The sequence below is a fragment of the Bubalus bubalis genome, chromosome 6 (genome assembly GCF_019923935.1).
Source record: "Bubalus bubalis isolate 160015118507 breed Murrah chromosome 6, NDDB_SH_1, whole genome shotgun sequence".
Taxonomy (NCBI): Eukaryota; Metazoa; Chordata; class Mammalia; order Artiodactyla; family Bovidae; genus Bubalus; species Bubalus bubalis.
The window spans coordinates 42,426,465-42,570,643 of NC_059162.1; the positions used below are offsets into that span (position 1 = coordinate 42,426,465).

At 37.2% G+C, this 144,179-nt stretch overlaps 2 protein-coding genes, 2 non-coding genes and 1 pseudogene across 8 annotated transcripts; 3 read left to right on the top strand and 2 right to left on the bottom strand.

Annotated features, from left to right (window-relative positions):
• Positions 1-2,778: 2,778 nt before the first annotated feature.
• SLC30A7 (solute carrier family 30 member 7) lies at positions 2,779-97,435 on the bottom strand. Of its 3 annotated transcripts, none has more exons than XR_006551786.2 (12): positions 97,162-97,435; positions 96,843-96,944; positions 82,618-82,731; positions 78,450-78,537; positions 77,674-77,800; positions 68,773-68,916; positions 64,057-64,107; positions 60,195-60,330; positions 18,957-19,047; positions 12,383-12,532; positions 6,378-6,494; positions 2,779-4,108 (listed from the first exon to the last, which is right to left on the bottom strand). XR_006551786.2 is itself a non-coding variant. In XM_006049817.4 (11 exons), exons 1-11 carry the CDS (start codon positions 97,239-97,241, stop codon positions 4,061-4,063), a joined length of 1,131 nt encoding a protein of 376 aa, XP_006049879.3. In that variant the 5' UTR covers positions 97,242-97,433; the 3' UTR covers positions 2,779-4,060. The 3 variants fall into 3 exon arrangements, 1 of the variants encoding a protein (XP_006049879.3); XR_006551787.2 differs by having other exon boundaries at positions 6,378-6,499; XM_006049817.4 differs by lacking the exon at positions 6,378-6,494 and having other exon boundaries at positions 97,162-97,433.
• Positions 14,289-14,394, top strand: LOC112585833. Its single transcript, XR_003110415.1, has one exon. It is a non-coding gene; the product is annotated as a U6 spliceosomal RNA (small nuclear RNA).
• TRNAC-ACA lies at positions 90,084-90,155 on the top strand. The gene has a single exon. It is a non-coding gene; the product is annotated as a tRNA-Cys (tRNA).
• Positions 97,436-97,612: 177 nt separating the features above from the next.
• Positions 97,613-116,234, top strand: EXTL2 (exostosin like glycosyltransferase 2). Of its 3 annotated transcripts, XM_006049815.4 has the most exons (6): positions 97,615-98,290; positions 98,503-98,671; positions 100,896-100,969; positions 110,204-110,631; positions 111,278-111,348; positions 114,127-116,234. In XM_006049815.4, exons 3-6 carry the CDS (start codon positions 100,965-100,967, stop codon positions 114,613-114,615), a joined length of 993 nt encoding a protein of 330 aa, XP_006049877.1. In that variant the 5' UTR covers positions 97,615-98,290; positions 98,503-98,671; positions 100,896-100,964; the 3' UTR covers positions 114,616-116,234. The 3 variants fall into 3 exon arrangements, with proteins under 3 accessions (XP_006049878.1, XP_006049877.1, XP_044800570.1); XM_006049816.4 differs by lacking the exon at positions 98,503-98,671 and having other exon boundaries at positions 97,613-98,290; XM_044944635.2 differs by lacking the exon at positions 97,615-98,290 and having other exon boundaries at positions 98,328-98,671.
• Positions 116,235-125,546: 9,312 nt separating this feature from the next.
• On the bottom strand, positions 125,547-126,121 carry LOC102406220 (annotated as a pseudogene).
• Positions 126,122-144,179: the final 18,058 nt, after the last annotated feature.

Genomic DNA, 144,179 nt, shown 5'->3' on the forward strand with positions numbered 1-144,179 from the left:
GGGATTCTCTATCTGCTAAGTCACTTCAGTCGTGTTCGACTCTGGGCGACCCCATAGACGGCAGCCCACCAGGCTCCCCCGTCCCTGGGGATTCTCCAGGCAAGAACACTGGAATGGGTTGCCATTTCCTTCTCCAATGCATGAATGTGAAAAGTGAAAGTGAAGTCACTCAGTCGTGTCTGACTCTTCACGACCCCAGGGACTGCAGCCTACCAGGCTCTTCTGTCCATGGGATTTTCCAGGCAAGAGTACTGGAGTGGGATGCCTTTGCCTTCTCCGGGGATTCTCTATAAGACTTCAAAATTCTACCCTGTTAAAATTTTTGTTTTGTTCTATACAACATTTAATGCCCAATTTTGTGTGGCTCTGAGAATAATGTTAAGAATTCAAGATCTCTCCAGTGGCTGAAAATTTAAAGTAATGTAAGAATGAAATGATATGACCTGTGAATTAGCCTGGTTTCTAAAAAGCATCAATTCACAGAACATAAACAAAATAAACTAATCAGGCCTTAAATTGGATTTAGTCTTGAGCAATAAACAGAAAAATTTACTCACAAGTTAAAAGTATCCAATGGAGAGATGTCACTATTTAAAAAAAAAAAATCAGGAACTGGTTACACAAGAGTAGAAAAGTAAAAAAGAGTAAAAAATTAATTATATCTTTCATACAGAATACTATGGAAATAATATTCTAAACCTCATAATTTGCTATGAAAAATAAGACAGTAAAACTCCATTTATAAAGTGCCTTAATGTACCAAAAATGGAGGTCAGATGTCTTTTTTTTTTAAAAATGCTTCTTTATCACATTTACATAAAGGCAAATATTATTACACTGGAGACACAGCACAGAAGAGTAGAAAGAACTCTTGACTTGGAGTCAGAAAACCTGGATTCTGGTCTTGACTTTGCCACTATAATTATCTCTGTGACCTTGAGCAAATGACAGCATTTCTGGGCTTCAGTTTTCTCATCTGTAAAATGAGAGGTAGAACAAGACTGCTTCTACGGACAGTCTCCTTGGATGTAAAATTCTAAAATTCTATGTTCAGCGATGAATTATTTTTATTCTTAAGTCCCAGAATTATGTAAGAGGATGCTACCATATCAATAATATCTATTAAACTGATTATTCTGTAGGAGGTTAAAAAAATTATAGAACTCTGATCAACTGCATCTGGAGTCAGTGATTTGGCTGTTTAACAAAGGTGCACAAAAGTCACAGTATTTTGGCTACTGGTGTACACAAACAGGCTTTGAAGAATGCTGGAGCATTCCAGGTATACAGGAAATGCCAGTTCCATCTGTTTCCACTTCCTCATGTCTCTGCAGAAGAGGCTGTGGGGATGTATGAGGAACACTGAGCTACAGAAAAACTAGACGCTGTCATTCAACAAAGCACACAAGCAGCCCGCAAAATAAAGGAGCTGTGAGTAGGGTAAGCCCTTCATCTCGATCAATATATTCTTAGATGCAAAAACACAAAACTAGTTTAGGTATATTTCTATTTGGGGAAGTTTACTTGGCAAGGTAAACATTCCCTGAACAATACAAATTTGTTCTCCAGAGTATATTTTGGTTCTTAAAATATTAGCAGAATTATATCTCAGATTTTTCCCCCCAAATTAGCCCAACATTAGAATCCCCAATAGGGACATTCTAAATGTATTTTATAAGAATAGTCAAGTAGTATTTCTCAGTGAAATTATCTACTTTAGCAATACATGTGTGTCAAGAACACTGAGAAAACAAAAGTATTTCCTAAGAGTAAGAAAAAAAAAGTTTTCCTGTTGTACACACAGGTTTAAGAACATTTAATTAAATCATAAATGTTAATGCCAATCTGCTAAATGATATGAATTGGAGATCTCTTATAACAGGTGCAAAATAAAAAGTTTCATCTTGGTCAAATGTCCTAAAAACCACACTCACGCACTTGTGTACTGAGAGTGTAAAAGTTAAAGTGATGCATATTTTGACAGAAAACTTCACTTCGAATGGAGGACTCAGTGAAAGACAGAAGTGGATCTTCAGTGTGTGCTGGTAAATTTTATAGGCCAATGCAAATATTACCTCTGTATGCTAAGTATCAGTACAGTTTCACATAATTAGTTTTTAAAGGCACACATCAAAGTCCCTGCCTTCATACAAACCTGTCACTTTCCACAATATGCCAAAACCTAAAGAATATCTCAGGCTTGGCAGTGGATGCAAACTTCCAAGTGACTACTTATACTTACAGTGAAAAAGTAGTACCGTTATCAGCACATTTCCTTTTATATTTCCCTCTTGAAACATCTTAACAATTGTTTCAGTTAAAAGCATTCTGTTGACAGGAATTTTAAGCTTCAGAACTGCCTGGCAGTATGTAAAAATACTTTGAAAATACTACGCAATCTGCAGAAAAAGGAGACTATTGATAGTTCATGGCAATCTGCAGTGGTTTAGAAAAGCATGAAGCAAGTAGTCTGTAGTTTACAGTGTATTTCATAAATTGTAGGTCAGAAGTAGGGCAATAGGTACTCTGAAACTTAAGACAAAACCAACAGTGATTTCTGCCACATCAGTGAAAAAGTGCTTATTACTTATCTTCATTCTAAACATTCATTTCCATCCTGCAGGGTTCCCCCTCCAAAAAATTAAAATATTTTTAAATTTTTCCTTTTCAGTTAAAGGGGAATGTACATTATGAGAAAATGAAATACAGTGGGAAAATATCTATGCAGATCAATTTCTTCATAAAACACAGAAATATTTAAGTAGAGTGTTCAAGCACTTATCTCAAATTGCAATTTTATTTTTCAAATAAACAAGAACCTAGAAATCAACTTATTTATGAACTTCCAAGATACTTGTGTTAGGAGTTTTATATTACCACATCTACTCCATACCTTCAATACTTCAAACTCAGTAAAATGCAACTTTAGGATTCCTGAAAGCAACTGTATTTTTGCAGTGCTTGCATAGGAAAACAAATTATAGGACTTGGCATTTGAAGAACAAAAAAGCAAATCAACACTGTCACAACCTTTTCTGCTTTCACTCTACATGCTTTTCCCTTTCATTAAGAGAATCTTTAAAAACAGCAGAGAGATACAGGAAAGTTTATCATAGACACAGTAGCTTTTTAGAAATTTGAAATTTAGCAGATGTGATAATTCAAAACACCTGTCTGTATAACAGAAGCATCTGCAAAGTTCTGAAAACACAGTCCATAAAATAATTTAATATAATAACCAAATTTGATTTAAAAAGCAAAATAACACCTTTTATTTTTTGATGAGAGAGCAATAAAAGGCAAATTTTTCTGTATCTAAATCTATGCTTGAAGTACACAAAAAGACATCTATATATGTTACTAACAAGAGTCTTATTTTGTACAGAATACCCGTTAAAAAAAAAAACAAACATATACATGACCTTTGATGGAACATTTCTATGCTGGCAAATACATTTTCTGATACAAAGGCACTTTGAAAACCCAATATGGTTTGGTTCATAAGTTTGCAAGGTACAAACAATTTCACAAACATATGATTATATTGAAAAACGTCAACAACTGTGACATTACATATAAAACAGATTTCCATTTCTTATTTCTTTTTTCTTTTTTAAAATAACACTGGTTTTGTGGGAATGAAAGCAGTGGCTTCCAGCAGCTTCAGTGAAGACATTCCAGATGATTAGAGACCCACAGTCTGAATTTCTTACTGGCTAGGATGAGGGGTGGGAGTGAGGGCATTTGAAATGAAAAAAAAAAGGAAACAACAATACCGAGAAAACAATACCCTGGAACAAAACTAGAAACCTCAGAAATCAAAATGGTTTGGTGAGAAGAGCACAAAGACAAGACCAGAAGTCCAGGAGAGATCCTCTTACTTCTGACCCCTTAGCTGTAAACTCCCGGCAGAGCACAAACGGTGGACTCTACCTGGTCTACTTGGTGCTGGGGAGGTGTAGTGATGATTTCTCTTTTTAGAAAGCTAGGTACAATGTTTAGGATTGTACAGTACCAGAAAAATTAGGTCCCCCCAAAAAGCATGGTTTCTTTTCACTCATTACATGGCCGCAAAGTCAATCTGTACATAAAGCTGTCTCACTCCGGCCTGAAAAGTTAAAAAAAAAAAAAAAAAAAAATGAGAAAATTAAACAAATTGTAACAGACTACATATTTCTGAAAAGTAGTAGGAAACATTTTTTTTCTTTCTTTTTGAAAAAGGGAAGAATTATTTTTCTCTTCTGTCTTTGGGAAAGAATTCTCCATTTTTTATCATAAAGTGCCCATTATTTTATTTTAGAAACAAGTATGTTAGTAAGTTACAAAAACAAACAAAAAGATTCTCCATATAGCTCTACAAAAGAAAGCTATGCTAATTACATGCCTTGCCCAAGTGAATTTTGGAAAAATGAGGTTACCCATCTACCTGTATTCTCCTAGAGAGAACACCACAGTGACTGACAAGTTGGCTATTAAAATCAGAAGTTAATGCCATCTAAATCTTCCTATGATAAATGATTTGTAAACACTGAAATAAGTAAAACCATCTATTAGTTATTGATTCCTTGACACTCCAACTCCTCCCTTCAATTTTGGATATAAACTTGCTATTCAAGGACACTGCTCTCAAAATCGCCCCCATCTCTTCTGTATCAATTTTTCTATATTTGCTGCCTACAATTCCTTTACTCTCTTCTCTCTTGAACCCATTTCAACCAAACTTTTGCTGCCAACCACTTCCCCTAAATTGCTCAGACCAGTGCTCAATTCTCAGTCCTCATCTTAGTAACCAGTCTACACAGGGGATCAGTTCCTCCTGCTGAAACACTTTTCCCACTCTTAGCTTCCACAGAATACTCACTGGTGGCCCTTTTACCTCACTTATCAGTCTTTCTCAGTCTCCTTTGCAGGTTCTGCCTCCTGTCTTTGAACACTAAACACTCAAATACCCGAAGACTCAATCCTCAGATCCCTTCTTTTTTGGTACTTCCTTCTAGATGGTCTTACCCAATATTCAGACTTTGAGTACTGTCTACAGTCTCACACTTTTTGTAGGCTGAAACCTACCCACCACCTACTTGACAGTTCTACTTAAGAATGTCTGAAAGCACCAAAACACAGCTAAGCTGGTCACTATCTCCTCCCCTCAAACCTGTTGATCAGGTATCTTCTCCATCTCAATTCCTCCCTCAATGTTGCAACCGCCTTTCCTTCTCTCACTCCCAACCCATTATTTGCAAAACCTGTTTGCCTCACCTCCAAAATAATGCAAATCCAGAGTCTGATCACTTTACGGGCACCTCCACTGCTATCCCCTGGCCTGAGTCACTATCATCTCTTACCTGTATTTTGTAACGGCCTGTGATCTAGTTTTCACCCTTTTACCTTTGCACTCCTTTGGTCTGTTTCCAGCAGAGCAACTATGGTCCTGTCACTCTATCACTCAAACCCAACAACAGTTTCATCTCCCTTAGTCCTTCGGTCTGAGTCCTTACAGTGGCCTTTAAAGCCCTCCCATGATCTGGTGGTCCCTGATTCCCTCTCTTGTTTTATTTTGTACTCCTCTCCCTTTGGTCACTCTGTTCCAGCCATAACTGGCCCTTCTGCCTGGAACAATGGTCCTCAAGCCTGCCACGTGACATATTCCCTCTCTTGTCACATCTCTACTCAGATGTCAGTGAGGCTTACCCTGACCACCCTATATCAAATGCAGTCAATTCATTCATCCAAACAAATACGTTTTGTGCATCTCTTAGATTCCTGGTACTGTTCTGTCCCCTGGGAATACAATAGCCAACAAAACAGGTATAAAATATCTTGTGCTCATGGAGCTTATAAGCTATTGGGAACTAGAAAGGAGAGGGAGATTATAAACAATCAAGTATATACAGTATGTCAGATGAGGTGATGAGATAGAGAGCATCTATCTATACATCTATCCATCCATAAAGAAAAAAAAATACAAAGCTTGGTGCAAGAAATGGTAAATGCTTCAGCACCTCTGGTCTCCATACTCTGCTCTTCTTATCTCTAACACTTATCACTTTCTAATATATCATAAAACTTCTTTGCTGTGATACTGTTTATTGTCACTCTCCATTGATAACAGACTCTCTTAAATAAAAAGATTGTCTATTTTTTCACTGCTGACTCCCAGAACCTCAAGTAGTGCCCACCACACAGTAAGTGATTAACAAACATTTGTTGGATGAAGTGAAATTGTACTAATTTCCTTCTTTCAAATAAACAACTTGAAAAACATTAAAGCATACAATCAGTTACAATAAGCACTCTGTCAGTAACACAGAATGAAAAGTAAATTAGAACATTTAAAAGAAAGGAAAATCCAGAGTGGGGGGATAAAATAATAATGCTACCTTTTCATAGGAATTTCTGGGCTCCTCAAAGCATTGCTTCTAGCATGGCTTTCTTTCCCTCTAGCATTCAAGTTGGAGGGCTCTGCCCAACACTATGAATGCCCAAAGAGGCAGGAGCTGCTCTAATGAAATAAAAAGCCCGATAAGACCCCAGTGCCTTCCCAGCACAGAAAACATGTTAGCTTTTTTGTCTCATTAAAAAGGAAAAAAAAAAAATCCTTGCTGTGGTAAAGTTAAAGTTCTCTGAAAATGCATTTAATAGCACGTACTCCTTAAAGAGGTCTGTGGCAGAAAAAAGATAGAACTTAGTATCTTATGACTTTAAGCTAAAAACTGAAACAGAATCTCAGTTTTTCTAATTTTAGAATTGTGGATAAATATCAATCCTACCTATCTCACACAACTGTTGTGTATTCACCCAGTATTTGACATTTAATAAACCCTTGTTACGTAACAGGCACTACTGTAAGGATCATGTGTGAATATATGAGAAAGATTTTACATGCTATAAAAAACTTATGATTGATTATATTTGATTTACTCAACCCAGATGGGCCCCAAAATAACTATACTTAGGAAACCCTTTTGCAAATTTCTTGTATATCTAACCTCAAGTTGTTGTTCAGTGGTCAAGTCATGTCTAACTCTTTATTGCCCAAATAAACTGGCTTAATTTCTTTTCAACAAACTTGTTAATGAAAGTTAAATGGACAAAATAAGTTGGTCTCCCATTATTGTCTCTGCCACTTTCCTAAATCCTGGCCCAAATACAGTGAAGACAGTAATAAGAAATGAGGTAGCCCAAGGCAATAAAAAAAAAAGGGAGAAAAACAAAGAGGCTACGTAAATTGATCTTTGCATAATCATGAGTTAATTACTCAAGCTGGTATTTTTCCCCTGAGGGCCCACTGTTTCATACAAAAGCTGTGTCTAACAGGAAAAGTGATGTGTTTCATCCATCTGGCTGGATGGGCACAGCTTTACATCTCCCAGGTTCCCATTTTCCTTTCTCAATTTCCTTCAATGTAGAGAGAAAAAGCGAAAATTTCAAAGACTCCTATAGTATGTCACCTACTTTCTGAATGCAAACTAGGTTTCCTACACCGTTTATTCTCATGACAAATACTCCAGGAGATCAAAATGGTGCTTGGTTCCCTTAAATATTCTACTATAGGGATGACGTTAGCACTCAGAGGCCTGCTGAGGGTTGTCCTTCAAAAAAGTGAAAACCATAGAATACTTGTATCTTATATCCTGAGAATCAGGTACAAACCATAAAAAAATCAGTTAAAACTTTTTAAAATAGGAAAGACAGTTATTTTTAACACCTATGCTTCTAAGAAAATAACTGTTAACATTATGTCATAGAATATTTGCCATAAATATTCATTGCTGTGGCAAGGAAAATAAATCAGCAATCAAAATTTAGAAAAATAAACAAGAATATGGCTATAGAAAATTACTGATTGTATTTCTCTACTAATTCTCAAAAACTACAGAAACTTTCTACTTTAGTTTTCGACTGAATGTATTATATTAATCTTTACCCATAAAAATGAATTTTTTAAAAACTGCCTTAGTCTTTCATGTGAAAACAAAATCATCTCAGAATTCATGAAATAGTGACTGAATATGATGAAATTACAAGTCATGAAGAATCACGTGGGTCTGGGCTCCTTTTTCTACAAACTGGGGCTAATACCCCACCTGTCTTATAAGGATAGACTACTACATTAGGCACCCATCACACTGCTTGGCATGTGGGGGGCTCTCAATAAGGCTCGCTGCTGATGCTGTTGTTATTTCTACCACCATCAACAAATGAGAACTTAAACCCTGTGGATTAATGAAAAACAACCAATACTTACAAAAGATTAACAGCCCCCCCAACAAAAAGCAAAGGGTGGAAAAAACAGCTCGCCACCTGGAAGGCTGGATAGATTTTTCCTCCTTTCTACTCTCACCTCCCAGGAGATACAACAAGGTGGGGTGATGTCTGCTGTCAGAAACACTGAAGGGATTATGCATGCAGGAGAGTGGTGGAGGTGGGAGGTTCTGAATCTTGGGGAATTCTCATCTGGGCTAGTGAGGAGGCTCTTCAGCTTCCTTCTGGATATCAGTGTGAACTTCTCTTTTGAGCCTAGAGACTACAGCATAGAAGGCTGAAGCAGGAAGCTGAGGAGTTAGGACTTAACAGGCAGAAACAGGCCAGAAGAGAAGAAAAAATGGAAAATATCAAGATAGAGGTTCTACTGAAGAGTAAATAACATGCATTAAGTTAAACTGTCTTTTCTGCTTTGTGGAGCTGAGGAGGGTTATGAGCCCAAGCATATTCTAGATTTTTCTTCTAACATTATTTCTAAACAAAAGTGTGTCTAAAAAATTAACTAATGATGTCAGCCAGTTCAAAACGAGAAACATAAAATGATAACTGCCTTCCTCATCCAGTTCCCACGTCCACATCCTGTTCAGATACTAAATGTAAATAATGTTTTCTAGTTCATCAATTCCCTAAAAATACATCATTTTTAAAAAGCTAGTGCATGCAGTGAGGAGAATGGACTTTTTCAATGTCAACAAAAACCTTGTAGTTTAAAACTGGATTATCACTTAACTAATAATCCCAAAGAAATATAAGAGACTTCTACCAATTCACTTGTGTTATTCTACATTCGTGACAGCAACCCAGCTGCCTTAACCATTCATGATTAAATGATAACTATGGAAAATGAGAATAAGAAGACATGCTTAATGTACAGTTCAAAAAGGGTCACAAAGCTTACAGATTTATAAACAAAACAAAAAGCTACAGTTGTCAAATTTAATGTTAACCTAAGTTATCTCCATACAAATTTTAACAAGAACAACTTAAAAAAAATTTTTTTAAATCAATTTAAGATCAGCTCTAAGAAAAATATTTTAAAATATCATAGAAGCACCAGGTATTGAGAAAATTCTTCTTTTGGTCTTTTGGAACTAAGGCCACCAGTATTTAAAGTCTTTCTACAAGAAAACTACTTAAAGCATTAGTGTTATTTTTTTCTAAAAAATGAAGCAATCTGAGTTTTATTACTTTTGGTAAGTAAAATTTATGATTAAGATATAGTTTAAATTAAAAAAACTTAAATTTCAATTCACGAATTGAAAATGTTACTGCAAGCCCTAGGATATACTCATAGCATAATGAATATGTGTGAGAGGGCATAGGCAGAAAAGGAAAATAATTAAAAAAAAAAAAACAACCTTCAATTTCACATATTTCAGAACCAAAATAACTATCACACATCAACTTACAATCATTAAATGTGTGTAATGAAAGTTATGAGTAGGGTGACTTCACTCTCCCCACTGGGAAAAATGTGTTGAACCATTTTCACTGAAAGACTAAGACAGTCCTTGGTCTTTGCAAGGAATGAAATCAAGTTGGTTTGACCTTAGCTGATAAAAAGGCTTAAATATGTTTTAGAGCTGAAACTTTTCAAAACCCAAATACAGCTTCCAAAACCAAAGCAGCAGCTGAGTAAACTTTCAATTTCAGCCATTTTCAAAGCCAAGATTTCTACGGTTACCAGAAGAACCTCCCTCCACATACTTCAATGACAACTTCAGCAGTTCTTAGCACAGACACCACTGCTTGTGCATCTCTAAACCTGTAAATCACACTCCTTTCTCAGAGGGAGAACTGTGACTTAAGTGCCAAAGTTTTAGGACAGCGTGAGGCATTCTAGAGCTGGACAGATGGCCATGCTGTGAGGGTGGAAGGTCATGGTATAACTAGGAGAAAATCGATAGACTGAAGGGAAGAATCATGATCTAGAAATGGCAGTGGAAAGCAAGGTTGTTGAAGGCTACTGAAGGCTAGCCATGCTCTCCTTTTTGCCTCTGAAAAAGGGAGGAGGTGTGAGAAGGATTCTGACTTACTGTGAAGGTTTTTACATGCTGCATTATGAAACTCATAATAGTATAGATTTCTTACCGCATCTGCTAAGAAAAGACTTGGTTCTTCAAAGTCTAGGGTAAATAAATGGTACTAGTATATTGTTTTGCAGTAGGTAAGTCTTGCTGTTGCCTTCATTATAAGACCATTTCATTAATTATTCCAAAGGAACATAACCATATATCTCTCTTTTATTAGACAAGAGAGATCATTTAATTTATGCTAAGGTCCTGAATTTAAACTGTCCATCTGTCCCTCTCTATTTCTCATTTGTATATGAGGCTTAGAACGGTCTTTAAGGCTTTAGAGAGAAAGTAACAATTGAATTGGACCTTTACATTAGAGTAGGATTTTTGCCTCATACAGATAAGTAGATAGTCTAGTGAGGCTGGAGTATGAAGTACATGGCAGTGAATAATAGTAGTAGAGAGGCTGAAAAGTTAATTGGGTCATGCTAGAAAGTTTGGGCTTTATCCTGGTGGTAATGAGGAGCCACCGAAATTTTATTTTTTAACTTTTTATTTTGAAAAGACTTAAGACAAAAGAATAGCACAACAAATACCTATCTACCCATCACTTATATAAAGCAATCACTAACGTTTTGCCATATTTGCTTTTTTTTCTGTATGTGTATTTATTTGTAATCCTTTTCACTTTTGCTGAAGCACTGGAAAGTTAGACATCCTGATGCTCTGCCACTAAAGCCTTTGGCATGTATCTCCTAAGAACATGAGTATTCTTCTATAGCCACAATACCATATCATACCCAAGAAGTTTAACACCTACACAATTATGTGAACTATTATGTATCTATATTTCAATTTCCTAATTACCCAGCAGTTTCCTTTGTGATGTTTCTCCCCAGTTTAAGGTCCAATCAGGCACCACACACTGCATTTAATTGTGCAAGTGAGGGAAAGTGAAGTCACTCAGCTGTGTCCGACTCCTTGCAAGCCCATGGACTGTAGCCTATCAGGCTCCTCCATCCATGGGATTTTCCAGGCAAGAGTGCTGGAGTGGATTGCCATTTCCTTCTCCACTTTAAAGTCTTCACTTTAATTGTGAAGTCTCCTCTAATTTAGAAAAAGCCCCTATAATTCCTTTTATTCTTTTCATGACACCTCTTAAGAATCCAGGGTGACAGGCCACAAGCTGGGTTTGTCTGGTTGTTTACTAGTGACTGGATTTACATTAACTGTTTCTGGCAAGAGTACCACACATGTCATGTGTACTTCCCACTGCATCACATCAGAAGGCTTGGGTCAGTTTTTAAGCACAGACTTTTACGGCATGGAATCAGTTTCCACATTAGATTTATGTGTTAGATAAATCTGGCAGCAGTGTCAACATCTACATTTTCTGACAAATATTTCCAGCAAACCAGACCCCCCTCCAAAAAAAAAAAATCTGTGGTCTCTCTCTCCTCAGATATTCTTGACATGATGTGCTTATTTTCTCAGTACGTTCAGAATAACCTAGTAATCACTTTTAGTTTATCAGTCACTATGTCAACTCATGATGGCATAAACATTACCTCATATAATTTGGTTGCAGCCATGAACTAATTCATGATTCCATATACAGAATTAAGAAAAACTCAAGAGCATCTTAAGTCATTAAATCACAAAGAAGGAGCGGTGGCTTTGCTATTGACAAAAACGTTAAGAGAGTTTGCTTTAAGTTAAAGCGACTGACCAGGCATTATTCTTATTCCAAATACTATCTTAGAATTCCTAGCTTCAAACAGCATTTAACATGTCTTATAAGGAGTATACAGTAAGGGAGAATCTACTTTTTCATAAAGGAGCTCAAATCAGCTCAATGATGAATAAACAGGACTATCTTCATTAAGAGTATTCACTAAAAAAAAAAAAAAAAAAAAAAGAGTATTCACTAAAGCAAGGATATCCCAAATTTGACTCTGTGATTGAAAAAATCTTTTATATGTACCTCACAGTGTAGAATATATATATATATATATTTAATATGTTAAATAGTAAATATTTTTAAAACTAGTAGATACAATAAATTCTTAGACCCTTAAAAGAGGTTACTAAAAATATCATACCTGAGTAAAAATGTTATGCGTTTGGCTTAAAATCCACCTGGCATCAGCATCAGGCGCTACTACTAATTTCAAGGTCCCAACATAAACATCAGAACATAAGGTCCAGAAATGCTGTTCCTGTAAACTGTAAACTCCTTGCAACTGCTGCACCTAAAATATGAAGAGCAGATATTAACATGAAATCAAATATAAGTGGATACAACTTAAATCATTACACATCAGTAAACATGGATTCTACCCTCTAAAGAAAAACGTGGGCTGGTGGGGTGGGTTTGACCTGATTAACAAATACCTATTGAGTACTTACTATGTGCTGGTACTATGACACATAGTAAGGAAATATAAATGAACACGTATCAAACTTTGTAGGGCATAGGTGAGAGAGTGCCTAGGGGAAATTTACATTTTCAAATACAGCTGACGGGAGAACAGTGCAGGGGAAGGGACGCCAGCCTGCCTCTCAGTCAAAAATCTGAGGATGCAACCAACCATGGATCATGTAGTACTGTGGTATTTACTACTGAAAAAAAAGAAAAAAAATTTCACGTATAAGTAGAACGTGCAGTTCAAACCTATGTTGTTCAAGAGTCAACCATACATCAATCAGAGGATAAACATAAATACAAATGAGCTAAGAAATTAGGAAAAGAACAACCAAGTCAACTTAAGAAATAAAAAGGAAAGAAATAAAGGATGGGAAGCAGAAATGTGGAAATGATGGAATTCTCAATGTCAAAACACTACTTCTTTGAAAACAATCAGTGAGCTAGAGAGTCAGTGTTTTATACACAGTGGGGGCATATTTTAGACAGGATGAGTCTTCATTGTGTACAACTGTCAGAAACTACAGGATCTTTGCACTCCCAGGACCAAGGAAACTGAATGCCAACATATACCCTTCCCCAACTCATGTGACAACCAAAAACGGGAGGGATGGCTCTAAGTCTTTCCAATGGCTCCTTAAGTGTTCCTCGCCCTGAGGTTGAGAACCAGTGACAAGACAAACTCTGATGGAGTTAAAAAAATAAAAATAAATATGTAATTAAACAAAGTACAAAATGAAAAAGGAAAACTACCAATAACCGATTTAAAAAACCATAAAAGGGAATTCTATAATATATGAATGTATCAACATACGAGTATACAATATATTACAACTGAGTAGAATCCTAATACTTCTCACCATCTCTACTGCTATCAGTCCAGTTAAAGCCACTCTAGTTTGATTAAGAGGTCTCCCTATTGCTAGCCTTGCACCTCTTCATCTAGTCTCAAAGTAGGAGCCCAAGTGAGATTCTGTTGCTTTAAGTCAGATGCTTTCATTCTGCTCAAAATCCTCAGTAGATTCCCATCTTACTCTGAACCAAAACCAATGCTTCCACAATAACTCACATGGACCCATGTGATGTGGCCGCTTGTTATTTACCACATTTACGTCATCTCCTCCTCCCCCTCCCCTTGCTTCCTCTTCCCCAGCTATAGCAGCATTCTCACCACTCTTTGAAGAATCTGAAACACTCCTGTCTCGGGGTATTTGCTATTCCCTCTGCTTGGAGTGTCCTTCCTTCCACAATAATGACTGGTCTACTTTATGCGGGCCTTTACTCAAACGCCAACGTCTCAGGAAGCCTTTCTACTGTTATCCTAGCTAAAAAAACATTTTCATTTTTACATTTCTCTGCTTTGTTTTACTTTTCAGCAGCTAATGACACATGCCACATTACTCATGTTATTTATATTGTTTATTGCCTGTCTACTCTGACAGAACTCAAGCTCAATAAGAGCAGGGATTTATTTTTGAGTTTCATGTTTGTATCCTGAACACCTAAAACTATAAGCATCTAAGCCTGGCGTGCTCAGTAAACAGTATATGCATGTATATAAAATGAATAAACACTCAATTTTGGTGTTTGTTTTGGCAGCACATATACTAAAATTAGAATGATACAGAGAAGACTAACTTGGCCCTCGTCCAAGAATGACATGCAATTTGTGAAGTGTTCCCTATTTTTGTGGTGGTCATTTCACAATGTACATGTATATCAAAACATCAAATTGTACACTTTAAATATATATAATTTTAATTCATCAATTTTACCTCACTAAACCTGGAAAGATTCATTTTGATATTTGGCAAAACTAATACAGTTATGTAAAGTTTAAAAATAAAATAAAATTAAAAAAAATAAAATAAAATAAAATCAGAAAAACAACAAAAACCACAATTTTAAGAAACTAGATAAAAATGAATAAATTTTGGGAAATTATTTCAGAAAATACAGAAAATCCCATAATATAAGAAAAAAAAAACCCAGAAAATATGAATGGACCATTAAAAACTGAACAGGTAATAAAAGTTCTCTTTCATAAAGCCCCCTCAGCCCTGCCAAGTCCCAGAGGGAAAACTTTCAAGTAACTTAACCACTTAGTTTTTCCAGAAAATAAAAAAGAGGCACTACCTCATATAAGTAAAAATAATCTTGATCCCCAACCAGATAAAGACAGTAACATATAAGCTGAATTCTCTTATGAATTAAGTAAGCTAAATCCAACAGTATATTAAAAAAATAATGTATCATGACTAAGTTAGGTTTATCCCAAGAGGGAAACAATAAACATCAGAAATTCTATTACCGTTATTCTTCAATTAATGAAGCAAAGGAGAAAAATCACACAATCATTTTAATAAAAGAATTGCAATTACTTAATAAAATTCAACCCCTATTTATGCTTAGAAGGACACTTCCTTAACTTACTAAAAGCTATCTATCAAAAATGCATAGAAAACACTTAAGGAAAAAAACATTAGATGTATTCCATTGAAGATCAGGAAAATCCTTACAAAGATGCCCAAACTACTGCTATTGTTCAGTATCTCTGTAAATAATAGATCTGGAAGAGATGAACTAAGATCAGAACTCAGAAGTTAAAAGAGGCTCAATGTAAAAAGATCTTTATAACAATTAGATTAACTTAAAAGAGAAAGAGGTTACTCTGTGAAGAGATTAACCACTGGTTCCTGGAAATGGTCAAGAAGCTGGGTGACCAACTAAATGTTGCAGAGGAGATCAAGTGAATAGTAAGATCTTTTCAAATTCTGAGATTCTCTGATTCTTAAGTAATCTATTTGGGATGTTAACTAAGAAAAGGTTGAACTTTTTATCAAAATACTTATTTTTATCAGAATCTGATGCATATAGGATTACCTTCTATGAGCTCCAAGATTTCCAGTGGGAAATTAAGACAATACCCACTGTGCCCATTAAAAAAAAACAAAACTGCTTTTACTGGACTGGTGGACTTTCTCTTCCTCTTTCAGGACTCCGATGACAGAGCAGTGTGAAGTTGATATCCTCTACATTTTTCTAAAGAGCATCCTCACAAATGGTGTGCTGCTGCTGCTGCTGCTAAGTCACTTCAGTCGTGTCCGACTGTGTGTGACCCCATAGACAGCAGCCCACCAGGCTCCCCCGTCCCTGGGATTCTCCAGGCGAGAACACTGGAGTGGGTTGCCATTTCCTTCTCCAATGCATGAAAGTGAAAAGTGAAAGTCAAGTCGCTCAGTCGTATCCGACTCTTCCCGACCCCATGGACTGCAGCCTACCAGGCTCCTCTGTCCATGGGATTTTCTAGGCAAGAGGACTGGAGTGGGGTGCCATTGCCTTCTCCAATGATGAAAGTGAAAAGTGAAAGGGAAGTTGCTCAGTCGTGTCTGACTCTCAGCAACCCCAGGGACTGCAGCCTACCAGGCTCCTCTGTCCATGGGATTTTCTAGGCAAGAGGACTGGAGTGGGGTGCCATTGCCTTCTCCCACGAATGGTATAGTGAAACACCAATGCTAGTGAAACAACACGCTGACTGAAGAGATTTCTTCTACCTCCATATAAATAGCAGCACAAGTACATTCTTGCAAGTTATTCTAAAGCATAAGTTAAGAAATGACTCTTATAGAAATTGGCATTAACTTTCCTCAAATTAAAAATGTGCAAAAGTGTAGTTACAGATGAAAGTCTATGTTGCTCTTCTTGTTCTGACAGTGTGGTGTAACAAAAAGAGCAGGAGCTTCTAAAGCCAGAATTACATGGATTAGAATCCTGATTCAGCCGCTACCATCTGTGACCTTTGAGTTATTTAAATCTTCTGAGCCTCAATTTTACTCAATTTTCCTAGGGAAAGAAATAGGAAACTTAGCCTTTATGGTTAATTTGAAGAACAGAAACAATATATGTACATCACTTAGTATAGGGGCCAGCTTAGAGTAGGCATTCACTAAATTGCCCCTTTCTCTTCCACAATTATGCTGACTGGTCCTCCCTTAAAATCATAAAACCACAAAAGTCAAATGGGCAGCATTTCACTTTCCCTATCTCAAAAAGAACTATTCTACACCTTCTCTTTTTTCCTCTGGTCTTCTCATTTCTCTGTATGATTACACTGCCTGTAAGTCAGAGAGAAAATAGAGGCACACAGAAAAGCTCTTCTGACCCTCCAAATCTACCAGTCAACCCTCATCTATTTCAGCATTCTCTGCCTTCCCTTGTGGGATACAGTACCCCTGGCTCTTAGCTACAGTTAATTCCTCCCTAATGCTTTGGATCCTATCCCTTCTCATCTTCTCAAGAACTTGATTCCTTCATTAAATTAATTTGCTTCACTACCATATCATCAACTTTTTCCTCTCAGTTGGCATGTTCCCATTAGCAACACACATGCTCCCAAACTGAACTGTGCAATACAGAAGTCACTCGACACATGTGACTAAATACATGAAAATGTAATGAAATTTAAAAATTAGTTGCACTAGCTCAAAATTATTAAGCTTCAAATGCTCAACAGCCACAGGTTCCTTGTGACTTCCATACTGGACAAGGTAATTATTGAACATCTCCATTACTGGGTAATGTTCTATGGGATGCTGTTTTAACAAATTCTCTTCCCCTTCTTACTATATCCATAGCCAAGCTTTCAGCTCATTTCTTTACTCCCTTTAGCAACACTTCTTAAAAGAAATGACTGTAACCACTATATCTACTTCCCCCATTCATTTCCACCCTAATCTACTATATCAAGCTTTCACCAAATCTACTGAAAATGTTTTTATCAAAGCCATTAATGCTGTTCATGATGCCAATCAACAGTCACTTTTTTGTTTCTTTTAGAATTGCCTCACAGAAACATTTGGCACAGTTGATTACTTCCTCCTTCTTCAACTTCTGGGTTTTCCAGCTCCCTTTCTATCTATGCTCTAAATCTGGAGTTGAAACTTGAGCTAAAGAATAGAGCTGAATCCTTCCATGGTAATCTCATACAATCCTAATGTTTTAAAGGCTATTTATACGTTGATGAATCAAAACTCCTCCTAGTTCTAATCAGTCCCTAAAATTCCAGATTTGCACATCCAAGCACTTCAGTGACATTTCACTTAGAAGTATAGTAGGCATTTCAGTCTTAACATATCCAGAATAGAACTCTTGATATGGGAGGATTTTCCACCCTCACACCTGCATCAACCTCAACAAATAGGATCTAGACTAGTTGCAATTCAACACTTTTTCTCCCCTCTGCTAATATAATCTATCTCTAAAAACTTATCCAAAATATCTACTTAGCTCCACTGTCATTGCTACCACTGTAGTCCAGGCCATAACTTTTCAAATTAAATGATAATAGCTTCTTAATTGGTTTTCTTTGCTTTCATTCTTCCTAGTGTTTATTCTCTAATAGCAAGCAGAATAAGCTTTTAAAATTTAAGTTCTGTGACACTCTCCCTGCATAAAAGCTTTCTAATGCTTCCCACAGAATCAGAATTAAATCTAAACCTCTTAGTAGACCAACACTTCTGTATCATCTGTCCCCTGTCATTCTCTCCAGCCTTTCCAGCCACTCTTCCCTTTATCTATTATGCTTCAGCCACAGTGGCTTTTCCTCACTGTTTTTCAAATACACTAAATTAGTTCCAGCCATAGAACTTATTGCATTAGCATTTTCCTTTGCTTGGAACACTCTTCTCCAAGATTTTCATATGTCTGGCTCCTTCTAATCTACAAGATTTCAGCTTCCTTGAATATGACAGTCTCAATAAATCTGATGTCGCCATCCATGTCTACCACCTCACTTTGTTTCATTTCTATTATAGTAATCATCACTGATATTTCCTTATTTATTTCTTGTTTAGTGCCTGTGTTCCCCGCCAGACCATAAATACTTGGATAGACGCTGTCTATCTTGTTTACCATTACACCCCTAGGACCTTAGAAGAACATATGGCATAAAAGATGGGGGGCTCACAAAATACATGTTGAAGAAATGCTTATACCATCTGCTATTCATATTTATATTTTAAAAGAGCCGCTGGATTTCTACACTAGATGAGGACAATTTCTACCACATTTCTTTAGTGAAGCTCAATATTTTCCAATGATTTTATTCTGGTTTAAGTGGCATTCATGGTCAGCTTTTAATCTTGGAAGAAATATAAAATTATACACACATGCTACCCATATTTATAAAAGTTGAAACCCCCAACAATTTGGAAACAACTAAAACCCAGTGGTTTGGAAGCACTGAAACTTACCCTCTGATAGCATTGAGGTAAAGTATTTTCCAAAAGCGGAGGAGTTCTCTGCATTAATATTCCAACAGACTCTCTTAAGAGAGGAATAACGCTATAGAAAAGGAAGACAACAAACTTATTAGAGCCACATTCTGACCATCCTATCCTGCAAGAAAGTAATAATATACCTCCTGACAGTAGAATATAACAAAGATTTATCAGAATAATATGAGGGAAAAAAATCCAGTCACTGTTCCAAATTTTTCATGGGACAAAAAAGTTATTATTTAAGGTAAAAGTAGAAGAGTTAAATGAAATATATCAGTGTATGAAAAAAGAGTTAAATGAAATATTTCTGTGTATGAAATATTAGTATAATACTAATATTATACTACTGAATAGTACTGGAGCATCTAAAAATCTAAACACAAGCAGTCATTCAACTGCCATTTAAAATATGACTTCAAAGGGCTAGACTCTTCCAAGATCATCTATAAAGCATATCATGGCTGACTGGTCCTTAACATTTATCAAACATCTACATGCATTTATCTCAACAGTTCTGTTAAGGAAAATACAAAAAACAAAAATTAATACAGTATATTAGGTTCGTTCATCCAATGGTTTTCCAATCTGATTATGTATCAATCTTCTTTGATTATTAAAAAAAATAGAAGCCTGGATATCACCACAGATCTAGTGAAGAATCAGCACCTCTAGTGATCAGCCCAAAAGACCATATGAATTGATGTAATTAGTCTGTAACTGGTATTTGGAAATTAAAGCTTTAGGCTATTTAGATGGTTGAAAGTGAAAGTGAAGTCACTCAGTCATGTCTGACTCTTTGCGACCCCATGGACTGTAGCCCACCAGGCTCCTCCGTCCATGGGATTCTCCAGGCAAGAATACTGGAGTGGGTTGCCATTTCCTTCTCCAGGGGATCTTCCCAACCCAGGGATCGAACCCAGGTCTCCCACATTGCAGGTAGATGCTTTAACCTCTGAGCCACCAGGGAAGCTCTATTTAGATGGTTAAATGCACACAAAACAGTTAATGGTGAGGGTGGCTCTACTGCAACGGTTTTCTAAATCAGCAACACATCAAATTTACCTTAAGAGTGTGGTTTCTTTTCATTCCTAACATACTGAATGAGAATCTCTGAGGAAAAGGTGAAGTATCAATATTTTTAGAAAGCCCTCCAGGGGGAGTCCAGTAAGTTACTGGAGTGAGCAGACAGTCACTGCTCTAATGCTTGATGCTGATTGAAAGGCAAGTTGTCAGGAATAGCTTCATTACACTTACTAGCTGAAGCCAGTGCTTTGTTTTAAACTTATAGAATCTCAATGTTTCTAGAGTAAAACCCCTCCTGATTATAGCTAAAGGTATGTGTGCAAGCTCAATGTTGCCCAACTCTTTGCAACTCCATGGACTGTAGCCCACCAGGCTCCTCTGTCCATGGAATTCTTTAGGCAAGAATACTGGAGTGAGTAGCCATTTCCTACTCCAGGGGATCTTCCTGACCCAGGGATCAAACTCATGTCTCCTGCATTGGCAGGTGGACTCTTTACAACTGAACCACTTGGGAAACCCCAGAAACCCCATAGCTATAGGAGATAAAGAGAAAACAAAACAAAACATATACCTTTTAAGGAAGGTAGAAGGTGAAGTGGATAACTTAAAAGATTAGTGTTATTTTTGACAGACAGAAAAGGAAAGAGAAGATATTAATGATCAGAGGAATAGGGACAATGCTTGTCTTGCTGTTATAGTCCCAAGGAGGCCCAGTAAAGTGCTGGTCACACTTGTGGGCCCACAATACTTGTTGATTAAATGAAAGATAAATGTATCTAGCAATTAGATGTTTTAGAATCTAGATTAAAGAAAGGAAAGGCCTCAGAGAAGAAATTAAGAAACTGTTCCCACACTTTGTGTACAGAGGTAAGTAGCTGGGTTAGGAGGGTAAAAGTAGGAACAGAGACAAACAGGAAAGTTAAACAGACACCGAGAGATATTGAGATATTGAGAAACTGGAGTCCAGGGAAGCAACACCAAGGGCAAGTTTAAAAATCTAAAAAGTGTGGAGAGAATAGCAGTAATGCATATAAAAGCACATGGACAGGAGTTGAAGACACATTCAAGTGAAAATATTCTTTAGTCAGATAGTGATTTGCTAGCCAAGAACAATTAGATGCCACCTTTAATTGCTTCTTTTCCCTTAAAACCTTCATGCTCTAAATCACCAAGTTCTCATGACTTAACCTGCTAAGCATTTCTTGCCTCCATCCCCCTCCTTCATTCTATTACATACGTCCGCAATAATCTCTGTATCATTTCACTTGGATTATCAAATAGCCTCCTAAGTGGTCCCTTTGCCTCTGGTCTTATTTTCTTAAGTCCACTGTGACAGGCGGCTTCAAAGATGGATCCCAGAGACCCCTGCCTCCCTAGTGTGTGTACTCTTGTGTCATCCCCTCCCCTTGAGTGTGGTCTGGACCCAGTGACTTGCTCCTAATGCATCAAGTATGGCAAAAGTCATGCTTCTAAGGTAAAAGACTCTGGCTTCTATCTTTTCCACCCTCCTCTCTTGCTCTCTCGCTTGTTCAAAGCTGCCACACTGAGAGCTGCCCTAGGCAGAGGCCCAAGGCAACGAACGGGAACTAAGAGATGCTTCTGGAGAGGAAACGAGACCCTCAGTCCAAGAGCCCCAAAGAAACTCAATACTGTCAACAACCACTTCAGTGAGACTGGAAGTAGATTCTCCCCCAGACCAGCATTAGAATGACTACAGCCCCTGGCTGACACCTTGACTTCACCCTGTGAGGGAGCCTGAGCCAGGGAGCCCAGTTAGCCATGCTCAAGTTCCTGAACCAAGGCAAAGATAATAATGTGTGTCATTTTAGCTATGCTCTTTTTGTGTAAGTTGTTATCTTACCATTGATAACTAATAGAACCATTCTGTATAAAGCTATTAGACTAATCTAATTAAAATCAGAATCTGACTCTGTATTTCCCTCAAAAAAAAAAAAAAAAGAAAAAGAAAAATCCATTAGCGGCTCCCTATGACTGGTATGCTGCAGTCCATGGGGTCGCAAAGAGTTGGACACGACTGAGCGACTGAACTGAACTGAACTGCCTGGGGAATTAAATGTAAACTCTAGCTTCACCTCCTATCATTCTTGCTTCACATTTTACACTCTCTAAAACATAAACACACTTCTACTTCACTTTCTGCTGTTTCCTCCTTTCATGCTTTGTCTCATGCTATAACCTCTCTAGATGTCCCTAAACTGTCCTTTAATCTGGCTTCTAGTCCTTCTTTAAAATCTCAGTGTCACCCCTTGCAGGGGATATTCCCTGATCCCAAACTGTCCTCCAAACTCTATGAAGTTCTTCTCTGTGCTCTTACAAAAAATTTGTGATATCTATAGTAAGGCTGGAGGAAAAATGGGTGGAAAGCAACTAGAATTGGGGTTAAGGATTTTGACAGTGAAAGAACAGTGGTCATCCTTTCATTCAACCTGAACAATAATGTCTGTTTCTATCCACTGTGCTGTTATTAAAAAGGTGAAGGTTCCCTGGATTTACCAAAAAGGCAAAAAAAAAAACCCGTCATAGTAGAACAACAAGGCATAATTCAATTATTACATTCTTCTTTCCTCTCTCCATCCTCATTTCTCAGGAAAAAGAAAGGATCTATAACTAAATGCTTTTATATATCTAACTTAAACAATTTTTGTTTTCCTACTTTATTGTACTTCTCAGGAAATGAGGCACAAAAGTAGTTCCCCCAGAATAACTGTTTGAGAATAAGAAAAAAGTATTTTTTTCAGTGCCCACTAACTTTAGCTATTTTGATAACTTCTTCTTCAATCTTTATCTCAAGAAACTGCTAATAATGCCTGGAGATACCTGATGTGGAAAAAATCACTCAAGTGTAAATCATACAACCTAGGTTCTAACTCTGCCATTAAACAGCTTTAGACAAGTAGTATAACCTTCCAAAACATCAGTTTTCTCATCTATAAAATAAGGGAGTAGATTAAATTTCTTGGTAATTTCTTCCATCTTTATTTTCATTCAGTAAGAAAAAAAATGGTCCAAGTACAAGGAATACTAGAGAGAGAATATATTTGGAAATGAAATATAAGTTGCCTTTGTATACTAAAAAGCAACAACATGCCAGTATCATCAACTGAGGTTATACTCTGCAAACCAATCTCATCCATTACTAATTAGGTAAGTCTGCAAATAGATTTTATTATGCAATCAGTACAAATAAGCAATAAGTACTACATGCTTTGCTTGGCATCAGATCTTCTAGAATCAGATGGAATCTTACTCTACAGTTGTGGGAATGGAGACCTAGTGCACCAAAGTAACTTGCTTAAGCTTAAAGCTAGTGAATGGGTGAGCTAGAATAGTAACAGGTCTTCTGACTCCAAAATCAATTTTGAACAGTTCAAGTCTACAAACATTTACTGTTTCTTTACCATGTGCCAGGCATGTGCTAGGCACCAGAAATAAAAAGATAAATAATTCACAATGCCTTACTTCAAAGGAACTTAACAGTATTGAAAAAGCCTGTAGAGATCAATGGAAACGACAAAACAAACATTTGTTGGATTGACCCACCATTTGGAAAAAGACACACATGAATAAAAAACAACTGTAGATTAAAAGCCTGTATCCGTTTTCATTTCCCAGGAACTTCTGGCAAATGGTTTTTTAATTAGTATGTTGATAACTTACTCTTAAACATACCTTTAAAAATAAAAAATACATCTTTCCGACTTCCCTGGTGGTGCAGTGGATAAGGATCTGCCTGCCAATGCAGGGAACAAGGGTTTGACCCCTGATCCAGGAAGATTCCACATGCTTCAGAGCAACTAAGCCCATGAGCTACAACTACTGAGCCTGTGTGCCACAACTACTGAAGCCCACGCACCTCGAGCCTGTGCTCCACAGCAAGAGAAGCCACTATAATGAAAGCCTGCCACAACTAGAGAAAGCCTGCAAAAAGGCAACAAAGACTAGGTGCAGCCAAAAATTAATTTAAAAAATATATACCCTTCAAAACAATGTGAGGAAGAAAGGAAGAGAAGAGAACATGGATTTTACTGTAATAAAAGGCATGCAATATGAGCACTGATATTACTTAAGCAATAGTTATAAAATATAATCTTGCAAAAAACTTTTAAAATCTTTGTCTTAGTATACCTAAGGCTAGTTTAAGACTTTCCCCCAAAAGAGCTAAAGCACAATTAATACAAGAGAGTTAAGTCCAATCTAGATTAATCCTTAAGGAAATCAGTTTTAAAACAGTAAAGACACTTCTTTAATACGGACTCCTAATAAGTCATCAAATACATGGGGAAACAGCGTCAGACTTTATTTTTCTGGGGCTCCAAAATCACTGCAGATGGTGACTGCAGCCATGAAATTAAAAGACGCTTCCTCCTTGGAAGGAAAGTTATGACCAACCTAGATAGCATATTCAAAAGCAGAGACATTACTTTGCCAACAAAGGTCCGTCTAGTCAAGGCTGTGGTTTTTCCAGTGGTCATGTATGGATGTGAGAGTTGGACTGTGAAGAAAGCTGAGCACCGAAGAATTGATGCTTTTGAACTGTGGTGTTGGAGAAGACTCTTGAGAGTCCCTTGGACTGCAAGGAGATCCAACCAGTCCATCCTAAAGGAGATCAGTCCTGAGTGTTCTTTGGAAGGACTGATGCTAAAGCTGAAACTCCAATACTTTGGCCACCTCATGAGAAGAGTTGACTCATTGGAAAAGACTCTGATGCTGGGAGGGATTGGAGGCAGGAGGAGAAGGGGATAACAGAGGATGAGATGGCTGGATGGCATCACCGACTCATTGGACATGAGTTTGGGTGAACTCCGGGAGATGGTGATGGACAGGGAGGCCTGGCGTGCTGCAATTCATGGAGTCGCAAAGAGTCAGACATGACTGAGTGACTGAACTGAACTGAACTGTTGGAGAAGACTCTTCAGAGTCCCTTGGACTGCAAGGAGATCCAACCAGTCCATCTTAAAGGAGATCAGTCCTGAGTATTCATTGGAAGGACTGATGTTGAAGCTGAAACTCCAATACTTTAGCTACCTGATGCAAAGAACTGACTCTTTGGAAAAGACCCTGATGCTGGGAAAGATTGAAGGCAGGAGGAGAAGGGGAAGACAGAGGATGAGATGTTTGGATGGCATCACCGGCTCAATGGACATGAGTTTGAGTAAACTCTGGGAGTTGGTGATGGACAGGGAGGCCTGGCATGCTGCAGTCCACAGGGTCGCAAAGAGTTGGACATGTCTGAGTGACTGAACTGAACTGAATAAGTCACCAAGAACAACCATCTACAAATTTATCCAAATCTTTGTTCAAATGTTTATGTGTATAATCCATGGTTGTTGCCTCTCAAAGTCTGCTACTCTCTCTGTAAAAACAACAACAGTGAACAACAACTAGTACTTCTCTTTTTCTCCTAAAATTTACTTTCACATGTGGCCCTTAGTTTGAGGATTCTAGAACTGGTGAAGATCCATGATCACAGATAACACAGTATTAGAATTAACAGAATTTAGGGATCCCCCATTTTAACACAATTCAAAAACCATAATGCAGACAAATACTTTAATAAAATTAATATTAGAAGCCAGCATCTATTTTAAAATAATTAAATGAAAGCTATAACTGATATAAGATAATAATATATAGAGAGTGTACCAATGAGGTTTTTACTGACTTTGCTACACTATAAAATTTCAAATGGTTGTCTACTTAGGTAGAATTTTAATAAAATGTTTACATTCAAGAGCAGCAAGCATTTCACCAAAGCACATGGAAACATCAGGCTAATTTTCTCCAATAATAATATTAAAATATTGTTAAGAATTTCAGCTGTAGGAGCTATAACTAGGTCATGAAACTGGGGTGGGGAGAAAAAAGTACTTGCTAAATCAAGTGTGGTGATAAGCAATTTAAAATCAAAGTCAATTTCTATAATAATCTCAAAGGTTATAAAAATGTAAAAGAAACCTGCAGAAACTCTATTTTTGTTTTTTAAAATTGTGTTTAGCTCAGGAGTTTGTGCCCATATTTTTCTGATTAACTACTGTAATAGGGAATCATAAAACAGATTTTAGCATGGATCTGTCTAGCCATAATGAAAGGATATGGGGAAAAAGACAAACTTAGCAAATTCCTGACTGAGCTAAGACTTAGAGCTGCATCCAAACCCAAAAAGTAAGCATTTGGAAACAATTAGAGGTTCACTTCTGGTTGACTAACTCAATTCCAGCTTTAACAATGAAATACCATTTTCCTAGCATATATAAAAAGAATGACTCATTAGGTACATGAGTTTACCAGTAAAACATGCTAATATTTTTATTCCTCAAAAGCTAAGTCAAATTTACAGTCATATAATCAGAAATTTACAATATGAAAGTTTACATGAGAGCAGATTAAATAAGCAACAGTTAACTATTACTCTTTATTTTTTAATTTTATTTTATTTTTAAACTTTACATAATTGTATTAGTTTTGCCAAATATCAAAATGAATCCACCACAGGTATACATGTGTTCCCCGACCTGAAGCCTCCTCCCTCCTCCCTCCCCATACCATCCCTCTGGGTCGTACCAGTGCACCAGCCCCAAGCATCCAGTATCATGCAAACTATTACTCTTTATTGCCAGTAACTCTGCAAATGAAAATTTTACTTCAAAAGCATTTAGTGAAAGTCTCACCATTTCAACAGTAAATAAAATTGTCTAGCAATAATTATAAATAAATCAAAGAAAAGGATATACATTACAAAAACTTGAAGAACAATCAGACTAGCAATAATCATAATCCTTAACAATAAAGAATTCTAGAGAGTTGAAAACATCACTTAAATCTGAGAACAAATATCTATTAATGATAATTAAAACATAATTACTGATTCAACTTTTTTGAATTGGCTAATGGACTAAGTCTTCCTGCATATTATCAGTGGTTTTTATAACCCACAAACATAAACATATAGGCTCATTTATAAAAGAGCCTATAAATTTGAAGTATTTTCTAGCATATGTCATATACTCAAAAATGTTTAGTGGACAAAACAAGCCAAAGAAAACTGACCCTGAAAAGCAATGTATTCTACATTTAGGCATGGTGATCCTGTTGATAAGCTGTAAATATACAGTCATATTTGCACAAATACAATTATTCCACTGTAAAAAACAATTACCTATAAACCTAGAATTTCATAAGCCTAATACAGAACAGAAAACCTAAAACCACAGGCATTGTGATTTACCTTATAATTATACTGAGCTTCTGAAATCTATTGTTTAAATCAGTGCATATTTACAGAGTACCAATTTTACTCAATAAGAGAGACAGTATGATATCCTAAAATACCCCTAGAACTTGGAGCCAACATCATGAAAAAGTCACTCTTTTCTCTAAAGTTCTGGAACTTAGTTATAACACTTAATGCATCTATCTGGTCTCTGGACCAAAAGCATTTGTAAATAATGTCAAATTAGCAGATAATAATGTCTTTGTTTAAACAAAACTTAATAGTTTCTTTAAGTACTATTAATAAAGTACTTTAAGTATTTTAATAAATTTTTTTCCAATTTGATCCTCACAACAATTTAAGTAGCTTTAAGAAAATTAATTTTTTTCCAATTGGATCCTCACAACAATTTAAGTAGCATTAAGAAAATGTTGGAATAAGAGATACAGACAAGATTATAAGAGCTTATTTAGACCAACTCCCTCCTTTTATAGAAGAGAAAACCATCTCAGAGAGATTAAGACAACTCGCTCTTTGTTACATATTGGTAAGCAGCAGAACTGGAGGTAATAACTCCAACACTAAAGCTTTCTTCTCGACACTGCAGTGTCTCATGAAGACTGAGTCCTCTGGGGTCAGAGACCAGGTTGTATTCTTTTTATTCCCAGTGCCGCGCACAGTGCATGGAATATAATAAGTGCTGGACACACGTCTGCTGAATGTACAGTCTATTGTAAAATTTCAAACACTAGTGGAAGATTATTAAAATGTCAAACAGCCCTTGTTTGATATGACTTTCAACACTTCACAATAACAGCTAAATAACAAAGCAGTAAAAAGGCCCTTAAAAGAATTATTCCCCCAAAAGAATCTCTAATAAATAGAAGCAGAAGTATCTTATCCTCTATTCAAGTATAGGTGACAAAGAATTAATTATACTTAGGCAGGAGCAATCCGCATTCCCAACTCTTAACATGCAACTTGTTATCTTAATAAAGGCTTTTCATTCTCTTGAAAAAGAATATTCTCATGAATAAAAAACTAAAATCACACCAACAATATAAATAGAAAATAAAAATGATAACATATGTATCCATGAAGCACAAAGGTGCAAATAAGTATGAAAAATGAATGAGAACTCATGCTAATATCCTCTCAAGAGGGAGGGAAATGGGGAGAGACAATGGAATAGAAGTAAGAGGGCAAAGAACACCACAAGATACAGTTTTGAGAGAAGACTGGAATAAATCTTATTATTCGTATTAAATATGGTAACATTTGCATCTAAAAGCTAATGAGAACTGGAGGCACCTCTCTACTCCCTCTGTGACCCACTGAAAGCGGTGGCTACGCTAACATGGACAAAGGCAGGAGATGAAGCTCTTTAAGGAAAGCTGCCATTTAAAAAATGGTGAAGAGACAGGACTTTATTTCAAAAACCAGATGAGACTGCAAGAAATATTTATATAGTAATACTATCAAAACCGACTTATCATTAAATGGCTTCAGCAATTGCAAGTTTTAACTCAAAACAAAAAGGCCTTAAGATCAGTGAGAAAAATCTTAAAAGGAATGGGACCAGGGTGCTGATCAATACCTAGGTTCAATAAGGCTATTAGTAATCTGAGCTAAACTGTGTGTAGCTACTTCCAGGTTAAGCAGTTAACATTTACACAATGCCCTGCCACTCTAGACTTAGTATATCTTAACTTAGTCCACATATAACAAGTTATGAGGTAAACATTAACTGTCATTTCCACTTTCAAGATTAAAAACTGAGGTTAAGTGACTTGCCCAAGGTCACACAGACAAAAGGTCAAAACAGGATTTGAACCCAGGCAGCTATGCTCAGAAGTAAATACTCTTAACTGCTCGGTAAGACTTCTAATTAAGTCATCAAGGTGGCTCTGTTAGTGCTCCCAAGGCACCTCTACCTAAAGGAGAGCTGACTTTTGGAGAAGCTGGCCTTCAAAGTGTATTGAAGGCCTGGATCATAAAAAGAAATTTAAAAGCTCAGGAAAAGATGAACAGTAATAAAAATATGAAAGTCTTCTGCCATCTGAGAGGTGACTGGTACAGTCAAAAGTTGAACAGAAGCAAACCCTGACACCTACTTTCTGTTCTGTGCCCATACTCAATGATAACTTTCAAAGTCAGATGTCTGTGGGAAGCAAATCTAACATAGGAAATGAAAAGCAAAGGAAAAAGTACCTTTATTTGCTTATCCAAATTAAACCTAAAATATCACCGTGGGAGTATATTAAATATCTCAAAGTAGATTTCTAATTGCTACACTGGAGGCTGACTACTTTAAAATATTTAGCTGCTGAGGTAGGAGTAGAAATCATGTTTTCAAAGGATAAATTAAGCGAGAGAACAGAGTAACTTAAGTGCAGGTCATACCTAGTGGTGAAGAATTTCAAAGTAATTACACGTAAATTAACAATGAACACTGAAAATGTATAATCAAAAGGGAGTAATATTTTTTCTTTTGGTAGGTATAAATTAAGAGTTGAAAAAACTCAACATACTTTCAACCTTTTAAAATTTACTTTTTTAAAGGCTAAAAATGTCTATGATTCCAAAGTCAAAAGTATATTAAACATATAAGCCTCATTTCTAATCCCTTCCTCAGTCTAGAAGTAACTATATTTCTTATATTTGTTTTCAATTTGTTCTGTGAACATGCAGATTATATATGTATCTTTCCTTATGGAAAAGATAAAGTGCTACATTTAACCTGTCTTATGCTGTACTCTTATATATCAGGCGCTACATATCAAATGCTATTTTGTTTTCTTAACAATATAGCTTGAAAACAATGCCTCATTACCAAAGCTAGTGGTGGTGATGGAATTCCTGTTGATCTATTTGAAATCCTAAAAGATGATGCTGTGAAAGTGCTGCACTCAATATGCCAGCACATTTGGAAAACTCAGCAGTGGCCACAGGACTGGAAAAGGTCAGTTTTCATTCCAATCCCAAAGAAAGGCAATGCCAAAGAATGCTCAAACTACTGCAAACTGCACTCATCTCACAGGTTAGCAACGTAATGCTCAAAATTCTCTAAGCCAGGCTTCAACAATATGTGAACTGTGAACTTCCAGATGTTTAAGCTGGATTTAGAAAAGGCAGAGGAACCAGAGATCAAATTGCCAACATTCACTGGATCATTGAAAAAGCAAGAGAGTTTCAGAAAAACAACTACTTCTATTTTATTGACTATGCCAAAGCCTTTGACTGTGTGGATCACAACAAACTGGAAAATTCTTAAAGAAATGGGAATACCAGACCACCTGACCTGACTCTTGAGAAATGTGTATGCAGGTCAAGAAGCAACAGTTAGGACTGGACATGGAACAACAGACTGGTTCCAAATAGGAAAAGGAGTACGTCAAGGCTGTATATTGTCACCCTGCTTATTTAACTTATATGCAGAGTACATCATGCAAAATGCCAGCTGGATGAAACACAAGCTGGAATCAAGACTGCCGGGAGAAATATCAATAACCTCAGATACGCAGATGACATGACCCTTATAGCAGAAAGCAAAGAAAAACTAAAGAGCCTCTTGATTGAAAGTGAAAGAGGAGACTGAAGAAGTTGCCTTAAAACTCAGCATTCAGAAAACTAAGACCATGACTTTCAGTCCAATCACTTCATGGCAAATAGATGGGGAAACTATGGGGGAAACAGTGAGAGACTTTATATCTTTGGGCTCTAAAATCACTGCAGACTGTGACTGCAGCCATGATATTAAAAGACGCTTGCTCCTTGGAAGGAAAGCTAAGACAAACCTAGACAGCATATTAAAAGCAGACATTACTTTGCCAACAAAGGTTCGTCTAGTCAAAGCTATGGTTTTTCCAGTAGTCGTGTATGGATGTGAGAATTGGACTATAAAGAAAGATGAGCACTGAAGAATTGATGCTTTTGAACTGTGGTATTGGAGAAGACTCGAGAGTCTCCTGGACTGCAAGGAGATCAAACCAATCCATCCTAAAGGAAATCAGCCATGAATATTCACTGGAAGGACTGATGTTGAAGCGGAAACTCCAATACTTTAGCTGGGAAAGATTGAAGGCGGGAGGAGAAGGGGACAGCAGAAGATGAGATGGTTGCATGGTATCATCTACTTGATGAATATGAGTTTGAGCAAGCTCCAGGAGTTGGAGATGGACAGGGAAGCCTGGCGTGCTGCAGTCCATGGGGTCACAAAGAGTTGGACACAACTGAGAGACTGAACTGAACTGAATCATATAGAGATCTTCCTTATTCTTTTTTGTTATAGTGTCAAGTAACACTGTTGTACAAAAGATCTCTAGAACTTTTTTCATGTTGCAACACTAAAACTCTACCCATTAAACACTAAATTTCCCATCCCTCCTGCTCCCAACCCTTGGCAACATCCTTCTACTCTGTTTCCATATTTCTGACTACTTTATATATGTCAATATAATTCGACTCGTACAAAATTTGCTCTTTGGGACTGGCTTATTTAGTTTAGTATAATGTCCTGAAGTTTCATGATGAAGTGTATGACAGAATCTCCTTCTTTTTAAAGGCTGTATAATATTAAACTATATGTATATACCACATTTTCTTTATACATTCATCTGTTGATGGAGATGTGGGTTACTTCTACCTCTTATCTATTGTGAATAATGCTGCAATGAACACGGGTATATGAGTATCTCTTTGCAATCCTCCTCTGAGTTCTTTTGGACATGTACCCAGAAATGGAATTGCTAGGTTATATGATAACTCTACTTTTAACTTTCTGAAGAACATGGATACTAATTTCTACAATGGCTGCACCATTTTACATTCCTTCCAAAAGTAAACAAAGGTTCCAAATTCTCCACATCCTTGCCTACAGGTATTATTTATTCTTTTGATAGGGGACACCTGATGGGTGGGCTTCCATGGTAGCTCAACTGGTAAAGAATCCACCTGTAATGCAGGATTCCCCAGTTTGATTCCTGGGTCAGGAAAATCCCCTGGACAAGGGATAGGCTACCCACTCCAGTATTTATGGGTTTCCCTGGTGGCTCAGAAGGTAAAGAATCCACCTGCATTGTGGAAGACCTGGGTTGGGAAGATCCTCTAGAGGAGGGCATGGCAACTCACTCTAGTATTCTTGCTTGGAGAATCCCCATGGACTGTAGCCCAGCAGGGTCTTCTGTCCATGGGGTCACAAAGAGTCGGACAGGACTGAACAACTAAGCACAGCATGGCATCTGATGGGTGTAAGGTGATGTCTTGTCATTTGTATTTGCATTTCCCTATTTATTAGCAATATTGAGCATCTTTTCATGTGCTTATTGGCAGGTATAAATCTTTAGAGAAATGTCTATTAAAATCCTTTGCTTCTTTTTAAATTGGTTTACTTTGTTTTTGTTGTTCAGTTGTAGACCTTCTTATATAGTCTGAATATTAACATCTTACAAGATATATGATTTGCAATTGTTTGCTTCAATTCCATAAACTGACTTTTTTGACAATTCCAAAAATTACTCTGCCAACTGTTTCTTTTGATGAGCAGAAGTTCTTAAGTTAGGTAAAGTCCAATTTGTCTATTTTTTATTTTGTTGCCTGTCTTCTTTGGTTTCCATCAAAAAAAAAAAAAACACTCCAAACACCAATACCCTAAAACTTTTCTTTGTTTTTGCGTAGGGTTTTAATAGTTTTAGATCGTATGTTTGAAGTCTTTAATCCATTTTGAGTTTAATTTTTATTGTGGTGTAAAGGTCCAATTTCATTTTTTGCATGTTGATATCCAGTTTTTCCAAAACCATTTGTTGGAAAGACTGCTTTATCCCCATTGTGTAGTCTAGGCACTCTTATCAAAAATCATTTGGCTATTTATATGCAAACATTTATTACTGGGCTCTCTATTCATCTTGCTGCTGCTACTGCTAAGTCACTTCAGTCGTGTCCGACTCTGTGCGACCCGAGACGGCAGCCCACCAGGCTCCCCCGTTCCTGGGATTCTCCAGGCAACAACACTGGAGTGGGTTGCCATTTCCCTCTCCAATGCATGAAAGTGAAAAGTGAAAGGGAAGTCGCTCAGTCGTGTCCGACACTTACCGACCCCATGGACTGCAGCCTACTAGGCTCCTCCATCCATGGGATTTTCCAGGCAAGAGTACTGGACTAGGGTGCCATTGCTGCTCTCCATCTCTGTCTTTATGCCAGGACCACACCATCTCAATCACTGTTGCTTTGGTGTACATTTTGAAATCAGGGACTGGGAGGCCTCCAACTTTGTTCTTCTCTCTTGAGGTTGTTTTGGCTATTCATAGTCTCTCCATATTCCACACAAGTTTTAGGATTTTAAAAAATCTAGTTCTGCAAAAAGATGCCATCGATCTGATAGACAGAGTGCCTGATGAACTATGGAATGAGGTTTGTGACATTGTATAGGAGACAGGGATCAAGACCCCATGGAAAAGAAATGCAAAAAACCAAAATGGCTGTCTAAGGAGGCCTTACAAATAGCTGTGAAAAGAAGAGAAGCGAAAAGCAAAGGAGAAAAGGAAAGATATAAGTATCTGAATGCAGAGTTCCAAAGTATAGCAAGGAGAGATAAGAAAGCCTTCCTCAGCAATCAATGCAAATAAACAGAAGAAAACAACAGAATGGGAAAGACTAGAGATCTCTTGAAGAAAATTAGAGATACCACGGGAACATTTCTTCAAAGATGGGCTTTATAAAGGACAGAAAGGGTATGGACCTAACAGAAGCAGAAGATATTAAGAAAAGATGGCAAGAATACACAGAAGAACTGTACAAAAAAGATCTTCACGACCCAGATAATCACAATGGTGTGATCACTCACCTAGAGCCAGACATCCTGGAATGTGAAGTCAAGTGGGTCTTAGAAAGCATCACTACGAACAAAGCTAGTGGAGGTGATGGAATTCCAGTTGAGCTATTCCAAATCCTGAAAGATGATGCTGTGAAAGTGCTGCACTCAATATGCCAGCACATTTGGAAAACTCAGCAGTGGCCACAGGACTGGAAAAGGTCAGTTTTCATTCCAATCCCAAAGAAGGGCAATGCCAAAGAATACTCAAACTACTGCACAATTGCACTCATCTCACACACTAGTAAAGTAATGCTCAAAATTCTCCAAGCCAGGCTTCAGCAATACGTGAACAATGAACTTCCAGATGTTTAAGCTGGTTTTAGAAAACCCAGAGGAACCAGAGATCAAATTGCCAACATCTGCTGGATCGTGGAAAAAGCAAGAGAGTTCCAGAAAAACATCTATTTCTGCTTTACTGACTATGCCAAAGCCTTTGACTGTGTGGATCACAATAAACTTGGAAAATTCTGAAAGAGATGGGAATACCAGACCACCTGACCTGCCTCTTGAGAAATTTGTATACAGGTCAGGAAGCAACAGTTAGAACTGGACATGGAACAACAGACTGGTTCCAAATAGGAAAAGGAGTACGTCAAGGCTGTATATTGTCACCCTGCTTATTTAACTTATATGCAGAGTACATCATGAGAAACGCTGGGCTGGAAGAAACACAAGCTGGAATCAAGATTGCCGGGAGAAATATCAATAACCTCAGATATGCAGATGACACCAGCCTTATGGCAGAAAGTGAAGAGGAACTCAAAGGCCTCTTGATGAAAGTGAAAGTGGAGAGTGAAAAAGTTGGCTTAAAGCTCAACATTCAGAAAACGAAGATCATGGCATCTGGTCCCATCACTTCATGGGAAATAGATGGGGAAACAGTGGAAACAGTGTCAGACTTTATTTTTCTGGGCTCCAAAATCACTGCAGATGGTGACTGCAGCCATGAAATTAAAAGATGCTTACTCCTTGGAAGGAAAGTTATGACCAACCTAGATAGCATATTCAAAAGCAGAGACATTACTTTGCCAACAAAGGTCCATCTAGTCAAGGCTATGGTTTTTCCAGTGGTCATTTATGGATGTGAGAGTTGGATTGTGAAGAAAGCTGAGCGCCGAAGAATTGATGCTTTTGAACTGTGGTGTTGGAGAAGACTCTTGAGAATCCCTTGGACTGCAAGGAGATCCAACCAGTCCATCCTAAAGGAGATCGGTCCTGAGTGTTCTTTGGAAGGACTGATGCTAAAGCTGAAACTCCAGTACTTTGGCCACCTGATGCAAAGAGTTGACTCACTGGAAAAGACCATGATGCTGGGAGGGAATGGGGGCAGGAGGAGAAGGGATGACGGAGGATGACATGGCTGGATGGCATCACCGACTTGATGGACATGAGTTTGAGTAGACTCTGGGAGTTGGTGATGGACAGGAGGCCTGGCATGCTGCGATTCATGGGGTCGCAAAGAGTCAGACACAACTGAGTGACTGAACCAGCTGAGTGGGAAAATTGGGCATCCTTGCCTTGTTCATGATCTTAGAGGAAAAGTTTTCAGTTTTCCCCAGGTGTAGTTTCTCCTATATGGCTGTTTTTACGTTGAGGTAATTTCCTTCTAATCTTGGTTTGATGAGTGTTTTTAATCATGAAAAAGTGTTGACTTTTGTCACTTTTCTGCATTGTTTCGAGATGAATACATCCTTTCTTCCTTCATTCTACTCTTGTGGTGTATTATACTGACTGATTTTCATGTGTTGAACCATCCTTATTTTCCAGGTATAAATCTCCCCTAGTTGCAATGTATGATCCTTTTTATGTGCTGTTGAATTTGATTTGCCTACTGTTTTGCTTAGGATTTTTAAGTCAACACTCATCAAGGACACTGGTCTATAGTTTTCTTGTTGTGTCTTTATCTGATATCGGTATCAGGTTAACACTGGCGTCATGAGTTTGGGAGCCTTCTCTTCTCTTCAAATCTCTGGAATAGTGTGAAAAAACTGGTGCTAATATTTCTTTAAATTTTTGGTAGAATTCACCAGTGAAACCATCTAATCATGGTCTTTTCTTTGTTGAAAGGTTTTTGATTACTGCTTTAATCTTCTCACTAGTAATAGGTTTGTTCAGATTTTTAAAATTTCTTCATGATTCAGCCTTGGTAGGTTGCATGCTTCTAGAAATTTAGCAGTTTCTTATAGGTTATCCAATTTGTTGGCATATAATTATCCATAGCAATCTCCTACAATTGTTTCTATCTCTGTGTTATCAGTTGTAATATCTCCTCTTTCTTATTTTAGATAACTGAGTCTCTTTCTTTTTCTTAGTTGGTTTAGGCAAGTTTTGTCAATTTTCTTGATCTTTTCAAAAAATTAACTCTAGGTGTTGTTGACTTTTTCCTATTATTTTTCTATTCTTATTGCATTTATCTCTGCTCTAACCTTATTGTTTCCTTCCTTCTCCTGACTTTGAATTTAGTTTGTTGTTCTTTTTCTAGTTCCTTGAGTTGTAAGATTTAAGGTTAGATTGTTGACTTGAGATCTTTTTATTTTTTTAATGCATGCGTTTATAGCTATAAACTTCCCTCTTTGTACAGGTTTTGCTGAATTCCATACATTTTGGTATGTTGTGTTTTTGTTTTCATTTGTCTCCACGTATTTTCTGAATTCTCTTATGATTTTTTATTTGACCCATTGGTTGTTACAGAGTGTGTTAATTTCCACATATTTTTTAATGCTCTTGCTTTCCTTTTGCTATTGATTTCCAGTTTAATTCCACTGTGGTCAGAGAAAATATTTCATATAGTTTCAACGTTCTACACTTTGTTAGGACCTCTTTTGTGACATGATGTGTCATCTTTTTGGGAGAATGTTCCACATACACTTGAGAAGAATGTGTATTCTGCTATAGTTAGGTTAGGCCCAACAACAACCTGTTAGTCCCAACTGGTCCATAGTGTTCAAGTCTTTGCTTATTGAGCCTCTAATGATTGATTGGTTTATGTCCTAGTTGCCCTAAGGTATTGAAGTTTCTTACTATTACTATGTTACTATCTATAATTTCTTCCCACCTCTTCATCAGTGTTCAATTTATATATTCATGAGATCTCATGTTAGCAGCATAGGTACTTACAAATGTTGTATCTTCCTGGTGAACTGACCTTTTTATCCTTATAATTTCTTCTTTCTCTCTTTTGACAGTTTTGGTTGTCTGTTCTGGCTAATATTAAGTATGGTTATCACTGCTGTCTTTAGACTCCTGTTTGTATAAAGTATCTTTTCCTACTTTTTCACTTTTAGTCTCTTATATCTATATAAGAGTCCTTATATCTATAGTGAATCTCTTGTAGGCAAAATAAAGATGAATCTTGTTTTTTGAAAAAATTCATTCATTCAGCCAGTCAATTCAGCCTTTGAATTGATATGTTTAATCCCTTTACATATAAAGTAATTACTGGCATGAAAGGACTTAATATTATCACTTTGTTCAGTTTTCTATCTTTAGCTTTTTCATCTTTCCCCTCTTTTGCTGTCTTCCTTTGTGTTTTATTGATTTTTTTGTAGTGATATGTTTTGATTTCCTTCTCATTTCCCTTTGTATATATTCTATAAATATTTCCTTTGTGGTTATCATTGCATGTGACAAGCTGCTTTTCTCTTTCTCCTTTCAAGACCCTTGCTTTATATGTAACCTCTGACAGTTTGATTATGATGTGTCTCAGTGTGGGCTTCTTTATTTTTATATTTATCCTAGTTGAAGTTCTTTACATTTCTTGAGTTTCTATATCCACTTTTCTTCTCAGATGTGGGAAAGTTTCAGCCACAGTTTCTTTAAATTTTGCCTCCTTTTTTCTTTACTTTCTGGGACCACAATCCACAATGCATATATATTATTCTGCTTATCTGTAAACCCTCCAGGATTCCCACCCCTACCTTTTTTCTTTTTTTGCTTCTTTTTTATGTTCTTCTGCCTCAATAATTTTTGTAAGTCCTGCCTTCAAATTCACTGATTCTATCTTTTGCCTGGTCACATCTGCTGCTGAGGCCTCCAGTAAAATTTTTAATTTGTTTCTTCTTTTGTTTGGCTCTTGTCTATTTCTGTCTCTTTGATGATATTCCCATATTGTTCATGCACCATTTTCCTGATTTTGTTTAGTGTCTACCTGTGCTTTTAAAAAATTATCTGAGCATCTTTATGACAGTAATTTTGAATTCTTTACCTGGCAATTCATATGTCTCCTTTTATTGAGTCTGGTTTCTGGATATCTAAATTGTTTCCATGGTTGGCTGTTTCTTTATATGTCTTATTTTTCATTGTTGGGGTTTCAGCATCTGAAGAATCAGTCAACTTTCCAGACTTTGTGGTCAGATTTCACGCAGGGAGGACTTTCTCTGCATAATCTGGCTGGAGATTCTGAATTCTCAAGTGTTTTCTGGTATGTGCCCTCTCTGAGCTTGTGCACATAATCTCTTATTTGAAAAAGTAGCTGGCTCCTACTCGTGAGCTCCTCCTGGTGTCCATCTGTAATACTGCTGCCTCCTGGACTTGCAGTAAGTCACAGTCCTGGGGTTCCACCTAGTGTCTGTCTGTGGTACTGTATCCCCATCTTCCCAGGCAGCTCAGTGGTAAATGCTTGCCCAGCAGATTGGGTTGGCTCCTTGGATAGGGAAGATCCCCAGGAGATCTTCCCTAGCAACCCACTCCAGTATTCTTGCCTGGTAAATACCATAGACAGAGAGCCTGGTGGGCTACAGTCCATGGTGTCAGAGAGAGTCAGACATGATTTAACAACTGAACAGTATCAACAGCAACCTAAGCAGGCACCCATTTTGGTCAGTACTTGAATACAAGCAAGGCAAACCTTTCAGGCAACCCTGCTAAAAGTCAGTTTATATTAAACTCCTTTCCCTGCCCTGGAAGAATATGGGAATTGTGGGCTACTTCCCAAACAGTCTACCACGTGCAGGAAAGTAGGAAGTGCCATGAATTTCCAATCAAGCTTCCATGTGGTTAGATTTCATTAGCCTAGTGTGCAGAAACCTTTTAACTAGTTCCTGGATTTCTCACAGGGCTATTTTGTCAGTTTGCTCAGTTAAGTCTCCATGGAGGAAAGAGAATCTAGGGCTTCCTATTCTGCCATCTTGCTGATTTTACTTCCCTGGCCCCCCATTCTTGTGTGTGTGTGTGCTGTGCTTAGTCACTCAGTCATGTTCAACTTTTTGTGACCCCATGGACTGTAGCCTGCCAGACTCCTCTATCCATGGGGATTCTTTAGGCAAGAATACTGGAGTGGGTTGCCATACCCTCCTCCAGGGGATGTCCCCAGCCCAGGTCCCCCTTTTTTTAGGGGATGCAGAGAATTCCCTTACTAATGTACATTTGTATTCTTTCCAACCCAAGCACATAAAGCCACAAAGAATGGCCTTAAAAATAAATCTTTATAGATTTTTGCCAATTTATCTTTAGGATACATTCCCAGAAGTAGGATTGGTTAATCAAAGGTAAACATACATTATGATAGATGTTTGTTAAAGTTCTCTCCACAGAGATAGTACCACTCTCACTTCTATCAGCAATGTATCAGAATACTTATTTTACCTATGCCCGTGCCAAATATTATGCAAGTTTCTGAATAATTATTCATCTGATTGGAGAGAAGTAACATTACAATGAAGTTTTAGTTTACATTTCTTTTTTTATGAGTGAGGCTAAACTACTTTTACCCATTTAAAAGTCATTTGCATTTCTTTTCCTCTGAACTAAATGAATTTATACTTTTGCTCATTTTTCTTTCAAGCTTTTAATTTTTTAAATTTAATTTTAAGAGCTCTGTCTATATTAGGGGGATTAGTCCTTTATGATCTAAGTGGCAAATATGTATCCCAGTTTATTATGCTTTTTGACCTCTCTCATGGTGCTCTTTTTTCTTTTTAAATGCAACTCAATTCATCAATCTTTTCTCTCACTGATTCTAGGTTTTGAGTCATAGCTATTCCCCTAACACACTCATGCTGTAAAAGTAATTCAGATGTTGAGTTTGTGTTTTACTTTTAGAACTCCAATCCATTTAGATTTATCTGGTATAGAGTATGAAGTACAGTTCCAATTTGTCTTTTCCATATCATTATCCAGTTATTAAAAAAAAGCCCATCTTTTCCCCACTGACTCAAAATGCTGCCTTTATCCCTCTTATCTGCAGATAAATCTACTTCTATAATTCTAATCGGCTCCATCTCACTATTTTAAGGACTTTATATCTTTTCCAAGGTTTTCTTGACTATTCCTCCTGCTTCTTTGTTTTTCCTTATAAACTTTAAAATCAACTTTTATCACCTCCTCTCTAAAAAAAAATTTTTGACTCTTCAAAAACACCAAGTTGTTGTTGTTGCTGTTGTTCAGTCACCTAAGTCGTGTCCAGCTCTTTGTGACCCCATGGACTGCAGCATGCCAGGCCTCCCTGGCCCTCACCGCCTCCCAGAGTTTGCCCAAGTTTGTGTTCACTGCATTGGTGATGCTGTCCAGCCATCTCATCTTCTGACACCGTCTTCTCCTTCTGCCCTCAATCTTTCCCAGCAACAGGGACTTTTCCAAGGAGTCATCTGTTCATATCAGATGACCAAAATACTGGAGCTTCAGCTTCAGCATCATTCCTTCCAGTGAATATTCTGGGTTGATCTCCCTTCAGATTGACTGGGTTGATCTCCTTGCTATCCGAGAGAGTTTCAGGAGTCTTCTTCAGCACCACAATTCGAAGGCATCAATTTTTTGGCATTCTGCCTTCTTCACAGTCCAGCTCTCACAACCACTGGAAAGACCATAGCCTTGACTATACGAACCTTTGTCAGCAGAGTAATGTTTCTCTGCTTTTTAATACACTGTCTAGGTTTGTCATCGCTTTCCTGCCAAGAAGCAATCATCTTCTGTTTTCATGGCTGCAGTCAGTGTCTGCAGTGATTTTGGAGCCCAAGAAGAGGAAATATCACTACTTCCACCTTTTCCCTTTCTATTTGCCATGCAATAATGGGGCCGGATGCCATGATCTTAGTTTCTTTTTAATATTTAGTCTTAAGCCAGCTCTTTCATTCTCCTCCTTCACCCTCATCAAGAGGCTCTTTAGTTCCTCTTAGCTTTCTGCCATTAGAGTGATATTATCTGCATATCTGAGGTTGTTGATGATTCTCCTGCCTGTCTTGATTTCAGCTTATAACTCATCCAGCCTGGTATTTCTCATGATGTGCTCAGCATATAGGTTGAACAAACGGTGACAGCAGACAGCCCTGTTGTACTCCTTTCTTGATCTTGAAACAATCAGTTCCATACAGGAAACTGCTCTTCTTGACCCGCATACAGGTTTCTTAGGAGACAGGTAAGATGGTCTGGTATTCCCATTTCTCTAAGAGCTTTCCACAGTTTGTCATGATCCACTCAGTCTAACGCTTTAGCATAGTTGATGAAACAGAGATAGATGTTTTTCTGAAATTCCCTTGCTTTCTCTATAATCCAGTAAATGTTGGCAATTTGATCTCTGGTTCCTCTTCCTTTTCTAAATCCAGCTGGGACAACTGGAAGTTCTTGGTTCACATAATCCTGAAGCCTAGCATGCAAGATTTTAAGCATGACCTTACTAGCATGAGAGATCAATGCTATTGCCTGATGGTTAGCACATTCTTTGGTACTACCCTTCTTGGAAATTGGGATGAGGACCTTTTCCAGTCCTGTGGCCACTGCTGGGTCTTCCAGATTTGCTGACATAATGAATGCAAACCCTTAATAGCATCATCCTTTAGGGATCTGAATAGTTCTGCTGGAATTTTATCACATCCACTAGCTTTATTAACAACAGTGTTTCTTACAGCCCACCTACTCTGCACTCCAGAATGTCTGACTCAGGAAGACTAACCACACCATTGTAGCAATCTGGCTCATTAAGATCTTTTTTATACAGTTCTTCCGTGTATTCTTCCCATGTCTTCTTGATCTCGTCAGCTAGGTCTCTACCATCTTTATCCTTTATTTTGCCCATCTTTGGGTGGAATGTTCCCTTGATGTTTCCAATTTTCCTGAAGAGATCTCTAGTCTTTCTCCTTTTGTTGTTTTCTTCTATTATTAAGCACCGTTCATTGAAGGCCTTCTTGTCTCTTCTGGTTATTTTTTGGAACTCTGCATTTAATCTGTTGGTATTTCTATTAGAATAGTTTAAAATTTATAAATAAAGTAAGAATTAACGTGTTTATACTGTTGACTCTTCAAAAACACCATAACTGAACAAAAAAAGATTCTGAAGGTCTACCTTGGTGTTTTTCAGAAGTGTTTAAACTTTTTCTCCTACAAGTTTTATACATTTTATCTCTAGATTGTCTTTCTTATTGCTACTGAAAAGGTGTCTTCTCTTTAATTGTATTATTCAACTGGATTTTGCTTATATATATATATATATAATGCTGTGTTGGAAAGATCTTCCACTATGGTATTCTTGCCTGGAAAATTCCATGGACAGAGAAGCCTGGTGGGCTACAGTCCATGGGGCCACAAAATGTTACATATATGACTGAGCACACACCAAGTGTACTAACTTGGTATATTAATTTTGTATCTGTAACTTTACTAAACTGTCAGTTTTTCCACTGATTCTTAGGAGGTTTAAATAAATATATTTTACATAAAAGAATAATCTCTTCTTCCTAGTTTTTCAGGCTCAAATACTTTCTCTTATCTAATGTTATTGGTTTATGATCATTAACACATTATCATACTTGCTCTATTCCTTCTAGTATTTCTAAGACTGTCTACCAGCCTTTCTTAATTAGGATTTCTCCTCTGAACCACTGAACACACAAAATGATTTGAGCGACTATTCTCAATTCCATCAAGTGTAGTACAGGGCTTCCCTGGTGGCTCAGTGGTAAAGCATCTGCCTGCAATGCAGGAGACATAGGTTCAATCCCTGGTCAGGAAGATCCCCTAGAGAAAGAAATGGCAACCCACTCCAGTATTCTTGCCTGAAAAATCCCATAGACAGAGGCCTGGTGAGCTACAGTCTATGGGATCACCAAGAGTCCAACACAACTTAGCAACTAATGACAACATACTTCATATCGAGTACTTTCCTAGATGTGTAGGTGAGAAGTTATTAATAATAACTACATACAAATGGATACTTCAGGGCATTAGGGAATTCTCTGCAAGAATGCTGCATGAGAAAAGCTGTTAGATCAATCAGTACTTACAAATGCTCTAATGGTTTTACTTATATTTAAAAAATACAATTACTATGCATTAATATTCCCGTATGTTCAATTTTACAAAATGGATACTTTTTCTTGGGGAACTGTTTACCTTTATCTTAGCCTTCAAAAGTATGGTTCACAAATTATAACCACTTGAAAGACAAACCGCAAAGGAAATTGTTAGGCAACGCCCAAAACCATTCTTGAAAAAAAATCTGTAACTTCTCATATATATTAAACTATTTGAGAATATGGTAGATACTTACTTGTTTTAAAAAAAAATGCTTATTAAATTTAATATAGGCTACAAATAATTACCTATTTAACCACAAGATCAACAAGCTTTATCAAAATTAGTATCTGATCCAAATCCTGTATTCATGTACAATGATAATCATCTAGATAATCATTCAGAATTTGGAATTTATAAATTTAATTCATTATTGCATAATCTTTCCATTGCAGACCTCAATTTATGTCATTACTTGTCATGTCTAAGGCCTATACTTCAGTTTGCTTCTGAAAGTTGGGCTATTTTTTCTTCTATATGATAATAAACATATTATTTGAAATACTTTTGCATCTAACAAAAAGACAATTATTTTATTAAAGAAGCTTTTCTTTGTATTTGCAAATGATTACAGTGACAGTCACAGAGCACCACGAGATAATAACTTTTGTTAGCTGCAGAAAACTGATTTTGAGAAAAAAAAAAATAAAAAAACAAAAAACTTCAGCAAGGCTTCAAAAATACCACACCAGTAGCAAAGCTTTTTTCTGCATCCTGTTTATATATTTTTTCCCATAATGCACAGGTGCCCCTTTTAGTTAAGTGAATCAAACATCAAGCTACAGATTTATGTAGCTTTTAAATTAACGTGGTTCTCCTGGCTAATGGAACTATAATTTTTTTCTTATTCTTTTTTATATTTTTACCAAGTTTATCAACATAACTACTTTCAACATTTTAGAAAACTACTTTTAAACATGCGATTTCCTTAAATAGTCAGTCTCTCCTCTGAAGAGCCATAGCATGTTGCGGCAATGGCACCCCACTCCAGTACTTTTGCCTGGAAAATCCCGGGGATGGAGGAGCCTGGTGGGCTGCAGTCCATGGGGTCGCTAGAGTCGGACACGACTGAGCGACTTCACTTTCACTTTTCACTTTCATGCATTGGAGAAGGACATGGCAACCCACTCCAGTGTTCTTGCCTGGAGAGTCCCAGGGACGGGGAAGCCTGGTGGGCTGCCGTCTCTGGGGTCGCACAGAGTCGGACACGACTGAAGCGACTTAGCAGCAGCAGCAGCAGCTCTACCTGAAAACTGGGTATCGCCTGAGGAAATCTTCCCCACAGCATTTTCTCTTCCATACTTCCTGCACTATCGAGGCTTGTCAGGAGGTAAATGTCCTCCTCACTTATCACGACAACTGTTCCTCCTACACCCCCCATCACAGCCCCTTTAAGGCCCACACCATCAGATTATTCCATGCTTTCTCTTTCTCTCTTAGCGTGCATGCTCAGCTGTGTCCAACTCTTTGCAACCCTATAGACTGTAGCCCTCCAGGCTCCTCTGTCCATGGAATTTTCCAGGCAAGAATACTAGAGTGGGTAGCCATTCCCTTCTCCAGGGGATATTCCCAACCCAGGAATCGAACCCAGGTCTCCAGCACTTCAGGCAAATACTTCACCATCTGAGCCACCAGGGAACCCCCACCCTCTACCCATCCTAATTAATAGAGATACAATTCTTTATAGCTCTTCTTCAGATACTAAAGAGTTTAGCAACAGGATTATTCTCTTTCCACCTCTATCCTTTTCATTACTCTATTAAATATCCATGTGAACAATGCATTCCAACATTTAGCTTTATATGATGATCCTTTGCTGAATCCACCCCTAAGATCAGACCTAGATCTTAAGATCTCAGTTTCAAGCATCTCACAAACCTTCCTACTTCTGGATTTCTTCCCCTAATCCATCCTCCCTAACACTTCTCAGAACTCTAATCCAGTCCACTCCTATCACTTTTACCTTAAGAATCTATTATTAGCTTTAAATCTTAAGTTTCCCACCCTGCCTTGCTCCTTTCTCACTCTGTCAGTACTCATCCAACAAAACCCAAAACCTTTTAAATCCAATTCTGTGCCTACTCTATACTTTTTACCAAGTAGCTAAACAAGAGTAGGGAAAAACAACAACAACAACATACAACTGCTGGTTGTTTTCACTTTAAATTCATGACCACAAATCTCACAGTGAGATTTAGTGTTGCCAGCAGTCACACTGCTCTGCTCCCCTTTACAATAAAGAGCTTTGAAAAGCGGTTGACTACAGTTATCTCTGTTTCTTCTCTGCCAAACTCTCTTAAAGCTACTCTGATCAGGCTTTCATTTTCATCACTCTTCTGGGCATCTTATCTAAGTTACCAATTATCAGCCCCACAGCATTTAACAGGGTTAATCATTCCTTCTTGTTTAAAACACTTTCTTTACACGGCTCCTAAAGCAAGGCATGCTCATGACTTTCTTCCCACCTCACTGGCCACTCCACTTTACTCTCCTCTGCTGGAGTTGCCTCCTGTTCCCCATCTCCCCTAGAGCTCAGTCCTCAGGCTTCTTCTATCTATACTCAATTCTCTGGGCAAACTCATCCAATCTCATGGCTTTAAATACCATACATAAATGGAGGACACCCAAATTTCTATCTTCTACCTCACCCCCTTCTCCAAATTCTAGATATACCTATCTGCCACCCTGATGCTGGGAAAGACTGAAGGCAGGAGATGGGGACGACAGAGGAAGAGATGGTAGGATGGCATGACCAACTCAATGGACATGAATTTGAGCAAGCTCCAGGAGTTGGTGATGGATAGGGCAGCCTGGCATGCTGCAGTCCACGGGGTCACAAAGAGTCGGACACAACTGAGGACTGAACTGAACTGAACTGAACCTGCCACTCTCTACCCTGCTCACTGCCCTCCCCTGTCACCATTCCTCACATGCCAGGCATGCTCCCCTCTCAGTGTGTTTACTTCAAGTTCCCCCTATGTGGAATGTTCTTCTGACTAGTCTCAAGTTCCCCTCCTGCAGTATTAAGGTCTCCGCTCAAATGTCACCTCATGCAGAAGACTTTCCAAGTCCTTCTAAAATATAGCCCCTTCACCTACTTCATAGAATTTATCATCATGTGACATTACATTGTCTACCTGCATGTTCATCTGTTTTATTGATCTACCCTCCTTAAAACATAAGCTCTACTACGGTAGGTATCTGCTACATTGTTTACCAACTAGCACAGAGTGGGCACTAAAACATTTGTCAAATGATTTAAAGATAGTAAAGTTGTCTGCCTTATCTCCAAGTGGTGGGATTAAGAGGATATTTCAATAGACAAGTTGTACATTTCAGTAACATTTGAGTTTTTTTTACAATCAACATGTACTACTTTTGCTAACAGAAGAAAAGAACAAGTAAAAGAATAACAAAATGAAAAAGAGTCAAATTATATGAATTTGAGACTACGTATTTTTGTAAACTACTGAGAAAAAGTTTTATAAACAGGTCGGTAAGACTTACACAAGGACACACAGGTTTTATAGCTTCCTCTTGAAAGCCAACTGTAGTTGACTGGTTGTGGCTGCCTGAAGCAGTACTCCCTAAAGCTAAACTGGGTTCAGGAGAAAAGACAGTGGCCTTGCAGGAAAATGGAAGTGGTAGGAATTGTGGTATTCATGCCATATAAATGCTACTTCATGACTTTATATGTGAACTACTGGGTTGGCCAAAAAGTTCATTCGGGAAAGCCTCGAATGAACTTTTTGGCCAACCCAGTATTTCCAATCCTTTATATTTACCTGAGTGCTCCCAAGAATTCCGTACTTTTACTTGCACCACCTACTTGAGATCTCCATATAAATGTCTAACGAGAGATCTCAAATCTAGCAACAACCAAAACAGAACTTCTGATCAGCAATGCCTTTGAAACAGATAAACTCTTCCCCTAGTTTTCCCTCTTTCAGTAGAGGCACCTTCATTCACTCAGTTGCTCACATAAAAACTCTAGGAAGCATCCTTAATTTCCCCTCTTTCACTCAACCCTTCACCTAAACATTTGTATCAATGAGAAAATTTTATCAGCTCTAGGCCCAAACCATTTTCTAACTTTAGCTAGTCTTTCCAACTCCTCAATTATTAGTACCTTAGACCAAGGAATCCAAGCCTCTTATTTGTTCCACTGTAACAGCTTTCTAGCCAATCTGCCTATGTCCCCTCTTTCCCCCCCTTTAATCCTAATATCTTCACAGCAGCCAAAATCATTTTTTTTCAAAATCATTTTTAATGATACAAATCAAATAATGTCACCCCTTATGGTTTCCTCCTCCACCTGAAATAAAAATCCAAACTCTCAACCCTGGCTCCTTTTCCCAGGCCTGTCTCCCCAACTTTATTTCAAAGCACTCTCCCCTTACTCCCTATACTTCTGCCATACTGACCTCCTTTCAGTGCTAACGTTCTTTTCACTACAGGGCTTTTACACTAGCTGTTCCTTAGGCTAGAGTGCCCTCTTAGACATTTTGACTCAAAACCCTCCCTCTTCAGAAGTCTTCCCTTATGACTCAATCTAAAGTGGTATCGCGAGGGGGCAGTCCTAAGATGGTAGAGAAACAGGACAGGGAGACCACTTTTACCCCCAAGAAATTCATCAAAAGATCATTTGAATGCTGAGCAACTTCCACAAAACAACTTCTGAATGCTGGCAAAGGACACCAGGCACCCAGAAAGGCAGCCCATTCTCTTCAAAAGGAGATAGCACAAAATATAAGAGACAAAAGAGTTAGGGATGGAGATCCGTCCCGGGGAGGGGGTCGTGAAGGAGGAGAAGTTTCCAAACATCAGGAAACCCTCTCACCAGCAGATCTGTGGGGAGTTATGGAATCTCAGAGGGCATCATAACCAGGAGGGAAAAAAAAACACAGAATACATGCCTAACTGCAACTCCCAGTGGAGAAGTAGCCCAGACACTTGTGTTTGCCACCAGCAAGTGGGGCTGAACAGGGAGGCAAGGGTTGCATGCTTAAGGTAAGGACTGGGCCTGAATGCCCTGAGGACAATCTGAGGAAGCTAATGTGAGATGGCAACCCAAACGTGGGATAGTCAAAGAGAAAGAAAAAAAAAAAGAGAGCAAGCAAGAGAACTTTCCCACAAAAAGCTCTAACCTAAGGCACAGGCTGACCCACTCACAGAACACAGGATTGAGAGAATACCAAAGAAGGGCTAGCCGGCTGCAGACTAGCCCATCCTCCTGCTGGAGAGAGAGACGCAGGTGGGCGACAGCCAGAGCCAGAGGGCAAGGGGCAATCTCGGCCCCAGAGACGGCATCCTCCACCAAATGTGAGCAGACTCCCAGTTGCTAACTAAGTCTTCCTGGGATCCTGGAGGGTTGACCTCTGCCAGGAGGGGCACAGCCAGAGATCAGCGCCCCTGAGGAAACACACAGCACACCTGACATGGCACTCTTGTGGCAAACCTGGGAAACCAAGTAGCCAGGACCCGGGAAGGTGATTAAGAAGCACACCCCACCTGGGACAGTGTGCTCTTCAAGCACCCAGTTGCCTGAGCTGCTCGGACCTGGGAAGGGTACAAAACGCACACCTAACCAAGTTTGTGCCTTTGTGGAGTACCCAAGAACCTGAACCTGAGCAGCTTAGATCCAGGAAGTGCATGTAACCCAGGGCCAGCTTTGGACAGTTCCCCTGCAGAGCAACCTGGAGCCTGAGCAGTATAGACTGGGAAAGAACACACGACATGAGCTGGGGCAAATCAAATGTGGTCATACACTGCGAGCACTCCCCACACACCAGTGATATTTGTAGTGTTCCTCCATCCCCACAGCACAACTGAATACGTGAGCCTAAGTAAGTGACCACCTTTGCCCCATTGTGTCAGGGCGGAAATTAGACACTGAAGAGACTTGCAAACAGAGAAAGCCAAAATAAACAAAGAAGAAGGAACTGCTCTTGAAGTGACAGGTGCAACAGATTAAAAGCCTGTAGTCAGCACTAAGCATTGGAAGGGGCCTATAGACCTTGAGAAAAAGTATAAGCTGGAACAAGGAACTATCTGAAACTGAACGGACCCCACACTGCCCAAAACAGCTCTAGAGAAATCCCTAGATATATTTTTACTACTATCATTTTTAAATTTTTAAATTCTTTATTACTCCGTTAATTTTCATTTTTAGAACCTACTATTTCCTTGCAAAAAAAGACCCTATCTTTAAAGCAAATTTCATATATATATTTTTTATAATTTTTGTGATTTTCTTTTGTATTTTTAATATTGTATTTTTCATAGTGTAACCTCTACTCTAGATTATTAATCTTTGCTTTTTGGTATTTGTTATCAATTTTGCACCTTTAAGAATTTAATCTTCAGCACCCATTTTTGCTTAGGGGTGTGATTACTGGCTTCATTGCTCTCTCCCCTTTGGACTCTCCCTTTTCTCCCCCAGGTCACCTCTATGTTCTCCCTCCAGTTTCTCTTCTCTGTTTAACTCTGTGAATCTCTCTGGGTGTTCCAAGCTGTGGAGAACACATAGGGAACTGATTACTGGCTAGACTGATCTGCCCCTTTTGACTCCCCCTCGTCTCCTCCTGGTCACCTCTATCTTCCTCCTCCCTCTTTTCTTCTCTGTGTAACTCCACGAACCTCTCTGAGTGTTCCAGACTGTGGAGAGCACATAGGAAATTGATTACTGGCTAGACTGCTCTCTCCCTTTTTGATTCCCCCTCTTCTCCTCCTGGTCACCTCTATCTCCCTCCTCTCTCTTCTCTTCTCCATGTAACTCTGCGAACTTCTCTGGGTATCCCTCACTGTGGAGAATCCTTAGATGTCCTATCATCTGTGCTGTACAGATGGAGAAGTCTTGAGGCTACTGTTAGAATAAGAATGAAAGCCAGAAACAGGAGGCTTAAATGCAAAACTTGAGAACACCAGAAAACTCCTGACCCAGGGAACATTAATCAACAAGAGCTCATCCAAAACCAATCAGTTCAGTTGAATTCAGTCGCTCAGTCATGTCCGACTCTTTGCGACCCCATGAACTGCAGCATGCCAGGCCTCCCTGTCCATCGCCAATTCCCGGAGTACACTCAAACCCATGTCCATTGAGTCGGTGATGCCATCCAGCCATCTCATCCTGTCATCGCCTTCTCCTCCTGCCCCCAATTCCTCCCAGCATCAGAGTCTTTTCCAATGAATCAACTCTTCACATGAGGTAGCCAGTGTATTGGAGTTTCAGCTTTAGCATCAGTCCTTCCAAAGAACACCCAGGGCTGATCTCCTTTAGAATGGATTGGTTGGTCTCTTGCAGTCCAAGGGACTCTCAAGAGTCTTCTCCAACACCACAGTTCATAAGCATCAATTCTTCGGAGCTCAGCTTTCTTCACAGTCCAACTCTCACATCCATACATGACCACTGGAAAAACCATAGCCTTGACTAGACGGACCTTTGTTGGCAAAGTAATATCTCTGCTTTTTAATATGCTATCTAGGTTTGTCATAACTTTCCTTCCAAGGAGTAAGCATCTTTTAATTTCATGGCTGCAGTCACCATCTGCAGTGATTTTGGAGCCCCCCAAAATAAAATCTGACTCTGTTTCCACTGTTTCCCCATCTATTTACCATGACGTGATGGGACCAGATGCCATGATCTTTATTTTCTGAATGTTGAGCTTTAAGCCAACTTTTTCACTCTCCACTTTCACTTTCATCAAGACGCTTTTTAGTTCCTCTTCACTTTCTGCCATAAGGGTGGTATCATCTGCATATGTGAGGTTATTGATATTTCTCCCGTCAATCTTGATTCCAGCTTGTGCTTCTTCCAGCCCAGCGTTTCTCATGATGTACTCTGCATAGAAGTTAAATAAACAGGGTGACAATATACAGCCTTGACGTACTCCTTTTCCTGTTTGGAACCAGTTTGTTGTTCCATGTCCAGTTCTAACTGTTGCTTCCTGACCTGCATATAGGTTTCTCAAGAGGCAGGTCAGGTGCTCTGGTATTCCCATCTCTTTCAGAATTTTCCACAGTTTATTGTGATCCACTAAAGCAGAAATAGATGTTTTTCTGGAACTCTCTTGCTTTTTCCATGATCCAGCGGATGTTGGCAATTTGGTCTCTGGTTCCTCTGCCTTTTCTAAAACCAGCTTGAACATCTGAAAGTTCACAGTTCACGTATTGCTGAAGCCTGGCTTGGAGAATTTTGATCGTTACTTTTCTAGCGTGTGAGATGAGTGCAATTGTGCGGTAGTTTGAGCATTCTTTGGCATTGCCTTCCTTTGGGATTGGAGTGAAAACTGACCTTTTCCAGTCCTGTGGCCACTGCTGAGTTTTCCAAATTTGCTGACATATTGAGTGCAGCAGTTTCACAGCATCATCTTCCAGGATTTGAAATAGCTCAACTGGAATTCCATCACCTCCACTAGCCATATGTGCACTGAAACCGAGCTCCACCCAAGAGCCAACAAGTCCCAGACTAAGACATACCATGCTACTTCTCCAGCAATGCAGGAACATAGCCCTGAGCATTAAAATACCGGCTGCCCAAAGTCACAACAAACCCACAGACACCTCAAAATTCACTACTGCACACTTCATTGCACTCCGGAGAGAAGAGATCCAGCTCCACCAACCAGAACACCGACACAAGCTTCCCTAACCAGGAAACCTTGACAAGCCACTAGCCAACCCCACCTTCAGGAAGCAACTTCCACAATAAACAGAAAGCACAAACTTCCAGCATACAGAAAGGCCACCCCAAACACAGCAATCTAAACAAGATGAAAAGGCAGAGAAATATTCAGCAGGTAAAGGAACATGATAAATGCCCACCAAACTAAACAAAAGGAGATAGGGAGTCTACCTGAAAAAGAATTCAGAATGATAGTAAAAATGTTCCAAAATCTTGAAAACAAAATGGAGTTACAGATAAATAGAGACAAGAATTGAGAAGATGCAAGAAATGTTTAACAAGGACCTATAAGAAATACAAAAGAAAAAAAAAAGAAATACAAAAGAGTCAATATATAATGAATAATGCAATAACTGAGATCAAAGGCACCCTGGAGGGAACCAACAGTAGAATAATTGAGGCAGAAGACAGGATAAGTGAGGTGGAAGGTAGAATGGTGGAAATAAATGAAGCAGAGAGGAAAAAAGAAAAAAGAATTAAAAGAAATGAGGACAACCTCAGAAATCTCTGGGACAATGTTAAAGGTCTCAACATCCGAATCACAGGAGTCCCAGAAGACAAAAAGAAAAGCCATAGAAAATACTTGAGGAGATAATAGTTGAAAACTTCCCTAAAATAGGGAAGGAAATAGCCACCCAAGTCCAAGAAACCGAGAGTCCCAAACAGGATAAACCCAAGGCAAAACAGCCCAAAACACATATTAATCAAATTAACGAAGATCAAATACAAAGAGCAAATATTAAAAGCAGCAAGGGAAAAGCAACAAATAACACACAAGGGGATTCCCATAAGGATAACAGCTGATTTTTCAATAGAAACTCTTCAGGCCAAAAGGGAATGGCAGGATGTACTTAAAGTGATTAAAGAGAAAAACCTACAACAAATACGAAAGAGAAACAAAAGCTTTACAGACAAGCAAAAGCTGAGATAATTCAGCACCACCAAACCAGCTCTGCAACAAATGCTAAAGGATAACCTCTAGATGGGAAACACAGAAAAGGTTTATAAACTCGAATCCAAAACAACAAAGTAAATGGCAATAGGATCATACTTATCAATAATTACCTTAAATGTAAATGGGTTGAATGCCCCAACCAAAGGACAAAGACTGGCTGAATGGGTACAAAAACAAGACCCCTATATAAGCTGTCTACCCAAGACCCACCTCAAAACAAGGGACACATACAGACTGAAAGTGAAGGGCTTAAAAAAGATATTTCATGCAAATGGAGACCAAAAGAAAGCAGGAGTAGCAATACTGATATCAGATAAAATAGACTTTGAAATAAAGGCCGTGAAAAGAGATAAAGAAGGACACTAAATAATGATCAAAGGATCAATCCAAGAAGATATAACAATTATAAATATATATGCACCCAACATAGGAGCACCACAATATGGAAGGCAAATGCTAACAAGCATGAAAGGGAAAATTAACAGTAACACAATAGTGGGAGACCTTAATACCCCACTCACACCTATGGATAGATCAACCAAACAGAAAATTAGCAAGGAAACACAAACTTTAAATGGTACAATGGACCAGTTAGACCTAATTGATATCTATACGACATTTCACCCCAAAACAATTAATTTCACCTTTTTCTCAAGTGCACACGGAACATTCTCCAGGACAGATCACATCCTGGGCCATAAATCCAGCCTTGATAAATTCAAAAAAACTGAAATCATTTCAAGCATCTTTTCTGATCACAATGCGGTAAGATTAGATGTCAACTACAGGAAAAAAACGATTAAAAATACAAACATATGGAGGCTAAACAACACGCTTCTGAATAACCAACACATTACAGAAGAAATCAAAAAAGAAATCAAAATATGCATAGAAACAAATGAAAATGAAAAGACGACAACCCAAAACGTATTGGATTCAGTAAAAGCAGTGCTAAGGGGAAGGTTCATAGCAATACAAGCTTATCTCAAGAAACAAGAGAAAAATCAAATAAATAACCTAATTTTACACCTAAAGCAACTAGAAAAAGAAGAAATGAAGAACCCCAGGCTTAGTAGAAGGAAAGAAATCATAAAAATTAGAGCAGAAATAAATGAAAAAGAAACAAAGGAGACTATAGCAAAAATCAACAAAGCCAAAAGCTGGTTCTTTGAGAAGATAAATGAAATAGAAAAACCATTAGCCTGACTCATCAAGAAAAAAAGGGAGAAGAATCAAATCAACAAAATTAGAAATGAAAATGGAGAAATCACAACAGATAACACAGAAATACAAAGGATCATAAGAGAGTACTATCAGCAACTATATGCCAATAAAATGGACAACTTGGAAGAAATGGACAAATTCTTAGAAAAGTATAACTTTCCAAAACTGAACCAGGAAGAAATAGAAAATCTTAACAAACCCATCACAAGCACAGAAATTGAAACTGTAATCAAAAATCTTCCAACAAACAAAAGCCCAGGACCAGATGGCTTCATAGGTGAATTCTACCAAAATTCAGAGAAGAGCTTACACCTATCCTACTCAAACTCTTCCAGAAAATTGAAGAGGAAGGTGAACTGCCAAACTCATTCTGTGAGGCCACCATCACCCTAATACCAAAACCTGACAAAGATGCCACAAAAAAAGAAAACTACAGGCCAATATCACTGATGAACACAGATGAAAAAAATCCTCAACAAAATTCAAGCAAACAGAATCCAACAACATATTAAAAAGATCATACATCATGACCAAGTGGGCTTTATTCCAGGGATTCAAGGATTTTTCAATATTCACAAATCAATGAATGTGATACACTACATTAACAAATTGAAAGATAAAAACCATATGATTGTATCAATAGATGCAGAGAAAGCCTTTGACAAAATTCAACATCCATTTATGATAAAAACCCTCCAGAAAGCAGACATAGAAGGAACATACCTCAACATAATAAAAGCCATATATGATAAACCCACAGGAAACATTATCCTCAATGGTGAAAAAATGAAAGCATTTCCCCTAAAGTCAGGAACAAGAAAAGGGTGCCCACTCTCACCACTACTATTCAACACAGTTTTGGAAGTTTTAGCCACAGCAATAAGAGAAGAAAAAGGAATGAAAGGAATCCAGACTGGAAAAGAAGACTCTCACTGTTTGCAGATGACATGATCCTCTACATAGAAAACCCTAAAGACACCACCAGAAAATTACTAGAGCTAATCAATGAATACAGTAAAGTTGCAGGATATAAAATTAACGCACAGAAATCCCTTGCATTCCTATACACTAACAATGAGAAAACAGAAAGAGAAATTAAAGAAACAACTCCATTCACCACTGCAATGAAAAAAATAAAATACTTAGGAATAAATAAAATAAACAAAAGACCTATATATAGAAAACTATAAAACGCTGATGAAAGAAATCAAAGATGACACAAATAGATGGAGAAATATACCATATTCATGGATCGGAAGAATCAATATAGTGAAAATGAGTATACTACCCAAAGCAATCTATAGACTCAATGCAATCCCTATCAAGCTACCAACAGTATTTTTCAGAGAACTAGAACAAATAATTTCACAATTTGTATAGAAATACAAAAAGCCTCGAATAGCCAAAGCAATCTTGAGAAAGAAGAATGGAACTGGAGGAATCAACCTGCCTGACTTCAGACTATATACAAAGCTACAGTCATCAAGACAGTATGATGCTGGCACAAAGACAGAAATATAGATCAATGGAACAAAATAGGAAGCCCAGAGATAAATCCACGCACCCATGGACACCTTATCTTTGACAAAGGAGGCAAGAATATACAATGGAGAAAAGACAATCTCTAACAAGTGGTGCTGGCAAAACTGGTCAACCACTTGTAAAAGAATGAAACTAGAACACTTTCTAACACCATACACAAAAACAAACTCAAAGTGGATTAAAGATCTAAATGTAAAACCAGAAACTATAAAATTCCTAGAGGAAAACAAAGGCAAAACACTCTCTGACATAAATCACAGCAGGATCCTCTATGACCCACCTCCCAGAGTAATGGAAATATAAGCAAAAATAAACAAATGGGACCTAATAAAAAGCTTTTGCACAGTGAAGGAAACTATAAGCAAGGTGAAAAGACAGCCTTCAGAATGGGAGGAAATAATAGCAAACGAAGCAACTGATAAAGAATTAATCTCAAAAATATACAAGCAGCTCATGCAGCTCAATTCCAAAAAATTAAAAGACCCAGTGAAAAAATGGGCCAAAGAACGAAACACACTTCTCCAAAGAAGACATACAGATGGCTAACAAACACATGAAAAGATGCTCAACATCACTCATTATCATAGAAATACAAATCAAAACCACAATGAGATACCATCTTACCCTGGTCAGAATGGCTGCTATCAAAAAGTCTACAAACAATAAATGCTGGAGAGGGTGTGGACAAAAAGGAACCCTCTTACACGGTTGGTAGAAATGCAAACTAGTACAGCCACTATGGAGAACACTGTGGAGATTCCTTAAAAAACTGGAAACAGAACTGCCATACAGCCCAGCAATCCCACTGCTGGGCATACACACCAAAGAAACCAGAATTGAAAGAGACATGTGTACCCAATGTTCACTGTTTACAACAGCTAGGACATGGAAGCAATCTAGATGTCCATCGGCAGACGAATGGATAAGAAAGCTGTGGAACATATACACAATGGAATATTACTCAGCTATTAAAAAGAATGCTTTTGAATCAGTTCTAATGAGGTGGAATTGAAGCCTATTATACAGAGTGAAGTAAGTCAGAAAGAAAAACACCAATACTGTATATTAAGGCATATTTATGGAATTTAGAAATATGGTAACGATGATCCCTATATGTGAGACAGCAAAAGAGATCCAGATGTAAAGAACAGATTTTTGGACTCTGTGGGAGAAGACAAGGGTGGGATGATTTGAGAGACAGCACTGAAACACGTATATTACCAAATGTGAAATAGATTGTCAGTCCAGGTTCGATGCATGAGACAGGGCACTCAGGGTCGGTGCACTGGGACGACCCTGAGGGATGGGATGGGGAGGGAGGTGGAAGCGGGGTTTAGGATGGGGGACACATGTACACCCATGGCTGATTCATGTCAATGCATGGCAAAACCACTACAATACTGTAAAGTAATTCAGTCAGTTCAGTCGCTCAGTCGCGTCTGACTCTTTGCAACCCCATGAATTGCAGCACGCCAGGCCTCCCTATACATCACCAACTCCCAGAGTTCACTCAGACTGAAGTCCATCGAGTCAGTGATGCCATCCAGCCATCTCATCCTCTGTCGTCCCCTTCTCCTCCTGCCCCCAATCCCTCCCAGCATCAGAGTCTTTTCCAATGAGTCAACTCTTCGCATGAGGTGGCCAAAGTACTGGAGTTTCAGCTTTAGCATCATTCCTTCCAAAGAAATCCCAGGGCTGATCTCCTTCAGAATGGACTGGTTGGTTCTCCTTGCAGACCAAGGGACTCTCAAGAGTCTTCTCCAACACGACAGTTCAAAAGCATCAGTTCTTCGGTGCTCAGCTTTCTTCACAATCCAACTCTCACATCCATACATGACCACTGGAAAAACCATAGCCTTGACTAGTAGCACCTTTGTTGGCAAAGTAATGTCTCTGCTTTTCAATATGCTATCTAGGTTGGTCATAACTTTTCTTCCAAGGAGTAAGCGTCTTTTAATTTCATGGCTGCAGTCACCATCTGCAGTGATTTTGGAGCCCCCAAAAGTAAAGTCTGACACTGTTTCCCCATCTATTTCCCATGAAGTGATGGGACCAGATGCCATGATCTTCGTTTTCTTAATGTAAAGTAATTAGCCTCCAAAAATCTTCGTTTTCTGAATGTAAAGTAATTAGCCTCCAAAAAATAAATTAATTTATAAAATAAAAAAAAGTGGTATATCAGTCACTACAACCCCATATTAACTCTCTGCACATAACTGCTTGATATTGGTTTATTGATTCATTTGTGTCTCTCTCTTCTGCTATAATGTAAGATCAAAACAGTACATATCTTGTCCTTTCACTACCCTGGTAAGAGGTACTTAGTTAATAAATATTTGCTGAAAATAACTTGTATAGCTTTTCAATGTGTTATATTTCAACAACAACAACAAAAAAGGTTTTCTTGTCTTGTGTTTGTTTATTTATTTATTATATTTCTGGTGGAACAACTGAATGGGACTAGAACTAAGAATTCCCCATTTAGGATCAGAGAAAGTCATTCTCTGAGACTGACAAAAACACAAATTTATTTTGATTCAAATCAAAAAATATATTAAGTTTTACATGGCACAGTTATGTGCTGACTTTACAACCATGAAAAAAGAGTCTGCCCTCATGGAGCTTAAGGGAGACAATAAGAGGCTCTATGTAAATGCTGCAAGAGGAGTAGCAGGTGGTGCTACAGGTTTACCTAACCCCTCCTGAGACACAGGGAATCAGGAAAGGCTTCTTCAAGGAAGTGCCATTTAAACTGAAAGATCTATGCATTTGTGAGGGTGAATGGAAAGTGAAAAGGGCACTCAATGTAAGGGTAGTTTATTTTGCTGAGAGGAAAGATGAGAAAGCCCCAGAATCCAGAGAGCTTCTAACATGTTTCCAGGGAACTGACAGTTAATTACTATGGCTGGAGAACAAATATAAATTGAGACGGGGTGAGAGAAAAGACTGAAGAGATAAATGAATCCCAACATGAAGGCCTACTAAAGAATTCAGACTTTATCCTGAGAGCAAGAAAGCCATGGAAAGATTCAAAGCAAGATAATTTTTACATGTACCATAATCTTTATTAAAGAAAGATCACTTTGGCCACACTGTAGAAAATAAATTAGAAGGAGACAGAAAGGTCAACCTCTTCCAAGCAACAAATGATAGAATTAGGATATAAGATTGGAGACAAAGAAAAGTTGAGATTAAGATCCAACTCTAAGAAGTATTAGAAGCAACCAAGAATTATAACACAAAATAAAATGAACACTGAACATGCAAATAAAGAGGAACAGATATAAGAAACCAAATCTATCAGAAGTTTCATAGAATATGTGATATCTAAGCTGAAGAACTTTCAAGGAAGTATAGTAAGATTTCCAAAGATGCAGAAAAGAGATTCAAAGCTTTATAAAAGATTTTTACACAGCAGAGATGCTTCCTAGTACAAATAATTTAAATAAAATTTAAAAATAAGCCTCACGTTTAAAATGTATATCCTATATTTTATGAAAAAACTTAAAAATCTACATTTATGACTAATTTATAAGATTATAATTTCATTGTAATTTTTAAGTCTATTTTATTCAACTACAAGCTATAAAAATCATCATAGTCTACCCACTAACGGTTCTTTGTAATCATTACAAAGACAGCTTTACTAACAGTAAAACCATATGGATAAACTAGACAAAATCATTCCAATCAAGACATATCTATGTAAGTAAGCCAAGACTGGGAAATAAAGGCACAACTGTTCCATTTTTCTGATAAAAATTAAAATAATAAATTGACATAAATTTAAAAGACAGTAACTATCTTCTATAGTTCAGACAATACTTATTGAGAATTTATACACAATCATACTTTTTATATATCATATATCATACTTTTTATATAAACACTGGTACCATGACAGGCAATAGAGAGCCAAAGAGCTAAAAGACAGATCCTTCCTCAAAAATTTGTAACCTCAATAGAGAGGAGGACATAAATATACTTCAGTAAGCATTTTTATAAGACTTCTACAACAATAATGTGAATTTATAAATTAAAGCTAGTTCTAGAAGAGATTTTAGTATTCTTTTACACTTGCTAGTACAAAATGCAGATGTCAAAGGAATGATATTCTAACATTAATACATTTTATATTTCCAATGTTCTACTCAAAAATATAGTGCTGGATTAAAGAAAATTACTACTGATTTGATTTAAGGAAGATCAATCACTAAATACAAAAACGAAATATCAAACCTGAGGTAACACAAAAAAAAGTAAGATGAAAAGAGAAACAATCTATGTAGAAATCTGTTGAAGACCAAAAAACCCCCAACATAATAATTTAGATCTGTAATTTAAATAAGATGTTTATCACCTCTCATTTTAATATATGAAAGAAACATACCAACACTTACCTTATAACTATGAGCATAGCTATCAGGATTGAACAAATAGGATCTGCTATCATCAGACCAAAATTCTGCATCATGATGGCAGAGGCAATTACACCAATACTCCCTAGTGTATCTGCTAGAATGTGTAAAAATACACCTAGAAATAAAGCATAATGAGAATCAAAATCATATTTTCTGATCAACTAAAAATGTAAATTTTTCTTAAAACTATATTCTTGGTTTTATATATTAAAAAACTAAATACTAATTTGAAAATCAGTACGAATGCTGATTCACTGTTTAGTAAAGAAGTAATAGTACCTCTAGGAATTAAAATAATCTTTCTTTTTAAAAACAGGAGGAGCTAAAATATTTGACTTGTAAGTTATACTTGGTCTTCATGATCCTTAATATTTTGCTATAATATAAATGAAGAAGTGAAGAAATACTTGATTAAAAAAAAAATTTTGTGCACATTCATTTCTGGTTGAGTCCATAAGTTAACTAATAATTTGTTAGGAGAAAACTGCATTAGGCTGAAACAATCAGTCAAGAAAAAACTGTTTATAACTACAAATATGTGTACACACAGAGCCCTCTGCTGGTAATTAAAATTACTACCTTTTGAGATTAAGATTTTCTTATGGACCATAACTCTACTAATAAACTGGTAAACTAATTATCCTGAAGGAATTGTTAACTAAAGTTACATACTAAACTCAAACCTGATATGAAAGAAAGTAATGGTCTGAATATTTTAAAGAGGATATAAATATATTTTTAACTTATAATAATTAAACATTACATTGAAAGTGAAAGCATTGATCGCTCAGTCGTATCCAACGCTTTGTGACCCTATAGACTACAGCCCGCCAGGCTCCTCTATCCATGGGATTTTCCAGGCAAGAATACTTGAGTGGGTTGCCATTCCCTTCTCCAAAAATATTACAATGGTAAGATACTAATACTCTAACTGCCCATGAATCTATATGTATGAACATTTAATAACTGATACTTGACAGGAAAACAATTTAAAAAGTCAAAAAATTCAGTTTAGTATACATATTTAAGAAAATTTTAACTAGTGAACAATTAAATAGATTAAGAAGTCTTGGGATCACTTTAAGTTTTAAAAATAAAACTTAAGGAAGATACACATGTAAGTGGATGAGGGTCCCTAACCTGCAAAACTCTGAAGTGATATGATAAAGACTTTAAATCTTTATATATTCTTTAATCAATGTTCTGGTAGGATCCAAATTGAAAACAGCTCTAACCACTGAAAGGAAAAAGAAAAGAATCCTTTGCTCTTGATTTTCCTTTAAGTAGCAAGTCCCTGGCTACATCTTATTTGCTGACCTAAAAACCAGTTTTATTAGCAAATATCCTTAACTAGATATGCCCTTCTTACTTTCCAGTAATCTTTTCAAGAAGAAAGTTACTAAAGAAGAAATCTAAACTAATATGTTTGACTCATATAAAAGCCAGAAGTCATACTGAAAATGCAGCAAATAACTGAAAAATTCAGTAAACTTGGTTTTCACCTGTGAGTATCTATGTGGAAAAGTGTTAGTATCCGGCAGTTATACTATGGGCTGCTTCAGCCACCATAAATGAACACTCAGAAAATATTAGTTAATTTTTACAACAGCTTATATAAAAGATAAATAGGAAGGCAAATCTGACCTCCCTTTCCTCAGTTTGTGATGATTTCCATAACTAAAACTTAACTCTTATTACCAAGGTTAAATGTATAGTATTACATATGCATGATTACAAGTTATTTCAACAAATGCTGCCCTAAAACAATCTTCTATATTTCACAAAAGGAAAATTAGTGACTAGAAGGTACATTTAAGCCTCCTGAAATGAGCTCCTCAGGATGAAGGAATATAGTCCCAGGGGAAAAATAAAAAGCAAGAGCTATATCAAAAAACAGTGGAGAAAATAAAAATAAGCACAGTAGAAACAGGATCACAAGCTAGTGAGAAAGTCGGACTGTGGTCAAAAGTTAACAAAGAGGACCTCCCTGGTAGTCCAGTGGTTAAGAAACTACCTTTCAAAGAGGATGTGGGCTTGATCCCTGGTCTGGAACTAAGTTACCACATGCCTCCGGGAAACTAAGCCCACACACCTCAGCTAGAGAGCCCAAGTGCCGCAAGCAAAGATCCTGCATGCCACAACTAAGACCGGATGAAGCTAAAAATAAATAAATAAGTATTTTTAAAAATTAATAAAGGCAGGAAGATGGGCAGCTGGAAATTAGGAACTTTGACAATGAAACCTATATAGAAATCCAGAGCCAAAGATCAGTTCACATCCCAAAAAAGAAACTGCCATAGTTCATGGACAAGACAGATTGTCTCTAGCTTATAAAATTTTGTAATGTATCATTTTACATAACCTGTAAGCTCCTGTTTATGTTTTACCATTTGATGCTTATGTATCTCCTTTGCATCACTTTTTTTTGAAAATATGACATTACTTTTGAGAGCAGTTTTAGGTTCACAGCAAAATAAGTAGCAGATACAGAGATTTCACTTATACCCACTGTTCCAGCTCAGGCACAGTTCCTCTCATGATCAACATCCCCCACCAGAATAGTGCACTTGTTACAAATGACATTTCATTATGACCCAAAGTTCATAGTTCATATTTGGATTCACTCTTGGTATTTTTTTTGAGTTTGGATGCATTACATTTTTAGCACTAAATTTTTCTACAATATAAATTCATACTGAATATTATTTTTAGAAAAATTATTTAACAATTCTACAAAGGCAAACATACTATTATGGTGTTACTAGAGTCAATGGCATGAGTATAGATATTTAAGCAGTCTAGTTTCTGAATATTTTAATTTCTTATTAAACGTTAAGAAAATAGCTCAGTGACAGCTAAAAGAACATCTGCTAACATACCTACTAGTACCTATTGGGAGAAATATCAATAACCTCAGATATGCAGATGACACCACCCTTATGGTAGAAAGTAAAGAGGAACTAAAAGCCTCTTGATGAACGTGAAAGAGGCGAGTGAAAAAGTTGGCTTCAAGCTCAACATTCAGAAAACGAAGATCATGACATCTGGTTCCATCACTTCATGGGAAATAGATGGGGAAACAGTGTCAGACTTTCTTTTTGGGGGCTCCAAAATCACTGCAGATGGTGACTGCAGCCATGAAATTAAAAGACTGGCTTACTCCTTGAAAGAAAAGTTATGACCAACCTAGATAGCATATTGAAAAGCAGAGACATTACTCTGCCAACAAAGGTCCGTCTAGTCAAGGTTATGGTTTTTCCAGTGGTCATGTATGGATGTGAGAGTTGGACTGTGAAGAAAGCTGAGCACCGAAGATTGATGCTTTTGAACTGTGGTGTTGGAGAAGACTCTTGAGAGTCCCTTGGACTGCAAGGAGGTCCAACCAGTCCATTCTAAAGGAGATCAGCCCTGGGTGTTCTTTGGAAGGAATGATGCTAAAACTGAAACTCCAGTACTTTGGCCACCTCATGCAAGGAGTTGACTCATTGGAAAAGACTCTGATGCTGGCAAAGATTGGGGGCAGGAGGAGAGGGGACGACAGAGGATGAGATGGCTGGATGGCATCACCAACCCAATGGACATGAGTTTGAGTGAACTCCGGGAGATGGTGATGGACAGGAAGGCCTGGCGTGCTGCGATTCACAGGGTCCCAAAGAGTCAGAGACGACTGAGTGACTGAACTGAACTGAACTGAAATACATATTAAAAAATCAACTAGGAAGGCTAACATTTTAAACACAAATACTATGTTATTCATTTTTCTTAAAGGAAAACTACAGTTAGCTCAAAACTATGAAGCCAGTTGCATAAAACTGAGAAATATACAAATAGCTTGTCATACCTTGTAAAATCTGTCTACTGGGTCCTGTTGTTTCTTTTAAGGAGGGGCCATCTGTAGAGAGTTAAGTTAAATTATTTTAAAACATGTCTTCAATTCCTGATTCAATTTTTGCAATTCAGAGTACTTTCATTCAAATGTATCGTGAAGGATGCATGATTACATAGCCACATCAGACCTACAAAATTATTTTTAAAATTTAATATGGTAATTAAATGAAGATAGACATAGAAAATTTCAAAATGCATCAATAGTACAGAGTATTTAGGAAATTATTATATTAGGCAATTTGGTTAAAAAAACCCAGTAAATTAAAAACATTATGAATTTTCTAATATCCATAGCATACTTCACAGAGTTTGCTACATCAATTTACAGTTGGAAAATTCAGAAAAAACAAAACTACCCCTTTATATTATAAGAAGACCAAGAAATGAAACCAGGACATTTTCCAGAAAAACTGGACTACGGCAAACAGTTTCCTAATAGCTCCTACATGAATGCAGCAAGATTTTCATACAGAAGAGATAAAAATACTTTTTCATTTTGCCTTTTTGATGAAGAAATAAAAATAGACTGCAATTTTTATAGTAAATAGTTGGAAGATCACTAATCAATATTAACGTTGAAGCAAAAATACAGGTAAACAATGTAAACGATCAGCAGTATTTGTTGTAAGGGAGCATCAGGACGACTGATGAGCTTTCTGATTATGACTAACAGAGTCCTAGTTCTTGGCCCACAGTAATGAAGAGTGGACCTACCCTTGTCTACTACAGCTTTGATGGAACACTGTGACAATGCCAGAAGAATTATAAAAGCATAAGGTTATGCAATGATTTTGGTCTAAATATGGTACTGCTGCATGGGGAGAAAGATGTAGTCATCTTAAAAATCCCGAGAGCTAAAAGTATAACTGTTCTAAATATCAGGCTCCTGATCAGGACATGAGATTACTGTCTATACATAGTTAGTCCAGAAAAAGACAGTCATTTTTTTTCTTTTCTATTATGGTTTATTATAAAATATTCCTGTGCCATACAGTAGGACCTTATTTATTCTATACATAGTAGTTTGTATCTGTTAGTATTTTAGATTTATAAGTGATAAATATCATATTGTATTTATCGTCCTCTTTCTGACTTACTTCACTTATTATGATAATCCCTAAATCCATCCTGTTGCTGCAAATGGCATTATTTCATTCTTTCTTATGGCTGAAGAGTATTCCATTGTGCATATATACCATATCTTTTTTATCTATTCATCTACTGATGGACATTTAAGTTGCTTCCATGTCTTGGCTATTTGGCTATTGTGCTGTGAACACTGGAGTGCATCTTTTTGAACTAGTTACACTCCGGGAGATGGTAAGGGACAGGGATGCCTAGCATGCTGCAGTCCATGGGGTCAGAGTCGGACACAACTGCAGGACTGAACAACAACATTCTCCAGATATACGCCCAGGAGTGGGATTGCTAGCTCATATGGCAACTCTATTTTACACAGAACCTCCATACTGTTTTCCATAGTGGCTGCACCAATTCACATTTCTGCCAGAAATGTAGGAGGGTTCCCTTTTCTCCACATCCTCTCCAGCATTTGTTATTTGTATACTTTTTCATGATGATCATTCTGACTGGTGTTGGGTGGTACCTCATTGTAGTTTTGACTTGCATTTCTCTAATAATTAGAGATGTTAAGCATCTTTTCATGTGCCTATTAGTCATCTGTATATCTTCTTTGGAGAAATGTCTATTTAGATCTTTTGTCCATTTTTTGATTGGGTTGTTTGTTTCTATGTTATTGAGTTGTATGAGCTGTTTGTGTATTTTGGAAATTAAGCCCTTTTCAGTAGCATCATTTTCAAATACTTCCTTCCAGTCAGTAGGTTGTCTTTTCAGTTTGTTTATGGTTTCCTTTGCTGTGCAAAAGCTTGTAAGTTTCATTAGGTCCCATTTGTTTATTTTTGTCTTTATTTCTATTGCCTTGGGAGTTTGACCTAAGAAAACACTGGTACAATTTATGTCAGAGAATGCTTTGCCTGTGTTTTCTTCTAGGACTTTTATGGTGTCATGTCCTGTATTTAAGTCTTTAAGCCACTTCGAGTTTAGTTTTACGTTTGGTGTGAGAGTGTCAACTAACTCACTGATCTACATGCAGCTGTCCAGTTTTCCCAATATCAGTCACTGAAGAGAGACAACAGTTATTTTTGACATAATTATTTTATAATGTATATTCAGCTATATTAATATAACAGTTGTATAAAATAACTCCCACCTATGTAAAATCTGAAAATCCTTTTGGATATAAAATTTGTTTTCTGTGGCAGACATTAGCTACCTCCTTACCAGACCCATTTCTTCCTCTCTGATAAACAACTTAACTAGATTTCCCAGGGTCCCTGAGTTAAGGATCACCTGACTTAGGTGGTGTATGTGACTGAGTCATAAACAAAAAAAATACAAGATGTAAATTATTTCCAGGCTCAGCTCACAGAATATCCTACATGATCTGCTATATATTCTATCTCCAGCTAGATGCAGAGAATCCAGTGGTGGAATACAAGGGTTAAGGATCCTAAAGATGGAAAGAGCCTGGATTCCTAAATGGCCATGAGAAACAAAGCCCCTACCCTCTACCCAATCAATCCAAGATATAAACTTTTACTGTTTAAGTCACTAAGATATGTGCACTTAAAACAAACAAAAACCCATCTAACTTCACTCACAGTGCAGCATTCCAATAAATACAAAGTTCACAGTACTGCATAGTGAGACTATAATGGTTCTTACAGGCAAAATGGAATAATGGCCCTATTACTTTTGCATTCTCAGACTGGCTTATAAAATACTGAAGGCAGAATAACAGTTAACAGCAGATTTTGAAGTCAGATTCCCTGTTTGAGGCCTGGCATTTCTATTTACTAGTTACTATAATTTCTTTGGGTCTTAAAGTCAAATCTTTTCTTTTCCCATAGAAGGGCTAATTCTCATCTATCTAAAAGCTTATCACAGTGTATTCCCCAGAGTATTAGAAAAATTCTAGGACAACAATTCAATTGTAAATGTTGGTGGCAGTGACTCTAAAGATTGGCTAGCAAATCTTTTTGTAAGTAACACAGTTTCTAATTCTTTGCTTCTAATAAAAAGCAGGGATTAGCTAATAAAACTACCAATTAATAGATCATCAAAAATATTTGATGATACACTATGTAACTTTTGGAATATAATTCTGAAGGTAATCAAAGAAATGACAGAAACTGCTACAACAGAATTCCTTCTATTTAAGGTTTCTTAGAACTTACATTATAAAGATGGAAAACAGGAACAGAATTGATGTCAAAACCTATTTTATGCTAATAAGTTATTTATCCATAAACTAATTGAGAAAAAGAGTTTCAATCATCTCATTATGATATGTATTTCAAATACAATGCTGCTTTTTAATGATTATATATGTATCAAAATCAAAACATAATTATTTTAATTGAATTTATACTAGTAAAAGCTACAATAATTCCATCTGAAAGAAACGTTTAAATGCTGTCTTATGTTCCTAAAAGATAAAAGATTTTAATTAATATACCTATTTTATTGCCAAGAAATATTAACAGATGACCAATTAAAGCCTTAACACAAGTATATTCCACTTTATAAAATTCTGGAAAGGAGGTAGAATAGAAATAAAAATTCCAGGAGAAAGGAGGTTATAAAATTAACAACTGTTTAAATATTTTTAAATAGGTGACAGTGGGTCTCAAATCACTAAGGTAGTTAGAGTCCACTGACTATGGTCAATAAAAATATGGAAGTTTCATTCTAAAATACAAAGTATCAAATTATATTCTCTGCAATTAAACAATAATTTTTTTTTAGAAATCATCCTAAGAATGTGAACATATAGTTTTTATCAAAATTATTTTGTGATGCGTGTGAGCAAAAAGCTTAGAAAAGCAAGGTGTTCAAGCAGACCAGTGTAATAAATAGTTTTAAAAGTATAGCAAATATTAGAGACTGAAAATATTAGGGGCTTAGTACTCAATCCCTAAGGCCCATTTCATCTTTTCAGATTGAAAGCTTTAGGATTCTGCCTTTGTGGCAAGCACAGACAATCTTTAAGCATATAACTTATTTAAAGATTAATCAAACTGTATCACCCAAGCAGTTTCTATTAGATTAATAATATTCTAAAATTTTGTGAATAAACTAAATATAATTTTAAAATAAAATGTTAAGTAAGTTGATAAATACCTTATAACTTAGTATCCAATACTATATAAGTTAACATAGAAAGACTTCTAAGGGAACTGGAAGTAAATATCAGGTGATATCTGTTAAAATTACAATAAAAATGTGGAAAATTGAAAACTGTTATATTTTTATAAGCCTATATATGGCACAAAAGGCCTTACCATAATTAAAAAAAAAAAAAAAAAAAACTGCTGAAATGCAATAGCTCCCCATTCACTGACACTCATTTAAAATACTGGCATTTTATTATGATAAAATCACTGAAAAAAGCTACACTCACTGCCTTATGCCAAGTTAATTTCATTTTATACTGAAAATAAACTAGTCTTAGAAACCATTTAGTCCAATTTATTAGAAAGGAACTTGACTGCAATATTTTTAAACAGATTATTTCAACTTGAAAAATTAATTTATGCCATTTCTGTTTAAGAAACTGTCCATTTGAAAGTATTTTTGCTGTACTCACCATGAGAGTGAAAGTGTCCATGTCCATGAGCATGATCATGGCTATGTGCAGCACCATGTTTCAATTCATGACTATGGCAGTGATCTCCATGGCCATGTGTCTGATCCAGAGCACCATTAAAGAGAGAATGACTGTGTCCATGGCCTAAAAACAAAGTGTGTAAGAACAAAAGGTATGTAAAAATGCATTACTTAATAGTTACAATAATACTGACATTAGTGAAAAGAATTAGTGCTCAAACCATATTCAGTTCAAATATGAATATTCAATCAATATTCAATAAACAAACATTTATTTGTAGAAAGTGCTAAAATGATGATGCTCAGTTGCTCAGTTGTGTCCAACTCTTTGTGACCCCATGGACTGTAGCCTGCGGGGCTCCTCTGTCCTTGGGATTTTCCAGGCAAGAACACTGGAGTGGGTTGCCATTTCCTATTCCAGGGGATCTTCCTGACCCAGGGATCAAACCCATGTCTCTGACATCTCCTGCATTGGCAGGCAGATTCTTTACCACTGAGCCACCTAGAAAGCCCCATAGATTCATTAAAACAATACTGAGTTCTTAGGATAGTGTTTAGGAAGGAAATAAAAGCACAGTAAGAAGTGGCAGACTCTACTGGTGATAAAATTAAGTAAGAAGTACACAGAAGGATTTAAAGAGATTAGATAACGTTGCTCATTCATTCATGAAGTACTTAGTTGGAACACATTATTTTACAGTACCACCCCAGGCACTGGGGATAAAACAGTGAACACAGACAAAAACCTTGGCCAAAACTTTGTCAAGTACTATCATACATATTGAAGAAGGAAATGGCATTAATACTAACAAAGTTAAAATAATATATGAATATGGCTACATTAAGGAGGCAGGGAAATGGCTGCATTTGGTAAAAGGACCAGTAAAATTAAAGCAGGTAGAATCCTCAGGGGAAAAAAGGCACAAAATAGTGAGGAATCATTTCTCCATAGCAAACCTAAAAACTACCTAACCATCATAGAAACATCTTCTACAAACTATTTCAAAATATAGAAAATGACTGAATGCTACCTAATTAAAAAATATCACTTATATTTACAAAAATCCTAAATACCCTAAAATCAAACTCAGTAGTACATTATATGAAAAATTATGAATAGGGAGATCAACTTCCAGAATGGTAGACAGAGGTTGGTGGCAAGCTAGTTCTCCTAAAACAACTAAAATATGGGAAACACAACTAAAAACTTTCAGAAGTCTGATAATTAACCAAAACCACAAAAGGAACTGAAAATTATCTATCCAACAAACTACCAAATCTCAGTAAGACAGCAGAGTCTTGATGTTTTAACTTGGGGTTAGTTCCATTCCACTTCCTGCCTAAGCTCAATTGAAATTAGCCAAAAGTCAGCAGCTTTGCAGACACTGGAGAGATCTGATTTCTTCTGAGGCTCTGTTAAAAGCAATATGTGCAGATCACAGTCACTATTTTGTCCAAACTTGGCAGTTCCCTGGAAAAAAATCTTTATTCTCAATGTGATAACTATCAGATTCAGAGCACAGCTTCAAGAATTCAATGGACATACACTGCAGGACATGAATCAACACAAGGAAATCATGCAATAGGATAAATAACTATAATAATATCAGGAACAACAAACTTTGAGAGAAGACGGTGAATTAATCTGATACCAATGTCATTTTGGAGAAGGGGACGACAGAGGATGGGACGGTTGGATGGCATCACTGACTCAATGGATATGAGTTTGAGTAAACTCCTGGAGTTGGTAATGGACAGGGAGGCCTGGAGTGCTGCAGTCCATGGGGTCGCCAAGAGTTGGACACAACTAAGCAACTAAACTGATACTGAATGTCATTTTAAAATTAAAGGTCCAGTTTTCAACAAACAATTAGTAAGATATTCAAAGAAAGAGAAAAATATGCCATATACACAGGAGAAAAACCAGCCAACAGAAAATGTTCCTGAAGGGGACTCAGATTTTTGACTTTATAGACAAAAACTTTGATCAGCTACTACAAATATGGTCAAAGAAGGAAATCACATCTAAAGAATCAAAGTACAATAATGATTACTCATCAAGTAGAGAATATTAATAAAGAGATAGAAGTTAATAAAGAACCAAACAGAAACTCTGGAATTAAAAAAACATTATAACTGAAATAAAACATCCACTTTAGAAGGGCTCAACCACAGATCTGGGCTGCAATAACAGTAAACTTGAAGATAGATCAATAGAGATTATATACTCTGAAAAACAGGTGGAGAAAAGAAAATCAAGAAAAATGAATCTTAGAGACCTATGAAAACATCAAGTCTACCAAATTAATTATAAAAAAAGTCCCAAAGAGAAAAGAGGGAGAAAAAGAAATATAAAAAATACCTGAAGAAATAGTAGATGGCAATTCCCCAAATTTGACAAAAAATAGTATCTACACATTCAAGAAGTTCAGGAAACTCGAAGTAGAATAAACTCAGATAGAACTATATCTAAAGACATCATAGTCAAATCTATGAACGTCGAAATCTTGAAAATTGTATAGTAAGGTGTATGTACAAGATGTATGTATGTACAAGGGATCTTGAATAAGATTAAATGCTGACTTCACAACAAAAATCAGAGAGGTCAAAAGACAATGGGATAACAAATTTAAAATAGAAGATGACTCAGTTAAGAATTCTAAATTCAACTAAAGTCTCCTTTAAATATAAAGGAAAAATCAGACACTTCCACATAAACAAAAGTATTTCCTACAAATGAAACAACACTAAATAGTAATTTAAATCCACATAAAGAAATAAAGAGCACCAGTAACAGTAATCTTGCAAGAGAAGATAAATGTATTTTTTAATTTGCAACTTGTTTCTTCTCCTGTACGTTTTAGAAGACAATTGCATAAAGCAATAATTACAAAACTGTACTGATGGGCTTATAACATGAAAACATGTAATTTGTCTGACAACAGTAGTATAAATAAGGGAGGTGTGAATAGAGGTATATCTGAGCAAAGTTTTTGCATATTATTAAATTACTATTAATCTGAATTATTAAATTACTATTAATCTGCTTTAAATTAAGATGATATTTGTAAAGCAGATTAATAGTAATTTAATAATTCAGATTAATAATTTAATAATATGCAAAAACTTTGCTCAGATATACCTCTATTCACACCTCCCTTATTTATACTACTGTTGTCAGACAAATTACATGTTTTTATGTTATAAGCCCATCAGTACAGTTTTGTAATTATTGCTTTATGCAATTGTCTTCTAAAACGTACAGGAGAAGAAACAAGTTGCAAATTAAAAAATACATTTATCTTCTCTTGCATATTTGGCAAAACTAATACAATTATGTAAAGTTTAAAAATAAAATAAATTAAAAAAAAAAAAAGAAAACAAAACAAAAAAAATAAGATGATGTTTGTAATCCCCAGGGCAAAAATTAAGAAAAGAACTAAAAAAATATACAGTAAAAGAAACAAGAGAATTAAAAAGATATACTAGAAAATATCTATTTAATTTAAAAGACAAGCATCAAGGATCAGAGTAACAAAAAGGACAAAAGATTCAGACAACAAATACCAAAATGGCAGATGTAAATTCTACCTTAGTAGTAATTAAATGAAATGTAAATTTTTTTAAACCTCTAGTCAAAAGGCAGAGATGTAAAAAATGGACTAAAAACAATGATTCAGCTATATTCTATCTATAAGGGGCAAATTATAGATTCAAAGACATAAATAAGTTACAAGTAAAATGACAGAAAACTATACCAATGCCATGCAAGCAGTTAAAAGAGACAGAGACAGACAGAGCCAGAATGGCTATCATAATACTATAAGCCAGAAATTACTGTGAGAAAAAAAGAACATGTTATTAGCAAGTTCTATGCCTCGGGAAGATATCCATGATTATAGAAATAAATGAACTGAACAACACAGGTCCAAAATACATGAAGCAAAAACTAAAAAAATTAACTGGAAAACTTACAACAATATTACTTGAAGACTTCAATACCCTACTTTCAGTAATGGATAGACAAGTAGGCAGAAGATCACAAAGCAACAGAAGACTGAACAACTATGAACAAACTATACCTAACAGACAGCTATAGAACATCCCACCCAACAGCAGCAGAATACACATTCTTCTCACACGCACATGGAAGAATCTCTAGGATAGACAAATGGTAGGTCATTAAAATATGAAACAAGACTCAATAAAAATTTTTAAAATTTGAAATAATAAAAGGTATGTCATCTTATCACAATGGAATTAAATCAGAAATCATAACTGAAGAAAATTAGGGAAATTCACAAATATGAGAAAATAAAAAAAGATACCACTAAATAACTAATGGGTCAAAGAAGAAATCACAAGGGAAATATAAAAATACTTTGAGATAAACAAAACTGAAAACATGACATACCCAAACTTACATTACAGCAATGCTTAGACAAATATTTATAGCTATTAAGCCTCTGCTAAAAGGAAAAAAAAAATTCAAATCAATAACCTAATCTTCCACCTTAAAATATTAGAAAAAGAAAAAAACTAAATCCAAAAGCAAGGAAAAGAGTATATAATAAACATTACAGCAGAAATGAAATAAAGATAAGCAAAGCAATAGAGAAAAACCAAAAGGAAAAAATAAGTAGACTGACCACAAAAAAAAAAAAGTAAAAATTACTAAAAATCACTGCTGACCTCATGAGAAAAAGAAAAGACATACTTTTTAATACATATCTAAAATCATTAATAAGTCATTTAGATGAAACAGACAAATTCCTAGAAACACACAAACTGCTGAAATGATTCATAGAAAACAGAAATCAGATAGACCTATAACAAGCAAAAAAACTGAATTAATAATTTCAAAACTGTCAACAACGAAATGCTTGGTCTTCACAAGCAAATTCTGCCAAACATTTAAAGAATCAAGACTTCACTAGATATCCCTCAACTATGCCCCCCAAAAAACAGGAGAGAAGGGAATACTTCCCAACTCAAGGACAGTTTACCCTGATATCAGCACCAGCCAACAATACTAAAAGAAAACTGCAGACAAATATTCCTTAGGAATATAAACACAAGTCTAGAAAGTGTTAGTCGCTCAGTTGTGTCTGACTCTTTGTGATCCCATGGACCGCCAGGCTCCTCTGTCCATGGGATTTTCCAGGAAAGAATACTGGAGTGGGTTGCCATTTCCTTCTCCAGGGGATCTTCCCAACCCAGGAATCAAACCCAGGTCTCCTGCATTGCAGGCAGACTCTTTACCATCTGAACCACCAGGGTTCAAAAGTCTTCTATAAACACACAAGTCTTCAACAAAATACTAGCAAACCAAATCCAGTAATATGTCAAAAGGATTACAAACCATGGCCAAATGGGATTTATCCTAAGAATGCAAAGGTGGTTTATTATCCAAAAAACCAAGCAATATAACACACTATATGAATAGAATAAAAGAACCAACTGATTACCTTTAAAAATGAAGGAAAAAATCATTAAAAAAATCCAATACCCTTTCATGATGAAAACACCCAATGAACTAGGAATAAAAAGAAAACTTCCTCAATCTGATAAGGAGCATTTCTGAAAAGCCCATAGCTAGCACAGCTAAAATCATATTTAATAATGAAATATTGAATGCTTTCACCCTAAAATCAGGAAAAAGAAAAGAATGTCCACTCTCACTACTTCTATTTAACTGTAGGATCTAGCCAGGGCATTTAGATTTGTTTGATGCAATGCTGCCACAAACCTCCAATTTGTAAAAAATGCAGAACCTGCAAAGCTCAATAAAATAAGGTATGCTTGCATATAGAAAATTCTAAACACTCCACTAAAAGCCTGTTAGAATAATGAACTACTTCAGCAATGTGGCAGGACACAATATCAATATACAAACATGAGCTATATTCCTATACTAGCAATGAGCAATCCAAATATGAAACTAAGAAAACAATCCTAAACTTATCAGATCAGATCAGATCAGATCAGAAGCTCAGTCGTGTCCGACTCTTTGCGACCCCATGAATCGAAGCACGCCAGGCCTCCCTGTGGCAGCCAAAATAAAAAATCTCTACTGGTAAAGTTAACAAAAGAAGTGTGAGACAGTTACTCTTAACAACTACAAAACACTGTTGCAAGAAACTAAAGAAGCTAAAAATAAATGGAAGGGCATCCCATGTTCATGGATCAGGAGACTTAAGATGTTAAGATGACAGTTAATTCCCAAATTGATCTACAGATGCAATACAGTTTCTATCAAAGCCCCAGCTTCCCTTTTTGGGCAGAAATTGACAAACTGATCCTAAGTTTATATGGAAATGCAAGAAGGGACCCAGGGTAGCTAAAGTAACCTTAAAAAAGAATAAAGCTGGACAATTCAAATGTTTTAATTTCAAAACATACCCAAAAGCTACATTAATCAAAACTGCATAGTAATGGCATAAGGACAGACATACAGATCCACGAAATAGAATTGAGAGTCCAGAACTAAACTCTCAACTGATTGTTGACAAGGGTGCCAAGACAATTTAATGGGGAAAAATAATCCTTTAAAAAAATTCTGTTCAGACAGCCACACATTTATATACACGAAAATGACATTGGACTATACTTCATACCATATACAAAAATTGACATAAAATGGATCACAGACCTAAGTTTTAACTCTCAAATTAACAGATAGTTTCTCATGAGAAAAATCTTATCAACATAATTACCAACTTTAAATTAACGAAAGCAGGGGGAAAAAATGATTACTTCAATAGATGAAGGGGAAAAATTTTTTTTCTTAACTTGGTAAAACAGTTTTATCAGAAACAGACCACAAACATCAGACTCATTGGTAAAACTTCAGTAGCATTTTTTAAATAGCAATGGTTCTGAACCTTTATTGCACATTAAAGTTGACTGGAGAGCTTCAAAATATGCTGATGTTGGGGTCTCTTCCTCCAGAGATTCTGATGTAAATATTCTGGGATTAAATCTGGGCATCAACGTTTCTTTAAAAGTTACCCAGGTGATTATACAGGTTGACACAATGATATAAGCTATAACTATTTCTAAACACTGTGATAGAGATTCTGGCTATGTAATTAAGACAAATAGGAAAAACAGTTTTCATTCTGAATAGAAAAAACTTTTCAAATACCTAAAAATGAACCAAAGTGACTAAGACAATTTAATAGAGGACTCAAAATTTAAGATGTTAATTTCCCAGAATTAAACATAAAGGCAAAGCATTCCCAATCAAATCACAAAAAGATTTTCCATAAAACCTGACAAGGTGATTAAAAATACCAAATGAACACGACAGGCCTAAACAACTCTGGAGGAAAAAAAAGAGAGAAAGATGAGACTAACCCTTCCAGATGTTAAAACATAAAGTTTATAGCAATTATTCCCGTGTGATTCTGAAGAGGCCAAAAATAATCTGATATTTAAGGTAATTTAGGCTAAGTGTATCCTTTTATATTAGTGAGGTAATGAGCAAATTAATAAATGGTGCTTGGAAAACTGCTTATTCACACTGAGAAAAAAAAGTCCTAACTCTTCATTACAAAAATATATATAAATGAAGGACCACGTAGTTGGGACAAAAACCAAAATTTTCACAGTATTAAATAATAAGACTATTTTTAAGACTCAGGGATAGGAACTCCTTAAAAAAAAAAAGCAGAAAACATACCACAAAGTATATAAGACAAAAAAAAAAAAAAGGAAACTAGACTATATCCACATTAAAAACCCCTAAATAAAAGTTTAAACAGAGAAGCCACAGACTGGGAAGAGATAACTGCAACACATAAAACAAAGAATTATTATACAAAATACATAAACAAAAGCTTGTAAATGGATTAATAATAAAACAATAGAAAAATGAGGTGTTAAGGGGGGAAGGGACAATTCCTGAAGAGGAAAAAATCTGAATGATGGCCAAAAAACATACAGAAAGATTTTCAACCTCACTACTAGTCAAAAATACCAAATAAAATGAGATATCATTTTTATCAAAATATCAGCAAAATGGTTTTAAAGCCATAATAGTAAGTTCTAATATGGGTGAAAGAATCCTAGTACTTACATTTTACGCTGGGGTAAATGTAAATGAGTCATTTGGAGGGCAAACTGCTAATGTCCATTGAAACTAAACATTATATATCCTGTGTTTCAGCAATTCTATTCATATTCGAGAAACTCTCAATTCAAAGAACTTTCTGTGATGATGGAAATTGTCTATATTTACTATCCAATATGGTAACCCTATGTGTCTACTGAGCACTTGAAATGTCATTAACTGAATTCTTAATTTTATTAAATTTCATTAACCATAATGTAAACTTAAATAGTCACATGTGACTTAGAGCTACTATATAGGACAGCACAGCTCTGGAGAAACGTTTGCATGTGTTCACAAAGATATGCTTCATATGGAAGTATGACAATCCATAGAAGACTGTTTAAATAAACCACAGTAACCCACACCATGCAGTTTTATGTGTCTGTGAACAAGAGAAGGTACACTGATGGACACCAGGTGGAAGGATCTCAAAGACAGACTGTATTATAAATTTCATACCCCCATACATGGATTTTTTAATATCTAAATTTGTATTGTCATTTTGGTATTTGCTTTATATAAATGTTATCATACCAAACAGATGAGCTACAGAGGTCTTGAAGTAGCCACACCAAACTGATACTGTAACTCTGAGAAGCCACAAAAGGAGAAGGTTCAGGAAGACATTAACATGAGTCAATTAACATATTGTTCTTGTTATTAAAAATCAATATAGAGTTAGACTTTAAAAATCATCAATTTTCAAAAGTGAATAATTATGACAGAAACCAAAAATGAAGAAACAAAGGGTTCTAACCATCATACCAGAGCCATGAGAATGTCCATGACCTCCATGCTTGAAAACAAATATTCCTACTAGGTTTACCACAAACCCAAGAATTGAAACAAGAAGCAGTCTCTCATGATGTACATCTGGAGGGGCTAATGCTCTCTAGAAAACACAGAATACAAACAAACTGTATTGATATACTTTCTGACTAATCAATTGATAAAAATAAAAAGCAATTTAAAAATTTTTTTATTTTCAGAATTAAAACCACTCCAAAATTGTCTGCCAAAACAGTTAACAGAAATAAAACCATTGCTCACGTATTTCAGAAAAAGTAACAATTATTATTTTTAAGTAAGTACACTTAAAGGTATGAATATTTAGACTAAAACCATCCTTCTTTGGAATCTTAAAATACTGTAATTAATTTTAAGTTGATTAAATTAAATTTTTACTTGTCTTAAACATCGAAATATTGAAGATTCATTGGCAAAATCCTCAGATTCTATCTTAAGAACTATTTCCAACAGAACTCACCACCAGGATTGTTGTGTGTTTACCTTTCAGTGTCAGAACATCATTCACAGTTTACAAAGCACTACTATTTGTTTTCAAGTAGTTTCACATATAACTTTCCAAATATTTTATAAGTTCCTCTTGTATACACATAATACTTTATGCAACCCAAGACTGGCCTCAGTAAATACTCAATGACAGTGGGAAAAAACAGCTCTATTACATTTATCTTTAGTTAGTAAACATTTTCATTACAGAAATGTAATTTACTGGCTCTAATTATTATCTACTATACCTCAACTCCTTCTGAGAAAATAAAAAAAGCAGTGAAGATCAAAAACAGGCCATTGACAAAACCAGCCAGAACCTCCGCTCTAACATACCTAGAGAAGAGCAAAGTAAACAACTGAATTAAGTTATTTCTTTAAAAGAAAACCAAATCAAAAATTTACATATATTCAGAGGTACTAAACCATATTACACAGTTATATGTACCCAACAAACTCCCAGTGTTTATAGTATAGCATTTCTATTGTACATGTCATAAAATGGAGAAAACAAATTTAATTACTATGAGTTATGTTTAAAGAAGAATGCCATAAAATACAGAGATATCTACAAGCCAACCAAAAGACCTTTTTAGAGTAAGCATTTTTAGAGAGACCTTCCAGAGAAATGTAAATCTCAAGCTGCAACTGGAGAAGGAAGAATAGGACCAGATAACTGGGCAAAGAAGGAAGGATACAAAGATAAAAAGTTGAGGAAGAGAGCTTGAAAAAGGCTATTTGTAACTTATTAATTCCTTCTTTTCTAAGAACTCCTTATGCTTTTTGCTTTGTATCTTTCAGCTTTCAAATCTCTGGCAAGTAGAGCTTTGATCTGAGGAAAAATAAAATTAGTTCTGAATTATCCCAGAGACAACTTGAGATTTATATTTCTATCACTCTTCTTCTAAAGATGAATAAATTTAAGAAAAAATCTTCGATTACCTAAATTTTAGAATCAATTCAAGTTTCACATAATTTGAATTAAACTATTTTTAAAATACCTGTCTTTTGTTCCATGGACTTCTGAAGCTTTCTGCTTCCTACCTGTGTGAAGCATTGGGGAAAGATTTTATTTTTTCATGAGCTATATTTGGCTTAGTTAAAGTTATTAGAAACAACTTTAACTTGGCAGTTTAACATGTTCAGACATTATTCAAAGGGTGCTAACAGCAGTTAATCACTCTGGTCCTTAAACAATGTAATAGGAGCATCAAAAATATGATTTTTTTCAAGCTTTCTATGTTAATTTCTAGATAATACAATTTTTACTGCAAAAAAAATTTTAAAGTAAATAGAACAAACTCTTTAAAATATATTCCATACAATTATGCCGGAGTTTGCCCTGTAAAGCACATTTCAAAGTAGTGTATATATATATATATCTCTATACTCAGAAATAAAACATATGTCTACCTTCTAATACATATAAGTGAATTAATATATTATTTGTCAAAGCATATACTTTTGTTTATTATTAAATTCAAAGAATCTACTGCCTGCTTTCCACAATCCACACTTAGGAATTTATCTGTATCAGCAGGGTTACTCCTCCAAAATAAAAAAGCACTTTCTTTTAACCCACTCTTCTAATCTCATAGCTAATGCATGATTGAAAGCCTTTTGTCCTTGAGTTCCACTAGATTTCAAGATCAAAGGCAAGATCAGTTTTCAGGTATCTCTTTGTCCCTAATGCTTAGTAGGTGTTCCATAAATTCTGATAAATAGTTGGGCTAAAGTGATTTAATTAGGTTTAATATATTTGCTAAACTTGATTGCTGGATTAAAATGAAAAACTTGTAAAGTCCAGACACACTTGCTTTTACAAATGACTGTGTTTACTTGAACAGACTGGGAATTGAAATGTATGATCCATTAATGTACTATTACCTATTTAAGAATGATCGCACCTGTATTCCTTAGCCAAAGCAAAAAATATACAAGTATATGTACATATGTATATTAGCATGTACATATACATCCACCTATCCATCAGATGTGTATTACCTTTATTCTGGCTTTACTATTTCAAAATTAGGAATGTGACAAGACACAATGGTGACATCACATAAAAAAATACTGAAAAGCTTTTCCTGCCTCTGAGATTCCTCCTATTGTTTCTTCTATTACACTCAGTCTGCTACTGTGATCATATTGAATTGGAAATTTGGGGATTCATCACTGGCTTAGCCTGTTCAGTGACATTTTGATATACTGGCAAAACAGCAGTATATTTCTACTGCTGCTACCTACTACTATAGCGATTACTAACAGTTTCAAATGTTACATCAGCTTTTATTCCCTAATTTTTCCCTTCTCAAAAGAAAAAAAGAGCAAAGAAGAAGAAGACAGGATAAACAAATTAAAAGGTGGCAAGAATATTACTCTCATATATTTTAGTTAAAGTTGAATTAGTAAAACCTGCGATGGTACTGAAAGTATTCAAAGCCATTTCTAAAAACCATCTTATACCAGGAGATTATGCATTCTAAATATAAAACAGGATACCCTAAGAATTAAGAATTTTTAGTTACTGTCTATCCAGAAATGTTGCTTAATAAGACATTCTAATTTGATTTTTTATATAAAATATGTATGAATTACTAATTTTCCAACACAAAATTATAATTTCACACACAACCTTTCTTTAGTAATTCAAAATATACTTAAGAATCTTTGATTATATAGTGACATGGAATAGGTTCTTTTCTGAGTTTTCAAGCTGTTTGGATTTGTAAACAGGATCTCTTGCTCTATACTATAAAAACAATATAACTTGTTTTTTGTCTCACTTTTTATAACTTTATAAGAAACCACATCACCTGGGTTATACCCCAGATCAGAAAGTTCTGTCACAGAATTTTACATATCTCTCTTTTAGCACTTGTCACACAAAGTATACTTATTACAGTATTTTTACAGAACTATTTCCCCATCAGACTACAAGGTCCTCTGAGGCAGAAGTCATACCTTATTCATTTTGATATTATTAGAAGCAACACAGTATTCAAATTATAGTGGATCCTCAATTAACATTTGAAGAGAACAAAAGCTCATGCAAGCAGTATGTGCTTACTCAAGAACAAAAAATCTAGAAAGAAAGAGGAAGCAGTGGAGGACTAGGAGTAGAAGAGATACAAGAGACAGTTCATATAAGAAGGTGGATGTGAATGGGAGAGGGAGAGAATGAGAGAAACTGCACAAGAAAGGGAGTTCTCAGGGAAGAGGAACCTGTGAAAGAAGGAAAGAGCGCCTGGAAAAAAAAAAAAAAAAAACACTACAGCTGAAGAGGTTAAAGGGTGGGAGAGAAAGAAAGAACCTGAGGGGTACAGTGGTATAGTACAGAGGGACAGAATAGAAGAAAGGAAAAATAAGAGAAAAGATGTGAGGGAAGGACAAAGAATGAGAGTAGAAGGGAGAGGAAGAGAAAAAACCTGAACACAGACCCAAGTAACTAGAAAGAAAGAACAGAAATGGAGAAAAGGGAATTTAGGAGAAACAAAGGGGAGAGAATGAGTAGGAGGATGGGGACAAGAATGAGAGACGGAATGAAAACAGCAAAGACAGCAAAGAAAGGCGAAAATGTGAGACAGCACTCAAAAAAGAGAGGGGAAAAGACCTTGGCCAACTGAACAAATAAGCAGGTGAGAGGGAAGTAGGAACAAGGAAGCAGGTGGAAGAGAGACAAAGCGTGAGTGCTGCCAATGCATAAATATAACTACATTGTAAAATATTCTGGGCTCAAAAAAAAGAAAGAAAAACATTCAGGCAGAGTAAATCAAATAATGGAAACCCCATTGTTCCTCCCAATCAGAGATGGCATAAAGAAAGCTCTGACTCTAAGGTTACTAGGCTCAGAAGTGAGACCAGATGTTCAGAGCAAGTCCCTTCAGCATAAAAACACTCTCTTAATATTTGATTAATCATCTGAATTCAGCCAAAGTAAGAGAAATATTCTACATAAAGGCAGAGCTGAAGATAATACGTAAACAAAATATCAACCAAAAATGAAAAATAAAGAAGCATGATCATATTCTGAAACTTTTTCTTTTTCTTCCTCTTCTCTCAAACAAAAAAAAAAGCAAAGAAAAGGTTAAGAGCTGGGAAATTCCCCTATCTAGTAACAGTCTCACCTGAAATCCTCTGGTAAAATCAAGATGCAAAAGAACTTAGATGCAAAAAAATTTTACATGTTATAGATTCTAATTATATATTGTCCAAAACAGGCAAAACTAACCCATCGAATCAGGAAAGTGGAAGGTGAGTGTTAAAGAAACTAGAAGGAGACATGGGGGGCGGTTTCAAGGGTTCAAGTTACACAAGTTGTGTTCAACTGTGAAAATTAAGTGAGCTTGAGATTTATGTATTATTTTCTGTATTTCTTATACTTCAATAAAAATGTTTTTAAAAAGGTCTTACCCATAAGAGAAAGCATCATTATCTCTCCATTTTGAAATAACAGATGCTGCCAATCCAGCCAAAATGGCAGTGCTATCGAAAAACATGTGAAAAGAGTCGGAAATCAAACCTAAGCTGGAAAAGAACAAACACATTGGCATATTACAATAATAATCAAATAGCAGTCATCCTCTAAAAATCTAAGATTCAGCCTCTGCTTATCAAGAACTAATCTTATAAAAGGACAACAATGAAATATGACATACTGAAAAATATCTAAGATAATTTTTAAGTTTTTAAGAAGACACCCTCACACCCCCTACCCAAGGAAGAGCCCAGCTGCTACTGAAAGAAAGGTAGGAATATGCCCACCCTCTGGTGACTAGCAAAGGTCGACTGGAAAGAGAAACAGAAAAAACAGCTATTTGTTACTGGGGCCAAGGCTGAAGCCAGCTTGGGCTCAAGACTTTACACTGATACAAAGCAAAGGTCTGCTGTTAGAAGAGGAGCAAGGCCCTTTCTTCTTTTTTTGATACAACTCTGGCAAGAGGGATGAGAAATGGGGCAGAACATTAACAACACTCACTCCTACACTCAGGGGTAAAGAGCCTGCCCAATACTGAGGCTGCAAAAGGAGAACCAAATACCCATCCCCCCACTTCTCCGTCTATGGGGTCGCAGAGAGTCAGACATGACTGAAGTGACTTAGCAGCAACAGCACTTCTCCAACCAAAGCCTTGCCTAAAGCAAAAGACAACGGCAATCTACCTCTGAGAGCCAAGAAAGAGCAGAGAGACTGCTCCCTTATGGCGCAGGTATGCAGGGCTTGCTGAAACCTGAGAATGGTAACTAGTAATACCAAAACACAATAGCCCAGCTCAACTATTGACCAGATAGGTACAAAACCCCCACACTAATGGCCTGATCAAAAAAAGAAAAAAAAAAAAAAAGATGTGCACACCTCTGGTCATAAATACTACTAACCTCAGTCTCTACTGTTCTTTTAAACATAACATACAGCACTCAATAAATATTTATAAGGCATATTAACAAGATCAAGGAAAAAAAAGTAATAAGATCTACTGTCAAAAGCTAAAACAGTCAAAAGAAGCAGAATCTGAAAAGTCCCAGAGATTATATTATAATAGGAAATATAAAATGTGATTAATATGTTAAAGGATGTGTTACAAAGCTGGGGAAAATTTATGATCAGAGATATAAACTAGAAAATAATCAAATGGATATAATAAAAAAATTTAAATATCATAATATTGAAGATTAAAAATAATATACATGGACTCCTGAGCAGACAGGACACAGAGAGAAAGAATCAGTGAGATCAAACTACATTATCCAGAGTAAAACACAAGAAAAGGAATGGAAAAACAAGAACAGAAAATTCAAAATCTGTCAAAGCATCAGACAGACATGTATTTGGATTCTCAGTTATGGAGAGGGAAGAATAAGGTAGAAAAAGTATTTAAAGAGAAAATGATTAGAGTTTTCCAAAATTAATGGAAAAAACAAACAAACCAACAACAACAACAACAAAATTCCATATCCAAGAAGCTTAATGAGATCCTAGCAAGGCAAAACCCTACATAACTCACAAATTGCTGAATACCAAACAGAAAGAGAAAATTCTGAAAACAGTCAAAAAAAAAGAAAGAAAAACTGGAAACATAAAAGCAAAGCTAAAGATTAACAGCATATTTTGCATCAGAAACTACTCAAGGCAGAATGCAATGAAGGAATATCTTTAAAGTATTGAAAAACAAAAAATGTGTCAACTAAAATTCTATATTGTGTAAAATATCTTTCAAAAATGAAGGCAAAACAGACTTTTCAGACAACCGAAACTAAGAGAATTCACTGCTAGCAGGTCTGAACTACAATAAAAAGTTATTTAAGTACAAATACGATACCACATGGAAACTTAGATTTGTATGATAAAGATCACTGAAAATGATAAACATGTGGGGAAATATTAAATATAATTTTTCTAACTTTTAGTACCTTTAAAAGATACTTTTAAAAGTAACTTTACAACAGAAAAGGTACCTTTAAAACAGAAAAAAGGAGGATAAAACAATAAAGTTGGTTCTTTGAAAATATCAGTAAAATTCACAACCTTTAACTAAAGTGACCAAGAATAAAGAGAAAGGGCTCATTATTACCAAAATCAGCAATGAAAGTGACACACTACTACTGACTTTAGGGAAAATAAAGATCGTAAGAAATTACTATGAACAACTAAATATAAGCCAACAAATTAGGTGACTTACATGATATATACAAACTCCTAAACAATCTAGCAAAATTGAGTCAAAAAGAAGTCTAAACAGATTTATAGAAAGTAAGCAGATTACATTAATGTTTTTAAAACTTTCAACAACAAAAAAAGCCTAGGCCCAGATGGCTTCACTGGTAAATCCTACTAAACATTTAAAGAATAATAAATATCAATTCCTAGAAGATGAAGGAATATTTCCCCATTTATTATATAAGTATTACTCTGATCCCCAAATCAGACGAAAGACATCACAGGAAACTAGAGACCAGTAGTTTTTGCAAACACACACACACATAAGAATCTTCAACAAAACATAGCAAATCAAATTCACCAAAAAAAAAAAAGAGAGTACAGACCACAACCCACAACCCATAACCCCAACAATGCAAGGTTGGTTAACTACATGAAAATCAATCAATATAATACATCATATCAATGGAATGAGAGACAAAAACCACACTATCATCTTAATAGAGGTAGGAAAGTATTTGACAAAACCCAAGACTTTTATGATGAAAACATTCAACCAACTTGCAGTAGAGGGAACTTCCTGAACTGATAAATAGCAATCTACAAAAAACCCACAGCTAACATCAGTCAAAGATTGAATGTGTGAGTGTGTGCTCAGTCATGTTCAACTATTTGCGACCCTTTGGACTGTAACCTGTGAGGCTCCTCTGTCCGTGGGATTTTTTTCAGGGGGTAGGTTGCCATTTCCGCCTCCAGGGGATCTTCCTGACCCAGGGATCAAACCCACGTCTCCTGTGTCTCTTGCATTGCAGGCAGACTCTTTACCACTGAACCATCCAGGAAGCCCCAAAGAGTGAATGCTTTCCTCTCAGATCAGGTACAAGATAAAAAATGTCCCCTCACCACTTCTATTTAACATTGTACTAGAGAGTATAACAAGGCAGGAAATGAAATAAAAAGCACCTAGACTGGAAGGGAAGGAGTACAAACTATCTCTATTTGCAAGCAGCATGATCTTATATATGCAAAATCTTAAGGACAATTTAAAAAACTGTTAGAACTAATAAATTGATTTGGCAAGGTTGAAGGCTACAAGATCAATATACAAAAATGAATTATATTTTATGCATTAGTGATGCACAAAATGCAATTTAAAAAATTTCCATTTATAATAGCATCAAAAAATACTAAAGAATAAATTTAGAAAAAAAAAGTGCAAAAGCTATACTCTGGAAACTATAAATATTGTTTTAAAAAATAAAGAATACCTAAATAAATGGAAAGATATCCATGTTTATGGATAGGACAATACTGTTAATATGTTAATACTTCCCCAATTGATCCACAGATGCAATTTATTCTCTATTAAAATCCCAGCTGACCTCTTTGGAGAAACTGACAAGTTGATCTTAAAATTCATATGGAAAAGCAGAAAATCTAGAATAGCCAAAACAATACTGAAAAAGAAAAGCAAAGTTGGAGAACTCACATTTCCCAATTTCAAAACTTATTATAAAGCTACAGTAATAAAAACAATATGGTACTAGGATAAGAATAAACACACAGTTCAACAGAATAGAATTTAGAGTGTCCAACAAATGATGCTGAAACAACTGGATATCCACATGCAAAAAAAAATTATTTTTGACCCTTTCTTCATATTATACACAATAATTAACCTAAAATGGATCAAAGACCTAAGCATAAAAGCTAAACTAGCAGTCTCAACCTTTTTGGCACCAGGGACTGGTTTCACAAAGACAACTTTTCCACAGATGGCAAAGGGGTAGGCATGGTTTAGGTGGTAATGAGAGCAATGGGGCAGAAGATTCAGGCAGTAATGCGAGCAAAGAGGAGCACAGGGAGCCACTCATCTCCTGCTCTGAGCCTGGTTTCTAACAGCCCATGGCCCAGAACAAGTCCAGTGGTTGGGGAACTCTGAGCTAAAGCATTCATAACCTCAGGTTAGGCAATGGTTTCTTAAATATGACATCAGAAGCATAAGCAATAAAAGAAAAAAAGAGGAACACAGACTGAACATCACTGAAATTTTAAAACTTTCATGCTTCAAAGGACAATATCAAGAAAGTGAAATGACAATGTACAAGTGGGAGAAAATATCTGCCAATCATATATCTGACAAAAGGCTTGTAACCAGAATATATGAAGAATTCTTAAAACTCTTCAAAGACAGAAAATATCCATTTTCTAAAAATGAATAAAGGATATGAATAGACATTTCTCCAAAGAAGACATGCAAATGGCCATCAGCACTACAAAAGTTATTCAACATCATTAAACCCAAATCAAAACGATAAGTAACAACTTCACATCCACTATGATGACCAGAATAAAAAAGTCCTTGTATACCTATGGCTGATTCATGTGGATGGATGGCAGAAATCAACACAATATTATAATTATCCTTCAATTAAAAGTAAATAAATTAAGAAAAAGAAGTCCAATAACTACAAGTGTTGGTGGAGAAACTGGAATTCTTTCATATTGCTGAAATATTATTTGTCAATAAAAATAAATGAAATACTGATACATGCAGAACATGGATTACCCTGGAAGCCATTATGCTAAGTGAAATAAACCATCACAAAGGATCATATGTAAATTATTCCATTTATATGAAATGTTCAGAACAGGCAAATACATAGAGACAGAAAGTAGATTAGTGATCACCTAGAATTCAGACAGATCAGGGGACAAGGGAATTGGAGGGTGATAGCTAGGGCTTTAAAGTTTCCTTCTGGAATAATATAAGTGTTCCAAAATGGATTGTTGTGATGATTTTACAACTCTATAAATACATTAAAAGCCATTCACCAGTACAACATAAATGGGAGAATTTTAAGGTACTTGAATTGTATCTCAATAAAGCTATTTTTTAAAAAGATATCCGACAATCTAAGGCAAGGTCGGCAAGCTATAGGCCACGGCTAAATCTGGACCACCATCTATTTTTGTAAATAAAGTTTTGCTGAAACACAGTTATGCTCATTTGTTTATATATTGTCTAGGGCTATTTCTGTGCTATAACAGTAGAATCGAGAAACTGTGACAGATTTTATGACCCTTAAAGCCTAAAATATTTACTATCTGCTGTCAAGAGGAAAGGTTTATTTATTAACCTCAGGCATAAAGCGAAAAGAACACTATATTGTGGGGTTTACATAAAAGTGAAATGTATGACAGTTAAAGCACAAAAGACAGAATGAAATGGAAGTGTATTATTATACAGTTCTTATAAGATACATTAAGTGACATTATTTGTGATGTTAAAGATTCATATTACACACGCTTTTAAGAAAGACACTGAAAGAGGAGGGTAGGGCAGGAAATCCTTTTGGGCAGAGGACTGTGTACCAACACAAAGCACATGTTCTGCTAGCAAGAAACTCACTTTCACCCAAGACTATCCTCATATATGTGACAGACTTTCACTGTCATGAAGGGAAGAGTAAAAATGTAAAAACGAAAATAATCAAATGAAAAGCACACCCTCAAGGCCCAGGCTCAAAGGGCCTGCCTAAGACTGAGGCTTTGTCAAGATAATGAATGCCCCTCTGCGCTCACCCCAAACCTCACACAGAGTGAGGATCAATAACCATCTATAGCTTGGCAGGTGAAGGGCACCATGAGCACAAAGACAGAGCTTCTGTGACACACGCATACAAGAATACTGGAAGTGAAAGGCCTAACCAACTAATAGACTGGCAGAGGACACATACCTATTCCTAGGAATAAATACTATTACTTCAATATCTACTGCTCTTTACTTGTAACATTCAGCCTTTGATCAAAAATCTCAAGAAACACAAATAACAGGATGAAAAATAACTCGTAAAGAGATAATGCAGTTAACAGAACCAGACAACAGTACTGACCCAGATATAAGAACTATCAGAACTATAAGTAATAAAGGATCTATGTGAAAGGTGGGGGAAAAAAATTCATGAATCAGTAAGAAATTTCAGCAAAATGGGAAGTACCAAAAAAAAAATTTAACAAAAAATAAGGGGTCAGAGATGAAGAATTCTTCCAACTGGCTTAACCACATACTGGACAGAGCTGAGCATCATCAGGGAACTTTAAGATAGGTCCACAGAAACATTCTGAAAGCAAGCGCATCAGCAGTTCAATCTTTAAAAATAAGAAGTATCAGAATGGTTAAAAGCACTACTTTTGAAGTCAGAGTATCTGGGTTCAAATTCCAGCTCTACCATTTACTAGTTCTGTGACTGTCAACTTGCTTAATAACTACTTTAGACCTCAATTTAGCACCATTTAAACAGGTAACAGTAAAAAGTGTTATAATTGTTATAACTGAATTATAGTTATGCAACATATCACAGTGCCTGTCACACTAAACCCACATCGATATTCCTGTTATTTCTATTATTATTAATATTAGTATTAATATCTAGTATTCCCAGCATGATCCATAGCTCTTAATATTTGGATATATGTCAGAGCTTTCTTCAGTTGTAACTGCTACAAACTAAAAGTCAAAAACCTTCTTCACTGAAATAGAAAAAGCAGTTTTTAAATTTCCTTGTAATTTAGGATAATTATAAACTTAGAATCTGAAGTAAAGCATATTACTCACCCACACAGAAAAGAACAAAAATTTACAAGTTCCTCAAAAATCATTTTGAAAAATGTCTTAAATTTTATCATGAACCTTGTATATTTTATTCAAATATACAGAGATGCATAAAATAGTTTTAAGTACTGTCTATACTTACCTGAGACCCAACTCAAAGCAGAACAAGAATGAGTGAACAAATGAAAAGGCTGAATGAGAAAATCAATACCTGAGGAGGACAAAGTAAGGTTCTTGCCAATCAAGTAAGCCTCTCAGATTTATAGTTATTTTAAGATTTTTCCTTGAACAGATCACTTGAAACTACACACTTGACCCTTAACACTAAAAATAAATAATTTAAATTTTGAGGTACGAAGACCCATTTGAAGAAAATCTTTGTAATGTGTTATAAAACCAATAAAGATAGTTTATGATTTTGTTTTCTATGTTCTGATATGATACAGTAAGTTATTTTTTAAATTTGGTTTCAAAAAGCTCTCTCTCTATTCTGATAAAACAATACAGTTGACAATGAGAATTTTTACCCACTCTGCCTTGATTTCATGAGATTTTATAACTTAATTCAAAAGTCAATTTCAGTAACAACAGTAGTCTACATATTTAACTTCCCTGGTGGCTCAGACGGTAAAGCGTCCGCCTACAATGCAGGAGACCCAGGTTCAATCCCTGGGTGGGGAAGATCCTCTGGAGAAGGCAATGGCACCCCACTCCAGTACTCTTGCCTGGAAAATCCCATGGGAGGAGCCTGGTGGGCTACAGTCCATGGGGTCGCAACGAGTCGGACACGACTGAGCAACTTTACTTCATTTCACATATTTAACAGGTTTATTTTTCCTCTCTGTATATAGTTTTAAATGTTTTTATTTCTTAATTGGAGGGTTTTATTGTATATATGACTTTTATTCTAAATAACTGTAAATTAGTTATAGAAGAAGGCAAGGTATTTATGCTAAATAAATATAAACTTTAAAATTCACTGATTTATTGATCTACCTATATAGTTACTAAAATCTTGTTATGGGTTGAACTGTATTCTCCCCCAAATTTCTAAGTTGAAGTTTTACATCTCCAGTAACTCAGAATGTGACTTTATTTGGAAATAGGGTCACTGCAGACATAATTTGTAGAGATTAAGTCAGTCAGGTGGGCCCAAATCCAATATGTCTGCTCTGCTTATAAAATGGGATATCTGCAGACAGACATGTACACACGGAGACGGCCAAGTAAAGATAAGGCAGAGATCAGGTGATGCTTCGACAAGCCAAGGAACACAAAAGACTGCCAGCAAAGCAACCGACCTCATCGACCTCAGAAGGAACCAATCCTGACAATACCTTAATCTCTGACTTTTAGGCTCCAGAACTATAAGACAACAAATTTTTGTTGTTTAAGTCACCCAGCCTGTGGTACTTTGTTACAGCTGCCCTAGAAAATTAATATACACCATCTCTTTTATAACAGATTTATTTATATTTGGTGTCAATAGACACCAAAGACTGCCTCAATAGTGGGAAAAAAATGATAAACCTCTTCTGTATAAAGGAGGAATACAGATTCCTTTAGATTCCTCTGATAGAAAAATCAGATCCCTTTCTAACAATTAAATGTAGCGTGGCAGTTTTAATACTCATCAAAATGATATTTTAATTTTATTTAAATTTTAAATAACTTTGACATTAAAATGGTTTTTTTCCCAACATTTCATAAAATATGATTCTACCTGAAAAAAATACTCCCTCTTTTGAGGTGGCAGAACATGATGTTCTCTTAAAGCATTGTGATTATGAGAGCGTGAACCCCAATCATGAAAATTACTTAGTTGCATCTATGTAGGCAAACTCATGTGAAATAGTCTGCTTCTAGTTCTCTGCTCACCTATCATACATCAAAACAGTGTTCATGAGGAATGTCAATTTTACTGCTTATCTTCAATCAGCAAATGTTTCTGATTATGAATTATCACTTAAACTACCTGGCACAAAATCCTTAGAAAAATAAAGGTAGCATAGAGAATTCTTAAGGCTATATGATTTACACACAAAATGTAACTTGATTTAAAAAACTGGTTGCTAAAAGCAGCGTACTTGTTTTTGGCTCTGATCTTTAAACACTAAATATTAAAATGTATTTTTAAACTTTTTTTAAGTGACCACATTCTACAGGTATTTTAATAAAGAAAACTTCTTAAGATATAAAAATGGAAACATGATCACTACAGCAAAATATAACAAATGTGAACAGAACATCTGGCCAAAGAAACTTATGAAAGGGATTTTATCTAAGGCTTATTTGAAGGAAAAGACAAAGAAAGAAAGAACCGATAAACTGAGACTTAAGTGACATATCAATCAAATACCATGCTGCTGCTGCTGCTGCTAAGTCGCTTTAGTTGTGTCCAACTCTGTGCAACCCCATAGACAGCAGCCCACCAGGCGCCCCCATCCCTGGGATTCTCCAGGCAAGAACACTGGAGTGGGTTGCCATGTCCTTCTCCAATGCATGAAAGTGAAAAGTGAAAGTGAAGTTGCTCAGTCGTGTCCGACTCTTAGCGACCTCATGGACTGCAGCCTACCAGGCTCCTCCATCCATGGGATTTTCCAGGCAAGAGTACTGGAGTGGGGTGCCATTGCCTTCTCTGTCAAATACCATAGATCTTGCTTAAATTCTGATTTGTAAAACCAACTTCAAACAGAATTTATGAGACAATAAGGGACATACGAACACTCACTCACTAGACATTTGATATTAATAAATTATGTATTTTTATAGGTAAGAATAGCATTGAAGTGAAGTGAAAGTCATTCAGTGTGTCCAAGTCTTTGTGAACCCATGGACTGTAGCCCACCAGACTCCTCTGTCCATGAATTCTCCAGGCCAGAATACTGGAGTAGGTAGCCATTCCCTTCTCCAGGGAATCTTCCCTACCCAGAGATTGAATCCGGGTCTCCCACAATGCAGGTGGATTCTTTACCATCTGAGCCACTAAGGAAGTCCAAGAATACTGGAGTGGGTAACCTATTTCTCCAGCAAATCTTCCAACCCAGGAATCGAACTGGGGTCTTCTACATGGCAGGTGGATTCTTTACCAGCTGAGCTACCAGGAGGTCCAAGAATAGCATTGGATTATAGTAAATATGGGGACTCTTATCTTTTAGACCCAATTGAAGTAGTTATTGATATGTAAGAAATCATACTGTAGCTGGTATCCACATTAAAACAATTCAATGGTGACAGATATAACAGATGAAACAAAATAGGCCACATGTTAATAAACATTAAAGGTGGGTGACAGAGACATGAGGTCCACTGAACTCTCTTTTACATACATTTTCCATAATAAAAAATTTAAAGGTCTATAGGTAACTAAGCTAACAGCATATTTATAGTGGCTGTTAGAGATTAACTTGAAATTGAACACAGGGAATCATCAACTTGAGTTCCATGAGATGGAAAGGGGGAAACTATTTACTATCAATTAATTAGCAAGAAAATAGAAAATCCTTAGAATCCTGATATTTGTGTAAGTTGTTAAACTAATTAGAGTTATGGCAAAAAACCCACAACTCCACTACATTCCATATAACCCCTTCCTGTAAAGTAGAATTCTCAGCAAAATGGAAGAGGAATCTATGTTTTTAAAGTTTTTAAAAAAAAAAAAGACAGAAAAGCAAAAGAAGTCATCACTGTAACCTGGTAAGTAATGTCTTTTCAGAAGGTAAAAGCCAATAAAAATTCAAGATATTTAAAATTTTTAATGCCATAGAAAAAATGTTACTAGTGGGAAGCATTTTTCTTTACCAAGGAATTACTTTACAAACATATGCTGTGACATATTACACAGAAGTAGGACAGAAACAGTGATTAGTAGGGCCTAAAACATTTCTTAAACAAGTAATTACTTTGCTAATACAAAGACATTTATCTTTAGAGTTAGATGAGTTTCCTCTATGCCTAAGAGGAAAATGGTTGTTAACAGCTTTGGTAGAAAATATCATTGAAAATTAAAAATTCAAACAGTGAGGTAAACATAGAATAGAAGAGCATTAAAACAAAACAAAAAAAAAGGCCAACTATATTAAGATACTAGGAGAAAAAAATCACTGTATAGTAGAAAATACTTGGGTAACTGATGCTTCTAAGCTCTTCTACTACTCTGGAAAGTAGAAAACTCCTTGGGCCTTTTATACTATTCCACCTGTAGAAGAGTTCCCACTTTCTGAGCCTACATATTTCCTTTCATCATTGGTAAAAAAATTCATGACTTTCAGAATACCTGGTTGATTGGAAAAAAGATGACATTTGCAACTAGACATGAACAATGCGATAAAGGTTTAGCCACTGAAATACTGGTGAAGAGTATTGTGTGCCAGTGTCCAAAAAGTCTCCTTAAAAGACACTGTACATACTTTTTATCTCTTTTTGTCTCCATTCTGGATATTCTGCTGCTAGGGATGGCTGGAACTGTAATAGCCATTTTGGAAATAAAATTTTATTTTCCTCAGGCAGTCACTAATTTGGGGTTTTCCTAAAACTGAAGAAAGAATTTAATCCTAGATAGTACAAAACCACATTGTTATATATACTATACTACCTCAAGATTACTCAACAGTAAATAAGTAAATGAAAATAAAATGCTAGAAAGAAAAGAACCATAGAAGAAAAGATCACATATGGTATTCCTACCATTTTTCTACCAATAACAGAGAAAGAAGGAGCTTAATGTCCTTCCCCGCAACCCTGCCCCAAACAGCATAGTTAGCAGGGTTAGTATTGGTAGACTAAATCCATATATTCATTATTCCTTTGTTCTTTCATTCAGCAAACATGTATTAAACATATTATGTGCCATGTACTAAGGTGCCTGAATAAGATAGAAAAGACTCCACTTTAAGAACATTTACATTCTAGTGGAAAGGTAAAAAGTACTAGATACTTAATAAGGGAAAATATACAAAGAGCTTAGCTGTTATCCACTGATGACACAGTCTCATTATCAAAAATACAAATCAACTAAAATTAAGTTCTTATTTAAAATGAAGGTGCTGAATCAGAACCAAAACTATTTAACATTCATTCCAATGAAGTCAAATGTTTCTATGAACCTTTATTCATGAAGAGAAAGTGTGTTTTATCTATCTTTTAATTCCATAATGGAAAAAACTTTTGACATCTCATAACATCTTGAAACTACTTTTACAGAACACAAAGGAACATAGAAATGACTATGACAAAAACAGAAAACAAGTTTTGGTAAGGAATTTACTCAAGGAACTTAAAATCTAATTGAACCTTCAGGAACAGAGATAATTTAGTCATGTAAAGAAACTGCTCATCAGTCTACAAAGGGGCTCCAAATTTGTGGTGTCTAAATAAGACAAAAAGTGAGATTATGAAAAGGCCCAAGCAACTTCTAGGTCCACCAAGGCTTCAACAGAAACACATTTGTACTCCCAATCAACTGATAAAAATAAATGATTGTGGGCGTGGAGGTTAACATAGTAATGCATACCTTCTAATTAATCTAGGCATGACAGACAGTAGTTTAGAGCTAGATTGCTAAGATACAACACAAAGAAGGGAGTAAACTGGAGAAGAGGCCTAAAGTCAAAAGAACAAGCCACCTGAAGGCAGAACAAGCCATGCACCATTGATGTTTTCTTTATATTCTGATGAATACTGACTAATCGCCTAGAAAACAATGGTCTTAGTGATTTCCTCAACAGATCTCTACAGATCAAAAGAATTACTATATACCTAACTTTCCATAGACAGGTGGTTTAGGTACTTCAAATATGAATCACTTGAACAAGACATCTCACTTAGTAATTTATGCAATGGAAGGCCACAGTGAAATGTACTGTAATATAACATAACTATAGCAAAACTGTACACAGGTAAACCAAGATAGACCCTTGACAATAGTCAGCACATACGCCACAATATGGCATAACTTAGGAAGAGGAAAATGTAAAACATAAATATTGCATATTTATATGTAATAGAACATATTTATTATATCATATATTATATGTAATATTACATATTTATAATAAAGTACGGTTATTTCAATACAAACTAAGACAATACAATGCTTTTAACATGTACAACATATCAAAGGGTATTAATATTACAGGACACATATATCTGATCCCCAAATGATTAAAAATGGTTATGACATATTTTGAGATTTTATTATGTTTCAATATGCCTTTTACATTTGAGTGGTGACTAAACCAGTAACTGGCATAATCTGCTGAGTAGTTCTGATAAAACTAAATTGACATTTGAATTTAAAAGTCTACTGTTTCATATAAAAGTATACATGTCACAAAAACTGGTGGTATCACCTAATGTCATTGTTCAATCTCAATAAAGACCAAAAACACCAATTCTCTCTGAAAATGGACCTTAAAGGATAAGAGGCTTAGTTTATTAAATTAATAGAAAATTAAGCATAGATGGCATAGGTTCTTAAATTTGGGGTCCAAGATCTATTTCAAGGAATCCAAGAAAAAACTGAAATTTTATATAAAATGTTGAAGTGTTGGCTATTATAAGACAAGTATGATATTTAAAGAAGAATCAATACACCTAGAAGTGAGATGATCTTTTCCTTAGCTCAACAATTTTACTAGACCTTAAGCATTCAACTGCGAACACCTGGATAACATTACTGCATTTCCACAGAGTTAAACTGGATAGACCTCTTCCCAAAGCAGTTAAAACAAAAACAAAAAGAATCAAAGGTGACACCAAAAACCACCAACTCAAGAGATGAAAAGCTTTTAGAAAACTATGTGGGATCTTTTAGCACAGTCAAGACCAGAAGAAAACCTTGAGAGTTTCAGAATAAAAGTAAAGAGAATGAAACATGTTTCTCCAGATATCCCCTTTATAAACCTCTCCCTCGTTTCAAGAACTAGTATTAAATTAAGAATAAGATCTCAGGTATTCTCTCCCACAATTTTAATGGTCAATTCATAATACCACTACCCCACAGAACGGGAAGAAAAGGATTTCTCCCAATTCCAAGAAAGTGGGCAAAGCTCAGGTGTGCAAAAACAAAAGACTCTCTCCATCTGTCAAAATGAGGGGACTTGTCACCCTGGTTTGAAGGAGTCGGGGGTGGGGGTGCTTGGCGAAAGAGGCGGGGACCTAAATCTTAACTGCTGCACGCGATGGCCTCGGTTCTTAAGAAATGTAACCGTGCCAGACTGGTGTGGATATGAAAAAGCAACTGAGTGGCATAGGTGGTGGCAAAGGCAAAACCTGAGCCTCCGGTGAGGAGCTACGTGGCACTAAGCAAACAGAGCTTCGTCTCCCCCACCCCCTGCTTCCGCCCCAACCCTTTTCCCCTTTGGTTACCAGTTGCTCCAGATGCCGTAGAGCAGTTCAACAAAAGCGAAAGAGAGGTTCAGGCACAGGAAGAAAAACAGGTTCCGAGACGTCTTGTCCGACAGGATAGACCTAGGCGTGATACAAGTGGGGATGAACGGGGAAAGTCAAAGGAGTGCCAGACCCGGAGGCTGGGTACCCTTTCAAGACCCTCCCAGTCCACACGTTCCTTTCCTCACACGAACGAGGGTGTCCCAGACGCTCCCTCCCTGGACCTCGGGCCATCTTTAGATTTGGGCCTTCTCCCCTTGTGCCGGTCACCCACTTCCCGCAAACACAGTTCCCGCACCTAAACCAGCCTGAGATCTTGCGGAACAGATTGAACTTGGGTGGTTTGTATTCATCGTCCTTGATGGACAGAGGCAACATCTTCTCTGCCCGGCGAAGGGCCGGGTCTACTCCCCTCTAGTAGTGGCTCCGTGGGAGATGGTAGTGATACAGGTGACGCTTCAGATGTGAATCCCACTGCCTGTCCCGGGCCGCGCGCCGCTTCCAGACACAGACCCAGACAGACACCCGGGAACCGGGCGACTTCCGGCCCGGGCCGCGCAACGCGTCCTGGGACGGGAAAGGGGGAAGGAGGGGCCGAGGGCGGGACTTGCGCGGTGGGGCGGGGCTTACGACGAGGGCGGAGTTGCGAGTTTTACAGAAGCCAAAGAGAGGTGACATCCTGTAGGTGGTCTAAAGGGCCGACTTGGAGTGAAGTCCCGCCACCTGTACTCAGGAAGAAAATCCTGAGGTGGCAACCCACTAATTGGGCTGGCCGGAAGGTTGAGAGCCCGCTCATGTCCACTCTGACTACCTATCACTGCTGTTCTCGGATGCGCTGGCATCCTGCGCCTGCCCTTTAGCCATTGCCCTATCTGTTAGCATCAAATCCCGGTTTGTTCGGTAGCAGTGCTTAAGAATCCAGTCTGCAGGAAGCGCAAATGATAGGAAGCGCAAATGATGATGGTTTTGCTGGGTGAACTCTATGGGTACCCAAATCCTAGTAATCCACCCAGCCCTGCGCCCCCAAACAGCGCCTGACCTTTCTGTACTGTCACGCAGGAGGCAAATACCTTCCGAAAAAATGTTAAATGTATTCAAAAAGAGTTCTTTTTGAAAGGAGTGCCTACGAGACCGTGTTGAAATTGAGATTCGGTTAAGGCATTGACTGATTCCCCGACCATCTCAATCCGCTGTTAACCCCAAACTCGATTTCGTACACGTCCCCTTTACTTCCAGGTCAGCCCAGAGGCCGGAGCCGCGGCTCTGATTCTCGTGAGAACCCCATTACCCATTTCAGGGAAGCTCAAGGAAAATTCACTCGCTGGTGGGACACGAGGGCTTGCGGAGCGTGGAGGGGCGAGCCTGCGGACCAGTCTTGGGCCCCACGGTCTCCGGAACTCCTCTTCGGTGTCTTTCCGGGAAATTGGGTAAGGTCAGGTGGTCCATCACCTGAATTATTAAAAGTTGTTACGTTGAGGGAGAAATGGGGGAAAGACTGGCTTTTGAAAGTGAGCTAGAAACTACAAAACCGAGCTTCTTGGGAACAGCCTTTTAATCTAACAGGAAGTGGAGCATCACTAAAAGGAAGGGGCGGCCACCCGGTACTGTCCCCAGCTTTAGGCTCTCTCTTTGTGGGCAGCGTTTCATCCAGGTTATCAATCCAGCGAATGACCCCGGATGAATGCAAACTAATGGGTTTGGAGAAAAAGCAAAAAATGAGTAAGCGAGACGCCCCTTGCGTTTTATGATAACCAAGCTGCAAGCAAATAAATCGCCTAGGTCTCACTGCAGTCTTTTCTGCACGAGAGGTAAGGAAATAGCAAAATGCTCTCTGGTTAAAAATTTTTTTAACAATGAGGATATTTCTGTTTTGCTCTCTTTCTTGGAACTTTATGAGTTTGTGGGGTAGTGATTCTGTGTTTTTATTTTTGAAAATATAATGTATGTATTCTACAATTTTTAAAAAATGTTCATGTTAATTAAAACTGCTGTGTAAAAACAGCTAGATTCCAGAAATTAAGTTCTGGACAGAGTATTTTGTCTTTGCCTTCCTTGGCCTATATTTCTTTATTTTAATTTAAACAGAAAAACATAAAAATATTTTCAGTTAGTAGCATTTATTTACATTTTTAGGAAGCTTTTGTGTTAGCCAGAGACTAAATTTTGCTCAACTGCACTGTTGGGGAAAGGTTAAATGGGTACAAATTAGGTTAATATTTAAATATTATAAATATTTCGACTGCAGTTGAGTTTTTCCTCCAAAGCTGCTTTTATTTCAATATGATGTAACTGGGGACAGAGGTTGGTGGGGAAGGGTGGTTCAGATGTATATATGCAAATAACTAAATTTCAGCAACTCATTTCCAGCATTCTCTTAACTCATCCAGGTCAGCTGCAATTTGACCTGTGTTTTTGTATTCTGCCTTTGAAAATAAATTCTTCATTTTGCCTATATTGCTACAGATGAGAAATTGTTCAGTTGGTTTATGGAGAAGTCTGCAACACCATTTTTCAAATAGTTTTGAAATAAGTTGGAGAAACTGAAATTTAATTTCAGTTACATTGGTTCTGGAACTCCTAAATTGCTACACTGCTTACTCCCAAAAACGTAAGATAGCTATTCCTGCAAAGAACTTCTTTCAAAAAATGGCAGTGCCACTTCACATTCTTTGATGGCATAATTACCAACTTCAGTTGTAAATATTTTCTTAGAAATATAATGGTTTATATAAATTTCCAATTTAGAAATATAAATTGGACACTAAATCAGGAGTTCTATGAGTGGAAAATGACGTCTGGTTTGTTTGTCATCTTGAAATGATGTTTGTCCCAAATATGTTAACCAATATATGTTGTCATATCAAAGTTACAGTTTCTTTCTTTCATTCATTCAACAATCATTTAATGTGTCTACTATGTGCTAGACTCTGAACTAAGCAGAGAATTAAAGTTCCTGGAGGAATTTTTTGGGAAGAGGAAGCAGATGTGAGGACAGGGCAGATCAGTCCAGGATTTTAGAACTATGTGATGCTAAGATGTACATAAGGGGTGCTTTTGGTATAGAGAGGAGACATAAGTGTCACCTGATGAGTCTAGATACAGGCTAAGCCACCCCTTTGTCCCTTCAGTAACTGTATCATGAAAGAATATGAGTTTGAAAAGTCAAAAATGATTCTTCAGCTCTATTCACATGGTCACTATAGATACAGTATCTTGCAAGTCTAATCAGCTCTGAATTCCTTCATATATTATGAGTTTATAAGACTTATAAAATAGGTAGATATATTCATGAACATTTTTAAACTAATGAATGAATTTCTGCCCTGAACTTTTATATAACTGTTTAGATCATTGACTAATTAATTGTATTAGGTTAACTGTGTGGACTATATGGGAGGGAAAGCTCTAACTTCTTAGACATGTAATTGAGGCCTGTGAGAAATGAAGGCCGAGAGGAGTAAGGGGCAGAAGGTCATCTCCAGCCAAAGTTCTGGCTCCCTTTGGGCAATAGTAAGGAATAGGAAGGATGCCATCTGTCATTCCTCAGTAGTGTAATTAATCCTGACCTTTACCTGCAACTCTATTTTAAACCCTGTGTTTTTCTTTTAGTACTTCAAATTGAATGCCATATGAACCTTAAGTGAAAAAAGAGTTTTAATGATAGATAAAACTACAGACACTTAAAAGTCTAGAAATTGAATACAAGTGCAGGTTGCTACATCTGGAGGCCTTTCTGCATGGCATATATGTTCTGGTTTCAAATGAGTAAACATTAGATCATCAGGGTGATATGGATTTACTGTTTCTGGATACTTAAGGGAAAGATGAAAACAAAAATATAGCAATGTTAGCACAAACCTCAGGAAGATATCATCTACCTAGTGACCTACATATAATTTTTAGAACACAGTATAGAAAATTTTAAGTTCTAAAAATAATTCAAAGTCTATGGACCATGGCATTAAAGCATTTTTTTTAATTCCTCCTGATTGACAAAAACATCACAGGAAATTCTTTGATTTCCCTTAATAGTGCCAAGAGAGCCTGTTCCTATCAATTACTGAAGCCATAAGGAAAATTTTTTCAAAAAATTTTACCATAATGAGGTAAGTACCAGGATTTTCTTTTTACTTTTTAAAAATTGTGGTAAAATACACAAATCTGCCATCTTAACCATTTTTAAGTGTGTAGCTCAGTAGTGTTAAGTGTATTGACTTTGTTGAGCAGTCAATCTCAAGAACTTTTTCATCCTACAAAACTGAAACTCTACAACCATTAAACAACTCTCCATTTCTCTGTTCCCCGGGTCCCAGCAGCCACCCTTCTACTTTTTTGTTTCTTTGAATTTGACTCTTCTAGATTCCTCACGTAAGTGAAATCATATAGTATTTGTCCTTTTGTACTGGCTTATTTTACTGAGCATGTGTCCTCAAGGTTCATCCTGTAACATGTGTCAGAATTTCCTTCATTTTAAAGGCTGAATAATATTTCATTGTATGTCTATACCACATTTGTTTATCCATTCATCTGTCAATGGACATTTGGGTTGCTTCCACCTTTTGGCTCTTGTGAATAATGCTACTAGGAACATAGGTGGAGTACCAGTATTTTTATCTGAGAAAAAAACGTTTCCTATAGAGGTACTTTTGTTTCCTTGGAAATAAAGAGTTTTTACTTGAGCCAGGATCTGTTAGAAAATACTGCATTGCCTATTTTAGATCTTATCCATTGAAATAGTATCCCAGACTATAACATAAAGTCAATAAAAAGTTTATTCCTGTAAACTAGAACAAAGCTGAAAACAGAGACTACACAGAAAACACTGAAAATACAAGGTGGGACACGTGGGAGGTGGGAGTTTGTTCAGACCCTCTACTCTTTCTGTGGCTCAGGAAGCATCATTTAATATTCTCAGGCTCAGCTAGCCTATCTACAAAATGGGGTGGATGCATTTTAATCCCCGTGTCTCTAACGATTTGAGATGTTAAGTAACACACAGAGGAAAGAGGTCTGACAACTTTTGTTACTACTGGTAAGCTCTGTGAGGGCAGGAATTGGAGGTCTTACTCACTATCAGCCCTAGGGTCTGACAGTTCTGGGCTGGGTAAGCACCTAGGAATGTTTGTTTGTGGACTAACCATGGATATCCTGACCTTCCTCTAATAAAGTTAGGAAGCTCACATGAATTTGGATTGCATTGATTTTAGGTCTGATATCTAAAGCTATTTGCAAATTATAATTCATACATATAAAATCTGTTTCTCTTCGAGAAATGATTTTGGAATGTGAGTTTATTGCTGAAAACCAGTATTGTATAAAAAGTAAGAGGATTCTGTAGAACATTCCAAGGATCTGTCGCCCAGCAATCTTGCCTCCCCTCCACTTTCCTGTGACTAAAACAGAAGTTCAAATGAAAAGCTTCAATACTCTGGAATGGTAAAAATAATGTATTTGCAGATAGACTTTGTTTCTTTTTGACCCATTTCTTGAACTAATTTTGCATGACACTGTGCTGAGCTAAAAATGCTTTTCTATTTCTAGGCTTTCTTCTTAGGATGCATTGACTCCTTGGATCGTTATAAGTAGTGGATGTTCCTCATAGGAATAAGGCCATTCCTTCTACTGCTTTGATATATGTCCATAAGTTTGATCATCTTCAAACATGATCATCATAATTATCATCATAATAGCTACAGTTAGTTAGCAATTCCAAGAGGAAGATGCAAGACTGGAAGAAACTTTCATCTAGCCTAATTGAGACCTGTGCACTTTGAGGGCAGAGAAGGCCTCTGCCTCAGTAACAAATGGCTGGATTGACGGAGGCAGTGTTTTAAGAAGACTTTCTACATAATATTTATATGTTATTTCCTCTTTAATCAATGATGAGAAAGCAAATCTAGTTAATTGAGAGTAGCTGCCTGAAGAAGTATTGAGAAGCAATTTGATGATTTGTACAGGATGCCTTAGGAAGGGACAAAAATGCCAGGACTGACAAGCAGACTTTGCTACTGATAACAGGGCAAGACTGGGGAGGAAAGTGGAGACACAGGTCCTTGGTGTCTGCTATCTATGTTTTATGGGCTTCCCAGGTAGCTCAATGGTAAAGAATCCTCCTGCAATGTAGGAGACCCAGTTTCAATCACTACAGATATCAGGAAGATCCCCTGTAGGAGGAAATGGCAACCCACTCCAGTATTCTTGTCTTGGAAATCCCAGTACAGTCCATGGGATTGCAAAGAATCAGACACTGCTTAGCAAATGAACACACATGTGCACGCACACACACACACACACACACATGTTTTTTAGAGTTCATTTGAACCTGATATACCTGTAAGGGAATGGCTCACTCAACCTGGCTGCCAGGAGGAGGACTTGGTTTTTAGTGTGATCAATACAGAAATTCTTTCTTATAGCTTGCAGTGAGAAATGACCTGTGGCCGCAACTTCTGTTTTTCAAATGTGATATTGTAGTAAATGCAGCTATTTACCAATATGTTTTAGCAATTCTGTTTCAGAACTGTAGTCTCAAAAGGGCAGGAAAGGTCAATCTTAAGCCTTCTAAATAACAGAACTTAGATTGGCTATCAGTGATCCTATATATGTTGTAGTCAGTTATACTGTTGATAAAAAAAGATGAATCACTTTAACCCTAAGAGCCAGTTCATGACACAGTAGATCCAGATTGTAGGCATCTAAATCATCCATTCAGATCACTGTACAGTTGGTTGTAAACACAGCAAAACCACAAGGTAAATCTGTGATACTATGTGGACCCTTTTATTATTTATTACTTTAAGTCTATTCATATTCCTGCCTTTCTTATTCCTATATAAATAATATCATTAACACAAAATAACTTATTTTGATTATTTGGACTCGTGAAAAAAGTAATCAGAGTTAAGACTCCCTAATGGGAGTTAGGGACTTCTCTGCTGGTCCAGTGATTAAAATTTCGTCTTCCAATACAGGGGACGCAGGTTCGATCCCTGGTCAGGGAGCTAAGATCCCACATGCCTCATGGCCAAAAACCCAAAACATAAAACAGAAGCAACATTTTAACAAATTCAATAAAAACTTTAAAAAAATATAGTTTATGTATTAAGAAAGAAGAAGAACTGTAAAAAAAAAAAATAGATGGGTTCCTTAGAAGGAAAACTGAGGGAAAATCATTTAGGAAGGAGAGGATATCATGGGTTGAAAATGAGAAAGCTGAATGGCATTTATAAAATATAATGAAAAGAATGAATTCCCTGAATGGGGGGAAATACAAAAGTAAAAGCTCTTCTTAGAATACTTTCTAGCACCTGAGATAACCCAGGTCTTTTATAGAGGGAATGGTTTCTTAAGTCTTGACTCGATCTTAATTTGCATTTAATTTGAGTTTATTTTTTTTAATTTCAGGCATTTTTGATTCATTGTGAAGTTTATTGTTGTTATTTAGTCATTGTGTCTGACTCTTTGTGACCCCATGGATTACAGACTACCAGGTTCCTCTGTCTGTGGGATTTCCCAGACAGGAACACTGGAGTGGGTTGCCATTTCCTTCTCCAGGGGATCTTCCCAGCCCAGGGACCGAACCCGCATCTCCTGCTTTAGCAGGTGGATTCTTTACCACCGAGCCACCAGGGAAGCCCCATTGTGAAATGTAAGACTGTTTAAATATAGATTCCCTCACTTTTTTCAACCACAGAGCATTGTGAACCTTGCTCAAAAAGTGGCCAGGCACTGTTCTGGATTGCAGAGCCTGACAGAAAGGGCCGTCAATACAGTCCCAGTCAAAAAGGAGGCTCAGCCAATAGTTGTGATACCTGGAAACAAAGTCCGGTAGCACTGCGTTCCCCGTCCCCAGGATCACTGAGGATGGAGAGTGGTGAGAGAAGCACAGGGGAGGGGATATTTGAAAGAGTCTTGCCCGTAGAAGGGCAGGGTGTAGAAGTCTGGTGGGTAGGGAGAATGGGTTTTGTAGTGGAAAGAGCATGTACAACAGGTGGAGTCATGGTCAGCCTGCTGGCTCTAGGTACCGTAAGAGGAAAGTCCTTTTGGAATTGGGTGCCACATGTGCCTTCACCTCAGTTGGAAAGATGTATGTCACCTGGCCAGAAACTGCTCATCAGGTGTACGCTGATGTCTTCTGATTCTTCTTTCATGTTCACAGAAGGGAACCCCAGTTTCTAAATTAGCCTCTGTGTTCCACCTTGGAATGTTTTTATCTCATGGCAGTGAAGGGCCCCTTTCTGAGCATCTATATGCTATAATCATCAGTTTTTTTGGCAAGTGCGTATTTTGGAGGATGAGCCAGAGGAGAAAACAATCTGTACAATATGAGGCAAATCTCATAGTGAAATGGCAGAATAGTTGCTATTCTTCTACCATCTGTGGCATTAGAATGAAAATGACAGCTTCTCAGTGTATGACATCATGCTGCTCATTGCTTTTCTATCTTGTGAGTCAGAGACATAACTAATCTTCATTCATGCCATGCTCTGGCTAAACTAGTCTTTGTTCATGCTGCTGCTGCTTCTGCTATTAAGTCGCTTCAGTCTGTCCGACTCTGTACGACCCCGTAGACGGCAGCCCAGGCTATTTGTTTTCAGCCTTTGTCTAGATAATTGTTGCTTTTTAATCCCAAAGAACTAGCCTGGAGTAAAGAATTCATTATTCGGTAGTGTTCTTCCTGAGGAACTCTGGTAGAAGATGTAGTAAATAACTGAATAGCAGGTCTTTGAAAATTCAGATTGCCTCATTCATTTAAAGACAAACACTAGAGAATTTGTAATTGTTGCTTCACTGTATTATTTACTTTCCTACTCTGTCTTATGTCCACATTTAAGAACATTTCTTAAAATTTCAAATAATGGTTTTCTAAAAGATACCTCACTTTTCAAATATTTAAAAATTCTGATATAATGACCCAGTCATTCCACTCCCAGGTACATGCCCAAAAGAAATGAAAACATATGTTCACAAAAAAACATGTACATGATTATTTGTAACAGCAATATTCATAATAGCAAAATGTGGAAGCAACCCAAATGTCCAGCAACTGTTAACACATACAAAATGTGGTATATCTGTACAATAGAATACTATTTGGGAATAAAAAAAGAATTAAGTATGGTTATATACTATGACATGGGTGAACCTTGAAAATATTTATGCTAAGTGAAAAAAGCCAGACACATAGGCCGTATATTGTATCATCTCTTTTTAGGAAATGTCCAGAATAGGCAAACTATGGAGATATAAAGTGGATCAGTGTTAGCTTGGTGCTGGGGTGGAGAATGAGGGGAAATGGAGGTGAGGAGTGACTGCTAATGAGTAGGTTTAACACTCTTCTTTTTAGAGTGTTAAAAATGTTACAAAATTAGATTTGGTTGCATAATTCTGTGTAGATACTAAAAGCTACTGAACTGTGTACTTTATATGGGTGAAGCTTATGGTATGTGAAATAAATGTTAATAAAGTTATAAAAAATCAACATACCAATATTAATATTTATATTATCATACCGGTACCTTAGTGACAGTCTCATAGACTAATTTATGATGCAGCCTTGCAGAATTTACCACAACACAGTGGAAAGAGTCACAGACTGTGCCATCAGGGATCTCGGTCCTTTCTGGAATGAAGCAAGGTTTCAGAAAATACCGACAGATACCATTTTAAATTTTATTTCTTTATTATTTTGGCTGCCCTGAGTCTTCACTGCTGTGCAGGGGCTTTGTCTAGTTGCAGCGAGTGAGGGCCCTCTCTAGTTGTGGTGCGCAGGCTTCTCATTGCCATCGCTTCTCTGGTTGTGGAGCATGGGCTCTAGGGCACTCGAGTTTCAGTAGTCGTGGCTCCCGGGCTCCACAGCACAGGCTCAGTAGTTGTGGTGAATGGGCTTAGTTGCTCCCCGGCATGTGGGATCTTCCAGACCAGGGATCAAACCCATGTCACCTGCATTGGTAGGCAGATTCTTAACCACTGGACCAGCAGGGAGGTTTACAGATAGACTTTTAAATTAAATCATTTTAATTCTTGATTCTTTCTAAGATGAAGTTTATCCAGGTGTATTCTTTCTCATATTCCCCATTTAAAACTCAAAGCTGTGAATTAGATGATACAGTCTTCTCTAGACAGTGAACAGAAGAAAGCTATACACTGAAATCCACATAGCTATATGAAGTCATCACTCTCCAATCTGTTCTAAGACTGTTTCCAGTGCATCTACAATAAAGTCCCAGACTTCAACTGTTCTCAAAGTACAGAGATGTCACTTGCACTGCTATCTATACAGTTCTTACTTTTCTATACAGACTACACATTTTACATAACTTTATCAGTCTGTATAGCTGCATGAAATATTTGCATTGTCTTTCCAAAGATATAAATTATTCATAACTCTCAAAACATTTTTGATACAAGGAAAATAGGGGGTTAGAAGCTATCTGACAGAGGAAATTCCTATGATGGATATGGAGGAAAACTCCCACTTAAAAGTATATTATTGGTAAAAGTGAAACAGTCATTCATGAATTCTCCTTGACAATGTCTATTTATAGTAGGCTATAGAGACGAATCGTCATTACTCTTTCTCCACTAAACTGGCAGGTAGTTAACCAGAATCTGCTTTATTGACTAGAGACACTGCTATATAAATTCTAGAATATGTTATTCCTACTCTGCTGTAGAAAATGAACATTAAGATCTCAATCAGGGTATACTTTAATGTAGTTGTCAGATGAATCTTAACTCTGAGGGCTTATAACTAGCCATTTTTATGCAGAACTGAAAATATGTTTTATGAGACTTGCTTTTGATTCAGTGTTAGAAGGATTATCAAGGTCTTTGAATCAAGACTATTAATTTATAATGGTTTCTGTTTGGTTCATCACATTAACAGTATGTGTTATTTTAGGGAGAGGTTATACACAGTGAAGACATTTGTACTCTCAAACCTTAAATTGCCCATCCTTGAAAAATAATCATAGTAAAGCTGAGGTTACCTAAGAAATAATCCATTTTATTCGTTTCTTAGAGTGAGGCCAAGATGAAAGGGGAAACACAAAATTGCTTTTCTTAACAGAACAGGCTGCAGACAAAGTCCAGGAGAGAATATCCCTGAAAGCTCTCTGAAAAGATTACTACAAGGGAACATTGCTTTTCAAATCTAGACTTTTGAAAAGTGAGAGTCGCTGAGTGACATTGACCATTCCTTTGTCCTTATGAATAAGTTCTTCCTTTGCTTGCTCAGCGCTCAGTGTACTAGCACAGTATGCGGTATGTTCTCCTTCCATCTTTGGAATTCTCCAGAACCCACTCTTGTGAGCTTTAAAAGATGTTAAAGGCATGGTATCTATGACCTCTCTACGTCCTTGTTGATCTATATAGAGAAAAACTATTTCTACAGTGACACCACACACCTCACAACATGAAACAAGATCAGGGGAACTGTTGCCAAGTTTCCTCAATGAAAAACAGAAGAGTAGTTGCACATCATTTGAATAGTGAAGTGAGATTTTGTTTGGAATCTAATGCCTCCAGAATGATGGCCCAGCTACAAGTGCCCAACTGAAACCACAAGGTGTCCTTCTGATGTATTCTCTTCATTACCACTATCCTAAATTAGCTCTGAGTTTATTTACTTTATCTGTCTCTCCCTACTATTTCCTCTGCTATGAACAGCAGAGACATCATCTATCTTATTTATTGCTATACACACAGAACCTAAAATAGTGCTCAGTAATTATTTAATTTATTGAGTAAATAAGCAAATACTATGGCATGCAAAGCACAGAGTACAGGATCTAATAAGTAATAAACCATTATAATTGTTTGCTGCTGCTGCTCCTACCACTGTTACCTGATTCATATATTAGGATTCTGCATATGATTTCATTTGGAAACAAGTTTGCTGCCAAAAGATGTTTAAATTTAGTATACTGAAATGTTTATATATATATATGTGTGTGTGTGTATATCTATATATATATTAGAATAAATTGTACACCTTAAATATATATAATTTTATGTGTCAGTGATATCTCAATCAGTCAGTACAAGTCAGTCACTCAGTCCTGTCCGACTCTTTGTGACCCCATGAATCGCAGCACGCCAGGCCTCCCTGTCCATCACCAACTCCCGGAGTTCACTCAGACTCATGTCCATCGAGTCAGTGATGCCATCCAGCCATCTCATCCTCTGTCGTCCCCTTCTCCTCTTGCCCCCAACCCCTCCCAGCATCAGAGTCTTTTCCAATGAGTCGACTCCTCGCATGAGGTGGCCAAAGTACTGGAGTTTCAGCTTTAGCGTCATTCCTTCCAAAGAAATCCCAGGGCTGATCTCCTTCAGAATGGACTGGTTGCATCTCCTTGCAGTCCAAGGGACTCTCAAGAGTCTTCTCCAACACCACAGTTCAAAAGTATCAATTCTTTGGCGCTCAGCTTTCTTCACAGTCCAACTCTCACATCCATACACGACCACTGGAAAAACCATAGCCTTGACTAGACGGACCTTTGTTGGCAAAGTAGTGTCTCTGCTTTTGAATATGCTATCCAGGTTAGTCATAATTTTCCTTCCAAGGAGTAAGCGTCTTTTAATTTCATGGCTGCAGTCACCATCTGCATCTGATTTTGGAGCCCCCCAAAATAAAGTCTGACACTGTTTTCACTGTTTCCCCATCTATTTCCCATCAAGTGATGGGACCAGATGCCATGATCTTCGTTTTCTGAATGTTGATATCTCAATAAAGCCATTTAAATAATTAGTATACTACTAAGAGAAATATATACTAATTATTTAAATAGTTACTAAGAGAAATATAGGGCTTCCCAGGTGGCTCAGTGGTAAAGAATCTGCCTGCCAATGTAGATGTGGGTTTGATCTCTGGGTTGGGAAGGTCCCCTGGAGAAGGAAACGGCAATCCACTCCACTCCAGTATTCTTGCCTGGGAAATCCCATGGACAGAGGAGCCTGGTGGGCTACAGTCCATGGACTCACAAAAGAGTCAGATACGACTGAGTGACTTAACAACAACAACAAAAGAGAAATATAATTCAATTTGAAAATAATCTCATTTCCAAATTTTTAGTAGCAAAATGAGGGCAAATTTTAAAATGCGCTGCTTAATTCTTCCTGTGTATAGATGTTCTTTTGTCTGCAACTGCAAAGCAGTCAGGGAAGGGAAGGTTTATTCACTGCGCTTTTTGTCTTAGGCCAAATCAAAAAGGCAGAAGGAACTGAACTTGAATAACTAAAAGGTGTTTAACCTTTCTCTCCTTAAAAAAGCAGAAGCAAAACCATGGTAACTAGTAAGAATGCTAAGATTCTGCATTTTACTTCCATTTCTACTCCAGGTGTTGCCACATCTGCAAGCTCCCAGGAAGGGTGATGGGAATTCGCGTGCTTCGTCTCTCTTTGGTGGTCATCCTCGTGTTACTGCTGGTAGCTGGGGCTTTAACCACTTTACTCCCTAATATCAAAGAAGACAAGATGCTCACTTTGCGTAGGGAAATAAAATCTCAGGGCAAGCCCACCCAGGATTCCTTTACTCTCATAATGCAGACGTACAACAGAACAGATCTCTTATTGAGACTTTTAAATCATTATCAGGCAGTTCCATATCTGCATAAAGTGATTGTGGTATGGAACAATGTTGGGGAGAAGGGACCAGAGGAGTTATGGAACTCCCTAGGGCCTCACCCTGTCCCCGTGAACTTCAAAGCACAGACCACAAACAGAATGAGAAATCGACTCCAGGTCTTTCCTGAACTGGAAACCAAAGGTGAGTTGCAGCTGGGTTTTTAGTCTGACAGGGCTGCAGTTAACCAGAACTGGGGACTCATGTGTGGCTTTAGGGCCTCCTGCTTACCTTAATTGTCTGGAGAAAATAGGGAAATTTAATCATGAGAAAGCATTTTGAAAAACTTAAGAGGCAGTTTCCCAGATGTCAAGAAGCAGTCTCCTGGGGAGAAATCACATATATCTTGCAACAGTGATAAAGAGGTTAATTAATATTGTAAAAGCAGACATGCTATGATTACATCTTATTGCATCACAGAAGTTAGTAAAATGCTATTTAACTTATGCTTGATGTGTTTTGCCACCTTCTTTTCCTCCCACTCATAGCAGTTACATGAGCTTGTAATTTGCTTAAAAGAACCTTGGTTTTATTTATTTATAGGTTCATTAGTTTCTAGGATAATGGATGATAACTACATGATAATCTCCCCCTTTGGAAATTATAAAATCAATTATAGTTCAAGTAAAAACTTTTTCTGCTAGATAAATCTTTAAGAATACATTTTTTATTTACTGATTTCATTCAGAAAATACTTCATCTGAATAATCTATAAAGACACCACTGTGTCTTACAACTTCTGTCTTCACTTCCAAACTGTTTGATTTAAATTTTTTTTCTTTCATTTCAGCGGTGTTAATGGTAGATGATGACTTGCTGATTAGCGCCCAGGACCTTGTTTTCGCTTTTTCTGTGTGGCAGGTAATGTTGCTACATGCTTTATGAAATCATTAGTATAAAGTCTGATCTAGAGTTTAACCAGAGCAACATGGTTTAATGTGGGGGTTACCCAGATTAGTGTAGACAGTATTTATCTAAAAAGGAGATTACTTTGTCATAAAGTAATCAGATTTCCTGAGCTCAGTTAAGCTAACTGACAGTTATGGTACCTTTTATCTATACTTGATTTATATTTGGCATATTGGGGAGAAGAGCTAGAATTGCCTTCCAAAGAACAATGAGGAAATTATCTGGTATAGGACAGAGCAAAGACTAAAATCCTGAGACACTTTCTACAAGGCCACAGACCTGTATCTCAAATGAGAAGTGTATTTCTATATTACTGCTGCATAGAGCTTCCTTTGAAAGAAATAATTATATCCACAAAATTTAATTCTGAGATCATTGTTTAAAAATTAATATTAATAATAATTCTACATGCACCATTGTGGTGGCAGACTTTTCCCCCCTTAAATCCCAGCTGGTATAAATAGGCATTAATTGCCTGGTATTCTATAAAAACACCTTTTTCCTGTTGAATATTTGTTCATAGTAGCCAGCTTTTTACAAGTTTCACTACAAGTACCTGAAAGCAGAATTGCATACAAATACTCTGAAGCGTGTCCAGTAATTTAACACTGTGCTACCCAATAAATGGTTTAATTTGCACTATAGTAACTCTCCTTGATTAGCAGCTTGAGATGTGACAACATAAGGTATTAATGGAAAGCGGTCACAGTACTCTACAGATACCAGCATTTTCAAAACTTCAGTTTTCAGCTTCATGCCTAGCATACTGATCAACACATTTTTTCCACATCAGCAATTTTTCCAGCCCCATAAATAAAAGCTTCCCAGGAAAAAATTTCTAATGTAGTACTCCAGCTGTGAGATTTCTATTTCAGGTGAAAAACTCAATTTTCTGAAAATGTCAGGTTAGAACAATCCAAGTAAACCATGATTAAAGGTGGATAAATATGATTTTAAGTTTCATCCATAAAACTGTCAAGAACAGTTTCAGTCCATTGCCCAAGATAATCTGACTCCTAAAGTTCGGTCCCATTGGTACCCTATGGAGTATAGAGATTTGGGGCATAGAGACAAGCAGGATCAGAACAGACACATGTCTGTGCCTTTGCACTTAACCATGACCTCTGTTTGCAGTCCTTCTCCTTTTCCTGCTCTAGCCATCTGTGAAATCTCTGTCGTCCTCCTAGGTTATGTAAGTGGTGCCTCATCTCTGAGGCCTCCCAGCGTTTATCCCCCCAGCCCCTGACGTTCCCCTGTACCTCCCTCCGTCCTCAGTGCTGTCCTGAGAATCCCTCAGCTGCTTTACAGCTTCTTCAACAGGGTGCTAATTCCTAGTCCACCTATCTGTATCACACTCTCCCTAGACTATGCGTTCTTTGACATGGGATTAAATCCAGACTGATTTGTGTGTGTGTCCCTAGTTTAGCGTCTGTTGGTAAATGAGTGAAACTCAAGATATTTATGAGATTGAACTGAACCTTTTTCAGTTCATATTTCTTTTCCATGACTCACTGCTTTTCTTTGTTGACTTTTGTTTTATTTTTAGTCATTCTCATCCTACTATTATTGCTTTAATACCATCCTTTCTTCATAGATCCTGACACATCTCTTCATACATATATATATATATATATATACAAGCACATATATCTGTGACTTCCCCCGTAGCGAAGCGGCAAAGAATCCACCTGCAGTATAGAAGATGCAGAAAACACCGATTTGGTCCCTGGGTCAGGAAGATCCCCTGGAGGAGGAAACAGCAACCCACTCCAGTATTCTTCTGGGAAAATCCCATGGGCAAAAGAGCAAGCCGGCTATGGTCCATGCGGCCGCAAAGAGTCAGACACAACTGAAGTGACTATATACGTATACATATTGACCTTTGAACAACACAAGCTTGAAGCATGCAGGTCCACTTACACTCAGATATTTGCAATAAATACGTACCATATTACTACATGATGTGTAGTTGGTTGAATCTGTAGATGCAGAACCATGGATATTGAAGGCTGACTGTAAAGTTATACATGGATTTTCCATTATACTGTCAGTTGGCACCCTTAACTCCTGCATTGTTTAAGGGACAGCTGTATATATATATATATATATATATATATATATATATATACACACATATATATATGTATATATATATATTTGTGTGTGTATGTATATTTTTTTATAAAGGAATAAAAAGGAATAAAAAAGGAAAATAAAGGAATAAAAATAAAACATTGTTTAAAACCAACAGTGACTTTCAAAAACATTGAAATCAACATGGAAAAGCAGTAAAATGATACATGTACATCCATAATTTTATTTACTCCTAAGAGATTAAAACAGTTTTCCAAAATAATCACATATCTTCTTAATCTCCTATAATAAGCATTGTTCATATAGTCAACTTCTTTTACAGTAAACTCTGAAAAACCAGACTCTTTGGTGACTAGAATTTATTAATATCAGATAATGTGTGAATTGGGAGACTATTTGAGAGGTCAGAAATTTTTTAAAGAGATTTGGGTTATGATGGAATTTGAACTTTAAACTTACCAGGACATAGATTTATGAAGTTGCCTGGAGTTAAAGGAAATTGAGATGTAGAAGCCAGGAATAAAATAACACTGACAAATCAGTTTAATTCTTTCTGTAATAAATCAATGCCTTTTTCACCATGTTAGCTCTAAAGAAATGCCACACTGAGTTATTATTTTTTTTTTATCTTTTCAGCAATTTCCTGATCAAATTGTAGGATTTGTTCCCAGAAAGCATGTGTCTACTTCCTCTGGTATCTACAGCTATGGAGGTTTTGAACTGCAGACACCAGGGTTTGGAAATGGTGATCATTACTCGCTGGTCCTGATTGGAGCCTCGTTCTTCCACAGCAAATACCTGGAACTCTTTCAGAGGCAGCCTGCAGCCGTCCATGCTTTGTTAGATGAGACACAGAACTGTGATGACATTGCCATGAATTTTATCATCGCCAAGCACACTGGGAAGACTTCAGGGGTATTTGTGAAACCTGTAAACATAGCCAATTTAGAAAAAGAAACTACCGGTGGCTATTCTGGAATGTGGCATCGAGCTGAGCACTTTCTGCAGAGGTCTTATTGTATAAATAAGCTTGTTAACATCTATGACAGCATGCCCTTAAAATACTCCAACATTATGATTTCTCAGTTTGGTTTTCCATATGCCAATCACAAAAGTAAAATGTGAGAGTGAAACAGACAAACAAAAACAAACCTCAGAACTGCTTGTTATTTGAGTAGCTTCTTCGTGCTCTGGTTGGTCTTTTTATTTATTTATTTTTAAGCACCATCACGGACTTTTTTTCTACTCCAGAAGTCTGTGCAAAAGGGAAGAATGCATGGGGCTTCTAGGATGTACAGTTTATATGTGCTTCAAAACCCAAGAAGCTGATATTATCCAGATAGGTCTTGTGATAAGTCTTCATTCATGGATATAATTCCTTGGCCAACAATTTTATTGTTTACATGCTCAGGCTGTTTGACAATTTTTTAAAATTCAAGTATAGTTGATTTACAGTGTCATGATAATGCCCTAATATTTTGTTTTTTGACTCCTGGCACTTGCCTTAAGGACCTTTAGCAAGCCGTTTCCAGGATCAAAATCTCCAGAGAAGTATTTCTCAGCTTTTTCATTCAAGGATGATGATTTTCATCTGAAGCCTGAAATGCCTCTTTCTCAAAAGACTGTGGTGTAGGGAAAAGCCATGTGAGGAGAGAACAGTCTCAATCCCATATAGAAACAAGTGGAGATTTTGTGACAATCGGGGTTTCTCTTCTGGTTCTTCGAACCAGCCCTTTCTAAGACTAGCTCGTCCCAGCATGGTTTTGATGCAGCCATCAGCACTTTCTGTGGTTAAGTCTGTTGTGACTGGTTGGGTTAACTTTAGTAGCTGAATGATGTCTAGTTGTTTGCTTGACTTTTGTGAACATTTACTGCATGGATCACAAAAAAGTGCAGCCTGTATTTTTTATAAGCAACTTCTATGCAGCAAGGAGTTAATGTGTTACTAGATTCAGGTCCTGCATTTTGGCACTTAATCTGACTTTTAGATTGTACATTAATTTTTAGATTTTATATAAAAGACGTATTATTTAAGAAATATGTGTAAAATAACTCTTCTGACAGAGTGATTCAGTAAGACCAGGCAGAAATTAAAACCCTTACTATCAGATGATCTTTATTGCTATAAAAGCATAAATTATCTCATGGATACTAAAATGTTGTGTGTGTTACACACAAAGTCAGTCTCTTGGATTCTGAATTCCCCCTCCGAGCCCCTGCTGCCAAAAGATTCAGAGATCATGATTAAATTTGAATTACATAGATGTAGAAAAAAATAGAAGACCTGAGTCATAGCAGAGAAATTCCACAGGGAGCCTGCATCAGTTCATTGTTAAGCTGCCCACTCTCTGTTACATGAATTAGTGTCTGTTCACACTGTCTGTGTTTGGTCCTTAATTCACTAAAGGAATACTTAATTAAGCCTCTTTCCACCACATTCTCCTCTTCCTATTCCCCCTCCTTCTCCCATATTCCATAATGATCTCAAAATGGCACAGCTATGAAAATAATTGTGGTTAATGTTCCAACAATGAGATCTCTTGTGCAGTTAGCTCAGTGTATATTGTTCCTTCACATGGGCATGTGTATGTGTCTTAATGCCATCTGAGAAAAACCAGTAGAACTTGAAGCCTCACTAAAAATCTATAGTGTTAATTATCTGCTTTGTCAAACCTTGGTAGTGATTTTTTTTTTTTTGCCTCTTGAGATTGACAGATAAATAAAATAAACTTTTACCATCCAGATGTTTTTGTTAATTAAGCAGACTCATGCTTTTATTGTCCGGATTCACACAAATTTTCAAATATTCTCATATTGCTTAGAGTAAGGTAGGGATATCTGCTACATTCCCCATGAGAAAATTTTTCCAGTGGGAAAATATTCTCAGATTTTTTCATCGTCTATTCTTAAACATCTATTCTTCAGCATCACTTGATTTGCTCATATGTTTTTCAGACGTTGTAGAGCAAATATGAAAACAAAGTGAAGTTCAATCTGTATTACAAAGACTTGCATTGTTTGGGACTAAACTTCTACACAGGTGGCATTAATGGTAAAGAACCTGCCTGCCGACGCAGGAGACGTAAGAGACACAGATTCTATTCCTGTGTCAGGAAGATCCCCTGGAGGAGGGCACGGCAACCCACTCCAGTATTCTTGCCTGGAGAATCCCATGGACAGAGGAGCCTGACAGTCTATAGGATCACAAAGAGTCAGACATGACTGAAGCCACTTAGCACACATGTACAATTTTCCCTTCATGCCTCTTATTCTTACTCCAGATGATCTGGAGCAAAGATGATGCTCAGGCTTAAAACTACATAGGAAAAGCAACATAGTTTAGAGGTTAAGTGTGCCAGTAGAGTACTTGGGCACAAATCCTTCCTGTATCTTATACTTACTTAACCTCTTGGAGCTTCAGTTTCCTCATCGGCAAAGGTGAGAATAATATCTACATAGGGGTTTGTTTTAAGGAATAAAGGAGATAGCGTGTATAAATAAAAGCACAGAGACTTGCCCACTTTAAAATGGTCAATAAAGGAAAGTTGTTGAGATGTGTACGGACAATGAGTGTATACTTAGTCATGTCTGACTTTTGGGACTTCATGGACTGTAGCCTGCCAGGCTTCTCTGTGGGATTATCCTGGCAGAAATACCAGAGTGGGTTGCTATTTTCTCCTGCAGGGAATCTTCCCAACCCAGAGATTGAACCTGCATCTCCTGCATTGCAGGTGGATTATTTACCACTGAGCCACCAGTGAAGCCCATCATTGACAATAAGGGCAGTTAATTCTGTTATCAGAAAGGCCCCTGAATCCACCAGGTGAGATATTTGGGAAATTGTTTCTACATAACAGTATTTCTACATAACAGTGTTCTACATAACCATGACAGTTTTCATCTCATTTTCTTTATCTCAAATGCCCCTCGTCTTAGTAAGACAGTACATACTCATTCCAGCAATTTTGGGATATTCAGAATGGTATAAAGAAGAAATTAAAAGCCTACGACGTTAACAATCACTAAACATTTTTGTGTCTATTCCTTCTGACTTTTCTAGGCGTACGTTTTAATAGCATGATTTGTTTGGTATTTCATTGGATGGATAAACCATAGTTTATATAATCAATCATATTGCTATTCTATTAGATAATATCTTATTATTCTAACATTTGGGCAAGCATCCTTGCCTTGAACAAATACTTTTGAGCATACCTATAATGATTTCTTCAAAATCAAGTCTAAGAAGTCCAATGCCTGGATCCATTTAGTAGTCGTATTTTAGGGCTTTTAATACATATTTATGCCCCCAGAAGCATTCCCATAGCTACAGTATTTCTGCATCCGAGAGCACCTGTTTCTCATCAGACTTTCCAACATTGCATATTATTTAAAATATTCTTATTTCATTTTCCATCCACAGAATACTCAAATGTTGCAGAATTTGGAAAGACTTAGGCTATGTTAAGAACTCAATGTTGAGAAGGCTGAAAAACAGGCAATCAACTGTCAGATGAAATATTCCAGGACAGTATAAACTTTGGGAATCTTCTGAAGTGCTTCCAAAAATTCTTTGCTCCCAGGATAGAGTATAGGCAATGAATTGTTGGCTCTTTGCTGGTCCCAGGAATCAAAAACTTGGAAGCAGCAACAATAAAAAAAATACACTGGTTCCTCTTAAAAAGACCTAGGGCTTTGACCACAAAGTCAGGGGTGGATAAGTGAGTATGTGTATGCATGTGTGTGTGTGTGTGTTTGTGTGTGTGTGTACACGTTCACATGCACACAGGCCTACACACACACACCTGCATGCACATGTGTGGTGGCAGAGGGCAGGGTAGGAGGCAGGAGTGGCAAGGAGTGGGGATGGAGTAGAGGACAATGCTGTCATGAACGAGGAAGAGAGAGGTGCCAAATCCCATTGGTCCCCAGGAGGACATGATGGTGAGATCTGATCATCCTCTTTCCCATGCTGTTTCTTAAGCCAGTTTTTGTTTTTCTGCTAGGGTTCCCCCAACTTTCTCCCCTTCCACCTCTTCTCCTTTCATGAAGGTTCTGTTAATATAAAACCCAATTTTTGTTTTGTTTCTTACTTTTATTATTCTTTAGTGCTTTCTCTCTGGGAGTAAAAATAATAAGCCTCCACCTCTGCACATTTCAAGCCTGTACCTTCTTTTTTTTAAATTTTTTATTGGAGTATAGTTGCGTAACAGTGTTGTATTAATTTCTATTGTACAACAAAGTCAATCAGCTATACATATACATATACCCCTCTTTTGAGGGGTTTCCTTTCCATTTAGGTCTCCAGAGTATCAAATAGAGTTCCCTGTGCTTTACACTAGGTTCTCATTAGCCATCCACTTTATACACAGTAGTGTATATACGTCAATCCCAATCTCCCTATTCATCCCACCCACCTTCTTTCCTCTTGGTGGCCACACATTAGTTCTCTTTGCCCATGTCTCTGTTTCTGCTTTGCAAATAGGTTCATTCTACCATTTTTATAGATTCCACATATATGCATTTATATAATATATGTGTTTTTCTCTTTCTGACTTCACTCTGCAATATTTAAAAAATATACCTATTGTGGATGAAACACAAAGAACATTTGATTCATTGGAAACATGCACTGAGTCCTGGACCCACTAAATTTCCTCATCTGCTGAATGAGGCTGAAAATACCTGCCCTAAAATCTCACCAATGGCTTTTGGTTTCAAAGAGCACAGTGTGTAGGAAGAACTTTAAAGTATCAAGAAAATGAAAGAATTTTTAAAAAATCATTACAGATAAAGAGCAGCTCAACGGAGAATGAAAGAAACTTGTTTGGGAATTACTAGCCGTGTCAAAATTATACCTTAGAGCATAAAAAAGCAAAATAAATATGCAAGCATCAAAAACAATTTAAGGAACCCTTTTTATTAGCTCTGGTTCAGAATAAAGTATTTAAATGAAGTATTTAAACTAGAGATGACATGAGGCTCTTTCGTATTTCACATGTCAACATTTCTTTTATTTGGAAATAAAAAGGATCATATTTTTGACTGGAATGCTTTTAAGTAGTTTAAAAAAATAAATCTGAAGGAAACAGCTTTAATTTACAGCAGTGGTTCTTCACTTTGGCTCATTTCCCCCCTAGGGGTCATTAGCAATATCTGAAGACACATTTGGTTGTTACAAATGGGAGCAGCCTACTGGGATGTAAGAAGGATGATGCAGCCCTCCCTCCACAAGAATTGGCCATCCCCAAATGTCAGTAGTGTTGAAGTTGAGGGAAAAATGTACATGGCCTCATATTATAGAATATTTGATTGGTGATTTTTGTATATGACACTTTTATGACAATGGAAGTTGCATTGCTAAAATTTTATATAACAGTGCCTATGAGAACAAAATTAAGGGGGGAAACATGTTTATATTAGAGAGTTCCAGAAAAACATCTACTTCTACTTTATTGACTATGCCAAAGCCTTTGACTGTGTGGGTCACAACAAACTGTGGAAAATTCTTAAAGAGATGGGAATACCAAACCACCTGACCTGCCTCCTGAGAAATCTGTATGCAGGTCAGGAAGCAACAGTTAGAACTGGACATGGAACAACAGACTGGTTCGAAATAGAGAAAGGAGTACGTTAAGGCTGTATATTGTCACTTGCTTATTTAACTTATATGCAGAGTACATCATGAGAAATGCTGGGCTGGATGAAGCACAGGCTGGAATCAGGATTGCTGGGAGAAATATCAATAACCTCAGATATGCAGATTACACCACCCTTATGGCAGAAACTGAAGAAGAACTAAAGAGCATCTTGAAATTGAAAGAGGAAAGTAAAAAAGTTGGCTTAAAACTCAACATTCAGAAAACTATGATCATGGCATCACTTCATGGAAAATAGATGGGAAAGCAATGGAAACAGTGACAGACTTTATTTTTTGGAGCTCCAAAATCACTACATATGGTGACTGCAGCCATGAAACTAAAAGACGCTTGCTTCTTAGAAGAAAAGTTATGACCAACCTAGACAGCATATTAAAAAGCAGAGACATTACTTTGACAGCAAAGGTCCACATAGTCAAAGCTATGGTTTTTCCAGTGATCAAGTATGGATGTGAGGGTTGGACTATAAAGAAAGCTGAGTGCCAAAGAATTGATGCTTTTGAATTGTGGTGTTGGAGAAGACTCTTGAGAGTCCCTTGGACTGCAAGGAGATCCAACCAGTCCATCCTAAAGGAAATCAGTCCTGAATATTCATTGGAAGGACTGATGCTGAAGCTGAAACTCCAATACTTTGGCCACCTGATGGGAAGAACTGACTCATTGGAAAAGACCCTGAGGCTGGGAAAGATTGAAGGTGGGAGGAGAAGGGGATGAGAGAGGATGAGATGGTTGATGGCATCACTGCTTCAAAGGACATGAGTTTTAGTAAGCTCTGGGAGTTGGTGATGGACAGGGAGACCTGGCGTGCTGCAGTCCATGGGGTGCAAAAAGTTGGACACGACTGAGCACCTGAACAGAATTGAAGACATCTGCTGCATAGTTGTGTGACCCCAAATCTGATCAAAGAGCCAGAAGTTTCCATGATTAAGGTTTATTTTTGATTCTTTTTTTTTTTTTTGATCCACTTGCCTTTTTGTTTTTTCACATCTGAAGAAATAGACAGTGGAGTTTCAGTTTCTAGGAAGAAGTTATGAATACATATACATTTGTGAAGAACTACAAAACAATATTACATAATACAGTATGTATTTTCAAAATACATGTCTAGTTAGAAAAAATAAGTACAAATTTTCAAATCATCATATTTGTGTATGTTCAAGCATTTTTGGAACAACAAACAATAAACAACTAGTCAAGACAATTTATATAGGAAAGAATCCTGGAATGAGAGAATTAAGAAACATTTTTCTCATATAGCTAGATAATGAATTACGTAAATTTATCTGGGGCTCAGTTTCCACATCTACAAAAGATATGGGTGAATTAAGTGATTAGGAAATTTCTTTCCATTTATAAAATTCTGTGACCCTGAATCATTGTTGAATTGGTATGTTTTAAAGGAATTATGTTATACTTCCTGACAAGAAAACAAATCCCCTAAAGTTTAGCTCTGCTGTAGCTTACAACCTTCCCTACACCATAAGCCTATTTTCCTAGGAATTCTTTCTCAAAGAGAAAACTAACTTAATAAACATCACTACTGTTGTACTGATTTCAGATCAAAAGAAATCATCATGATGAAAAAGAAGTTGATGATGTAATTGTTCAGTGGTAAACACTGACTGGAAGAATTTATGACTTAAAAGATATTTTACTTCATAACTAAGCATCTGTTGCTACGTCCTTTAGGAAGATTCCCTCAAAATTTACAACAGGTTGACAAATCACTTGAATCAAATTGAAGTATGAATGAGATATACAGCCGTTAACCTGTTAAATCCAGAATGCAAATACAAGTTTTAAAGACTAAAGTGAACTATCTGATTCCTTTGAAATTAATGAAACATGATTTTAATGAAATTTTCTGTTTTACCAGCAGATGTCAGTGCAACCTAATTAACTGAGTAACTTTTTTTTTTTTTTAGCAGATTAAATACCTGCCAGTGAAAACAGTCTTAAAATAGCAGTTAAAAAAACCTACTGTCAATGTGTTTGATTAAGAATATCTTTCTAGGTGGAGCTATAGAGAAAAAACCAATCCTTAAAAAGATATGAAGTTAAAATGGGCCCTTGCCTAGGTAAATCGTATTACGTAAGTTATAACACATTGTAATTATCATCATAATTTATGTGACATTAACATTTCTCAGTGACATACAAAAGACATGATCTTAATTAAGTACAAAAGGCTAATCTGTAAAGCATAAGAATGTGTATGTGTTAGTCTCTCAGTCATGTTCAACTCTTAGTGACCCCGTGGACTGTAGCTTGCCAGGTTCCTCTGTTCATGGATTCTCCAAGCAAGAATACTAGAGTGAGTAGCCATTCCTTTCTCCAGGGATTTTCCCAACTCAGGGGTCAAACCCCAGGCCTCCCACAGTGCAGGCAAACTCTTTACCATCTGAGCCACCAGGGAAGCTCCAAAACATAAGAATAACAGTATTTTAAAACTCACATGCCACAGACGCTAGAGCCGAAGGAAACTCATTTGTCTCTGGGTGACATTTTTATAGCTCCGGAAGAAACACATTAATTCCTAATGAAACCTAAAATATATATTGTGTGATACCATCTGTTTTCTAGAATGTAGCTTGTAGCAAAAGTTGTTAATCTAATGGCAGTAACAGCAATGGCTACGATGCATGTATGCATCTTTGTGACAGCCTGCAACTATATACCTGTATCACTCACCTTTCAGGATGTTCCGGGAGGTTAGTTAATTTGCCTAATAAAGAAGTTATGCAGAAAGTCAAGGTGACAGACCTCAGATGATTCAAAGTCTATATTCTTTCCTTTATGTAATTCTCCACTCTTCTAAAAATGTTATTTCGTGACACTGTGTAAAAAGAGGCTTCTTGTTGCATTTTTGTCACACATGGAACTCAAGCTATATTTTGTACAAAAGATTTCTACAACAAAGTTGTGCCGTTTGGGACACGACTAGAATAAAGCTAAAATAAGGATAAAGCAAAGAAATACATGTAAAACCACTTTTATAAAGCAAAAGTCAGGGTTTTTTTTTTTTTAATAAAATAAATGTGCAGTTACCATGTAACCTAGCAATTCCATGCCTGAGTATTTACCCAATAAATATGAAAATATGTATTTACACAAAGACATGCATAAAACTGCTTATCACAATTTAATCATAATCATTAAAAGCAGGAAACAACTCATTTCCATCAGGTAGTTAAAGGATAAATATACTGTGGTTTACCCATGAGACAGAATGCTGCTGCTGCTGCTAAGTCGCGTCAGTGGTATCCGACTCTTAGCAACCCCAGGGGCTGTAGCCTACCAGGCTCCTCCGTCCATGGGATTCTCCAGGCCAGAGTGCTGGAGTGGGTTGCCATTGCCCCATTGCCTTCTCCAAAGACAGAATGCTACTTAGCAATAAATAGGAACCAAAGACTGATACATGCAAAAACATGTTATAATATCAAATCACTAAGCCAAGTGAAGGAAGACCGACACAAAGCTACGTACTATATGATTTCGTGTATACGAAAACGCAAAGACCTTCTGGAAGAGGCAAAACTGTAGAGATACAAAACAGATCACTGGGTGCCAGAGCCTGGGAGTAGCGAAGAGGTTGACTATAAAAGAGCATAAGGACAATTTGGGGGATGATTAAAAATATTCTAGATCTTGATAGTGATGGTGTTAATGGTACTATGCACACTTATCAAAACTCACAAAACTACAAACTTAAAATTGGTGAATTTTATGTAAATTTTGCCTCAATAAACCAGGCTTTTTAAAAAATTAAAAGACATCATTGGGCACATACAATGTCTTAATAATTTCATAAATAGTAAACTTTATGAAGAGTTGAGTCAAATAACAAGAGACAGAGAAGTTAACAACCTGAACCTCGCCTTGGAATAGTTTGCCTAGTCTGGGAATGTAGAACAGAAACCCAGTGCTAGTGTTAGCTGGCCAAGCCACCTGTCTGTGATCTCAAGTGCGGACCGCTGCTGCTTAGTCGCTAAGTCGTGTCTGACTCTTTATGACCCCATGGACTGTAGTCTGCCAGGCTCCTCTGTCCATGAGATTTCCGAGGCAAGAATACTGGAGTGGGTTTGCCGTTTGCTCCTCCAGGGGATCTTCCTGACCCTGGGATCAAACTTATATCTCCTGCTTCGAAGGAGGATTCTTTACCTCTGAGCCACCTGGAAAGCCCTGAGTAGGATTACTTTTCTCCAAATTTCATTTAACTTACAGTGAAAGACACTGAATTAAATAAAAATTTTAAACCTTCTTGAGCTCAAGACAAAAACAAAACAAAACAAAAAAAGGACTAGATTCACCATTCCAAAAAAATCTTTCACTTGCTGATTAAGGATGATTAGAGGAAATCTAATATATGAACCCTAAGCAGGGAAGCAGTGTTAATCAACTTTATTACTCTCCATTCCTTTGGAGAGGGAAATTATATAATTTGGCCAGCAGGTGTCATGCACTCATCTATGAAAAACTGACAACTCTTCATATCAAAATGCTTTCTTAATATTTTCCTGCTGCTTTCATTTGTAATGGTTATGAACATTTTTTCCTCTCTCTCTCTATATATATATACACATATCCTTAAAAGGAGGAGGATGTTTGAAATATTCAATCTTTTCTTCCTTTTTTTATCAGCTCTAATCAAGTATGATAATTAAATCTACATATTAAAATAGAAAAGAAATCACTCTTATTTCATTATGTTTAATGTTTCAAAGATTTTTGGAAAATGGAGCAACAGCTTCACAAACATTATTTGCATAGTTTTGGCAAACTCAGTCTTTTAACGGCATTCTCTTTATTGTCAATGTCATTTCTTGCATGAAGCCTTCCTCTGGGATCTCATATACCATAAAATGTTCCATGATCTACATAAAGCAATGGCCATGATGTCTTGTAACTGTTTATGTAAAAGATCTATCTTTCTTCTCTTTTGACCACTCCCCAAACTAGGAGTGTAGGAGCGCTGCATCTCCAACTATGTAACATAGTACCTTGTACTCAAGAATGTTTGTTGGTGGTAAGCAAGTAAGTGATTAAACCCTTGAATCAATTTTGCCATTTCCAACACAGTGGTTTTTCAATAACCAGGTGAAAAGTTAAAGGACCAATAATTAGTTGAATCAATAGGAAAGTGCATAGAGGCAAATGGCTATTTTCCCTGGAGGAACATTTAGGACAATTGTGGCTTGCTGAAAAAAGGGCAGCAGCATATAGAATCCAAAAACAGGATAATGGAGCAGTAGATGGCTTCTGTGATGGACTAGCAGGAAGGCTTAACTTTTTTAAAAAAAATTGAAGATGTTTTATTGCCTCTTTAAAATACCACAGTGGAGTCCATAGAACCATGTGGTATCTTGCTGTTTCTGCAGCCGGACCACTCAGATCTTATTAGTCAGCCTGCTGAATTGTTCCTTTTTAAGAATCATAGATGCCATCCAAAAATTTTCTGAAATCGTTGTTTTTAACTGTGGTGTCTTGCTGAATCAAAGCACCTGAATTTGACACAAGTTCAATGACATTTCTTCCAAGAATCAACTCATCTTCCTGGACTTGAGATACTGAACAAGCAACCCCTGGCCTCATCCGAATCCTACGGATGTATTTTTCATCCCCAAAATAGCATCTCAACAAGAGAACCATTCTCCTGAATAACAAAGTTGATGGGGAAGTGGGCATATACAGACCTCATCTTGTAATGGAAACCAAATGTAACACCCTTGATCATGCTCTGTACATGACTACAGATCGTGTGAACAGTTGCCAGTTCCTTTCTGTTTCCCCACCATTTGTCAACCCGGAGCCTCTTTTTTTTCTTTCCAAAGAGACTCAGCTCTACATTGATGTGATTGAAGTCCCTCTACAGGGTGCCTCTGGGGTCCTTCACAATAACTGTCCGTCCCTTCAGAGTAACATTGACATTTTTCTGGAACATCGACAGTCTGATTGCTGAGAAAAGTCTTCATTCTCACAGTAGATGTGGCAAAGAGCAGTCTTTTTAGTACCAAAAATTCTTTGACACCTGGGGAAGACTACAGATCCCTTCTTGGAAAAATGTTTTTAAAGAACATAAAACACGTAAGATTACAAAGGAAGCTAATTACATATAAGTACAGTTTTCAAAATAGGCTTAGACAATTTATTAATAAGATTTAGCAGTAGGTTTGATGACTACCATAATTTCTTAAAAGTAGTGAGTATAAATGATATTTTAAGAAATTTGTGACAACTGTAATATGATAGGAAAATATATTTTTGACAGTCACAGGCACCGCTAATCTTTTGTGGTTTTTGCCTACATTCATAGTTGATGAAAATGCTAAATTTCAGGCTAGTAAAATTAAAGTCATAATTTTTTTTCCTTTTTAAATATATAGGCCCCTTAAATTCTATTCATAAACCACCTGAAGGGGTCTATGGACCCAAGGTTAAGAACCTCTGGATAGGGCTTCCCTGGTGGCTCAGTGATAAAGAACCCACCTGCCAATGCAGGAGACATGGGTTCAATCCTTGATCTGGGAAGATCCCACATGCTGCAGAGAAATGAAGCCTGTGCGCCACAACTATTGAGCCTATGCCCTTCCCAGCATAGACAAAATAAAATAAATAAATAAAATTATATTAAATAAGAATCTCTGGATGAAAGGAAAGTTAGGGTGATGGAAAATAGGGAATTATGAGGGAAGAGGAAGCAAAAGGAGTTTCCTTCTGCAAGTAGTCCTCTCTATTTTCCTTCAGAAAGCTCACAGTATTCACTTCCTAGCCTCTCATTTGTTCTCCGCTCCATTACAGTGAGGTTTGTGTCCCGTCCTTCCACAAAACCATCCTTTCCCAAGTCATGTCTGGTGTCCCGGCAGGATGCTGACGAGAGTGTATCTCGGTCCTTACTTCATTTGATTTCTCTTTGGCTTTTGTACTGTTGACTGCTCTCTTTTTAAAGCTTCTTTTCCCCTTTGGCCTCTTTCTTTTTCTCATGTCTTTCTGGTTCCTTTTCAGCCTTCTATCCTACTTCATCTCATGTCTCTGGATGGGTCCCTGGAGTTCTAACTACCCTATATATCTGCTCTCGTTCTGCGTTCTTTCTCTGGATAGTCTTGTCAATCTAATCTACATCTTTAGCTGAAGGCTCTTTCCTGATCCGAAGTCCCTATGTTCCGCTATCCACAACTCTTCTTAAATATACCAGGGATTCCTCCGACTCAGTATATCCCCCAATTAAATTTATTCTCTTCCCCTCTCTGCTTCTTCTCTTATGTTCCCCATTTGGGTGAATGACACTGCAATCCAAATCTCCCCAAATTAAAGCTCCCAAACATAAAAATAACTGCCAAATTTTCCAGAGTGACTATCTTGAAAACTGCTCAAGTTTGTCCCTTTTTTTCCATTTTACTATGATTGCCTTAGATATTTTAGTAACTAGTAACAATTCATGTTTACACTTGGTACTCTGCCAAGTGTTTTGTATAAACTGTTTATTTAATCCTCATATCACCCCACCGGATGAAAATGATTATGCCTTAAATTACACATGAGGAAATAGAAAAAAAGGGAGAGAAGGAATTTCCCAAGTTTACAAGGCTTTTAAGTGGCAGAGCCAGGATCGGCACATTGGTCTGTTGGGTTCCAGGGCCATATGCCCAGCTGTTGTTCTTAGGGTCTCCAGGATTGCTCTAGTAAATTTTATTTATTATGGCACCACCTAAGTTCTCTCTCTTAGAGGCAAATCTTATTTGGCTGCCTAGGCTTTTCAGTGTTCCCAAGACCCTCCCCCATGCCACTCAATTCCTCAGCTAGGCTCCAAGAACTCACCCTGCTTATGTCTCTAGCCTCTTCTCTTGAAGCCACCTACCTTCCATTCCACACCCACATGCTTTTCTTCCCAGGGGCTTTTCTTCCTGAGCCCCACAGCCCCACAGGATCAGTTTGCTAAGGTAGTCATAATAAAGTACCATGGACTGGGTGACTTGAACAACGGGAATACATTTTATCACAGTTTCAGAGGCTGAAATTGTCACGATCACGGTGTGGGCAGGGCTGTTTCTTTTGAAGTCTCTCTCCTTGACTTGCAGATGGCCGTCTTCTCATTGTGTTCTCACATAATCTTCCCTCTGTGCTTATGCATCCCTGGTGTCTTTCTGGGTGTCCATGTTTTCTCTTCTTTCTTAGAAGGACATCTGTAAGATTGGATTAATGGCTCTACCTAATGGCCTCATTTTGACTTAATTACCCCATTAAAGGTCCTAACTCCAAATACAATCTCATGCAGAGCTCCAGGGGCTATGGCATTACCAAATAAAATCCTGGGAGGACACTATTCAGTCCACAACACCCGCTCACATAGCTCATTTTGACTCATCCTTTTCAACTCATTCTTTCATGCCACCCACTCTGGGAAGTCTTCTCTGGCTGCCTCAGGTCTGAGTTAAATGCTTCTGACATTAATACTGTTACAATCCTTGAACTTCTTCCTGTTATACTATTCTGTATTGCAATTATTTTATTTCTCTGACACCCCCATTGCACCAAGCTCCTTGAAGGCAGGAACTGTGACTCATTTTTCATTTTTCTAACCAAAGCCCAAAACCCAGTACCTGCATCATATGTGTATTTAATCAGTCAATTAGTTAACAATTTGATAGTTAATATTTTCCAAAAGCTTATTTTAGTCAGATACTTTTCAAGAAATTAAGGACACAGTGGTGAGCAAGACCAAAGAAAGTTCCTCCTCTCATGGAATTGACATTTAGCTAGCAGTCAATAAATAGGTGAAAATAAATGAACAGTATAATTCTGGTACTGAAAAAGAAAATAAAATGGAGTAATTTGGTGGAAAGCAGCTTTTGTTGTTGTTTAGTTGCTAAGTCATCTCCAACTTTTTACAACTCCCATGGACTGTAGCCACCTCTGCTGACAAAGGTCTATATAGTCAAAGCTATGGTTTTTCCAGTAGTCATGTATGGATTGTGAGAGTTGGACTGTAAAGAAATCTGAGCACTGAAGAATTGATGCTTTTGAACTGTAGTGTTGGAGAAAACTCTTGAGAGTCCTTTGGACTGCAAGGAGATCAAACCAGTCAATCCTAAAGGAAACAAGTCCTGAATATTCATTAGAAGACTGATGCTGAAGCTGAAACTCCAATACTTTGGCCACCTGATGTGAAGAACTGACTCACTGGCAAAGACCCTGATGCTGGGAAAGATTGAAGGCAGAAGGTGAAGGGGATGACAGAGGATGAGATGGTTGGATGGCATCACCAACTTGATAGACATGAGTTTGAGCAAGCTCTGGGAGTTGGTGATGGACAGGGAAGCCTGGCGTGCTGCAGTCCATGGGGTTGCAAAGAGTTGAAAATGACTGAGTGACTGAACTGACTGACTGACTGGACTGTAACTCACCAGGCTCCTCTGTCCATGAAATTTCCCAGGCAAGAATACTGGAGTGGGTTGCCATTTCCTTCTCCAGGGGATCTTCCTGACCCGGGGATCAAACTTGCATCTCTTTCACTGTGGGTAGATTCTTTACCTCTGAGCCACCAGGGAAGCCCTAAAAGGCAGTGTTAGGGGACTTCTTTCATCGGGGGTTCAGGGAAAGCTGGAGAAGACATTTGAGACATGGCTTGAATGATAAGATGTAACCATGCATGATCTACAAGAAGAGAGTTTCAAGCAGGACACATCACAGGCAAAGACCCTGAGATGGGAATTAACTTGGCAAGTTTGAGGGACAGTAAGAAGTCCAAAGTGACTTTAGATCAGTTACTGATGGTGAGAGCAGAAGAAGATGATGTCAGAAGCTCGAGCTGATTTCTAAGTACAGAGGAAGCCACTGAACTGTGTTGAACCAGGGCTGGATATGATATGATTTGTGACCTTAATAATATTCCTCTGGCTGCTGTGTGCAGTGTAGATTTTAGAAGGACAATGGTGGAGCTGAGAGTCTGGTGAAGAGAGTGCTGTCAATAATAGAACAGGTCTCAATTGGGAGTGATCTTGTACCCCTAAGCTCTCAAAGGGCCTTTGGCAATGCTGGAGGGATTTTTGGTTTTCACAGCTGCGGGGCTGGAGTGCTACAGCAGTGTAGCAGGTAGAGGCCAAGGATGCTGCTAAACAGCCTCCAATGCACAGGATAGCCCCCAAGACAAAGAATTATTTGGTCAAAATGTTAGTAGTGCTGAGACTGAAAAACTCTGATTTAGAGAGAAATGACGGTGGTTTGACCCCAGTGGTAGTAATGGAGGTTGTAAGAAGTTCTTAGACTAAGATATATTTGGAGGTAGCTGGTAAACTGTACAGGACTTGTAGACAGATCAGATGTAGGCTCTTAGGTTTAGGGCCTGAGAAATGAGGTGGGTGTTGGTAATATTTACTGAGATGAGGAACACTGGGGGTTAGTCCTTAGAGCATAGATGATACATAAACCATGAGACTGGATGAACTCATTCAGGTAGATAATGTAGAGAAGGAAAGAGGCCTCAGACACTTCAGCACTGGAAATCCTCTTAGAGGAAGTGTAGCCAATGCAGGAGACAAGAATGAGGTCCTCAGAAGGCCAGAGAGGATGGGCTCCAAACTCAGGGAAGGTCACCCGAGAAGCAGGAACATTTCTTCCACTAAAAATGGGAGGGAGGTAAAGTCCATGAATGGCTTCTCAGATGTCTCAGTGGTAAAGAATTGCCTGCCAACGCAGGAGGCACAGGAGATGTGAGTTTAATCCCTGGGTCAGGAAGATCCCCTGGAAGAGGAAGTGGCAACCCCCTCCAGTATTCTTGCCTGGGAAATCCCATGGACAATGGAGCCTGGCTGGCTATAGTCCATGGGGTCACAAAGACTCGGCCATGACCTAATGACTAAGCATGCACAAAGTTCGTGATAGGTGTATAGGCAGGTGAGTGGATTTGGTAACAATAAGGACGGTAGCTTTAATTGCATTTATTGTTTTTATTAGACTGAGCGACTTTGGAGAAGGCAATGTCACCCCACTCCAGTACTCTTGCCTGGAAAATCCCATGGACGGTGGAGTCTAGTAGGCTGCAGTTCAGGGGGTCTTGAAGAGTCGGACACGACTGAGCGACTTCACTTTCACTTTTCATTTTCATGCATTGGAGAAGGAAATGGCAACCCCCTCCAGTGTTCTTGCCTGGAGAATCCCAGGGACGGGGAAGCCTGGTGGGCTGCAGTCTATGGGGCACACAGAGTTGGACACTACAGAAGCGACTTAGCAGCAGCAGCAGCAGACTGAGTGACTAAGCACGTACATATTGTCTTATGAACTAAGGTCTGAGTGTGAGTATCAGTTGAGTGTGAGTGTGAATGTGTGTGTAGCAGGGGGAGATATTTGAGATTTGAGAAGGGAGAATGTTATTTGATAGCAAAATTGGAGAGGGGGAGAATGAAATAACCACGGAAATGAGATAGAATTCTCAGAGTTTTGAGCCATTTGAGCTTTGTAGTCAAAATTTAAAACGAGTACAGTCAGTATAATTTCTGAATTAATAATTAATTAATAACTTGTATTGAATAAATAAAATGTCATAGTAACAATAATATCAACACTTACCATTTCTTGACCATTTGTAATGTAGCACGCTTCAATCTTTACAGAATACTCTTATTTAATACTCTCAAATAACCCCCATGAGATAGGCAACATTATACTCAACTAACTTCTAAGGAAACTAGAGCTCAGAGATATTAAATGATTTGTTCAAGGCCACACAGTAAAGAAGAGAATCCAAAACTGGTTCCATCAAACCAGAGCTCATATTCTTCACTAACATTTTATATCCTCCTCAGGCTGTGGTTGTTATTGCTGTTCAGTGGCTAAGTTGTGTGCAACTCTCTGTGACCCCATAGACTGTAGCCCGCCAGGCTCCTCTGTTCATGGAATTTTCCAGTTAGGAATACTGGAGTGGGTACCCACTCCCTTCTCGAGGGGATCTTCCCAACCCAGGGATCAAACCCATGTCTCCTGCATTGCAGGCAGATTCTTTATCATCTGAGCCACCAGGGAAGCCCTCCTCAGGCTATGCTTAATGACAATCACTGCCCTGAGCAGGGCTTTGTCATTTCCCTACCTTTCTAAAGGCCAAAAATGCTAATACTCCAAGAGAAGGGGTGGGAGTAAAGGGAGGCAGTGCTAAAAAAAAATCACCAGTTTTCTTAAAAATGCATATAATTGATACTATGATTTACTTTGTTGTAATGTATCTCTCTCAAGATTCTTCTTGAGACTTAACATAAACCCAAGTGTCCTGTTTATCCACATGGGTTCAGGAAGGCCTGTGGAGAGGGAACAAGACACCAGAGAGAGAACAGGCACAGGCTGTGATTTGCCCTCAGTCTCTAACCTCCCACGGGACAGTCTTGAGTATGGAAGAGCGACTAAGATGACTTCTACCAAGGAAACAATCCACTTTCCCCCATGCCTCCACCTTTGGGTGGAAGAAGATGTGAGAGTTGAGAAAGAGATTATCTAAAACCTCAAGAGATTCTCTGAAGAGAATGGAGATTTTCCTTTGTAATTTGACTTCTACTGCACACCCAGCTCACCCCACATTCTTGACAGTGATGTGGTTCACTTAGAGATTTAATGCAAAATATGACATGTCCTTTCATTCAAAACCACCAAAGTAAAATGATGCACTGAGTTTCCCTCATTTTAAATCACTGTCAGCCATACTCTTTATTTCCCTCCCTTTAACAATTAAAATGTTTTAGGGCTCTTTTATTTTTTTCTGCCAGAGGAGATGAGGATAGAAGTGGACAATTGCTAAATCTGATGAATTTCCATATAGCATTATTGATATAAATGTATATCCCATTAAATTTGGATTTATTCTTTCTATTCCTGTTATATTTACCTACTGCTTGCCATTAACTATGCCAATGTGGCCCTATTATTAAAAAGTTGTTTCTAAAAGACCAACTTTTTTCATACCTTTGTTTAAATACTTATGAAAGTTAAAACTCAACATTTGTTTACTTATAGAGCTATTTATTTTTTTCTCTGAACATTGTTTCAACAATTTGTATATTTTGACTACATACTTTCTCACCTTGTCAGTCATGATGAAACATATTGGCTAAGATGGGGCACCCTACATGACACTGGGAGAGTTAACATCTCTCACATGTGTGTTAGGTTAAGCCCTGATGTATCTGGTTCTTCCTGTCCAAGAAAAAGTTTAAGCAATCATTTAGCATTCCACAAATATTGATTATACCCCTACTGCCTAGCACCCTGTTAGGTGCTTGAGATACAAAGAAGGGTAAGACCTGGTCATTGTTTTCAAGGAACAGAAAGAGACAAGTACATCAAGTGTTACTGAGAGTATAATAGCTTCATCTGAAGGACAGAGTGGAAGGAAAGAAAGCAACACACAACCTGCAGAATGTTCTGGCGTTTCTATCCTAAGATGAAGCCATTGACCTTCTCTCACTCTCCAGCTCCCTCATGGCTAAGAGAGCTCTGTGAAGGGAAGGGAAGTGAAAGTCGCTCAGTCGTGTCTGACTTTTTGTGACCCCATGGACTATAGAGTCCATGGAATTCTCCAGGTCAGAATATCGGAGTGGGTAGCCAGGGATTGAACCCAGGTCTCCCACATTGCAGGCGGATTCCTTAGCCACAAGGGAAGCCCGAGAGAGCTCTGGAGAGAGATTATCAGCTGGTACCACCCACCACCAGAAGACTGGGTTTAGGAGTCAGATAGACCTCGTTCAAATTACATATCCATCCATCACTTAAGAAGATGTGAATTTGGCAACTTTTTTAACCTCATTGAGTCCAAATTTCTTTATCCACAAAGTCAGGCTTATTGTAAGGTATGCAATGTTGTGAAGTGCCTAAGAGGTAAAGGTTTGCAGCCAGGCTCCCCCGATTGAGCCAGGGCACCTCAGGCAAATAATTGAATCTCTCAGATTTACAAGGAAATGATTATCCTAACCTTTTGTGAACTCTTTGTTGCTTTCATTTGTAAAATGAGGACAATAATGCCATGTATCTCTTTGGTTTGGGGGTGGATTAAATGATTAAAGTGCATAGAATAGTGCATAGTACATTGTAACTGGTCAATAAATGTTAACTGTCATTATTATTAGATCTACCTTACAAAGCAGCTGAAAATTAAATGAAACAGTGTGTCACAATAGCTAGCACAGTTCCAAACCCTAATACTCCCTTACTAAATTCAACAGATGAAACTAAGTGAACTAAATGTGGCTTTCTCACTTTTCTTTCATCAAGTCTCTGACCGTGACTTCAACAGAGGGAGCTTTTAAAACCTTAAATCAGTCCTATTACAGTTCTCCCAGTTCTCCAGGGGTTTCCTGGCTCACTCAAAATAAAAGGCAAAGTCCTTAGTTCAGTTCAGTTCAGTCGCTCAATTGTGTCCGATTCTTTGCGACCCCATGAATCGCAGCACGCCAGGCCTCCCTGTCCATCACCAACTCCCGGAGTTCACTCAAACTCATGTCCATCGAGTCGGTGATGTCATCCAGCCATCTCATCTTCTGTTGTCCTCTTTTCCTCCTGCCCCCAATCCCTCCCAGCATCAGAGTCTTTTCCAATGAGTCAGCTCTTCGCATCAGGTGGCCAAAGTACTGGAGTTTCAGCTTTAGCATCAGTCCTTCCAAAGAACACCCAGGGCTGATCTCCTTTAGAATGGACTGGTTGGATCTCCTTGCAGTCCAAGGGACTCTCAAGAGTCTTCTCCAACACCACAGTTCAAAAGCATCAATTCTTCGGCGCTCAGCTTTCTTCACAGTCCTACTCTCACATCCATACATGACCACTGGAAAAACCATAGCCTTAACTAGACAGACCTTTGTTGGCAAAGTAACATCTCTGCTTTTGAATATGCTATCTAGGTTGGTCATAACTTTCCTTCCAAGGAGTCCAGTTCAGTTCAGTTCTCACTCAGTCGTGTCCAAGTAGTAAGCGTCTTTTAATTTCATGGCTGCAGTCACCATCTGCAGTGATTTTGGAGCCCAGAAAAATAAAGTCTGACACTGTTTCCACTGTTTCCCCATCTATTTCCCATGAAGTGATGGGACCAGATGCCATGATCTTCGTTTTCTGAATGTTGAGCTTTAAGCCAACTTTTTCACTCTCCTCTTTCACTTTCTTTAAGAGGCTTTTTTAGTTCTTCTTCACTTTCTGCCATAAGGGTGGTGTCATCTGCATATCTGAGGTTATTGATATTTCTCCTGGCAATCTTGATTCCAGCTTGTGCTTCTTCCAGCCCAGAGTTTCTCATGTGTACTCTGCATATAAGTTAAATAAACAGGGTGACAATATACAGCCTTGATTAAAGTCCTTAGAGCAACCTACAAATCCAAAAACAACTGGTCCCACCCTGCCTCCCTAACCTCCCAGCCTCCCCGTCCAGGCCTCACTCACGCTGCCTTAGCCACAGGGGATCTGGGTTGTTCTTTGTACATGCCAAGCAGATTGTTATCTCCCACCCTGGCTGTTTCCTCTCCCTGAAAGGCCCTTCTTCCCTCAGAAACTGGCACAGCTGACATCCTCTCATTCCTCAGGTTGTCTTCCCAGTGAGGCTATCCTTTACCCTGCTATTCCCTTGCGTGTGTGCATGCTCAGTCACTTCTGTCGAGTCCGACTTTCCACAGCCCTGTGGACCGTAGCCTGCCAGGCTTCTCTGTCCATGGAATTCTGCGGGCAAGAACACTGGAGTGGGTTGGCATTTCCTTCTCTAGGGGACCTTCGGGACCCAGGGATGGAAACTTTGTCTCTTATGTCTCCTGCACTGGCAGGCAGGTTCTTTACCACTAACGCCGCGTGGTAAGACTTTCAGCTTTGTATTTCTGCTTAGGACACTCTTATCTGCTGTACCACATATCTTACTATTTATCCAGTTCTGTCTTCCTTCACTAGAAGGTAAAGTATTCTTAACTTTGATATAAAAAGTTAAATTTGCTAGACATATCTGTTTAAATACTTATCAGTGCTTATTTACAAAAACTGACTACAATCTGGGTCTTGTGCCAAAGCTTTACAAATTTCAAATTGTTCTCATGCAAAGCATGTTCTCTAAACGTAACTTAAAATAAAAAGTAAACAATGAAAGACATGCCAAAAAAATTTCATATACTTGGAAAGGAGAAGTTAAATTGTATACTACAAAGATTTATAACTAAAAATATTAAAATTATTACATATTAAAATATGAGCAAATCAGCAAAAGTAGCTTTTAGTAAAAAATATGTAGCCTTAAATGTTTATATTAGGAAAGAATAAATGAGCTGTACTTGCAAGCTTAGAAAAAAATATTTAAGGAGGAATAAAAGTTAAAAACAAATTAAAGTTTTAGAAAATAGAAAATATAATAAGATTTACAAAGTCTTTGGTTCTTTGAAAAGACTACTAAAATACACAAACTGCTAGCAAGCTTGATAAAGATTAAAGATGGCTCAAATAAACAATGTTATCAATGGAAAAATAAAATGATTTCATATTCAGGAAAATTTATAAAACATAATTTTGATTAATTTTATGCCAGTAAGTTTGAAAATTTAGAAAAAAAAAATACAAACTTTAGAAGTAGTTCAACAACCTATTAAGAACACTGACAGAAATTTTCCCATAAAGGAAGCATCAAATCTCAGATAGTTTTATTGATGCATTCTACAAAATTTGCAAAGAAAAGTTTATTCTAATCTTTTGAAATCTCTTCCAGAAAATAGAAAAAAGAGGGAATATCCCTTACCATACTCTGTGGGTTTAATATAATCATGATAGCAACCAGACAAGGATTGCATAAGAAAAAAAATTGCAGGCCAACTTTACTTATGAATATAAATTTAAGAATTCTAAATAAAAATATTAGATACATCACGATCAAGTTGGATTATCTCAAGAATTCAAGACATATAACTTTAGAAAATTCTAGAATGCTATTCATCAGAAGAATAGATTAAAGGAGGTATAACTTATACGTTTTTTCTCGAATATTTGGTGTTATTCCAAGGAATATTTGAAAAAACAACGATGAGTTGTTTGGATTTAAAACCGAAGTTTCTAAGTTTCCCTGGCTCTGATTTAACTGTTCTTTTATCACCTGGCAGAATGAAGGAGTTAAAAAAAGAAAGAAAATTAGACTTTCATATCTGAGTTTTGTCCTTAAAATATCCTATTTAATAAGCCTTCCACTGAAATGGCTTTATTTTCTTATATTGTGAATTTTCCCATCCAAATTCATGCAAAGTATACAAGAAAACTCTTATGAGGAACTATCTTATTACTAAGTTTGGTGAGCAGCATCTCCTCCATTCTTTTATCTTGTAATTCATAATTTTAAAATTACAAAATTGTTAATTGTGTAGCATGACTTGTGATTGATTTTTTAACGACTAGAATAGTTTGTAATCAAATTTCTTTTGCCAGATTAAAATAGGAATAAAGTAAAGTAACATATTTACTGAGCTTAACATGCTCTATAGGCATTGACTTGTAAACTCCTATGAGGTTACTGATGCTTGAAAAAGTGAAGAAACTGGCCAACATTCCCTGTTTCTAGCATAGAGTGTTATTGGAACTTAAGCAGAGTTTATTTGACTTTAGAGATCAGCCTCCATCTGCCAGACTTGGGAGGAAAAATGACATACTGAGACAGTTTTCTTGATAATTAGAGAAAATTTTCACTTTCTTTTACAGTTTTTTTTTTGTTTGTTTTCTTTTTTACTTTGGTGCTTTTGATATGGGAATGTTAACCAAATAATTTCTGCAATTTTGCTGGATTCTCTATTTATATATCAAAGTTTTTATTAGTTTTATACAGATTCCCATTTTGATAAGCTCATTACAAACTGTAGTAAAGGTAGTAGGAATTTAGTTTGATATCCAAAGACACTGGTAAGTTTTTGTACTAGAGGAAATGTATTTGACGTCTATGTTTGACCTGGGAAAAGACTAAAAGATAAGAGAATTTTTGTTTGACTTCATAGCATCTTCCGGGTTTCTATGGCTCCCCTCATTGTATTGCATTCTACTCTATTTCTCTTCACTTTTCACACTCAGTCTATCATTAATCATTTAAAATAGACTAATAGCTCATGCAACTCCTCTGCCTCTTTACCATGAACCCACCCTATCTGAGGATGGACAAGGAAATGGCAGCCCATCCAGAATTCTTGCCTGGAAAATTCAATGGACAAAGGAGCCTGGAGGGCTGCACGGCATGGGGTAATGAAGAGTCGGACACCACGGAGCATAATACCACCTGACTTCTGCCCCAAGCCTGGAAACCCTAAAAAAATCCTGCTGCTGCTATTCTGTTCTGGCAGATAAATTCTAAAGAAGTTTCCCAATCATACAGTCGTTCTCACTGTAAATTTATGTTCTGTAAATTTGCTGAGCACTCAATATTGCTTACCAAGTTATTTCTTATTAAAGCTACAATTAGCTATCTTAGTCTTCCTGCACAAGGCCTAGTACCTTCATTTTTCTATTCAAGACTTCAGTGTATTTCTTCTCCACCCAGTAACAGAAAAGAATTTCCCTTTCTCTTTTTTTTGGAAAATATTGAGACTATTAGGTTATCATTAGACCCATGGTTTTAAGATCTAGTTTATTCATGCTTCCATCCTGGTTAGCTGCTTATATTTACTTTTGTTTTCAAAGATGTTGCCCAGATACAATACCATCCATGGAAGAATGCAACTTAGTTACTACCAAAGATGTTTTCTTTTTTTTTTTCCTGGAAGCTGTGCTATTGTTTCTAATAATTTGCATTAATTCCAGTTCTCAGTGATTCTTCAAAACTCATTTTAAATGAATTAGTTAATATGTACACAAAGCCCTTAAGTATATTATAATTACAAGCAGGTAGATTGATGGATCTGGCTATATCCTCATTGTTTTATTTACTATTGTTTTATACTGTTTAGAAAATATTATTTTTTAAGTGTTTATTCACTAATATGTTTGCTTGTAAGTATAGGCAAATGTTTAACCATTTATTATAATTGACATGATTCTTTTTATAAAATCATATTGAATAGGTCCAAAATAAATAATTCAGTGAATCTCTGTTGCTGTAACTGTTCTATTCAGCTTTATATTGGGACCTACATGAGTTTTATCTCATGAACATCATTAAAATGCCTCAGGTAATCACAACAATGGAAATTTCAGACATCAGAATGATTACATGCATACACACACACACATCTTGTAAAGGTAAACTAAATCTATAATGTAGTTTAAATTGTGAGCTGGAGTAGAGAATATATCTTGTGCTTTACTGTATGATTAGAGGGCCTAATGTAGGCCTGTGAACAGAGTACGTACTCAGTACTTGGATGAATGAGTGCAAAGACCTGTGGTCATCAGTAATGCATCTAGACACTGAAGCCAGTTGCTTACACACATGTCCTAGCTCCATTGCTCCACAACTGTATGATGCTAAGCAAATGATATGCATTCTCTGAATCCCAGTTTCTCAGTCATTAACTGTGGATAATCAATATATTCACCTCAAAAAATTTTCTTGAGCATTAAATGAATTAATAATACCCTACATATAATAAGCATTCAGTTAGTATTAGCTATTACTGTTTGGTACAGTTACACTAAAATGGAGCCTTGTCTTTATATTTTGTATGTAGATATGCTTTTTTTTTATTCATAGAACTTAAAAAATTTTTTTAATTTTATATCTGGGTATAACCGATTAACAATGTTGTGATAGTTTTGGGTGAAGAGCAAAGGGACTCAGCTATACAAATGCGTCATATGTAGATATTTTCTAAAACTATTACCCCAACAAGATCTGCACAGAATAATTGTTCAATGAAGTTCTTGCTGCTGTGTGGGTTCAGTTCAGTTCAGTAGCTCAGTCATGTCTGATTCTTTGCCACCCCATGGACTGCAGCACGCCAGGCCTCCCTGTCCATCACCAACTCCCAGAGTTTACTCAAACTCATGTTCATTGAGTCAGTGATGCCATCCAACCACCTCATCCTCTGTCGTCCCCTTCTTCTCCCACCTTCCCTTAATCTTTCCCAGCATCGGGGTCTTTTCAAATGAGTCAGTTCTTTGCATCAAGTGGCCAAAGTATTGGAGTTTCAGCTTCAAAATCAATCCTTCCAATGAATATTCAGGACTGATTTCCTTTAGGATGGACTGGTTGGATCTCCTTACAGTCCATGGGACTCTCAAGAGTCCCAACACCACAGTTCAAAAGCATCAATTCTTCAGTGCTCAGCTTTCTTTATAGTCCAACTCTCACGTCCATACAAGTCTATGGGAAAAACCATAGCCTTGACTAGATGGATCTTTGTTGACAAAGTAATGTCTCTGCTTTTTAATATGCTGTCTAGATTGCTCATAACTTTCCTTCCAAGGAGCAAGTGTCTTTTAATTTCATGGCTGTAGTCACCGTCCACAGTGATTTTGGAGCCCCCCAAAATAACAGTTTGTTTCCACTGTTTCCCATCTATTTGCCATGAAGTGATGGGACGAGATATCATGATCTTAGCTTTTTGAATGTTGAGCTTTAAACCAACTTTTTCACTCTGCTCTTTCACTTTCATCAAGAGGCCGTTTAGTTCTTCTTTGGTTTCTGCCATAAGGGTGGTGTAATCTGCATATCTGAGGTTATTGATATTTCTCCCAGCAATCTTGATTCCAGTTGTGCTTCATCCAGCCTGGCACTTTGCATGATTTATTCTGCATATAAGTTAAATAAGCAGGGTGACAATATATAGCCTTGACATACTCCTTTTCCTATTTGGAACCAGTCTGTTGTTCCATGTCCAGTTCTAACTGTTGATTCCTGACCTGCATACAGATTTCTCAAGAGGCAGGTCAGGTGGTCTGGTATTCCCACCTCTTGAAGAATTTTCCACAGTTTATTGTGATCTACACAGTCAAAGGCTTTGGCATAGTCAATAAAGCAGATGTAGATGATTTTCTGGAACTTTCTTGCTTTTTCGATGATCCAGCAGATGTTGGCAATTTGATCTCTGGTTCTTCTGCCTTTTCTAAGACCAGTTTGAATACCTGGAAGTTCATGGTTCATGTACTGTAGAAGCCTGGCTTGGAGAATTTTGAGCATTCCTTTCCTAGTGTGTGAGATGAGTGCAATTGTGCAGTAGTTTGAGCATTCTTTGGCATTGCCTTTCTTTGGGATTGGAATGAAAACTGACCTTTTCCAGTCCTGTGGCCACTGCTGAGTTTTCCAAATTTGCTGGCATATTGAGCACAGCACTTTCACAGCATCATCTTTCAGGATTTGAAATAGCTCAACTGGAATTCCATTACCTCCACTTGCTTTGTTTGTAGTGATGCTTTCTAAGGCCCACTTGACTTCACATTCCAGGATGTTTGGCTCTAGGTGAGTGGTCACACCATCATGATTATCTGGTTTGTGAAGATCTTTTCTGTATAGTTCTTCTGTGTATTCTTGCCACCTCTTCTTAATATCTTCTGCTTCTTTAGGTCCATACCATTTCTATCCTTTATTGAGCCCATCTTTGCATGAAATGTTCCCTTGGTATCTCTAATTTTCCTGAAGAGATCTCTAGTCTTTCCCACTCTATTATTTTCCTCTGTTTTTTTTGCACTGATCACTGAGGAAGGCTTTCTTATCTCTCCTTGCTAGTGTTTGGAACTCTGCATTCAGATGGGTATATCTTTTCTTTTCTCCTTTGCTTTTCGCTTCTCTTCTTTTCACAGCTATTTGTAAGGCCTCCTCAGACAGCCATTTTGATTTTTTGCATTTCCTTTTCGTGGGAATGGTCTTGATCCCTGTCTTCTGTACAATGTCATGAACCTCGTTCATAGTTCTTCAGGCACTCTATCAGATCTAGTCCCTTAAATGGGTTAAATAAATGTTACATGGGTTAAATGAATGTTAAAGCCTAGTTAAGCTCCTGACACATGTTAGACATCAAGAATACTAGTTTTTGTCCTCCCTTTTTCTCCCCTGACTTACCATGTCCTTAACCTCATATTTCTTTCTGACCACTGCTATTCTTATGACTGTATTATAAATAACATTTTGGCACTGTTAATCCCACAACTTTGATCTCCAGACATCTATTATTCTCTGGGTCTTTATGTTCATTTACAAGAAAACCTTGATTCTATAATCAGGTAAACCAAAATTTAAACCTTGGTGTTACCACCTGATCTCCTCAGGCTTTATACACTGCAAAAAGGTCCTTAATCTACTTTACAGAGTTGCTGAAAGGATTAGGGCAGTTATATGCTCTGTTCCCATTATAATGCCTGGCACACAGTAAATTATCAAAATATATTACTCTAGTTCTTCTCTTCTTGAACTGCTGCTACTGCTGCTGCTAAGTCGCTTCAGTCGTGTCCGACTCTGTGCGACCCCATAGATGGCAGCTCACCAGGCTCCCCTGCCCCTGGGATTCTCCAGGCAAGAATACTGGAGTGGGTTGCCATTTCCTTCTCCAATGCATGAAAATGAGAATTGAAAGGGAAGTCGCTCAGTCGTATCCAACTCAGCGACCCCATGGACTGCAGCCTACCAGGCTCCTCCATCCATGGGATTCTCCATGCAAGAGTACTGGAGTGGGGTGCCATTGCCTTCTCTGCTCCTTGAATTGACTTCCCTCATTTTGCATTTTTCTGCTGTACTTTATTTCTTTAAAGGATTCAAAGGAAACTGTTGACTCTGACCCATTTGTTTTCTGGCTTCCCTGGTGGCTCAAGTGGTAAAGAATCTCCCTGCAATGCAGGAGACCCAGGTTTGATTCCTGGGTCGGAAAGATCCCCTGGAGAAGAGAATGACAACCCACTCTAGTACGATTGCCTGGAGAATTCCGTGAACTAGAGGAACCTGGCGTCATACAGTCCATGGGGTAACAAAGAGTCAGACATGACTGAGAGACTAACAATTTCATCTTTTCTCACAGCATTTTGCATTTTGTTTTCCAAAAGAACTTGAACAGTTTTAGATTCTCCTGCCTCCTTTAAGAACTGTGCTAGGGCCTATAGAGAATACAAAAAAGTTTCCCAGTGGAAAATTTCCCTGGTGGCTCAGTGGTAAAGAATCTGCCTGCAATGCAAAAGACACAGGTTCTATCCTTGTGTTGGAAAGATCCCCTGGAGTAGGAAATGGCAACCCACTCCAGTATTCTTGCCTGGAAAATCCCATGAACTGTAGCCTGCCAGCTGCTACATGTCACAAAATTGTCGGACACAACTTAGCGACTAAATAACAAGAGGAAATGGGGTCTGGGAAATTTTCTTAGAGATTTTGAACAATATCTTAATAATCTTGTTTCCCATCTCCATTCAAACACTTTCATTAACCCAGAAAAATTTTAAGCTGTCTTCTCTGGGGAGAGAAAATGCCTAGGAAATAATTAATCCTTGTATATTATAACTGGTCATTTGCAATTGAAAAGCCAAGAACTTGGTATCTTTAATTTTTGGTTTGCACTGCAACTATGTCCCCTCCCCTTCTTTCTCATCCTGCTTCTTGGGAGAATGGAACAATCCAGTCTAGTGGCCGGGACAGGAAAGGTTCAGGTGGAGGAAATACTTCACTGGCTCCATGACACAGGGATTTTATTTATAGTTTAAAATACTTCAGTCTTAATCAGATTTGGATTTTCTGGAAACCCAAAGTACATTTCTGAGACAACATTTCATGCTGTCATATTGAAATTTGTTCCTCTACACTTTATTTTCTGACAATAGGCTTTACAATAGAATTATTGTGTTTAAACAGTGAATATTGGGCAAGTAGTTGGCGTTAGTAGTAAAGAACCTGTCTGTCAATGCAGGAGACATAAGAGATGTGGATTCGATCTCTGGGTCGGGAATATCCCCTGGAGAAGGGAATGGCAACTCACTCAAGTATTCTTGCCTGGAAAATCCCATGGACAGAGGAGCCTGGTGGGCTACAGTCCATGGAGTTGCAAAGAGTCAGACTCGACTGAAGCAACTTAGCATGCAGACTTATGGAAGTAACTTAAACCTCTTCTGTCTTCAATAATCTGGCTTGATATAATATGTGATGTTTCAAATGAT

Excerpts from the sequence above, each read along its gene's own strand:
- SLC30A7 (XM_006049817.4), bottom strand. The coding sequence starts at position 97,241 with ATGTTGCCTCTGTCCATCAAGGACGATGAATACAAACCACCCAAGTTC. Across the intron at positions 77,801-78,449 it reads TTTTCTCAGAAGGAGTTGAG|AGAGCATTAGCCCCTCCAGA; the intron begins GTATAGTAGATA and ends TGTGTTTTCTAG. Across the intron at positions 64,108-68,772 it reads TGGACACTTTCACTCTCATG|ATGGCCCCTCCTTAAAAGAA; the intron begins GTGAGTACAGCA and ends AACTCTCTACAG.
- EXTL2 (XM_006049816.4), top strand. Across the intron at positions 110,632-111,277 it reads TCCTGAACTGGAAACCAAAG|CGGTGTTAATGGTAGATGAT; the intron begins GTGAGTTGCAGC and ends CTTTCATTTCAG. Across the intron at positions 111,349-114,126 it reads TCGCTTTTTCTGTGTGGCAG|CAATTTCCTGATCAAATTGT; the intron begins GTAATGTTGCTA and ends TTATCTTTTCAG.